At 38.2% G+C, this 144,179-nt stretch overlaps 1 protein-coding gene and 1 pseudogene across 2 annotated transcripts; both read left to right on the forward strand.

Annotated features, from left to right (window-relative positions):
- Positions 1–4,064: 4,064 nt before the first annotated feature.
- LOC150077483 (uncharacterized) lies at positions 4,065–120,638 on the forward strand. 2 transcript variants are annotated; one of them, XM_090386838.1, is made up of 9 exons: positions 4,065–4,235; positions 64,820–65,257; positions 78,649–78,861; positions 88,062–88,340; positions 92,075–92,396; positions 94,490–94,561; positions 105,268–105,426; positions 115,289–115,434; positions 119,369–120,638. In XM_090386838.1, the coding sequence occupies exons 2-9, from the start codon at positions 64,937–64,939 to the stop codon at positions 119,675–119,677; spliced, it is 1,821 nt and encodes a 606-aa protein (XP_090242964.1). In that variant the 5' UTR covers positions 4,065–4,235; positions 64,820–64,936; the 3' UTR covers positions 119,678–120,638. The 2 variants fall into 2 exon arrangements, with proteins under 2 accessions (XP_090242964.1, XP_090242965.1); XM_090386839.1 differs by having other exon boundaries at positions 64,823–65,257.
- LOC150077484 (terminal nucleotidyltransferase 4B pseudogene) lies at positions 59,734–61,639 on the forward strand (annotated as a pseudogene).
- Positions 120,639–144,179: the final 23,541 nt, after the last annotated feature.

Consider the following 144,179-nt stretch of genomic DNA (forward strand, 5'->3'; position numbering starts at 1 on the left):
GAAAATATGGTCACATGACATCAGTAAGATGTATGATTCCCTCCGACGGCCAAACAGGCCTGACGGCGGTGAACCATGCTTGATATAAGGTTGTCTGTAAGATGCTGTGGCGAGAAATCCCATTCTTGCACTAGCATAGACCTTTCTATTGACCGAGGATTTGGCTGTCGGCGTGCAATATGAGGCCCAGGGTGCTCGATCGGATTAAAGTCTGGTGATAATTGGCCACGACAGTAGTTGGATATCTTCAGTTTCAAGATATTCCTCCACCAGTTGAGCTCTACTCGTATGTGCAGTGGCATTGTCGTGCATGAAAAAGAAATCTGGGCCAACCGCACCCTTAAAGAGTCGCACATAGGATTCGAGGATCTGTTCTCGTTGTCTCTTATCAGTTACGATACCCCTATCAAAAATCATTAAGATGGGTGCGCCGTTGATCATTATTCCGCGACACACGAGAACCCAGCCTCCACTTTAAGTGTCCCTTTCTGTGGTGTTGTGAGATGGTAGGCCATTCCCAGTTGTCTCCAGAAGAAATAGTCTAGAATCTGTTTGTAGGCTAAAACAGGACTCATCAGAAAGCAGAACGGTACCCCATTTGACAGTGCTCCAAGTTACATGTTCATGGCACCAGTTTCGAGGAGTTCTGCAATGGTTTGGGGTTAATGGGATATAAACCACTGGCTTCCTTGAGTAGAGTTCAATTGAATTGAGCCTTCTTAGCAAAGCCCACTTGGAAATGTTTTTACCTGTTGCTGCATCAACTTCAAGATACAGTTGATGACAGAACATTGTAGGATTCCGTCTTGTTGTTAGAGCCAGATAATGGTCTGTTCTGGTTGACGTAGCCCATTGGGTGACCTCGGCCAGTTCTTGTAATGGTCTCTGTCTCTTGAAACTGCTTCCATAGTGGCGAAACGACACTGTGTGACACATTAAGCGAATCCTCCGTCTGCGACTGCCTGACTTCAAGTCGACAGCCAGCTCAAAGAATCCTTTTATGAGGTTGTAGAAGGAGGGCGCTTCCTAGAAACACGTTTTACACTGTTTATTCAATGAAAAGCATTTCTGCTTAAGAATAATGTTGATATCCATATAATTTCACCTGAAATGCTTAGTTCCACCAAATGTTCGATTTGCAAACATGGATATGACTTTCCGACAATCCAAATATGCAAAGTATCTTGCTTCCCTTTTATGAGGTGTTAAATATGGCTCTGTAAGATCTGCAATATCTCCATTTGTGTCTCTCTATAAACGATTCGTTTCAGAACATTAAGTTGTCGCTTCTCATCTGTTTACCCCATTTGAAATTCCTCACGGACAATGGCGGCATAATTGCCTACAAATGAAGATATATTTACTGAAGGAAATTGTGCAGCTAACTATGCGGTATGCTATTGGTGTACTGCAATAGGGTGTGCTAAAATGAGTAAGACAGCTGTAATAAATTGCGAAATGAATGCACAGAAACGTAGGAGAAGCCACTAGTGTGAGTGGTAAAGAATGTATCCACATGCTGATCAGCAGCATTTCGAAATTTAAACTGCTATACTTCAGAAAATTGAGAAAATAACTCATTTGATATTTATGAGGTAATCGCTGGATCAGTTGAAACCGTTCTATAACATTTGTCTGTCGTCTGTTTTCCTTTTAGTCAAGATAAGCATTCCATGTTTTTCAAAGAGGATGTTTAATCAAGCTCAAGTATCTTTCTTACAGAACTTTTCTCCAACGTCTATCCCATTGCACATAAGTCTCGATTGGGTTTCAGGACCTTCGGCACTGCAAGGTGTGTGGAATAATAATTCCACTTGACTAAGGGAATTTTTATGGGCCTTTGTCACAACGTCGCTGAGTTAGATGGTATCAAGTGAGGGTACCACGGTTTTTTCTCCCGGAAACTCTGGTTTTTCGTCCGGCAAATATGCAAATCAATCACAGAACACACGCAATTTACAATATGGTGTAAGTTCGCAGACGTGTCTAAAAATTACAACCAAAACAACAACAGATCTCGCTCTTATTAGCGAAGAGCAAACTGAAATTCTCGTGGAGGTTCTTAAACCCCTCTATTGGCTATTTTGCAAATATTTGAAAAACTGCGCAATAGAACGTAGATTCTATTCGGACGGTAGTGTAATCTGATAAGATGTAATTTATGACCTCTTGGAGATTACGCGGGCAATTACTTACTCTTAACATGCCAATGACTAATTGAAACTGTGGTATAATCTGCTGAAGAATATGTGGTGGGGGATAAGGTAATATTCTAGAACTTCGAAATTTGAAAAAAGGTCCATAGCTAAAAATTACTTAAGGTACATTTTAATAGCAGCATGCATGATAAAGAAAAGAACAAAAAAGAAAAAAAAAAAAAACACGTTGCATATATATAACTGAAGTCTTTATTTCTGGTGTACAATGATCAGAGATGTTCAATATCACTTTCATCCCGCCCACGTTACATCTTGTTCTTGTATAAATTTGCAACAGCAGTGCGGCTTTCCAGATTAGCTAAAGTCTTTGAGAGCATGAAACCCCGCAGGTAGAAACAGGAGAAGGTTAAATCAGACGATTATGGTGGCAAGGGAATGGAACCTCCAAGGCTGATCCAGGGGAGCATCATCTACGTATATTTGAACGTCTATGCTGGAATAAAGAGATGTTACATCCCGTTAAAGATGATGCATATTGCTTGGTATTTGCTTAACATTTTTTAATTGATGCATCAGACACCGTTATAAAAAAAACCTGCTTCTACACTTCCTTTTACTGATTGCACAGAATACCAGATTAATTTTTGCACTGTTTGGTTAATTCAAAACTATAATAAACTGCGTTTTTGATATATTCCATATTTTTAAAAGTCCAAGTTAGTCTTTAATCTCCTTGAAGATTTGCATACAAAATTGCTTGTGGAATTTTAATAACTAGAATCTCAGTGGACGGATTGTCATGAAATTTTACATCTGGCTTTTTTCAGGAAGCGCTGTCGATCCTGCCTACCAAAATTTGATGAACACTGGATTAAGAGAAATAGCAAAAAATTTCTTTTTTTTTAATACATATCACAAACTCTCCATTTACAATATATTGTAGATGAAGCACTGGATACTCTTTGTTGTCATGCGACTGGAAGAATGAATAGCCAATGTAGCCGATGTGCAGAAATTAAATATTCTCGGTTTATGCATAAAACTTGTTGCTTTTCTCTTTAGGCGAGTTAGTATATATGCGTAAAGTCCATTGTCTTTACCACTTCCGTCCGTCTTTAACAACTGGACTCCTAATACATGGATTTCCATAAAATCTTATATATCATTTTTAATGGTGAATTTCTCAAACAAATTATGGCCCACAATATTTGCAGGACCGGGATCAGTTGACCCGAGTTTGAAGGTTTCTTTCTGCGAAATAATCTTTAACTGATCTTCAAAATTTAGTGCGTTAATCTATTGGAATAGACAAAGAAGTTCCATGAGGACTTATAGAACTGGCCAAAGCAGGTGTAATGCTCAATAATTACAGTGACAAGGTTATATTATCGTTCGGATATTTTTTTATATCCAAACAACACGCTCATTATACTACCGATGATCTTAGGTATCCAGAAATCATCCTTGTCTAACTTACAACCGGTTACGTGTAGAGGTCGCTCAAAACAATGAGCGAGACACGTGCCAAGTTCTCCCCTTCGTGCCTTTATTTTCCGGGTCCTTATCGATTCGCTGCTCGCACATGGATATTATCACTGACAATTGACTTGTGTTTTCGGTTCGGCCTTCGCGCCTGTTTGGTACCAACGCCTGCGAATCTTCGTTTCTATTAAAAAGAACCAAAGAAGAACACAGCGTATTACCTTGATGCAAGTGTTTTTTTGTTTTCGCTGTTTTTACTGCCAGTGCATGCCAATTGCTTTAGCATAAGATACTCGCGGGCCCGGCCCCGTACAAAACAGATGCTGCCTTTATTTCATTGGTCGGTACTACCGAGGCGCACCAGACGAGGTTGACGACGACTTTCCACGTTCTCGGCCTCATAACATCAGTCGAAGTGCTGCGTTGGTGTAATGCGGAGCGCGGCGTAGCAATCTCTCGTATTCGGTCAGTGGGTGTCATTCAGTTGTCTCGCTAAAACGAACGTGGGCGTCTGTGATCTTCTTAGAAACCGTACTGTGCTCTTGCATTTGTAGTGATACACCTACGGTATGTGGATGCTAAGGAACTGCCATTGTAAGTGTTCCTTTCTTCTTTTGTAGCCATATTAGTGAGGGTTCCAGTCTGTTTCTTTTGTTTTAATCAGGGATGGGGACCTAACTTGATCAGGGATGGGGGGGCTAAGGTTTCTGAACTTATTCACGCATGAAACTTCAGCGCGTATTGTCAAAGCTTATTTAAACAGGAATGATACTGCGATGGATAAATTATGTGCGTTTCCATTGTCAAATGATGCTTAATTTTTCCCAAGGGTGTTGTAGATTTTCTGTAGGCTGTTGGCAGCGATATACTTGTATTCCCTCGGTATTGTGGATCATTGTACATTAACATTTTTGACATTAATGGTACTTATCTGCGATTATGAATCATACGGTATTATTAAACATCAATTCATGTTTTTATCATGCCTACTGTCAGACAAATCAATGACCTTTGTATGGTACAGCTACCCACTGTCATTTTTGTCGTGTTATTCGAATGTTAATCCCATTTTGCTCTCAGGAAAGTTTCGCATGTTATTTGGGATGGGCAAAGGATGGACTGGTTCTAATATTATAGTTAGCTGAGGAATATACTCGCTCTTTGTGCATGCCCAGCGTGGAACATATTTTGTTATTTGTCCACATCGCTCTTCTTATACATTATTCAACTTACTATCCCTGCATCTATTCACGCTGACATGCTATACATTACAGCCACGCACTAAAAGCTAAGCAATGTTTACAGTGTGTTTCTTTTTTATCCGAAAAGATGCCTTCCATAAAAAGACTAAAGATATGTACCAGCAGTATAGTTTACTGAATACTTCAGCCGTTCGTTTTCCAGACTTTTATAGAGCATTTCTATATCATACGCCAACAATATTTACATATACACCACTCTTACAAAATATTAACTCTCCATTCTAAAGAATATAGAACAGGATTTTTTGAATACTATCATTAGGGGATCTAACAGAGGATTATAAATATTTCTCCTCCTTTTCCCATTAAGTGTGTTGCTTATTGGGTATATAAATATAAGAGTTATAAGTACAACTGTTATTATCATAAATGATTTTGTATTATAGAGACATCAGAGATACTGGAGGCACGCTGTTTCCATTCTTTTGCTCACCCTAATATATTTTCTTAAAATGATATCTAAATGTTGTCAAACGAGTAATAATTTCCTCCGTGTGTGGTGTCCTAGAATAGGCCTCTCACGTGCATACCAGCTATATTAAAACATCATATCATTTGGTAGCAGCGCGCTATCAAAATATCCTTTTGACATGCACTGTTTGTTCTGCGCCAAATGGGATGGTATCGGCTTTCTTACGACCCTTCTGAATAGATTGATTGCCACTTAAGGCTATGTTCGTTCTTTCAGGAGCTTGGAATTACCCGTTGTAACTCTCTGCAGCAAGTTTCCATATATAGTAAAAAAAGGAAAGGTTATACCTGGATTGAATGGCAGTTTTATCCCCATGAAGGCCTGGTCTTAACGGGCAATAGAAACACTATCTCTGAGACAGTGTTTCTATTGCCCTGGCTCCCATAACGTTATATCACATAGAACAAACACTTCAGTAAAGAGCCATTACTGCTCAGTAGAAATGATGGCTGAGCGTAACCACGTTACTAACAGCTCCGTGTTCTTAAGTTCAACGAACCTCTATGTCAATTGATGTACCCCTGCAGATGACACTAACACCATCTTCGGTATTAAAAGTATGCGCTAAAACACCATTACTTTTATACGGTGCCCATCTAAGGATTCAGTAATTTTTCAAACTTTTCTTGGGTACGATTTGTTCTGTGTGTGATTTGCTATTTTGTGCACATGCGCGATACTCTGTACTAGCACATTCCATTCCTCTTTTATGAGAATTTGAAAATTTTAACTATCTTAATATTTAAGTTTATAATAAGTTTACTGGAAATTTACTAACAGACTCTTAAGTAATATTTTTTTGATAAGATCCAGGAGAGAAAACTGTCAACTATGATTTAAAGAATCTCCCAACTTTCTCAAGTTTTGCAATGGGATTTAATTGCGCAGGAATGGAATTTTCGAAGAGATATTCGCTGTTTAAAAGAAGGGAAACTTTTCAACACTTTAATTAGCTGTGACTGTTAAAAGCCAATTAGGATTTGCAAACGCACCTACATTTCGATGGTTAATGAATTGCAAACATCGGCAATTAACTGAAGTCACGTAAGCACGCTCTACATCGGCGCTATCTTTTGAATAAAAAGTCAGAAGTAAGGGTGAACACAGCCTTCCTCTTCAGAATGAAATTAAAAAACAAAATGGCATTCTCTATTTCGCTGGATGAAATATCGATCCTTGTACCTTTCAACTAAGCCGGCCAAAAACAGATTATTATACTCTGATGTATTCACAGCAAGAACTTATTTATATAATTTATTATTTTTTAATTTTCTGTAAAGCAGTAGTCTGATTATCTGATGAGACAAACACAAACGTGACAATTACACTTCTCTGAAGAGATTGCTCGAAATAATTAGCCTCCATAAAGACAGCGCTAATCAAGAACTGTTTTTCACTTAAATGGAAAAATGCTTACTGATTTGTATTGAATATAACCACTGGTGTATGCATAAAAGGTGAATTACTGAATATGTATGTTGAAAAGCAATGGAAGATTAAATTAAGGTCGCGTTTCCATTCTTCCGGTTCCACTCCTTTGTTTAGACTTCTTTTTGGAAGTGGGATTAATAATAGTTTTTTTTTCAGTGAAATAATTAGTGTGCCTTAGAATAATGGTAATTATCACCCCGCAGACGGGATAGATTAACTGCACTGTCTTGGACTGTATTCTCAGAGAGTCTCATTGGTCTTTCTGTATTCGCGGTGTGGTGTTCTGTCCCAGAGAAACCAGGATATCGATCTGTGTTTTTACGTGACTTCGTTCTGCCTAATGTTTCCCAGTGGGAAACTGTTAATGTTTGTCAAAAATGGAGAAATGATACTAATTTAGTTTCTCGGAAGACAATAAGAAACGTGACAGTTATTTCTTCTTACTGGCAATCCAAGATATTGAAATAGCTTTATTCATTTAGAGAATAGTGGCAGAGAATTTATTCCTTGGGAGATTAAGAGAAACTAATTTTCGCATGAGGCATGAGTGGCGACAGAAAAAAAAAATTCAAACGAAGAAAGACCGATTGCACACACACACTAAGCAGAAAAGGGCTTTCATTATCTCTAGGGGGATGTGTGCACGTCATGTTTGGTCTGCGATCCTTATTTTTAGCAAGGAAGGGCACCTCTTTCTTGAAAAATTCAGTCATAATGATGCTCGAAACTAATCTAATTCCAAATGAGATTCTGCTGTCGGCGTCACAACAAATCCAACAGACACGTCTAGACAACTCGATTAACTTTCTAGTTAATAAATAGCTTGGAAAGATGCTTTGTCGATTTTTTTTTAGAAATGTAATCCAGTCTTTTCACGGTACACTAAAATTCTAATAATCTTTCTGTGTGTGATGAATTATTTACCAAGTTCTCTCTCTTTGAAAAATAACACATATTAAAATTTATTTTGCTCCTTTTCTGTGCCTCGCGCTTTTGCAGAGTTTCCGAGTATGAATTATCTATATACATTATATATGATAGATGCAGTTTTCAGAAACTGAAGGTTGTTTATCTGCAGATACCACTCTTGAAAGCAGCGAGTAGTCTCAGTTTACCCATGCAAGAAGAACAACAGGAATGACATCTTCATGAACCCTACTTTTTTGATGCACAACAGTTATTTACTAAATACGATGGAATAGAACAGAGTTTCGGACAATAGGCGATTGGTGAGTATCCCTCTAGAGACCAATTCACATTCTTCGAAAAATTAAAACTTAATTCAATTCAGAAATTATCACACTTTCCAGAACAACTAAGGCCCTTCTTCTCATGCAGTTCCGTGGTCTACGTGAAGCCATTAAAAAGGAAAATTGAAGAGCCAGTTTTTCTCATATTCTCGCTACGAGAACCACAATCCACCAATTGAGTAGATTCAAACTTCCGCTAAAAAAACGCAATCCCTCTGGAATTAAACCTACACGTAACCCCTCTCTCCAACCTATTTATATTTATATTGGTATTTAAAGAAATATCAACGTAGTCGCAATCTACTTTGAGTGAATAGCCTGAAGATCAAACTTTTATATGGCAGGGTCACGAGCCTTAAAATTGAAGTGGGAAAGTAAATTTGAAAAATAATTGAAACTTTTTCGTACGCTTCAGTTTCATTCATATTCAAACAGATACCATTTCTAGTATTTATTCTTTGCTATTCATGCCCACGAGAGAAGGTAGGCAGAGCTAGGCTACCCCATCCTCCTCTGTTATGGCCGACTACATCATACAGTTTGTATAGTTTACGGTTCTTCCAAAGCATGCATGGTTATGCGTATCGGAAGAAGTGGAACCACTTGGGGACTCTCACTAAGATAGTACTGAGTGTATAAGAAGTCAATCCTTTGAGAGCGCTTAACTTTAGAGATCAATATCTGTGGTAAGCGCGAAGTTTCTAAAACAGTATTTACAAGATGCTGAACGTGCAAATTTTCCACAATGGCCACTTTCAGTAGCGAAGGAAAATGCTCGCATAATGAAAGACAAATAGCTCTTGAGGTACATTGTTCACCTCTGAAGTTACCGCAAGAGACCTGCAGTGAAGGATAATTATTATGACGTACGTCATCGTGGAGAAATTTCAGTGGGTCATTGAGATTCGTTTTAGTATCTTTTGTGTTAAGAATTGCGTAGTTCTCGTCTTAAACTTGATGATAGTATTATTTAGCCAATGAAAACCCTTTGCATCTGCACAAAGCCTAGAGAAATTTCCATCCTATTAAGTATAACGAACATTGAAGCGTGTATATACTTCATATCGCTATCAGTCAGCCATTTTTAATGTAAGTTTAAAGATCATTAAATCTTAATATTCAAGATGGTTGTGTGTAAATAAATTCTTTCGAAGATTCGAAATCAGGAATGGCCCATGCATCCAGGTCCATGGTTTTTTATATAAAAGTTTTAAGGGGAATATTATTAAGGTTAAATATTAATACTTAACACCCAACTATAATTTATTTCAGCAGAAAGAATTGCAAAGAATTGCACAATATTGCTTAAGAGCAGACATTATAACAGCCATGAAATACAAACTATATTCCTGGACAAAGTCGTTTATTACACAAACTACTTACAAGTATATTTTGTTTACAACTTCAACCAATACTAAACATTTCCTTATATTTCTCGTAATTTCTTCAACCTTACTTTAAAATAATCTTCAATTTTATCTAAGCACCCTTTCCAAAACAACACAGTTCGGAGGACTTACGTTCCTTCTCTTTTACGGTGGGGTTTCTCTCTGCTGATTCCTTCCACGAAGTGCGGTGAAGTTGCTTCTCAGTTGAACTATGCCATATAGCTCTTCCAGTATTGTCTTATTTCGGGACCTGTTCTCTGAGAATACTGAAGGGAATAACACAGCAGTAATAGAAGCCAGAGCGCTATCTAACTGGCTTGCTCAGCTTCCGGATCAACTTCCATCACAGGAATATGCCCGCAGACAGATAAAGCTAAACTTTCCCTAAGACGTTACTGCTTAAGGAGTAATTGGACAAGACAGGTACCATTTACTTTACTCTTTTCGATGCTTTATATCCTAACAGAGACCTCTCTCTCTCTCTCTCTCTCTCGACACATACTACTAAAACTGCATCTGTAATGCACGGCAGAACTCGTCACTACGTGGCAGAACTCTCCCAGAACTACAACAGCGACAACCCCGAACAGCAACAACCACCCCAACTTTTGGCGAGAAAATCTTATTTATTTTCTTCTCATTTACTTATCTCTGCCTATCTAATTTAAGCCTGACCCAATCACGGTATTTTTATTTAAACTACTTCTCATCATACGTCAGTAACTCGCATTCTGTTTTTCCCCACACAAAGCAACTCTTTCATCTTTTACTTCTTGACCACCCGCTGACCCATAGATTCCCACAGGTTTCAGCAAGATGGTGCTCCACCACACTTCCATTGCGATTTTACCACGTTTTTGAACAAGTCTTTTCCTGGACGTTGGATTGAAAGAGGAAGCTCAATTGCCTGGCTGCCTAGATCTCCATATATGCTCCATTGGACTTTTTTTGCATGGGACTTTATTAAAGACTGTGTACCAGTGAAAGGTTTGGGATTTGGACGATTTGAAACAGTGCATCGCTGAAGCAGTTACTTTAAAAAAAAAAAACTTCAGATGCTGGAAAACACTGGGCGAGTATCGTTTTGACATTTGTTGAGCTACAAAAGGTGCCCACATTGAGAACTTTACTAACCTTCACAAACACTGGGTGAGGTACTCTGTATAATAACAAAAAAAAATATTTTAATACACCTTATAGATACTGAGATATATGTGTGTATTTTTGGATACCTCTAGCCCGGACACCCCTATACAAAACAGCAGTGGGCCCAACACTGAACCCTGGGGGACTCCACTAATAACACTAGTCCATGAAGAGCGGCATCCATTGATAACCACTCTGTCTTCCCCCACTCAACCACCCTTTTATCCATTGTAGCAACTTGTCTTTAATACCATAATGCTCCAATTTGTACAGTAGTCTTCTATGCACAACATTGTCAAAAGCTTTCTGAAATCGAAGTATACGATATCAAATTTAATATTTGCATCCAGTTCCTTTGTAATCACATCATAATATCCAGTAACATTTGTCAGGCAAGACCTTCCCTTAACAAACCCATGCTGTATTATTACTGCAGTTTTGTCTTGTCTAGATGATTATGCAATGCATCTTTAACCAGTGACTATTATTTTACTTTGGAACAGAAGTTAAACTGACCATACCTTTGAACAGCTACATACCGACGCTCTTCCCCGAAATGCAGTCTCGTCCTCGTGTTTTTTTTTTTTTTTTTTGTTAGTTGTTGGCGCATCGGCTGCTGTGGTCATATTGCACCCCCCAAGGTTTTTGCATTTTCTACTCTGATCCAAGCCCGAGGTTGGATGCGAACCCGCGACCTTTGGTTTGCCAGGCAGGTACTTTACCCATCCGGTTGGCTCTCGTGGTCTCGTCCTCGTGTAATATAAAGATTAAACTATTATATGTTTGTATGACTTAGTCTTACAAGTTCTTAGTTTTTAGGGGCATCCGCGACTAAAGCCACATAATCCGTGTATATTGTTTGTAATTGCGTGTGTTCTGTGGTCGATTTTCTGTTTTCCCTGGATGAAAAATCATGCGACCCTCGTGTAAGATCGACCAACTTAGGCACGTTGTGAAAAAGGCCCATAAAAATTTCTCACGTCATCGACGGGACTCTAACTCAGGTCTTTTCCACCCGGTGTGGGGAATTTAACGACACTACCTACTGTGCTACCCACGAGGACTTAGATTAACCACCTAGGCAGCGGTGTCATTAAACATACTTTCATATAAACTGCAAGTATTGTGCGGTTGACTCCTCCATTTTTCCATATGAAAAACCAAATTTTCTGGAGTATCTTGAAATGCTCTCCGACTTTACTTCACTCTTATCCGATCGTAATTACTAAGTTAATTGTGAGAACTGATTACGTGCTACAAAAAAATATAGCTGTTCTCACTGAAGTCAATTCTAGATGCAAATCCATGCCCTCTCAAAAAAGTACGGATTCGGTTGTCATGGCCGGATGAAGTTAAGAAATACTTCTGTCGGGACGGACGAAGTTCTTTTTTACGGATTTAGGAGTTACGATACACTCAAACAGGTGGCAGGGAAGGCTCCAATGCATGAGGGGAGGCTATAATCCCACTTAATAAAACAATTGTAAGACTGGTGTTCAAAAGAGGAAACCGCATTTAAAAAAGACAGTTTCTTGAAAGGGTCCAAAGATTTGCAACGCTTGGTGAGATCTCCAAAAGTGCACCCGTATGAGGAAAGACTTCGAATAATCGTTATAACGATCTGAGAAGAGACAGTAAAATGAACGTACGCGAAATTCACTATACTGGCTGCCTTCTTACCCATAATCACCTATGCAGCGAGAGTCTGGTTCAGGAAGGTCACGACCGCTGTAAATAGAGCAAAGCTTGAAACAATCCAACGTTACATGCTTCTAACAACTTCAAGAGCCTGCAACATTGGAGCACCCATGCGCTCCAGGTTCTGTGCGGACCCCCCCCCCTCTAGACCTCGAGATTGTAGGGTGCTCTTCTGCCTCTCCAGAGTCCGGGAAACCGACTTTCTAGATTTTACGGCAAATCCTGCAAATGACCCAAAACCAGAGAAAAGACGCCTTATCGAGTATCTCCAAAACACGTGGCAAACACGCTGGGAAGCCTCAACAAAGGGGATAATCACAAAAAAAATTACCCAACATACAAACGACGTATCCAAAGCATCCAAGCTGGCTTTTACCGGGCTCCTAGTCACGTATTTACTTACAGCGCATAGTGCTATCAGGGGAAAAACCTGCTGGGTTTGGGCTGAGTGAACCCCCTTTGCGTCTGTGGTGAACTTGAATCATGGGAACACAATGTACAACTGTAGCTTATATGATGACCTTCGCAGCCGACTGGTGACCCAGCTCCAATACTCACCAAGAAACCAGGAACACCTAATCCTTATGGAGGAGAACGATTCGCACAAATGCTCAGGACCTCTTCATCAGGAGACGAATCTATCTGCAATCTTAGAAGCGTCAAAACTGATACTAAAACAACCTGTCACTACTTACAATCCTGTTGTGACCACAACTACCCTTTATGAGATTCAATAATTAGAATTACCCTGAACAGGACTGACTTTGTCCCACATAGCACTGCGTGCTGGGAAAAGGCTACTCTTCTATCCACCACCATACAACAACTTTCGCCATACAACCTACCCTGGACAGGAACACGACACCGAGCAACCGAAAACTTGATGACAGACTGCTAACCACAACCTCAACAACCTGAACTGAAAGGACGAGACTTTTCTCAGGAGTGACCCTCAACCCTAGCCGTTGAGAACCGTTGCAAATGACCAACCTATAAATAGAATTACCACGGACTCGACTCTACAGGACTTGACCTCAACGCAGCTCTGCTGCTAATGCAATAGTCGATCCTATACCTGTGCTCTTGCATGGTATTTCTTTCCACTTCCCCCGGGGGGAGAGGAGATGGTTTCACTGTCTCTTCCCCCTCCTCGCCCCCTTTTCCACCTGGTGGTACATGGACCTGCCCTACTGACCACAGGGGTCACCTCCTCATCGACCCCTTACTTCTTGTTTCCTCGCCCTAGCCTTCAGTCTATCCCCTACTCTATCCACTTTCACAGGGTAAGCACCACACAGTCTAAATTTAAAACTTTCAAATTCCATTGTACAAGTGTTCCTCTCGGCCTATAACACTTTCAGCGTTCAATCCTACCGCGTTTTTTTTTTTATAGGTCCTAGGCCACTGAAATCTCAGGAAACTAGGTGGCAGGACCAGCCAGCCTACTTACTTAAAATACTGGTGTACCTGCTCTGCCTCCACGGGGCCAAGTGTCGGCGCGGTTCGACCCCAATAGGTGTCCAACGGACAAATGGCCAGATGAACAACGGTACATGACAATACACTTAACAATATCCATACACTTTTAAATCTCTGGCCTTTAGAGTGTGCTGTAACACAGGAAAATGTTTACTACGCGGAGATGGAGGAACCCCTGGTGCCGTCAGACCCTAAACGCACTTTTTGATATATATATATATATATATATATAGGAGCTATCTGCCAGATTGACGTAAGTTAAAGCTACTAAGAATAGAACTTCACCATCCCTATGCATCTCCTATTGATGCATAGCCCCGAATTCAGTGAGACGACTGGGACACATATCAGAACCAGCATAGTGCGCTGGGTGATATGAGTTACTACGGTCATGCAGTCCTCCACGAGCTACTAATCATCCTGATTAGTGCCAGACGCTGTCTCGCTTGATCCAAGACCCACTGATCAATGAATAATTGTGCTTTGGAGTAACACATCACAGTACACGGTTTACTAGTCGCACCTGGGTGTAATGATCACCGGAGTAAGCTACCTGCTGGACTGTATCTTTCTGATAAAACGTTTTGTAGGAAGCATCGTGATGATCTGGGATTGTTTTTCATGGTTTGGCATGGGACTATTGGACAAAACCATAAATGCTGATGTCTGTCTGGATGTCCTGGACAATAATTCATTACCTATGTTGGGGCTGCACGTCGGGAAGGCCCATACCTGTATCAGCAGGACAGGTATGGGCCTGTACGGCCCATACCTGTACGGAATAGACTTCAGTCATATCGTCAGTTTTCTCAATTAAAATTATTTAAAACTGACTATGAAACATTTTATACAATTAAACTTTGTATTTTACTTAATTTGTATTTTTTTTTTATTAGTTATAATGTAGGAGTCAGAAATTCAGGAAAATGCCGCAAATACGAATATGCCAAGTTTCTATGGCCATTTGCCATTCAGGCCTGCCTGGGTTACTTACACCCAGACATTTGAGCAGCCAGGTATCGAAAGTTTCAAAGGAATTTACACGGGTAGCTCAACCGATTCGAGGATAATTGCTGTCTGGATCAGACCAAGTACTGAAAATTTCTAGAGTCTTAGCAGGGCAGAAGTCGTCTCATGTCTGGAAGTGTGCAAATAATTGTTTATAAAGCTCTTTCTGGTGATAGATTTGGTCTCTGGATGTAGGCTTGTTTGTTGCAGTCTCGTTGTAACTATAGGTATGCTGAAATAAAATTCTTTCAGATAGCAGAGGCCCACCTTACCATCTTACCTTCCTAGAGATGACTTTGTTATTATGTCAAAATGGTTAATGTCTTTTCCGGGGTTTTGACCTTCCTAATTTTAGAAGGGACCTTTTTACACCGTTAAAATTTATCTATCTCTCTGTCATTAAGCTTGTAAAAACTATTTTGATATTGGAGAAGTTGCGAATAGGATTCTCTTCGACAGAAGATTGGGCCATATAGCTGAAATAGCTGATAAAATGTTTGCAGTTACGTCAGCTTTATGGCCTAAGAAAAATGTTGCTATATTTCGATTTCTGTTTCATGAAAGTGGTGCACAGGATAAGAACTTTCTCTCAAGGGAAGTTAGTTTAAAATAATGCATTCGGTATCACGAAGAAGAATAGCTGCGTTTGTTCGGTTCTTTAAATCTTTGGTGGCGTTTAGCGAGGTCACCCAATACCTGTACTTTGTTATTTACACTTGTGGCCGAGTGAGATGCATTGTGTCGCGTCATCCATTGTGTATCAAAAATGTGTGCGAAACACAAATGTGTAGAGCTATCCATCAATGACAAAACTTGAACAACGTTGAAAAATTGAGGAAAGGTGTTATGGTGCCGGTTTGGAGACCATTTATTGAGTGGAGACATCAACAATTTCGAGCATAAAATAAGGAGAAATAGTGCTGACATTGACCCCATTTTCATCCAGATAAATTAAATATCCATGCTGGAAGCTACCTACATTACTTCGGATAATTTATGTTTCACTTTATCTGGCATTTATTTCCTTCAATGCAATCTCCACCTGCGATGATAATGTTGCTCAGACAACTCCTGAAAGAATTTTATGGAACAGGTCATCAGTTCATGGCTGTTTAAATGGTTCTCGCAGTGATGTCCTTTCGTTGCTCATAGAGGTGAATGAAAAACAAGCGTGGATAGATGTAAAGAATACAGAGCGTGTGGTAATAACCCACTGTGGAATTGTGGTTTAAGTTCAACAGAAAAGAAACGACAGAAAGAGCGATTCTAATCAGATTTTAAGTAATACAGAAAAGACTTCAGGATTAATTTAAAAAAAAAAATTATAGTTAAATCCATTTCAAAATTATCTTTGAAGATTTTTCTGTATTACTTAGTAGAAAACTCAGTCTGCTATGTATGCAAACGAACCACAGCCAGCCGTACTTCCAGAATTGTTGCTCAGGAGGATGGAAGTACCCTCGAGACGAAATGGTAATCTCAGTGAACGAAATTATGCAAACTACCAATCAAAACCGATTGACAGGCGCATCATATCAAAGTGGCCACTGAGAAGATGTTTGCTCAGTGTAAAACATAATAACACGTAACTTGTAAATGAATTCGGAAGATCTCTTATCCTATGCTAAAACTGGTAAAAAAGATATTTGGCCAGATCCAGAAACTAAAAGGGAAAAATAATAAAATAAAATTAACCTACTTCAAACAGTGAGATACAACTTGATTAGAATATGTGTCTGTCTCTCTTTTTGACACAAATTTCAAGGCAATCTTAGCAGTACAAGATGTAATGGAGTTTCTTTTGTAAATTATTACTTAGAAGCAACAAACAAAGAATTGTGCAGAATAATTACTCCTTGCAATGATTATCATACGTCGACTGATTGTGACGAGGTATCTTAATCAAAATACATTTGATTAAGATAAACAAATGCATTAATCAAAAATCCTGAATGTACCCGGTATGTTTGTTCACTGAAGACAAACCGACCTTAGAACACTCGTTTTACGAGCCTGATACCTTCAGTTGTCTAAAGGCTAATTTAAATCATTTTGCCCAAATCCGTTTTTATTTGTTCCGGAAGTTTGTTACTTTTAATGATGTAGTTTTGAAATTTGAACAAAAACAATACATTAACCTACTACTGTGGTCCACGAAATAACATGAACGTTATCCACGAAGAGTCGCTAAATCCAGACGTTTGCAGTAGAAGAATGTTTACCACTAACCTCCAAACATCATTGATCTCTTGCTTGATGCATTCAATTCCGTCCTCGTAACAGGAGTTTACCCTGCTATCTGGAACACATATTATGTTTCTCCAGTTCCAAAAAAGTCTAACCCAAAATTGCCTAATGACTACAGACCAATTTCTGTAGGATGCACTTTTCTCAAAATCTTGGAAAGAGCCATACTTCCTGCTCTCATCCATCACATGTTCGGCCACAAACCTCCATACCTCCATAGTGTACTACCTGGACGTTCCACGATCACCAACCTCTTGGACACACTGTTCAGAGTTGAAAGTACCTTAAGCAACAAAGAGCAACTGGATATTGTGTTTCTCGACATTAAGGCGGCCTTTGACAATCTGTCCACCCATGCATTATGTACCATACTGTGCAACTATTTCAAAATCTCTGGCAACATCTTAGTTCTCCTTAGGAAACTCCTTCAGTCCAGGATCCTATGGATCAGAAATCAAAACCATAATCACCACATTCTCTGCTCCAGAGGGCTCCCCCAAGGGGGCGTTCTCTCTGCCGCCCTCTTCGCCGCATCTTTAGAACCCTTCCTATCAAACCGTACTAATTTTACCACCTACGCAGATGATATTAAGTTCTTCGTCATCACAAAATGCCCCCAGTCTCTCCAGTCTATTACTGTGAGCTCCAACCGACAGCTACATGAACTGGAAAACTACCTTCATGCGATTGGGCTCTCCATTAATAAAGAGAAAACTGCACAACTCTCTATCACTAAGAAGAAAAATACCAACGAGGTGGACATCATTATTGCGAATTCTCCAGTTAAAAAAGTCACCCAACATAAAGATTTGGGTATCATCTGGGACAAAGACCTCACCTTCTTGCCTCACTTTAATGCCACTCGAACGAAAACATATTCGGCTTTATGGGCAGTAAAACAAGAGATCTCCAACTTCCATAACCCGGACCTTATCATCAAATACATTCTTCGTTGTATTTTCCCAATTCCATTATATGCCTCGACTATATGGTCCTCAGCACCCTCATCATACCAAGCCAGGTTCCTCTCCCTGGAATTCTGGATCTTGAAATGGTTAAATAGGGTTGCTGGGCTAACACCTACAATCTCAAAATCTGTTCTGGTCACCAATCTTAATACGCTTCCTTGGAGGTATCACATCATCTCTAGGAACCTTCTTACCCTCTCTCAGCTTCTATCCGGAAAACTGAAGTCACCCGATATTTGGGATATCATCGCCAGACCGTCCGACAGTAGAAGATGCCAGTCCAACACCTCCCCATACAGGTCGAAGCTGCGTAGCATGTCCTCCTTGGACAACATGTTTCCACACAACTCCTTCCAAATATTTAACAGATTAGCCATAGACGCTGAGAAACTTTGCAAGGACAGAACCTACAGATCTTCCATTCTTGCAGACATGTATGCCTTAGTCAAGCTCTAGGTGGACTCTCTGTGATACCGCAATATCCACGCTTCGATGTATCCGGATGCACTTTTATTTGTTGTAACTTTATGTTTTTGTACTTGTTGTAACTTTATGTTTTTGTATTTCTTATAACTTTATGTTTTTGTATCTTCACCAGTGGCTGTTTAAGGCCGTATATTGTATCTGGCTCTGTATGCAATGCATATGTCTGTATTTTATGTTTTTTTCTCTGTATATAACTCATGTCCTCTAGCTGCATAGCTGTAAAAGGACAGTTCTTCGGAAATAAATTGATATTAATAATAATAATAATAACACTTATTCGAATTCTACAGCCATACAAACTTCTACTGTGCTCGAGATAATGATGTACAAAAACAACTGTACCGCATACTCCATGATGCGAAACCAACGACTTTTGTTTTGCGTCCTCAGGGATACGGAACCCTAAGTAGCCACAAGAGCACGCAGTGATATGCTTACCTACCAGTAATCCTCCGGTCACTGTCCTATGAGTCATAATATCTCAGCTTTAATCAATAGCCTGCAAAATAAAGGCTAGACGCAGTGGCCACATTGTCCTCTTCCATTTACTTCAGAAGAAAGCTCTTAACGCCCAGGAATCTCACTAAATCTACATTCCAATATGTTAGATTCATTCTTGGCGTGATTTACCCTTCGCTTCTTCTATCAACAGCTCTGAAAGATCACATTTATTTCCTGGAAAGAGAATTCAGTCGAACACAGAGAAAATGCTTTTATATTATAAAATAATCTTTGAATTAATGTTGTTCTGAATTTGAGGTTCACGCAATTTCGGCCTGGAGAAGGGCAGTATGTACAAAAAATTATAGGGAAAGATTTTAGGTATAAATTGTTTATAATTAAGGAAAGGGTCATTAAGGATAGGTAAAGCAAAGCTAATTAAGGAATGGGAGAAAGGCAGTTAATGACTGTTAGCTATTGGAACGTATAATAATTGATGAAGAAGTGTGGACTGATTGACAACGTGCTGAAAATGAAACTAGGGGACAGTCGGCGAGGTATACGCTACTATAATGCCTTGAACATAGATAACACAACGGATAACGGTTTGAAACAAACGTACGGTTAATGGAGCTAGGAGAAGCTATAAATAATGGCTTGGGAAAGGACTGGGGATAGTGCCTGGAGATAGTACAGACGGAAGAGACTGGCGATAATGGCCACAGAGCGCTATTAATAATGGCCCAGAACACCGCCAGGAGTAGTAGGTAGTGATAATGGCTAGGAAGTAGGCTATAAATGATCACTGGGTTTACTATTGGGACCACGATTATTAGGGGTAGTTGAGGGATGGATCACTGTTAACGATTGGAATACGTATTGCGAAGAATACTTCCTTCTCTGTTAATGAACCATGAAGAGAATACCTGATATTCTAAAGAAGAATTGATAAGCATTATTATGTTGAATAAGTATGGAATCTAAGTGAGGATTTAGGAAGTTTCGAACATAACCGTGCCAAATTAAGAGGACTGGGACAATTTTTGTTAATGCATATTAATAAATTCTGGAAGGAATATATGTATATTAGTGAACTTTCTAAGCATACCGAAATCTGACCGATGACTGGTTGTCTTTGCATGCCTATTCTGCTAAAAGGGCAAGGTTGTCAGCCCTAAAGTTCAGATTTTGTAATCCTGAACTTGAAACCACTGATCCAACGAATGCTCATTTAATGGCCCGGTTAGGTTAATTTTCAATAAGTGCCAAGATATCGGTATCAGTATATTGTGCCTACGTTACGTGCATTTTAGAGCCGTTGTTTTCATAGGATGAAAATCAGAATTTCTAGGAGAAGAAAAATCCACGCTCTCACCTGAGTAACCCAGTAGTTACATATGAAAATATTTTATTAAAGGCACATGAAGGAAGTTGCCTTACTTCGGTCAATGGCAGGAATATGAACACAAATCTGTTCTGGTGTATGTGTGGCACCACAAGTTGCCAATGGTGGCATTTTACACCTGTCAAGTATTTGTAAGTTACGCCTTGTCCAAATAGTGATCATTTGCTAAAAGGGCGAAACTGCATTTTAAGTGTAGTGAAGCCCGAATGAGGTTGGTACCACAAGAATATCAACCGCAAGAATATCAAGTGCTTGTAATGGTTATGGGCGAATGCAGGCCGTATTTATGCCAAAGAAGGGCAAACACCATATTAATTTTCAAGACCATAAAGATTTATATTGAATATCTGTACTAAAAGTGTCTGTTTAAGAAAGAATGCACTCATGTGTTTTTTCCTTAAATATAAGGGAGTGAATTTTCATAGGTTACCCACTACTGACCAATACTAACTCTGAGAAAGAACCAAATTCGCAGGAATATTCCTTATATATGCTATATATCTTTGATATTCTTGTGCGAACTGAAAGCAGCAGCAAAATATTTTTAGGTTACCGCCAGACGCCTCCACCAAATGCAGACAATGTGTGGTATGAGTTATCGATCGAACTGATGGTATCCAGTCCAAGCTCTAATTCAATCAATGTCTTTTACCTTCATTTGTAATGCGTTCAGGCATTTTCACAGAGATTGTCTGAAACCGTAAATTTCGCTGAGTCCAAATACGTGAGATCCACCGAGAACGAATACTTCCCTCCGAAGGCATAAATCTTTGTAGGTAATAGAAGAGCTGAAGCTCTCTAACCACCGAACATAAAGGAATCCTCTGTGAGCAAATATCAATTTTCTAAACTTTCTACTTTAGCAAAAGCCTTAAAGGAAATGGGTTATAATTTATTTAGACCAGCGTTTCTCAATCTTTTCATGTGACTACCAGATACCTGACACTCACACAACACACTCGAGTCCGGTTAATGGAACTTAAGTCTACAACAAGAACATTATTATTTCATTTTAGGGTAAAACAGTGCTCTTCTCGGGGAGCTGTTGTTGTTGCAGGGTTTTAGGCGCATCAGCAACTTAGATCAAATTGTGCGGTGTATATTATGTCTGTAAATTGTATGTGTCCTGTGGTTGATTTGCTGTTTGCTGGACGGAAAACCAGAGGCCGACTAACTCAGCCACATTGTGAAAAAGACCCATAAAGCTTGCCGAGTATCTGCCAAGTTTGTTTCTGTTTTCATGCATATAAGTATTGTGCAGTGGTCCTCCAACTAACGCGAATATGAATCCGTTCGTTTAAAAAATTAATCTTTCTCGATCTCTAAAAGACGTTGTGTGCAGCGATCTTAGCGATACTTAACCATCTTTCCAATGAAACAAGTTGTGCCCTTTCCATCCAGTTCCACGCACATATGGAGAATTCAGAGACCATCGAAAAAAAAACAATTTAAAATCTATAATCATCACTCACTCATCCACTTGCTATCAGTGACTCTTGGGACTTTCTAGAATTCTTTGTGTTGCCAAGATTATTCAAACACTTGCGAATTTCAGTAACCTTGTTTTGGTTTAGTTATGTGTAGTAATAATATTAATTTGCGTGTGTCCTCGACTTTTAATTTAAAAGAACACATTTTAAAACTTTTCATATTTGGCAGGTTTTCCCTGCCAGTATTTGCCATCTGTAGTGATCTTCTATAATTTATGCTTAATTTGTTTTTTGTTTATTTCAATGTTATTATTTTTATTTTAACTTCAAAGTAATTTATAGATTATTCATTGCCAAAACAAGTGAAAAGGAGAAAACTGATTGGAGCAAGTTTCTCTGCACCTAAGAAAATTATTGAAAATTATTAAGCTAACTTCGCGATTTTTTCCAAGCATAAAATATTACATTGAGTAGGCCATGGTGATAATTCACTTTCTTTTTGAAGCATCTGCTATACAGGTTATTAAAAGAGAGCAAAATTAAGTATCCAGTTTAATTTTGTTCCTTATTATAGATTAAAAAGTTGGGGATGCAATATTCCACTGTGGAAAAGTCTTTCGTCTTGGGTGATGGAAATTTTTTTAGCGTCTCCTTTCAGCTCTTAAAAATTAAGATTGAGTTTTCGCGGATGTTAGCATTCGTTGTAATTGCTTCAGTTTACCTTCCATGTAGTCCACATGAGAAGTCAGTAAACTCTTCAGGGTATGCGCCTTAATTTATGATAATTCAGTAATGTGTAAAAATCCCTTTTGCCAATTCTGTGTTCATAATCAGTTGAGTTGTGAGTGTGCAGTGAGGAGTTCTATTGATGTCGCTGTGTACGTAATACATGATGTTCTTTACAACTGAGGATCTGACATTTTTGCTAACGCTATTAATGCACAAGATTGGCTAGAATTGTCAAAAATTAAATATCAGTGTAGCGATCCTCAATTAAATACCAGTGTAGTTAAATTTGGTTAAAAGACATCCTAAAAAAGACATTTGGCTAAAAGATATTATTTGTATCAGCAAAAGGAGATAAAAATAATAGCAACGATAACTGTGAATGTCCACAAAGACCTAGGATTCCTCTTAAACAAGAAAAACTTTCCAATACCGCCTCACTGACGATATGAAAAATAAAAACCAAAAAAGCGCCTTTCTTGACGAGATTTGAACCCAGGCTATTTCCACATAGTTGTGGAGAACAGTTACCCTTATGTACACTACTGAGAGTGGCCCTGATTCCTGGTTAAAAAGCTGGATACTGAATTCTCTTTTTGCTTAAATGGACCATAGCCAAACCTTTCACAACGTACAGAACCATTCTATAGACCTCTCGGGATCGCAACTCTAACTTCCCCATCAAATTATTTTCATCAGGACGGAATGGCCCTTGTAAAACTTGGAGATATTTAGTGTGTCCACCAGAAGACACTAAATATCTCCAAGAACTTATCAAACGGACGAACTACTTTTAGGGAGCCCCTTCATAAAACAGATATTCCATTAAAACACAACTAGTATCGTCTCAAAATCCTTTAGAAAATATTTCCATTCAGTATGGTGGATATTTATAACCAAGTTTCACGTTAACATTGAATAAATCTGCACCGACATGGCTTGCAGATTTATTCGATCTACAACAGATCCGGCTACTAAAGTACGCGTATGTATAACTGAACATTCACATTTCTAGCTACACCCGGATGAAGGGCAACGGAAACCTTGGCTGATTGCAGATACAGAGTATATGCATATCGTTTATATTAGTAAAATACGTCTAGACCTTCTCTTAGAATTCGCTTTCGTCAAAAATGCATGCAGTACATTAGCCATATTTTACTTAAGCTATTGTAAAGTTAAATATTTAATATTTTATCAGAATGTACACCAACTCGTTCTTGCCAATATCCTTTTTAGAACCAAGTCTGCTAAATTTTCAAATATTTTTCTGGGAAGGAATGAACAAAAATTGAAAGACCTGAGGTACCATAACAATGTCCAGGAAATATTATATAACAACAAATTGTTGGTAAAATTACCATTCATACTAGAGGCGAGGTTGCCATTAGTGTCACCTATATTCAAAAATGGATACCCAGCTTTTATGAGCAACATAATTTTTAATCCTTAGTTAAACTCTCTTTTCGTTGGATTGTGACATTTATGGACACCATCACTTTTTACCCACTGGCTTTAATTTTATCCCTCGTGATAATTTCCCCTCCACCACTCCGACTGTCGGTGTTAAGGGCCTATTACAGTAGCACGTTGTAATGTCTCTTCGTTCTTCACTCGCGACAGTTTCAGCGGTCTCGTTGTCACAGTCACTTCGGCGCCCGTGAAACGAAGGCGGCGGACAATCTGCCGCCCGGAAAGCAAGAACAATACCCTCTAATATGGATAGGTTAGGTCACAGATATCTGTCAACAGGATAGTCAGACTTCACGAAAGCCAAGGTGCGTACAAAAGTGGAAAAAGCAATGAAAATTGCTTCAAAAACAGTACACTTAATTTAGGAATTTTTGTGACAACTCGCCTGCTTCGATCTCCCTTCTGCAGATAGTTTAGTTAAATAATGGTGGAATAATAAAATACATTTGCTCTTATTCATTTGTCACCACGGCCATTTTAATTAGAGTTAGCAATTTCAGAACACTTTTACAGAAGCTATTGACCATGAAGCTAAAAACTGCTATGTATCATAGACGATTATTAATGTTAATATTGTATTTCGTTTTTTTTGGGAAGTGAAGTTAATGAGATTCATTGTTTTGCATGTGCAAAATGTTTTGGTGAAAGAAATATTTGTTAATGAGGGATGCAAATTATCTAGGAGAGATTTTACTTGAGATACAGAAAATGAAAGTAGGATAAGTGTCTTTTATTTTTGTTTTAATTACATCATAAGATTGCTATCTCGATAAATAATTAACAATCAAGTTCACTCTAAAGTTTCACACTCAAGGAAAGGCCTGATAAGTAAAAAGAGAAACATTTATCAAGTGGATGTACATTTATTATAGAAAGCTGCAGATTATGAAATGGTGAATCTGGTAAAAGGCACACTATACTAATCGTAAAACTATTAATGGCGTAACAGCGATGATTATGTAAAGCAGCCAAAACAGAGGATTTGACCACAGGATTGGTTTAAAAATTATAAGAACCCTTTATTTCATACACAATAAGGGACATTTCTGTTGTAGGGTTTTATGTGCATCACCGACTTAGACCATAATGCGCCGTATGAATCATGTCTGTAAATCCTGTGCTCGAGTTGCCTGGATGAAAAACCATGCAACTCTCGCTTGAGCCAACTAACTCGCCAACGTTGTGAAAGAGGTCAATAAAATTTCGTCACGTGATCAACGGAATTCGAAAGCGGGTCTTTTCCTCTCTTAGCGGGGTATTCTGGAACAAAGGGTTGCTCTCACGAAGAAAGGCTTAAGTTTTGCAAATTACAGTGTCTGGAGACTAGGCACCGGCGCGGTGATCTGATAGAGGTGTATAAAGCCTTGAATGGTTTGAGCATGATCAATGCCGATGGGATTCTTCCTCGAATGAGTAACGCTGCATACCCCAACGCAGTAACTACTTCAAAGTAATGTTATCGAGGAGTAACATTTATTTTAAAAGCCGTACAACTGAGGATTCGTCTATTTGCCGTTCCATCTTCAGGATTTTCGTCGCAGCGACTTGCACGATAGAATCTTTGCGGCGAGTAGGATTTACTAACGTACTGTTTAACCAAAACGGATATGTGGAAGTGCATTGCTATGCGGCAAACCCTTAGGAAACTATTGTGGCTACTGCTCAGTAGTTTATCAAGTTTAGGCTAGAATTCTGTAGTTCGTGTATGTAAATCAGAGCGCGTGATTTCAGAAACAGAGTGGGCTTCTTATTGGAAGTGGATCCGAGACATCAGTGGTTTCTGGACTGCGTTAACAAATTAACAGAAGTGAGCGCAAGACCTCTCTGCCTTACTTCGAATTAAATGCACAGGTTCGAATCCAGTTTTAACGTCCTTAGAGGAATTAGGCAACAAACCAACTATAATACTTGCAAGACGTATTGTTATACAACAAATTATAAATGGACCAGCATCTCAAAATTTGGAAAACAAATAAAAAAGAAAAGAACATTCACTCTGACGGGTAGGCCATGGTATATGTCACACACACCTCACTAGAAATACGCGCGACTGACGCTGTTATGATCACTAGCACTGTTCACCAGAACCCATTGAAAGACAACAGAACCAGTCTTTCGGAAGACTGGTTCCACTGTTGATGCAGTCTCTATTCTTCTATGCCCCTCTCTCTCTCTCCCCCCTTTTTTTTTTTTATTATTATATATATATATTATTATTATTTTTTTTTTTTTTGTCTCCGTCAGGAAGCTCAGGCAAACCCTGGCGGAGGCCAGCCAGAGTATAATGGGTAGCCTGGCTCACCTCCCAGTGGTGGTGGCGGGCAACGTGGGGTTCCCTTAGGGGCCTTGCGGCTAAGCAGCCAGAGACAGAAGAACAGACCACAGCACAACTCTGTCACAAACCAGACACCACACTTTTTCTGGCTTTTGAGATTCTGTAAATCCTTCACAGAGTACTATGGTGCAGATGTGGGAAACCACCGGTGGCGCCTTCCACAAAACACTTATGCCACTATGTTGATGCAGTCTTTTTAATGAATTTTGTCTATCTGAAAGATTGCCGCAACTAACAGGTAGGCAGGCAGATGATGAGGTAGCTTTCAACTGCGTGGGTGCTTGGGCTTGTTTAAATCAATTAGCAGATTCTGCCAAGTGCGCAGAAATGTCCTTGAACATTGATTATGAATTTTAAGCTATTCTGATGTCTCCTCTTTAAGTATCATCATTTATCAGTATTTTCATATGCTTGGAATACTGGCAATATTACTTGGGTTTAGGTACCATATCAGTACATTGTAATTAAAGTGCAACTATTCACGTGCTGGACTTGCAGCACTATAATAAGCAGCATTCTGCACTGAAAAACGTCTGAGGAGAAATGACCACTAAACTAACTGGCTTACTTACTTTGAGGATCAAATGAAATGAGCTTTGTGCTCAGAGATACTGCTGCATGTTCACTGAAGCTCCGTTAATTTTCGTTGTCTGGCGATGACACGGGATGGAGATGTGAGGTGATTAATATAGCTGCCCCTTAGATGGATCGCGGAATGGCTGCAACATAGTTTATTATTGTCTTGTGAAAGGGGTAGCCAAAAATTAATATATATCCCCAGTACAGGCAGCCAGACCTCCCACTATTCAGCAGTTAGAGCTGCAGAAGCAGTCAGGAGGAGGATCAAGCTTTCTACTGATGGCAACTACAGAAATGGTTATTCTTTAGAAATGTGTTCCCTCAGGGATCGGTATTGAGACCGCTGTTGTATTTGATTTTTTGTAAGTGACATTTACGAATGAATCCCGGGTGTTATGTCAAAATTTTCCGAGGATAGCAAAACTGGGAGAGTGGTTTCTAACCGTTGTCAAGTAGTTCTGCTTCAGGACAATTTGTACAGGCTTCACGGATAGTCCGAAAAGAGATTTATGTTTAATGCAAGTTCACAGTTGGAGAATAACTGGCTCAAATTAATTTACATGACAGTAGAAGTAATTGAATTACAGACGGTACGGGAGGAGGAGGAGAGAAATTTGGAGATTAATTACGATCCCGCGAGACGAATTTCCCCTGTGCAACGTAGATCGGGAGCAAGGAGAGCCCATAGTGTCCTACAGATGATTTAGAGACCATTTATTTGCAAATATAGGGAGGCCATAATACCACTGTATAAGGCAATGGTAAGACCGAACTTGCAATACTGCTTCCAAGGATGTGACGAACGGCGTCCTCATGATGAAAGATTGCAGATATAAGGAGGCCAAAAAGTTTGGTAACTACGTACTTTAGAGGGGGATCTGATTGAGGTTTATAAGCTGAGAGGAGATAATAGAATGAATATGTACTATAAATATTTTGCAACGTTAAATGATGTTAGAACCAGTTGGTATAAATTCAAAATAAGGGGAAGATCAGATTTCAGCAGGTTTTCTTTCAGCCAGCTAGTTATTTAACGGAATAGATTACTTCATGTTTGAACCTAACAGCCTGGGGAAATTCTAAGTCAACTGGATCGGCACCAAAGTAAGGAGTGAAATAGGGAGAGTAGCATCAAAATACCAAAGAGCGAAAGACTATTCGGTAGTTCACTCAAAACAGATGGCTTTAAACCGCATTTTACAACGAGTGTAGCAACAAACGCTTAATTTGATAGCCTGCTGGTCACGGGGCAACACTGGCCTCCGTAGCCGAGTGGTCAGGAACGGGGTGCAGTAGTACACGCTCTGAGTAGACCGGGGTTTAAACCCCTGACTGCTAAATACGGTCGATCTGCCAACCCACACTGGACCAGAGTGGCAGATTATGGTTCATTTCCCTCAATATGAATCGTTGAGGAGGCGTCCATCCTGCAGTAGATTGATAATGGCTGCAGATTTTGGTCACGGGACTCTTTCTTGGATTTATTTCTCTTCAAAATACGTTCACCAAACCTCCTACAACGCGTCAACAGTTCCGTTTGTTCGCGATGCACTCGCAAAGGTTAATGCTTATCCGAGTACATAAATTCTATGTTTAGGCAATTTTATCTAATAAAAACTTTTAATTAACATTATTCTTCCTGGCAATATTTACACAGTTTTGTTAAATTCTCTGACGAATTTTACTTTTAATACATAAATATATAAAGTACAATCTGCTTGGATAAGCTGCGATTTTCTTTTGCAGAAAAGAATCGTTTAAAAGAAAATGCTTCGTGTGGCCTTTATTAAGATAAAACTCAAGTTATCTCTAACTGATCATAAGTCTCACGTTTGTCATATGCTCACTGCATGACAATACATTTGTGTTGAACTGACTATCACCACTGTTTGTAGCACACAGCCAAAGCGTCCTCATAAACTCGGTTGTGTTCAGTTCGCCGAAGCCACACCTGACGCGCTTTTTCTAACACTCTGTGGGTTTCAGCATGGAGGCCTTTTAAGAGCAGATTTTACACTGGTACGCTTTTTAATCTGATATTTTCCGTCGCTACAAGTAAATACTAGAATGCGAAGTGTAAACTTGCAATTATGAGCATGAATCACGACTATCAGCCACCCACATACTTATACATTCAATGTATTTCAAGGTACCTCGTATTTTCTTATATAGTAAAAGTCCATCTAATTCTGCTCTTTCACAGAAAATAATTAAATTTACTTCAAGCATAATAAAACGTATGGTAATTCGCATTTCTAAAATTATTACTTCAAAGAATTTATTTTTAATCTCTGAAATCGGATTAAATAAAATAAATAATACATATTTCAACCTTTGCGGAATCTAAAATCAAATTATTGTTAAAAGTGCCAGGAAATCGAATCCACACCTCTCCAAATGAACACAAAACAGCGATTTATCTTGCTGAATAAGCTGACAGAAGGAATCTGAAGACAATGAGCGTTTCGGACCAATCTCTAGTGTCGTCCTGAGACCAAACCAAAAAGAACCCTTCAAATATATCCCTTCAGTATCCATTGTAAAACACTATTCCTTCAGCGTTCAACAGTATTCATCAAATTTAGTAGGCTAAGAGACATCTCAGCTCTATTTTCATGTTTAGATTCATTATCCAACCGTTTCATTTAGACTTCCATCTGTAGTGACTTCTAAGACAAGTTAGACATTGCTTAATAATTAGAAAAGACCCTGTGAGAGCTTAATGATGATACATTCCAGGACATGCGGATAAATATTCCATCTGCTAATAACCGCTTTAAATGTAACCTGATCCATCTGATTTGTTTTTTTTAGAAACGATTACGCCAACCCACTGAAGGTAAGGGGCTTCATAATTAATGTTAACACCGCCCACTCGTACAGTTTTATCTGTTTTATTCAGCATTGATTCATGCTCTATTTACTCTCCCTGCTACAGTGATTTCACGTTACTCAAGAAAAGGTAGATATTTAAGGATTACTAGAGAACGTGCACGTCATTTGTCATCCACAACTCCGTATTTACCAATGTGGATCACGTTTTAGCCATGTGCAGTCAGGCATCAAAAAAAGGAAGGATCAGAGAGTCAAAGTGTCACTCCAGACTTCTAGTGTACTACATTAGGAAAGTCAGAGGCTTTGAGGAAGGCACGCACTGAAAGCGCAGCGTATTCACAGAGAAAGAAGGGGAGAAAGATTTTCTTTGAGCTACACTCACCTACACATGTAGGCTGAATCCTGATTAGTAATTTTGCCAATTTTCTAACATCCAAGTTAATTTGTTTATGGTATTCCATTGGATAATTTAGAGAATTAAAACCAGGATCTTTTTAGTTATCAGCGGCTCTGTATATGTCTGCAATATTCACACTAACTGAAGATTTTACTTCTCCAGAAAGATATTTTTACCTTTCCAGTGTTTGCTTGAGCATCTATATTAAATGGAAGCATTTTTATAAGTTCTTGTGCTACGAAAGAAGGCTTAAAGTTTCCATTTTATACTTCAATCGCTTGGGACAACTGTTAAATTTTTAATCTCCTTAGCGGAAGATGAGAAGAACATAATCTAGCCCCATGGCTAAGTCAGAAGACTTCGGGGCTCTCTGGGAACAAGACTTGAATGTGTTGCAAGCGCGTTGCGTACTTATAAGAAAAAAAGAGAAAGAAACCATGTTTTTATGCGTTTATATTATGAGAAGCATTTATTTTTTTTGCAATTTCATTTTTTTCAGTTCCACTGGGTTTAGCAGTTATTCTTTTAGGTTAGCAAAAAATGTAATAAATGGGATCTAACCAAGAAGGAAAAGCTTGTCAAGGTTTCCTTCTGTTTAACATCTGGTGTTCTCCGAGAAACGTCCTTCCCTCCAACTTTCTTGAGGATTTATGTAAGAATTTCTGCAGCTTGTGCTTGGTTGAGAGTTTTCACGACCAACTTCTGGAAAATTAATATCATGACATCGCCTAGAGACAAGAAAAGAAAGATGCGTTGTTCAACTTTAAAAACCACTGGCACACAATTTGCCGTTGGTTTACTACAAAGGCCTGAGTTAGAAAATTGACTTGAAATCATGTCATGATACAAATATATGAATAGAATTTGTTTTGGTGATAAAAGAAACGAAACTCGCCAGTTGACTGGCCTTTCAAGAAACAGGCTCTATCAAACCTTGTGGTATTATTAGAGGGAAGAAAAACTTTGATTAGTTAAAACGCCATATTCAAGTCCACTCTCTTGTAAAACTAAACAGAACTTTCCACTTACATGGTACTTCTTCAGTTTTCTTTGTATAAATCTTAAGAACATTAACTAACTTTATATTTTCTTCGCAAACTTTCTGCACTACATTAAATAATAATTACTGAAATTTCCAGTAGGTGAAATATGTTAAATCTGAAATATTAAATTTCCTCGTGCAAAATTAATAGACCACATTAAGAATATGCATAAAGTTCATGTTCTTTCAGGAACTAAGGGATTGTAGTCAAATGATCAGCACGCTGATCTTAAGTTGATATGGTATCCGTGTGATACCATAAATAAATCTGTTACAGTATATTGGTCACTTGTCACTGTTCTGGAAAGGACTGAATAAGAATCCCATCATGGAGGAATTTAAGGCATTTTCGTCTGAACTGAAATTAATGGAGAGAACAGGGCCCTGCTCGAAAGTTATTTGGGGTTTCAGCCGAAGTATGGACAACATTACCATAGGAATTTTCGCACCATGGAATTAGTAGTCAATGTGCCAAAAATTAAGCAGGAAAAAGCACACAAAATACTGTAATATTTTTATAAAATCACTACGCAATCGAAACCCGGTATGCCCGTCTCTTATTATAAATAAACCCCTTAGCCAATTTATTAGGACAATGAGCTAAGTATGCTGGACCGCCGTTGCCAAAATTACTGTTCCAAAATGATGTGGTATGTCAACAAGGTATGGAGAAAGTGACACGAGCAGTTCAGGACCATTCGTGTAACAAAACCATCATCAATTTCTGGAGTGACGTGGGCAGAGGATTTTGCTGAACCCCATTTTTGAATGTGCCTTTCCAAGTCCATTGAGATTGGGCTGGCCAGAGCAGATGTTTGAATTCTTCATTATGTTTCCTACTCTAGCACATATCTGATGCTGTGCACGGTTCATCTTGAAAGTACTCCCTGTCCAAAGGAGGAAACCACCAATGTTATCTTATCTTATCTGCAAAACATCTCCGACACCATTACGCTTTCACCAGAAGCCTGTATTGTCGGTACAAAACAGGATGGCTCTAATGCCTCATTTGGTTCTTCCTTAAGTATAAGGAAAGGTAGATAGTTGCCTGTAGTTGGTTGTTGTAGTGTTTTAAAAAAAAAATCACGATGTTCTTGCTCGAGACTGACTAAGTCAGCCATGTTGCGAAAAACATTGAAAAATTCCTGGCATCACTGAAGGGATTCGAACCCAGGTCTTTTTCGACCCGGTGTGGCGAGGGCAATGATTATACCAACTGTGCTGTCCACGAGGACCCATATGTGTACTCTTTTGCTGGAGCGTTAAAGCATAAGCCGAGATTCAGTAAACATCATGAGTTGCCATCCACCGTCCAGCTTTGCATTACTCGCACCAACGGAGACGTATTTTATTGGTGCCCCTAAATATGTAAGTATTGCCGCCTTGTGATATTTGGCATTAAGTGCCAAATGTTAATTATTCCTTCGCTGGTGAAGATCACTCTCGATAATCAGCTCTATATGTTGAGTACCTCGTCGTATTATCAACCTTACATCTTCTACCACAGGGATGTTTTAGAGATGTTTTCCGGGCGTTTTAACTCTTTAAAGATTATAATGATACTGGTCGCTGAGTATTTAACAGACAGGTTGTCCGCTCCACTATACCATCTGCCAAACGGCCGCTGAAGATCTCAAGTCTCTGAAATTCCATGAGATGCGTCCGTTTCTCATTGTCTGTGAACTGATTTTGACAATAACCGGGTCACACGACTTTGTAGTGATTTCCTGCACAAGTCATTTCCGTATGACCTCTCCGATTTACATATGTTTTCTTGAGTCTTGCTTACGGCCCGACCTTCCTAGGTCTTAAGTGACTACGGTGTGTGAAAATTTATGTTTAGAGTGATATTCATTAATGGATGTAATATTTTTCCTATTTTGAATTTTACCATTACTATTCTGTGTTATTATTATTGTTAATATTGCATGCTTCTCTCACTGATCTGTATTCTTTGTTATTTATTTTGTACATGTTAATCCCAGAGCTCTGATATTAATGGTAGGGCAGTGTATATAAATACACAAAACTTTAATAAATAAATCTTTATGGTGACGTAGATAAACGAGCAGGTCCTATACGTGCAACAGGTCACAGAACCTGCTATAAATATGCACACTAGGCTTAGAAAGGAATTGCAAAAGTGGGCATGCAAGATGACACGTTCAACAGAATTGATTACCTCAACAAATGCTAGACGCCGATTAACATTGTGTAAGGTGCGCGAACCCTGGACTGTAGAACAGTGGAAAACACTCCTATGGACAGACGAGTCGAGGTTCGCACTCTGCCAGTCTGATGGCCGTTCCTGGTAGTGACAAATGCCAGGGGAACAGTTTCTTCCTGATTGTGTCCTCCCAACAATGAAGTTTAGTGGAGGAAGTGTCATGGTATGGGGCTCCTTTCATGGTTTGGCTTGGGCCCCATTAGTCGTTATCGACAAAACCATGAATGCTCTAAAATACTAGGACAGTACAAGACCAGGACTTCCAGCATTATAACAATACTTCGGGGAAGGTCCATACCTGTATCACAAAGACACGTGCTATGCATACTGCTCCGGTCGTAACAGGATGATTTGAGGACATGGGTGTGAAAAAGTTGGATTGGCGAGCCCAGAGTTGTGATCTGAACCCTATTGAGCATCTTTGGGATATATTGGATCGTTGAGTTCTTTGGATCGCCCAAAGAACAAGGCCGAACTGGTGGTTGCGTTAAAGGCCGAGTGGAGGAACATATCACCTGACATTTATAAAAAAAAGCTGGTTGAGAGTATGCTGCAAAGATTGAAGGCTCAATGCATCATAAAAGCAAAAGGTTTGAGCAAAAAATATTAAATGACACAATAAAAGCTCTTTTTATGTCTAAAGGCAGGTGTATGCATATTAAATGGTAAGGCAGTGTATATATTGCATGGGGCAAGAGAATTAACTTCAGGAGGTTCTTTGTTAAATTAGTGATGGTGAATCGAAAATATATGAACATGTATTCCATTCTTGACCAATACGACTTCGAGTTCATACCCCACCTCCTATTCTTCCTCCATGAAGGTCTAATCGGTTCGTTTGATTATTTAAGTGTTATAACGGGCTGTTTTTCATCACTTGTGTACGAAATATCCGGCTGTTTTTCATCTATGAAGAACAGCTGGATATCCAAGGAAGTAGATGGTTTCATTGAACTGGAATAACAGAATAGCATTTGTGGAACAGCGTTGGCACGGTAGAATGTAGTTTAAGGAAGTGAGCCTCCCCCCCCCCCCCCAAAAAAAAAGAAAAAAACCTGTCAAACGAGACTCTACCTATATCATTTAAGACGTGTTAAGGCTCTTCCAAACCCTACAATCAGGCCTTCCTAAGTGTATTACAGCGAGTTCGCCACTTGTCACTACTGCACTTTGGAGAGATCTGCTTTGGAATACCAGCAGAGACAGCATAAATTCTTGATGGCTTCTTCAATCGAAGAGATCATCAAGAATTTATGCAATTAGTCGATTACAAACGGAGGGAGGGATTAAGGTTTATCCGTGAGTTATTCCGTTTTCGTTTTTTTTTTTTAGTTTGTTCACCAATCTGTGAACATATTTTTACGGACCCAACACATCCTGTCTACACATACATTGCAGTACCATATGAATTGTACGATATGATCGAAGTATTCGATGGACCACGATATTTTTGCTGCTCTTTTAGAATTTTGATAAACAATTGCTGCACGCTGTCAGCCTCTTGCAAACATTTTTTTCCCGATGAAGTGTACTGAATTGAGATGGACGACATTAGGCACAATTCCTAATATTAGAAGCATCTTTCAGAAACGATTTGGCGTGAGAATTCGTAACAGCATCATTCAAAACATCTTAACTGAATTCCTCTGCCAGTAAAGGTTCAGTTTTCTAGTAGTGGCCGATTATTGTAATTTCTTTGAACATGGCTACCTCATGAACATTTTGGATTATGGAAACATGTTAATATCAGACAGACTCAGGTCACTTGTGTAGTATGTAGGCAGGATAGTCTTGCTGGAATGTAGTGTTTGTGATGGAATGCAAGAAAAACTGAAACTGGGGTTTAAGAAGAATGCGGACAGAAGTTTAGACCATCAAAGTGTTTCAGTAATGAGCATTGGTGGTCATGATTGATCACCAATGATCAGTCATTGGTGATCAATCATGACCACCAATGACTGATCATTTCAGTCATTGGTGGTAACAACTCCCTCTGTTGGCACAATATGACGTTCCTTAATGTACGAAGAAGAACACTTCTTTTCAAGTTTCTTATGAAGGGAATTTTCCCGTCGCTAGTTTTTAAACAGAATAAAGATCTGTCACTGAAGATCACACAATTTCATTCATCACACACATACGCTTCTTACTGACATCAATGGAAATACAGATGACGGTTTGCAATGGTGTGATAATATGACGTGAGAGGCAGGAGGAGAAATGGACGAGACTTGATGGCAACTTCTCTAAAGTAGTCTATTAATAGTATTCTCCGAAATTGGCTAATTAGTTCTGCTCTTTCACATCTGGAAGTCAGTGATGGATTTGTAACATGCAGCCAATAATTGGTGCCCACCCCACTGTTGAACTCGCGGGTCATAATAGCATCTACCATAGTTGGTGAGAAAGACCCGAATAAGGCTCCATCGATCAAGCAAAATAATCCATCTCATGACTTCAATATTACTGCACCGACTGACTTCAAAAGGTAACTTTTGAAGGTTTGCATCATCTACAAATCTTTATAATGGGACCGTTCCACGATTTTCTCACCCGCTGTGGTCTCTGTAATGCACCGTTGTTATTAACAAAGACATATTCCCCGTACAGCAAATAATATTGTTCTTATTGTGGTATGGCAACATTCATAACGTAATGTTAACTGCTGTTGCACACATCAGTTAGATTTATGAATGCAGCTGCAGATTTGCCAATAGTACTCAGCTTTATTAATACCCTGGATTTGTTGATGCGATATATCTGCACATTTATTAAGGCAATATCTAGCGCCTGATAATTATCTCCTTTCTTTGCGCCCTTCATTTTGGTGACAAATTAGTTATCTTCACAAAGACCTGATTTGTGTCTGCAGCAAGAAAATCAGAAAAAAAAAAAAAGGTCTGTTAAAGCCTGACTCCATCATTTTTCAAAGACACTATCTGTTTCCAAGGTTCGTGGTTCATTAATTATAAAGAAATTATTCTCGATATTCTTTTTTAACTCACTCCTTTAATAAGCATCTTATAGATAGCCTTATTGTGCTCATACTTTTTCAGGAGCTTTTTTTTTTTAATCCGCGTGACGGCTTAAGATGGACGGTATTCTTATTAAAATATCGGAATATTCCTTCGAAACTTTACTTTCAGTTTCGTTGGTAATAAATATGTTTTTAAGATAGCTTCTTAATTTTCAGCTGCTTACTGCGATGCTGGTTATTTATCAACCTCTGCATTCTTTGTTCTTGTAGACTCGCTTAAGTATTAAGAAAAGAGTATAATTAAAACTCGTAGCCTACAGGGTTGAATAACCTTCCTGACACAAGGTCGTCTTCATTTCTCAACATCGCTGTAAATAATGTAGCTGCAGGCAAGTTTATCAAAAGTTTCTAAGTTAGGGTGATTAATTTGCAACAAAGACCTTTACAATCCATAAATTGGTATATTCCCAGTTGGTACAAATACCAATTTGATAAAGGGATCGCTAATTGACTGAGAGGAAAAGTCGATCCTTAATTGTATTCGGTTTCATATTTGCTTTTTATTTAATACAGGACAATTCAGAAAGAACAATTACTTATTGTGAAGTAACCAATGAGCCTACAGTCATGTAAATTATGACTGCTACCACTGTGGTGATCTGTTGTCCTAATTCTTGAAGATCATGTAGGAGTGGTGGTCTTTAGACAGCGTCCTACATATAATTCTCCCCGAGAAGAGTTGCATCGACTGAGATGTGGAGATCTGGGAACCTAATTGTGGAAGGACCCGTCAGTAGCGACAGCAAGTCCAATCCAGCGACGTGGAAGAATTCCCACTTAAGTGGAAATTCTTCCACGTCGCTGAAATGAAAGAGTATCCAGTGGACACTCTTTCATCGAGTTTTATGGATTGTATCAACTGCAACATAAAACTTTTCATGGATAATCGTTGGTTGTTTGTTAACAGTTGTCGTTGGGCAACTGTTAACTCTCGACTGCCTTGATACGTCGATTTTCATGGACTTCCGATACACCAGAACGGCCAGTGCTTTTCTTCTTTCAGATACGTTTTATTCAAATTGCTTATACCTACGGTAAATGTTGCTGCTCGTTGGCAGATCAATTCCGAAACGTGTACTGAAACGTCCGTTGCACCACTGTCGCACAGTTCTTCTTTGCAAACTGCAGGACAGAACTTTTTGTTGTGGAGTCGCCATTTTTGGTAACAAGGTGGCGGCGAAAGATCGAAACACTACCAACTCAATTTGAATCAAACGTTGAGATTTTCCAACGACTGGTGCATATTAAACGATTGTAGGCTCAGTGATTACTTCATAATAAGCATAAACAAGCGTATCGTTCTTTTTGATTTCCCCTTTAGTTTTAAGCGAAAACCAAAATTATTGCCATGGAGAATCATATTTCAGAAGAGAATCTATAGACTTCTATTATTGGTTGTTCCTAAAAATTTATGGGCTACGTATTACTGAATTAAACTACTCGTATAAATCTCATGCCTTCTATAACGATGAATTATCATGCCGAAGAAGTCAGGGTTCGTTTTCCATCATCGGAATGGAATAGAGTATTTCCCATCATGACAGTAGTAACTTTTAAATCCTACGTTTCTTTGGTGACAGCCATACGCCGACAGATGAAAAACCAGTAGCTCTTCTCAGTGAAGACATACTCATTTTTCATCCAACAAAAACTTACCAAACCGATTGTGGGGCCCATACAGTTTACACACATGATATTTCAGGTACCAACCGAAAACAGGTTCATGTGTGCCCTTTTGGTGTTTTAAATATACGGTCATCAACAACTTCAGAGTTCGTTTAGATAGTGCATAGAAAATTAAGCTCAAATCAGAACTAAGAGAAAATTAAAACTGCAATTACCTTTTTTCTATTTCTTTCTTTCTCAGCAATTTATTACCAAATTCCTTTCCAGTCTTCTGATAAATACTGAAGCTGAAGTTTTTTCTGGCGTTTCACTGCGTGCTTTTTTTTTTTTTTCTTCACCCTGAAAATAAAAAAAAAATAAAAAATACGGCTAGTGAGCACTCTTTTCTAGAAACGCAAAATACACCATAGCTTCAGTTGCATTAATAGTAATAAAACAACGTTTCAGCGAGATTAACTTCTGTTGCTCAAAGTAGAAAAATATATTAAGATAATAGATTTCATCGCACTCGTGGCTAGAACAGTTGGTAGAATCTGCCGTCCTCCCCACACCCGGTGAAAAAGGTCTGAGTTCAAGTCCCGTCGAAGACGTGAACTTTTAGGGTTTTTTTTTCCACAACGTGGCCGAGGTAGTCGGTCTCAGACAAGATTAACATGGTTTTTTCTCCCAGAAACTCGGGTTTTCGCTCAGCAAACAGACCACAGAACAGATAATTTATGGACAGCATACACGGAGCACTATGGCCTTAGCTGCTGATGCTCCTGAAACCCAACAACAAGACTATCAATGAACCACCCATTTCAATATACACATGAGTATGTTCTTAAGAAATCAGTCAAAGATTTGCTTCTATCGGTTTTCTATGACTAGAAACAAAACCACATTAATAATAAGTAATAATCTACCTTCCTATGTTAGCTTGTCACCTATGGATAAGAACAAAAATTTAGGTTAATTAGCGATTCAGCCTCAAATACTTAGACCGTCTTCTTGAAGTTTAACAACACAAATGAGTCTGGTCATAACCATTATCCCATCAAATCAGCTGAAATCCTTTTGGCAAACGCGAAGTTAAAATTTTCCAGAAAGGAGTGCAGAAGGATTAAAATCAAAATAGCAATTTCTTTGTTAGAGCTTGAATGGAATGGATCATCAAATAATAAAAGCTCAATGGTGTCCATTATTTCATTTCCAGAGAATTAGCATAACACTAAAGACAGGAAGAGAGTAATTATTAACGAGGTTTGGTAGCTTTTCCCTTGTAGTTTTACTTCTACGCAAATGACTTTTGATGTCACGCTATTGCGGAGGTATTAAAGAGATCTAGGGGAGAAAATATAGTGACGGTGTCACGGAACGCTGGTGGTTCTCGGTGATATATGGGGATTTTTAGTACGGGATTCGTGATCTGCATAAAAGATAAGCGAATATACAGTAATAACAGAAGTCGTTTGATGGACATTTAGCTCTCGCTATGGAGAATGCCCGGAATACTAAACAATTTTCACTATCTTAATTATTATCCTTGAAAAACATAAGCTACGTTTTATGAGCAAACATTCCCATATAAGCCAGGTTAATGTACATTAATATAAAGTGGATAAGTTGTAAATAAATTGAATTAGCCAGTTGTTGTAACAAGTTATTGAACTTTAAGCGTTGTTGTTAAGTTCGAGCAATTTCTTTAACTTATCCTTCAACTATAAAAGATACTTCATGATCCAGAAACCAGTTAATTAATTTAACACATTTTATCTATCCGCATTTCGCTAATAATGCAACTAATCCGACTACCAACACCCAGAAAAAGAATGAGTAATTAGATTTGAAGTTGTTGTTGTTGGGTTTTAGGAGCATCAGAGAATAAGGACATATCGCTCCATAAATTGCGTGTTCTTTGGTGGATTTTGGTTTTTTTTTTGGACGAAAAATTCGAGAGTTTTACCTGATTTTTTTTGGCAAAAGGAAACATGTCGAAATCTTGTTTAGTCTTTGAGTTACTCGAGTCCAAAAGATGAATATCAATTAGCAAAAGATTTCATATCATGTTCGTAATATCTCCTGACATTTTTGTGCCCATTTTTCATTGCTCTGAAATTTCCCGGCTTGTTTACCAGCAGATGTAACCAGCCGGCTGGAAATCAAAGGCGAATCTCTGGGGAATGTGAATATTCCGTTATTATTTAAAAGAAATTAACCATTTTCTGAGAAATTTTTGAAACCACTCTAACTGCGAAGATTTTGGAAACCAGTTTAAGTCGCTCCAGTTGTGTCCTAAATTCTACTTCAAAAATGTCTTTGAAACCATGTTCATTCTCTATTTGCCTAGCAATATAGTAAAATTTCGGAACCCCCATATTCATATGTGAATATGAAAAAGTAATGCGTAAATAAAATTGGTCCCTTAATTGGTTGAAGTGTACAGCCAGTAGAAATCCCAGCAGAAATAGCAGATGACTGTAATGGATACTTCTCAACGGTATTTATCGTGGAAAGCAAGATCTAATCTCTGGGGAATGCTAAGGAGTCAGATTGCTGTAAAATAGATGATTAATGATCTCGGGGAAGATTTGATAGAAGCGTTTTGATGTTAAGGAAGGATAAGGCTCAAGAGGAGGATGGTGTATGTTCAGTTATAATTAAAAAGGGATACATGCTGGTTATGAAACTGTTGGGAATGCTAATGAGACTCTGGAAATTTGACATTTAGCCGAAGTTCTATTTAGCCGAAGTTTGACATTTAGCCGATGTCTCCCGAATCTATGAAGATGGTACTAAAAAGGGTGTGGGGAAGTATAGGCCAGTGACTTTGGCTTCGATGGTAGGGAAAGTAATGGAATTTGTGGTTTAAGGATGTAGTTCGGGGCCAGCTCGACAAGAATAGTTTCTTGAATAGATCCCAGAATTGTTTGTTTGTTATTTGGTTTTTAGGAGCATTGGCAACTAAGGCCATATTGCTCCGGGGATACGCGGTGGTCATTCCCTGACTTTTCCGCATCCTCTGTATTTGGTGGTCACGGGCTCGAACCCCGGTCTAATCAAGAAACGTGTGCTACGCACTGCTGTTCCTGCCCACCTGGCTACGGAGGCGCCAGCTCCCAGCATGGTTTCGTTAAAAGTAAGGTCACGTTTCACTAATCTAATATATTACTATGATATAGTCATTAAACAGTTGGATGCGGATAACAATTTTGATATTATATATCTATACTTTAGCAAGACTTCTGATAATGTCCACGTGAAAGTTGCTATATAAACTTGAAGTTAGATCATACATTGCATTTCGGGCTGTCTAAAAGATTGGAGGCACCAGTTATCATAAATGGTCGGTCTTCATGTAGACCACATGAAGAAGTGGAATTCCTTCTATTTCTGATTTCCATAATTGATATTAACGAGTGTATCCGATGGAAACTGTCAAAATCTATTGATCTTTGAAGTTGGGAAGGGGTGGTTTCGAGCCAGGCCATGTTGCTTCAAAAAACACTTGAATATATGGCTGCATATATAGTACGAAAAATGACAATTGAAGTTTTTTTAAGCTTCTAGATGTAAGGACGTATTTGAGGGACAGAAATATTGGAGTCATGCATAAGCATGTGGTTCAATATGAAAAAGACATTCAATTTTCCACGCAATGTAAAAACGGGTTGCTAGGAAGATGCATCATATCCTGTCGATAATTTACAGGACCTTTACTAGTAGGGAGAAGGACTGCATTATCGCTCTATACAAGATGGTTATACAGCATTTGGAATTTGGGTGGGGAAAGAGCAACCAAACCCAAATACACTATTCAATATGAAGAACGGCCTACAAGGTGTGGACTACGAAGTTTGATAACTAGACATCTAAGGAGCGATCTGACTGAAGCATGTAAGGCGTGGAAGGAGTTGAGTAAGATAAATGCTTGTTCTCCCTCAAAGATGAAACAAGAACTAGGGCACAAAATTGTACAATCTCGAGGGATAGCAGAGGATTGGATCTATGACATTTAAGCTATGGCCAGCAATCGTTGAACACGTCAATAATTTGCTGAATATTATGAATATTATACACGTGAATATTATGCATACTATGTTTATAGTATGCATAAAAATTGCCATGGTCCGTTTAGAAGCAAGCCACAGAGGAACCGTAAGATAATTGTGCATTATCTTGTTGTCCGATTAGGCAGAACAGTTTATATTAATCATTAAGTTTATGTTTATTATAATCAATGAACTATGTATACTTCAGTACAGAATACTGTAATGATTTCGCAATAATGGAAGAGAAATTCAGTGATCAGTTCTGCATGACGAATATCCAACAGAACCAACTTTGGTACTGACCAAAATGCATCACTTACCAACCAAGACATCGGCAACAAAAAGGAGTGGAACTACTACGAGTAACAAAATAAAATTGATAGCATCATGAATATTAACGATAAATACAATTCAATGTTTGTTTTAAGAACGTGCAGCCTCTGTATTCTGTACGCTTATCAATTTAATATTTTTGCTACTCGGACCATATACCATTCCTGTTTAATATCGACGAATGCAGATACTTTTAAGAAGGCCTGGACATAATTACTGACGTCTCATACATCACTTTTTCGAAAGTTTTTCTAATGTTTCAGCCAGTGTACTCAACAGTCCAACTACAATGCTAAAAGAAAAAAAGAAATCTGTCACGAAATCGGGCAACCGCTGTTATTCCTCCACAAAGAGCTAAGTTAGCAGCAAAACCGACGCCTCTGTTTCTGCACAATGAAACCAGGAAACGGGATATTACTTTGTATCCTACGAAACACGCGATTCGTCTCTGATCAGTACAAACAAAGGGAAAGCTTAACTTCAGGAAGAAATAAAATATTACTAGCAGCAATCCTATCACGTGTATGCAAATAATAACTTTCTCGCGATCATAAGTTATCCCAACACGCAAGCACTTTGGAAAGCTGAAAGGCTTTTTTCTCTCCCCTCTCTTAGTGGAAACGAACACGTGCAGTAGGGAAAGTGAATGAACATTGGGATAAGAAGCGAGATGATTTATTGCTTAATCCAAAATTCAGGAAATAGTTCAGATTTAACTGGGATAACGATTAAGTAAAAAAGCAAACTAACTGGACGAAACTGAATCACATCGGTCCACTTGCTGTTGACGGTTTAACTGTGGGCGATCCTGCTCAGGTTGCTGGTAGGCTGAATAGGGATTTTGCATATACATTTACACATGAGGAATTCTTTAAGGAGGGAGATACCAGAAGTTTATCAACCTCTAATAGGGAGCTGAATGATTTTGTGATTAAGAGGAAAGTGGAAGAGAAAGAGTTGAAGTTAAACGTAAACAGGCACCTGGGCAGATGGTATCTATCCAATTATATCAAGGGAGGCTGCAAAGGAGGTAAGAAAACCCTTAGCCATAATAATGAGGATCATGTTTGAATTCGGGGAGGTCCTTGTAGACTAAAGATGTGCGAATGTATCATTAATTCACAAAGGGGGAGATCAAAGGGTGACAAGTAATTATAGATCTGTTAGCTTAATCTCGTATTCTTAGTTACCCTAACACATCCCATATACCCACCTGTTTCATGATGACTGCCATCAGTCCCTGAAACCCCCAGCACCCCTCGCTCCAGGCCGCTGCTTATTCTAATAGAAGTAGTGCATGAATCACCTTCACCTCTGCCTGCAGCTACTTTTAACCTTTTAGTCTGTGAATCCCCCCAAGCTAGCAGTTTTCCGACCCACCTGACACTGCCTCGATAGCATCAAAAATATTCTTGCACCCTTTCTATTTAAGTGTATCCCATCCCTGTAGAAGCAATCGTTCCTGTTAACAAGCACAGACCACCCTGAAAAAAAAAAAATTCTACCCCTTGAGCCTTGCACATTCCCTCTAGGGCCAAATTGATAGACAAGGCTCTCATCATATACTCCCTCCTATCGTGTCTGGGCATAATTGCAGACACTTTCAAATTTAACCCTAACTCACGGCTTTTTTGCAACATTGACCTGTACTTATTAAGTAAATCGGAAGATTTCCTGCTCTTAATGTCATTGGTGCCAACGTGTACAGTCTCTGTTCTAGAAAATTTATTTTCCTGGAACAGAAGTCGAGTCATTGGTTAAAGGAGTAATGCAACACCATCTACACAAGAGGGTAGTTATGCGAAAGTTTTTTCAGGGTTTGTAAAGGGGAGTTCTCTGATCTATCACAAAATGGGTTTGCTGTGATGACAAAAATCTGATTGGACACCATGATGCAGTGACAAAGGAACAGGATGCAAAAAATAATTTTGATATGATAACTTGGATTTCAGGAAAGCGTTTGATACTATTGCGCATAAATTACTACTATGCAAACTGGAGCAGTGTGGCATTAAGGAGAAGTTATTACTATGGATAAAGGATGGTTGAGTGGAAGAAGACACGGTGGTTTTTTAATGAATAAACGAACACTGATCTGCTTGCTACTTAAATCATTAGTGGAGTCCCAGAGGGATCGGTATTGGGTCCATTGTTGTTTTCTGTATTTATTAATCATATTGTGAGGGTATATTAAGCTTAATGTCTGCAGAATGTAGAAAATCTAGAAAGGTTAGGCAGATGGGCTGAGGAATGGCAATTGAGGTTTAACATTGACAAATGCATGGTGCTGCATATAGGTAGCAATAATCCAAGAGTAACATGTCAACTGGGTGGTACTACTACACTTACGGTAATGGAAACTGAAAAGGATCTGGGATAATTGGGCAGTCTGATAAAGTTCTTTGAGCCATGCAGACAGGGTTGCGAGGGCAGTTCATGCGGTTCTATCAATGATATACCGGACGTTTTGCTAGCAGGGATAAGAAGGAGAGATTATCCCATTGTATAAGGAAATGGTGAGGCTACTTGAGTACTGCATACAGGTCTGGAGGTTTCATTTTGGAAAGTATGTGGTGATGCGAGCTTGAACCACAGTCCACTCTTTGAGGGGACCGTGGTTCAAAGGGACCGCCATATCAATTCCTTTCAGTGATGTTTGCGGGGTGATAAAAAAACTAAAGTGCAGCCATTATCAACCCACTGCAGGATGGAAGCCTCCTCAACAATTCATGTTGAGGGAAATGGACCATAATCTGCCACGCTGGTCCAATGCGGGTTGGCAGATCGACCGTATTCAGCAGTTAGGGGCTTGAACCCCGGTCAACTCAAAGAGCTTGTACTACTGCATTCCCGCTCCTGACCACTCGGCTACGGATGCGGGGTGATACCGTGTGATAACCTCTCGCCAGATTAGCTGACGTCCAGAATCGCTGTTGAGACAATCTATTCTCATCAATAAAGAGAGTACCTTACCCCATTGCGCTGCTCTCCACTCCTTGTGTTCTATGCACTACTGTAAACGGCGTCTCCGATGGGCAGGTGTTAAAGGGACACAACGTATTGGCCGTCGGGCAAACAGTCCACCTTTGTTGAGTCGCCTGGCCACAGTAAACTGCGATATCCTGCGTCCTGTGCAGCTGATTTGCAATGGATCCCGGTGCTTAGTTTCGGTCCCTCTTGGCCTGTAGGAGTATATAGCGGTGATCATTGGGTTGTTTTTCGTGGACGACCACCACTGGTCCTTCAAACAGCTGTACCCGTCGTTCTGAACGCCGACCACGCACGTGAGACGATTCTATGGGCGGTATCGAACTCTGCAGCCACACTCCTCGCACATCGACCATCCCAATTATTCGATCCCGTGTAAAGCCATCCAGATGTCGTCTACTGGCTCAGGCGACCCTGACGGAGACCTGCCAGAGAATAATGGGCAGCCTGGCTACCTCCTAGTGGTGTGTGCGGGCAACGTGGGGTTCTACCAGGGGCCCTGCGGCCAAATGCCAGGACACACAACAGAACCCAACACAAAACTACACATTCAACACACTACACTTTTTCTGGCATTTACAGTGTTCTGTATTTCTTCACAGTGTACATATGGCGCAGATGTGGGAAACCACAGGTGGCGCCCGACCCTAACACTATGTCCATTTCGTTGTCTGTAGGACTGTATGAAACCAATCTAGCATCTGTAACAATCGTGCTCGACATTCGGTAATTTGCACATAACTGCTGAACTGCTGCTTTTATCTGTTTATGTGAGACCTCTCATCACGATTCAAATTTTTGAATGTGCACCAGCTTTCTACTGAACGGTCACAGTTAAGCAAATCGCCACAGGATGTTTTGTTTTATTTTGTGGTTGTGACCTTTAGAAGTAGTGTTGGGCCTCAAGTTTTGCACACCAGTATAGAAAAGAAACTATTCTAAGAAAAAGCTAACGTAATTTTACAATGTTTTTCTTTTCGTCAGCGAACAGCGAAATATTCAGCGTTTCACACTGCATTTTTGCTATTAGTAGATATGTATACAGGGTGTTTCAGTTAAACGTTTCAGAACTTCTAAGAGGGGTAGGGTACATCCTGACAACTCGAAATCATATAGCAATGTGGGGTCGGAAATGCTTTCCTGAAGCAGTGTTGTACACAGAAGCACCATAAAAAGAAAAGAGACCGTAAGTGAGAAATCGTTTTAATAATACATGAAAAGAAGCAAAAGGTACATGGATTAAAGTAAGTGTTCGAAGTTTCTTCCACGGGCTACAATGCACGCCTGACATCTCCGACGCATGGACATCCGAACATTCTGGAATACTCCAGGCAGCGTGTCCAGACACAGCAACCGGAGGATTATGCACCTCGTATTGCTTTCGCACAGTGGTACCTTGGAAAATGTGCTACAAATCCCCTTTTTCCTGCTGAAGTGTTGTTTTCCGATGAGGCATCCTTCACAAGGGAAGGAATTTTCAACACGCATAACGACCATATCTGGGCGGTCGAGAACCCGCATGCAATACGACGTCGTGCAGCACAGATTCGATTTTCGGTCAATGTATGGGCCGGTATTATGGGAGATCACCTCATCGGACCTTACCTGTTACCGTGTCGTCTAACCGGACCTATCTACTTGATCTTTCTGCAGCAAGTATTGCCACAACTTTTGAGAGATGAACAGATTTCTGCAACGACGCAACAGACAATGTGGTTCCAACACGATGGAGCCCCTGCCCATTATAGCGGAGATGTTCGTAACTACCTGGATGTCACATTTGGTCAACAGTGGATCGGACGTGGTGGTCCCGTGCGTTGGCCTGCTCGGTCACCCGACCTATCATGTCTTGATTTTTATTTCTGGGGTCATATGAAATCGCTAGTTTATGACACCCCTGTTGACAATGCTGAGGAGCTGGTTGCAAGAATCGCAGTAGCTGCCGAAGAAATTCGCCTGGAGTATTCCAGAATGTTCGGATGTCCATGCGTCGGAGATGTGAGGCGTGCATTGTAGCCCGTGGAAGAAACTTCGAACACTTACTTTAATCCATGTACCTTTTGCTTCTTTTCATGTATTATTAAAACGATTTCTCACTTACGGTCTCTTTTCTTTATGGTGCTTCTGTGTACAACACCGCTTCAGGAAAGCATTTCCGACCCCACATTGCTATATGATTTCGAGTTGTCAGGATGTACCCTACCCCTCTTAGAAGTTCTGAAACGTTTAACTGAAACACCCTGTATAATTATGTGCTGTTAAGCAAACATTATGGTGATCAGCTTGTATTACTATTTAGCCGTTTCTGTCCGTGATCTCTTCCTATTTCTTTGCCTGTGTATTCGTGTTTGTTCTCATTTTCAAAATTAGAAGCAGTTATTGGTTCTTCCTGATCCTCTAAATTTTCATAGTGTAAATAAAAAAGTACATATAAAAGTGCTGCTTTACTTGCTGAAGAAACCTGTTATTTACATTATGTCCATAATAGATGTTTTTGATGTTTTATATCGTTTTAGAAACTGCATTTTGATACTACTCCACAAAAACCAGTCCTAACGAGAAATTGTGTCAAGGAATTGTTTAAGAGAAATCCTCCCCACTCCCTACCAAGCACAGTATATAAATGTTTTCATTGGGAGTTAATATAAACACACTGAGTATCCGCTTTCATAGGTACTGAAACCGTAAGCCTGCTGGGATTTCCACTTGCGACTGTGTCTCGGATATATTGAAATTCGTCCAACATCCAGCAAACGAAGGGTGACAAGATTTGATAGAGTAACAAAAAGGCTACAGTCAGTCAAATACAACCCAGTATACACTGCCAAAGAGGCATATCAGAACGTACTCCTCGTACCTTGTCGCGGATGGATTATTGCAGCTGACGTCCCAACTGTGCTTCACTGAGATATAGCGAAGAATGAGTCCTGGTCTATCTGTCAGGTTTAAACAATGTAGGGTGGCGATGGGGTTAATGGTATGAGGATTTTTCGTGTGCGCATTGGGCCCTTTGATACCATGCCAGTGAAGCAACATCTGTATGCTACAGATTACCTGGAAGTTGTTTCCAACGAGGCCCAACCCATCATGGCTGCAGTGTGTATCTCTGAATTTGTTCTTCCAACAGGATAATGAGCCGTGATACATGGGCAAAACTGGTACCAGGAACATTAAAGTGAATTCAGTCTACTGCAGTGGCCTCCCCAGCTCAGCACCTATGAGATGATGTAAAAGGAACTCTTATGAGAAGAGATGTCCATAACCATCCAATTTACAAGTGTGGGAAGAGATGAGTCAGCATGGATCAACATCCCTGGAACGTTTACAACACCTTGCTGAGTCCATGCCACAACGAATCTTAATAAAGTGAGTGGCACTTTATGGCTAATAAAGTGCCAAGTCAGTTTAACTGCGTAAAAGAGAGATTCTAAAAAAAAAGAATTAAAGGGTGCATGGAAATTTACTTTTATACAAGCAGACATTCTAATCAGAAAGCATTCATAGGTTGTTTGTAATGCTTAAATATCGGTAACAAACTATCGTAATATCGTTATTAATTTTTCCTTTTGCATGAAGGTATACTGCTATTGTAATCGCTATTTCAAAGTAATTACCTGCCTCCTGTACAACTCTACCTCAAATATTTGGATGGTGTCTTATGACCATCAGCAGCGTCTTGTTTAAAAAAATAAGATATCAGAAGGACTGATGTCCGGAGAATGGCAACGGGTGTGCTCAAGGATTAAATACTATCACTAAAATCTAGTAATAGTATTTAATCCTTGAGCAGAAAGACCCCTTGCCATTTTCCGGAAGATATTATTCTGTCATCGCTGGAATAATATCCTCCCAATACCAAGCCACATGATACCTTTGCACTGTCGTGCGATGCTGTCTCAAGGAAATGACAGAGCTGTCGTCGTGTTTCTGGGAGCAGATGTTTCTCCTAGAACGAGTGGAACATCTTTGGCGTTTTAACACGTACGGCTTCAGTCTTTATCTTAGAGCGCTGATTTTTCTTTGTAAATATCGTCCAGCAGCACGCACTTAACAGTTTTCTGTCTAAACGACTTTCCCATTACCGACACGTGACTGCTTCTTTTTGTACCTGGCCTATATCCTATAATTACTGCACTCGTGCGTGTTTACGGCACTACTTTTTTAACAACCACCGTAATTTTTAAATCTATTTTTATCTCTCAAGTCATATGTGAATCCATACTTTCAATGGTGTTTATGTGTATTGAAATTACAATTTAACCAACTGTTGCATTTTGATCAAATTGTAATTTAAACATACATAAAAACAAGTTATTGTAATATTCACCGGCTAATGGAAATCAAGCAGTTTCATTTCTCTCTCTACACTCAGTGTTCACTGAATTATAACCACCTACCAAATACTATGCTGGGCCACCATTTGCGCACATAACACCGCTATTCGCCTAAGTTTTGACTCCACCAGATGTCTGAAGTACGCTTCACTTGCTGTTTAAAAATGTCCCATAGTCGTTCAATCGGATAGAGGCCAGGCGAATTTGGAGACCAAACAAGATGGGTGATATCTTCAACCACTTCTACACAGTGCTGGTTCGAAGACCCGGCGCATTATCATCATGGAAGATAATGTTTCTGTCCGGAAAAAAAAAAAAAAAAAAAAAATGCAACAACATGATATGCAAGCACATAGTCTCCTAAAGGTTGCCTGCAAAAGACCCCCACGAGTGAAACGCTGGTTCATCCGTCGGCACGTTGCACCAGGTATTTGGACTCATCCGATCAGTATACTCGTTTTCAATCCTCCATTGTCCGACCAGTGTGTATTCTTGACACCACAGCATTCGCCGTCAATGACAATCAGCGATGAGGAAAGGGTATTTCTTGGGTCATCTGCTGCGGATCCCATATGTCTAAGTGTGCGGCGCATCATCATTTGGGATATTTTTCTTGCATTCCCCATATTATATTGCGATGTCAGCTGTCGCACAATGACCTACCTTTGAGCTGATACAACGCGCTGCATCCTTCGCTCAACCCGAACATCCACCTTGCGTAATCCATTACAGTTTTGTCGGTAGTTTTGCCCGTTCGATGCTATCTTTTGCACACCTGAACCACAGTGCGCCTCGAGCAACCAACAAGACTTACCTTTTCCAATATGGAAGCATATTTCCCAATGGACGAGTTCCTACAACAATCATGCCCGTTTGAACTCCATGATATCTTTACTACGTCTCATAACTACTACTTTATCATTTTGACTACATCTGAACCACAGTTTACCCACGATGAAAGCTTCATTTCTCTATAGTCACAAAACTGGCGACTAATTAGTATTATTAAAACAAATCCCTTTAAAGACTATTTCTTTCATTGACAATGTTAATGGGTTTCGCTGCTTATCACGCCTTCCGGCAGTTCTGAATCCAAATCCGTTCACCAAATGGAATTTTCTCACGGCGTTTTCAGTAGTGAATGTAGTCAGCAGTCTCAGTGAGCTAACACAGGATTTCCATCCCTTAATACACTCAAATGGGCACACGCTTGATTAACACGAATAATAACTGCATGATTTACAAAACAAGTTTCAGATGATGGCAGTTCGCAGACCATCGGTTTTTGTTGAATAGATTAGAACGGTCATTGCGCGCTAAAGATCCAACATTGTAGTTATCTAAGACTGCTTCATATTTAGCGCATGTATTTTATAGCGAATAATAATAATCTCAAAGTACAGTCACCATTCAGTGCCTTCTCTGTAGTCCATATAACCTTCGAATTACTCAAGACTCGTTTTTTCTTTTATTTAATGCAAACAGGTATCTTCATTTTTAAAATATTCTTAAATTTATCGGATGCGCTGCCTGTTTGAGGAGTGTTCAATTTTCCGGTTCTCGTTCGATCCAAATTGATCACAAAGTGCGAATTAAATTTCTCTTGCCTCTTTGGTTCTTTTCTAGGTCAACCTCTGTGTGTTACTCTGTTCGAACTACGCTCCATTCAATTCCCCGACTACTTAAGTAAAAGCACACGCGAGACAATTACATGCATTAGCTAAGGTAGAGGCATTGCATCTGCTCCCGCGGGAGTCGTCGCCAGTAGCGTGACCTGGTGGAAAACCAGGAAGTTCTGTCATTCTCAGAGTTAAGTAGCTTCAGGAAATCGCTCTGCTTCATCCAAAGAACGTACAGAAATAGAGAATTCAGTTAAGTTCTTGCTCGTCTACGTGGAAAGTGTGGTGTGGCTGAAGTTTTCCTGATTACACCGCAAAATGGAATCTCTGACCTTTTAAGAGAAAAATAAAGGCTAATTCTGTATGCATTCAGAGAAATTTTACCGTAGAAGTGTACAGCTTGCTTAAGCGCATTAGAAAAATAATGAATGAATTCATTACAAATTAAAATATTTTCTGTATGCTCTTATAAACTCCTGTCTTGGTGGTGAGAGGAGTTTACAATAAACCCTGAATACAATCGTTAATCGTATTTAGCAGTTACGCAGGCTTGAAGATGCTTGTCACATCAGATGATCCAGCAAAAGTAGATGCAATCGCCTTTGAAACTCAGAACGTCCTGGTATCTACGATGTCTCGGGCTAAAGTTGAATCATCAGAAAGCAGCTCAGAAGACCTTCACAAAAAAGGAAGACAAAGAATGAAATACGACTCAAAATCAACGGGACCGCCATTGAAAAAGGTTCGCTCTCACACCGATTTGGGTTTGAAGCGGGATGATAGTCTAACCTTCAAAGACCACCTAAATATTTCCAGGCAGAAAACGCTCGCGGCTCTCTGGGCAATCCGACAGGAGCTGGTTGGTCTTAGGCCAAGAGGGTTCCTCTTGGATTACGTCCAAATAAATTTGATCCTCGTACCGCTCTATGCATCTGTGCTTTGGTCAGGAGCCTCATCTGCTCAAACTCGAGAGATTTCTTAGAATAGAGAATTGGCTCCTGAAATGGTTAAACAGGGCAATGGGCTACCCTTTTATCATCCCACTTCAAACCAAAATCGGTGTGAGAGTGAACCTTTTCAATGGCGGTCCAGTTGATTTTGAGTGTTATTTCATTCTTTGTCTTCTTTTTTGTGAAGGTCTTCTGAGCTTCTTTCTGAGGATTCAACTTTAGCCCGAGACCTCATCAGTCCAAAACCTCCTCCCTGGTACTCACCAGGCCTCCCATACTACATTTCTATTGACAGGCCACGGACCCTTTAAAGCGAAGCTAACATCCCTAGACATTGAAGATAATCCACTGTGTCACTGCGGGATCACGTAATGTATGATTGCCATGAATATGACGGTTCCGGCTAAGGTTTGCCACTAAAATCCAAGAAAATCCCCGGCATTTTGAGCACCTGATTATAATGGACAAGCAGTACTACGCCCCTTTACCGAGTTTGCGCAGTCTGTCTTCACTGCTAGACGGGTTAGGCATCCAAACACCACCCATTGAAGATCAAAGTAAGAAACTTCCTGGATATGACAGTCCTCCAGGAGGGAAAAAAAAAAAAAAAAAAAAAAAAACCTTCATCCCTTCCTTCGTCCCAGGAGTGACAGAACCCACCAGCACAGCTCAGCTGCTGCCATTAGGCCTCCCTAGCCACGCTCCCTTACGTGGTCATTTGCCTCCACTCTCCGGCGGGAGGGGGAATTTATCCCTGGTGTCCTCCGCCTCGCCACCCCTCTTTTTCTCTCATGGGCCTGCTCCACTGACTTGGGGTAATCTTCTCTATGGACCCCGTATCTTCATCTTTCCTACCAAGTCTTCAGTCTTCCCCTTCTCTAACTTACAACTAGCGTCCGAATAAACTCCAAATTGCTTGAGCCCTACACCCAAAAACTTAATATCAAATCGCCCAACTAGTATTCCCTTTGTTTTGGCTGACCCCTATCTATAGTTTTTTTTTTTTTTTTAGGTCCTTGCCACTGAAATCTTAAGAAATTAGGTGGCAGGACCTGCCAGAGTAAATAACTATAGTAGTGGTGTACCTGATCTGCCTCCACGGGGCGCAATGGGGCAACGTTAGGTCCCATTAGGGGCCCAGTGGCTAAATGACCAACGGTACACGACACTACACAAATACAAAATCCATATACTTTTAAACCTCTGGCATTGACAATGTTCTGTTTCACACCCACAAAAATGTATAGTACGCGGAGATAGGGGACCTTGGTGCCGTTTGACACTAAACACACTCTACACTCTAGCCCGAGACATCGTAGATAATCCTGTGCTCTACGCAAACCTCGACATGAAACCATGGGAAATCATCAAGGAGAGGAATTTGCACACCTCTCAGCACAACTACTTTATGGCCGAATGGATTCATCTGACATTTGGGAAGTGACAACAAACCCTCGGACAACCGAACGAACCGGGTGCAGTGCAACACCTTGTCTTAGATCTTCACTATAAAACGTACAAAACCTAGGATCAGTGTTTCCGGCGAATGCGTTCGGACCCTATAACTCCCTGGGAATTGTTGCCACAGCTTTCTGCAGCTCGAAGCTCTAGTAGGACACCCTGAAAGAAGCGTATAAACTAGAACTATTGACTGGACCACCTTCACAGTTTTGAAACTTGAGTGTCTGTTGTAAATACAATGTGTTTTTCTTTCTTTTAATTTAATCAATGCCTTGAATATTTATAATGTACACCCCTCTAGCCGAACCAGGCTGTTAGGTTTGCCCACTGATGTGGAAACAAAACGATGTTGTTAATAATAACTATGGTGCACTCAAAGAGCATGTGCTACTGAACTGTCGCTCCTCACCACTGGACTATGTGCGATCCAGATATTTACCTGATGTGTCTTATCAGTGGTTATTCACCACCGCTCTGTATGGTAGAGCGACGTGTCATTCTTCATTACAGAAGAGGGGTTTCCCCACTTGTCCTTCTCTGGATAGGGCTGGATTGGAGTACTGTTGATAACTGGAGGAATTTTTAAAGGCCTTTTCAGTCACAGCTGTAGTTATCCGATGTCAGGCGTAGGAAGCAGAGTTACCTCCGTGAGTTATTCCAGGTTTTTCAGATTGCACGACATGCAAATAGGCTAGTGAATACATAGTACGTGGTTATAATTACTGTCTTCCCACGTCAGGTGGAAAAGGCCTGAGTTGGGATCCCGTCAATGACGCGAAGAATTTTTAAAGGATTTTTTTCGACAACGCAGCTGAGTTAGTCAGTCTCGGGTTTGCAGTATTTTTTTCTCCAGGAATGAAGGAATTTTCGTTAATCAAAGCAGATAACCAACCGAAGTAACAGGCAGTTACAGATACAATATATTTGACCTTTTAGGTCAGTGTTCAATCATCCATCCTCCACGTTTCAGAAACCGCAAAGTGAGAGGCAGTAAGTCAAACGTAGAGGGACGACTGTGTGAAGTAGACTGTTCTAATTGTGCTAGCAGGAACCAAAGTGGTTTCATACTCTATTGTTTGGTAGAGAGTGCCTGATCAGTCCCACATGTAACTTTTAGAAACAAATTTTCTCTTTTCGATAAGCAAATCTCGTTTTACTTTGATTCATCCTCCTATAACCCAAATAAATTCAAATATGAAAACAGCGGACTCTTCCAGCTAAACAATTTTATTGAATCTGCAGAGAAGTATAAAAGGAAGAAATGATTTCGTGAAATCCTTGGAGATTATATGGAAGATAGAGTACGAAATAAACCTGGCTTATTGTGAATACGACTTCTCTGGCAGATAATGGTACAGGGTCAGACACAAATTGGAATGGTCTTTTCTCTTGATTTACTTATAAATACGATATCCCTGCAGATTATGGTGAATTATAGTGTGATAAATAACCCCCCCCCCCAAAAAAAAAAAGATCTGAAGCCTTTATTTTTAACGATCGGTTATTTTTTCCTTTACCCAGTTTATGGATAAACTATGTATTGGCACAATATACATACACTACACTGCACTGCACTACCATTAATCCGGACACCTCTCTATGGATGAGAGATGACACGTTCAACAGAATTACCTCAACAGTTCAGCAGAATTGATCAACCTCAACGAATGCCAGACGCAGATTAACATGGAGTAAGGAGCGCGAATCCTGGACTGTAGAGCAGTGGAAAGCACTCCTATGGACAGACGAGTCGAGGTTCGAATTCTACTAGCCTGAAGGCTGTTCCTGGGTGTGGCGAATGCCAGGGGATCAGTTCCTTCCTGATTGTATCCTCCCAACAATGAAGTTTGGTGGAGGCAGTGTCATGGTATGGGGCTCCCTTCATAGTTTGGCTTGGGCTTATTAGTCCGACAAAACCATGAATGGGATGCAATACCAAGACAGCCTGGACAATTATGCACATCCAGCATTATGGCAATACTTCGGAGAAGGCCCATACCTGGATAGGGCTGCAAGACAATGCGCCATGCCATACTGCTTGGATCGTAACGGAGTGGTTTAAGGACATGGGTGTGTGAAAGTTTGATTTTTCAGCCCAGAGTTGTGATCTGAACCCTATCGAGCATCTTTGGGATGTATTGGATCCTCGGGTACGTGCACGTAAATATCGCCAAAGAACAAGGCCTAACTGGTGGCTGCGTTAAAGGCCGAGTGGAGGAACATTTCACGCAACAATTATAAAAAGCTGGTTGAGAGTATTCCGCAAAAATTAAAGGCCGTCATAAGAGCAAAAGGTTTCAGCACAAAATATTAAATGACACAATAAAAGCCCTTTTTTGTCTAAAGGCAGGTGTCCGAATATGAATGGTAGGACAGTGTATTCATATTAGCTATTAAGGAATTCATTATGAAATATCACTCTCAGATGAACGTTTTTGAAAAGATTTTGTTTACCTCTGAAGACATGTTTAGAGACTTAATGATAGTTTTCGGTACTGAAACAATAATACGATGTCCAGAAATAACTGGAACTGGTTTTGACAATACAGGTTTAGTGCATGATAAATGTTTTGAGATGATAAAGGCTCTCTAATAAATCTGCAGTAAAGGATACGGTGCTGGCCACTTGTGGGCGACACGGTAGTTGAAGGCTGCAAAAATTTGTTTCATCCCATTACAAGGTGATGCCAATACTTGGCACTTTGTGGGTGTCACTGGTTGACATAAGCATAATTTACTGTGAAGAAAATTATCCTTCCGACGTTATTAAGAGACTATTGTCATTTGTAGCAGTCCTTTGCTGCTCTCCCACAAAAGAGTTCAAGTGTTATAAACACCACTTATAAATGGAAGCCTCGTTTCTGTTTTTCTTTATTTATGATTAAATCACAAGTTCCTCATATCGACCGACCTTCTTAATAACATCGTTTTCTAGGATTTATCTCATCTATACAGACACATTAATTACTCGTTGGTTACTGCGCCATAATTAATCGATAAGACACACCTCAAATACTTTCGTTCATATCTTTAAGGGCGCCAAGCTCTTCAGGGTCAATAGGCAGTTACAAGGCATTAGTTCAAATATTAACTCACCGAAGATGCCAGTGCAAGTTAATATCAACAACCTTGCCAGATGAGGGTAGTTATTAGAGGCACATTTACGAATAAGACCTAGGATATTTCAAGATGAGCATGTCAAAATAAAGAAAGCTTTCTCTATAGCGAGGAAATGAATTAAATTCTAGTTCTGAAGTGCTCTTCAGAAAATGAAGTTGAAAGGTTTGAAGGATCCCGGCTTCCACCGCTCTGGTTTATTTTGTCTTTTCACTCACTCAACCGATAAATTAATCTCACCCCCTAATTTGGGCTTGTGTTTATATTTTTTATTCAAGTCATCCTTCGGTTGAATCGAAGAATGAATAGATGGATGCTGTGGTATAAAAACAATCTCAATTTCTCGGTAATAAAGATTGATATCAACCCACTCCATTCACTTCCCTATTCATTTTTTATAGATATAGAAAGAAGAGTTTCTTTAGTAAGAAGCCCTGTACTCATTTTAAATAACCATACTTTATTTTCTCAAAGAATCGGCAGGTAAAATATTTGACAAGGTTTATCCTATGCTCAAAGATTCAAAAGTGACTAAAAGCTAATGATAATCACTTGACGGGGAAGAAGTCTGAAATTGTCTCATCCAGTTGAAACGATGAATAATAAAAATTTCTAAAAAAATAAATAATGGGCATGAACGCCGCGAAAAATCAGAGTTCGACACTCCTTCTCCCAAAGCAGCTTGCGAATAATATTCTAGAAGGAAGAAACATTCCTATTTTTTATGAGGTTCATTTTTTCTGCGTCAAGCCAAGTTAAAATATAAAGAAGCCAATCAAGCACGACAGTCGGGCCTTGGCGAAAGAGCAACAGCCACTGGAATAAACCACACTGTCGCTTTGAAGGTGCGTGCCTAACTGTGTAATATACCTGCATTATAAGGGGTAGTTGATGAATTTTAGTGATGCTATTACCCAGCAGGAGGTTCGTAATCAGAGAACTTAACTTTGTACAGCGCAAAAAAACCGAAAAGCCAAAGAAATATTTTGGTGACCTAGAAGAATCGATATGCCAACATCAACACTGTTTTGGACGAAATGCTTAAGCAGTCCGTTGGAAGCATGGTCTCTAGGAAACCAGTTCGTACCGAGAAATGCTACCGTTATGCGCGTAACTTTTGTGTAGAGAATTCAAACACATTGGAAAATCCTCTTCTTAAACTATCCAGAATTACTACTTAAACACCATGGAGCTAATCTGGGATGCTCTTGAGAATGCGTTTCAAATTGGAGGACAGAGACTACAAACTGTGTGGAACAAGGTTTTCCTTTTCACAAGTGCGTACTGAAGTATTCCAATTCTATTTATTTTGGGCTTGGTGTTTCTTCATTCATCGAGGGTATCCAGAAGCAGATCAAGGAAGCAAATGTTTTTCCACTCGACTAACTTTTTAGCTCCTATGGTGTTAAGGGGGCAACAACATAGATGTGTTTATGGCTAAGGTTCCTCTAGATTTCGATTCATTTTTAAATTTAAAAACAAAAAAAAAAAAAAAGTTTAATTTTGGCTTCAATCTTACTTCCAGGACATATGTTTGTTTCCCAAAACAACTTCCAAATAACCTTATTAAGTGGAGTAGCGCCAGATTACGAAATCATTTATTAAAACTAATTGGAAAATTATCTTTAGGTGTTCCACTGTGAAGCACCCATGGAGTGGCTTTCATTCCATAAGCGCCTCACGGGAAAAGTCTCATAAACACTGATCTTTACTCTAAAGTTCTCAAAGCCCACTGAAGATATTACAACGCTTTCTGTTATTTTATCTCGAAATCTAATGCCTAATCTCTAATGCTTTCTCCTCTCTATTAGCCTTATATTTGTTTTCTTACCACCCAGTCAATCACCAGGGTAATTAACTTCTCCCAGTCTGAATAAGTTGGTTTCAGAGTGTTGCCATCTTCCCTTTCGTATTGTTATTATCATCACCCATAATACTCCATCTGTTTATTATTGTCGTTGAAAAAAAAATAAAATACAGTAAAACAAAGAGTTTAATAAATACTGCACACTAATTAAGGTACTGTGTTGTGAATATCATCGTAATATCATCAGAATTTACAATAAAACTTAGTACACAGACTTTTCTATCCCCCCTCAAAACTTCATTGTCCAATTAACGATGTCCCTAGAATAGCTGGTGGTTAAAGTATAATCAATATTATATCTATTTATTCAAGAGATAATATTATTGGAAAGAAGCATCTAAAAGATTTAAATCGATTAAATTCCAACAATAGTTGGATGATTCTTTTGATGACTGAGGGAAATCCGCTACTTTATCACATACAATATATCAGGCGAATCAATAAAGCCCTCAGATAATTTCGGAGATATCTTATAATTTATAACCCCCATTCTCTTTTCGAACGAAATATACGAGTTTCAGTAAATCAAAGTGAAGGTCTTAGAAAGAGCAAGGGATATCCTACTTTGGGTGTGCATTCACTTTATCATCGAAAATTTAATGTCCAACTTAATTAAAATTGGATTTGACAGCTAAATCCCAAATAATGAACCATATTTATTTCAGTAATATAAAGAAAGCGCCAAACGTTAAGTAAATATCACTAATGGATCCTTTGTACTCAGTATAATTTGTATTCAAATAAAGAATTATTGCCCATTAGATAGGCCTCATCCTTATATAGGGAAAAAAGAATATATAATCATGATAAATATTTTATGTGGCTTGCAATTTGTATTTATCCCTTTTAGATTTAGTGGTATTTGCTTTAGACGTTTTATCTCAATGAATTCTTTATAGGCGCTACAAATCTGAAGTTTCTTCTGATATACACAAAAACACTAGCTGTATTCTTAAGCAGAAGTCCAATATTAAATAGGTATGGACACTACAGTGGTGCACTGTATGGGTAGTGTGTAATTCTGGTGCCGGTTGGTGATGTTTTTTCATTCGGTTATATAAACTTATTGATTTCAGGGATTGCGTTTTGTATAAACTGAAATCGTAAGTTAATGCGGAGGCTTCACGGATATTAATGGATCCTACCACGTTCTATGATGAACAACAATTAAAAGCTCTGGAATTATGTTCACGTATTCGAGAAACGCAGCGCAGTTTAGAAAATATGGAGCTAACTAGTCCTCCATTAATGAAGGTACCCCAGTATATTCCTATAAGTGATAATAGTGCTAATTGCACCGATACGACAGACAATACAAAAAGGTCAAGTAATAAGTCCAATTGTAGGATTGTTATTAACGATGCTTTTTACAATCGATCTAAACGGAAAAGATCGAACAGTATAAGCACACCGTGTAGTGCCAACCGAAACTTAAAACGTCAATATGGCGGAACACTGTGGAGAATCCCTGGGAAGATGTATAGTCCAGGGATAATTGGTCTGCATGAAGAAATTGAAGATTTTTATAAGTATATAACACCTTCACCAGAAGAACATCAAATGAGATTGGGTGTGGTAAAGCGAATTAAAAGGATAATATATTCCATTTGGCCACAAGCAAAGGTGTATGTATTTGGAAGTTTTAAGACTGGCTTGTACCTACCAACAAGTGATATCGATCTTGTTGTCGTTGGTAAATGGGAAGCATTACCTTTATGGACCTTGCAAAAGATTCTTTTAGAAAGGAACATTGCACTTCCTCAGTCAGTTAAGGTGCTGGATAGAGCTTCCGTCCCGATTGTGAAACTCACTGATGCTATGACAGAAGTAAAAGTTGACATTAGCTTCAATATGAGTAATGGAGTGAAAAGTGCCAAATTAATTCAAGAATTCTGTAGGACGTTTCCTTCTCTGCCAAAGTTAGTTCTGGTACTAAAACAATTCCTGTTACAGAGGGACCTAAATGAAGTTTTTACAGGAGGAATTAGTTCTTATAGTCTCATTCTTCTGACAGTTAGCTTCCTGCAGCTTCATCCTCGATGTGATACAACCCTTCCCAATAATAACTTGGGAGCATTGCTTATCGAATTCTTTGAATTGTATGGGCATCACTTCAATTATTTCAATACTGGCATCAGGGTAAAAAATGGAGGTGCATACATCACAAAAGAAGAATTTCAAAGAGATATGATTAATGGCTTCTGTCCCTCTATACTGTGTATTGAGGATCCCCTTATGCCCGGAAATGATATCGGTCGAAGTTCTTATAGAGCTCTGAATATGAAAAAAGCTTTTGATTATTCGTATGCAATTCTAAGTCAAGCAGTCAATCCTTTCTGTCATAATACATTCGGAAGAAATAAAAGTATATTAGGTCTTATAATGCAAGTCTCAGATGAAGTTGTTGACTATCGTAGCTGGATAAGAGAAGTTTTTCCTGTAACTCAACCAGTTTCACACTTCAAAAGAAACTCTTCACTGGACAGGCAGTCATCAAGTTCCACTTCATCTGACAGAAGCGCTTCTTCTTCGGGATCTACTTGTAGTTTAGCTAGTGATTTGGAAATAGACCTCACAAAAGGATCTCAGAATCATTCAGAAGTTAGCAGCAATAGTGACAAAAAATTGGCAGATGTACCATGTAGAACTTAGTGCACAGAAACCTATGCTTTCTCAACCTTTACAGAAAGACAGAAGAACGTGGCAGCATAATGAACCATTTCCTCAAACGCCAAGTGCCTTGAACTCTTCCACACCAAAAAACAAATTTAATTCTGGGGAGACAGGAGGAAAATGGCACACAAAACAACGCAGATATTCACATTGTTCTGACACTCAGTACATTCCCACTCAAGTATTTACTCCATCACGTAATGGGAATAAGACACTTCCACTGTTTCGTAGCTCAAAAAAAAAAAGAAACTCTATCCAAAGGATGCTTCTCAGTCAACAGAACGAGTTAAAAATGGCAACTCGGATATTCAATGCCTCTCCAGTTCTAGAGAAAATGAAGAAAGAAAACTATGAGATGTGTTTTGAAATAAGTTATCATGTTTGTCTTCCATTACATATCTTTATAGATATGCAGATTGCAGTTTATATATACAATAGACTCTTGGTTATCCATGGCAGATTACTCAGTGTAGCATTGAACTGCTTTTGCTACAGCTCATATTCATTTCATTTCTCCTTTCTTTTCATTATCTTTTATCTCAATGATTTTATCATTCTTTTAGTGTTAAATGTTGTTTATTCAATGACTGAGAATGAAGTTACATTGAATTGACAATGCAACAGAAACTGAACTATTAAAACGAATGAGCAAACAGTTGGGATCTATTGCAGTAGCATTTGCTGTTTAATGAGTGGGCAATTTTTGATTTTAAAAACAAGGGAAAAATTCACACATGAGTTGAACGGATTATCCGAATGTAACTGTTGAACTTTTCATATGAAATGTACAGAAAGGCTGTTATTATCAGTAGTAGATGAATGCCTTGTCTTATTTTTGCTAAACAGAAATATCAGAATTTCTGATATAATTTGGATGGGATGGCATTATGGGGGAAACACTATTTTGTACCTGGGTATATAGCTAAGTGTAGAATAATGGATGTTTTTGAGTTGTGACTACACAGTAGAACTTCTTTACTGTTGTGCTGCAGTTAGTACAAAGGAAAATCTGTGTCCCCGAAGCATAGATCAGTCTTTTCTTTCACGTTACTGCAGTACATTAGAAGTTCTGTAGTATAATTAGAATAAAACATATGCAGTTTAACATTAGGCAGTATGTCTAGGTATAGAATAACGTGTTTAATTAATAGTCTTTCCTACACAATGCCAATATCTACAAGTATCACAAAATGAAAAAAAAGTCTTGCCCTAGTTATGTAGAGTATTTCTGCCAGCTCTTTTTACCATACTCAAACACCACTTCAGCTTGCCAGATACCAAACTGCAAATTTTGGCGTCAATCTTACTGTAATTTTTGACCCAAAACAACTTCCAAGTAACCCTAGAAATGCCTTACACCTATACCTATTTTCACTTCTGAAATTTGGTTCTTTGTTCCTGCTTCCTATCTAAATAAATACCTCTGTTTAGAATATTTGGTACTAAGACGGACGAACAAGATGGTGGACAACTCTCAATGTTTCCAGATAAATCCTCCAAGAATCTGGGTACCACTGCCTGGAGACATCTGATTGCTGTAAGAAATACACTTGAGCACGGCTCATAACGGGGCGAACAGATTCCCTAAATCTTTAATCTCTGGACCAAAGGAGAGAAGTGATCATCCTTACTCTTGCCTCGGCCAACAAATCTAAGAACTCTAAGTGATCTGTTTCCTGCCAGTAACTTTGAAACCTTCAACAAATTGAATTGGGCATCCATTCTGATAAATTCTACGAAGGTAAGCCAAATAGAAAGAAAACCCAAGAGAACTGATATCAGCTGATGAATCTGTGATGGACATCTTCGCGGGACCAGTGAATGCCTTTTTACAAATAATTTCGTATAAACTTCAGAGTATGTGTATAATTTAAGCGTAGTATATTATTTCAACGTTTTGTATATAAGTAACATTCTGTGTATATTTATCGTGTCGAGCCATCTACTTATAACTCGTTGTACGAGGTACCACATATTGTAAATAAACAACTAATGCCATGAGGCTAGGTGTATTCTTTGGTCGTTTGTCATTTTATTGGATGAAAACCTTAAATCGCTGGAGAGATTGTGTAACCCTCGCATTAGACCTAATAACTAGGTCACGGTTAAAAAAACCCGTATAAATTCGTCTTCAAGGGACTCGAACCCAAGCCTTTTCCATACGGTGTGGAAGGACAGTGGTTGTATCTATTCTTCCACACCGGATGGAAGAATGGCGGTCGTGGTACACGAGAGAATCTCTTACTTTATTACTTATAGAGAATGTGTGTGTGTTTTTGTCGAACAGAGATAAGGAAACAAATGCAGAAGCTATCCGACGTCTGGAAGATCTTTTGAAAGACTGAGGTCTATCGAGAAGGCCAACCTTTCTCACTCAGCGGTAGCGGCGCACTGCTGGCAGAAAGAACATAACCCAACTCCTTCTGAGTGATGCACATATTATTGATTACGCGCGCTATTTCAAAATTCGCAACTGGTAGCACGAGACCGAATTTTAATGGAGCAAGTGTGGTGCGTATAGAACCCTCCACCACTTCCTCCTCGACTTGATCTATACTAATGAGATTACCGCAACTGAGGTTAAAACTGTAGGGAGGGAAGGAATGCGTCGTTTTCTTCAAACATATCTTGCTTATCCTTTCCAAAAGATAACTTTTCTTTTCTCTCCTGTTTGAATTGTCTTTCTTTCTTTCTTAGTACTGAGAAGCACCAAGCATCAAGGAGGAAGAATGTTGACTTTAAAAACAAGGATTGGACTTCAAAAAGTGAATTCTTTTGGCAGAAAGGAAAGGAACGTAGTTATGGAAAGCGAAGTAAATAATGTATCGTCTGTAAAAATGTATTTGTATTGTCCCACCTATCTTCTCTTAAAAAAAAAAAGAGAAGAAAGACGCATTTATTTGAATAAACAATGACATACGTTGGAAATTCGTTTCACCAGTCAAACAGAGTGTTTCCACACAATCTACCATTAAAAATTACGAGGTTGAAGACATGCTGCACAACTCAAAACAATAGTGGAAATTTATTCTTGTGGTTTGTGCGTTTCATCTTTTTTTCAAGATCACAGAAGCTTGGCGTTTTCCAGTTAGTATTAGAACTAGAACCGCTGAACTCGACCTTTTTGATGGGACTATCAAAGGAATACGTTCTTCCTTCGTCCGCTCTTGCCTTGAAGTTTCGCTGAATACATGAGCATGTGACTATGGAATAACAAATTCCATAGTCACATGGTCGAATCCCTTTATTTCTCTACAGTTATGTCCCTTTTATAATTTAATGTGGTGAAAAATTTTCATCCACGTTTGCATTAATCTGACTTAATATTTTACTTTAAATTCTGTTTGGCGCTCAGAACTGACTTTTTCAAAAAGAAAAACAAATGCACAAAAACAAAAAACTTTTCCTTTATTCCAGCAGGACGCACTGTTTCCGACTCCGCCCGTGGATCGCGGCACACATCGACCGTACTGAGCAGTACCGTCTGAGCGAAACATGAACCAAGCATGAGATTTGTCATCTGAAGACAGAAACATGTCTCTCCTGAGGAGCGCTCATCGACCCTACAGTCATTTGGAAAACGACGATGACCTTTCCCGCTACCTCTATCGCAACCGATCACTGCGGCGGCCACGGCGTACACAACGAGTCCTGGTAGGCGTGTTCCTGGTACTTGTCGTTGCACTCATTATAGTGGTCGCCGTGTGTGTGAACTTCTCTCTGGCGAGCAAAGAAAACAAGATGTTTGTGGACAGCGGCAGTAAGTCTTCGGCAGCTTTCGAAGAAGCCCTCGTGGTAAGGACAAATTGTGGAGACTATGTGGGGAATGTAGAAGATGGAGCCTTCGTCTTCAAGGTAAGGATTTGTGTAGGATTTAATTTAAGGTGTATATACACGAGGAAAATCAATTATTTACCACATTTCATGTGGACTATTCAGCTTTTATACACAATGCTCATCCATAATGAATTATTTTTTATTTAAATTCTGGCAGTGTCTTTTGCATTCTCTTTGTACTACTCAAGTCCATTATGTTGCCGTCTTTTAATTACTATTCCACTTTTCAGCGAGTCATTTCTTTTCTTTATTATAACAGTTTCATCTCCTGAAGTTTTCTTAGGATTAAAGATAGTCAGAAAGAGGTGAATGAAGCCAGCAAAAAGTAATTAAATATGATCTTAGTTCTCTGTGTTAATTTCGTCTTTTCAACGAGATGCCCAGGTATCACTGATAGCTGTAAGAGTGGCGACATCTTCTGTTAAATAAGTAAGAAGATATTCTCTTTCAGAAAATACCCTTTATTTGAAAGAAGTACCACCTCTTTGAAAACACGAAGTTCAGGTTAGGTAAAAGAACAACTTCACGTTCGAAAAAGCCTTTGCAGAACAGGGACGGAAACGTTTATTCTATTCTGCATAAAATATTTCTATTAATTCTGATAACTACTTTCTTAGAGATTCAATTTCAAACTCATACCACCTATATTGTGTAAAATTCCAGTACTTGTCCTTCTTAAAGGTTATCTTTTCGGATTCTTGAAACATTCCTGGAAAAGATACTGGATTGAAAGTAAATATTATACGATAAGCTCAGTTAATGTGGTATAATAAATTCATGGTGCTTCTTCCACTGCTCTTGATACTTCAGGTTTCCAGTTATTCATTTCAGTGGTAAACTCTGCGATGTTATTCGGTAAGATTCGTTAAAGTTAACATCAAGTTTTGCCTTTCGGACAGTTCCAATTTCGCCGTTCGTCTCTTACTGACTTTTAGTTTCCTCAAACATTTGTTCTTTGGTTAACTGTATTGTCTTAATTTTCTGTCCTGAAGATCCTTCTTATTGCTATCCTGCGGCACTCTATTGTAGAAAAAAAATTCGAATTTCAATGAACACAATTTAAATATTAATTCATAGTGAGTACTGGTATGAGAGTTAAGAACAACACAAAAGGAAGTTTTGAGAACCATGGTGGAAACTTCATCACGGTGGATTATGTTGCTCTGTATTCCCGGTAGGCAGTGGCCTTTGCTCGTTAATTTGATAATTTCATTTTATATTTTTATTGTTTTGTCTAATAGGATTTGAGTTCCGTCACTGACGTGAGTAATTATGGGTCTTTATCACAACGTGGCTGAGTTCGTCGGTTTCAGGAGAGGGAAGCGCTATTTGTTCTCCAAGAAACTCTGATTTTTCGTCTATCAAGCAGCAAATCGACCGCAGAACACACGCAAGTTATAGACATATTATACAATGCGCAATATAGCCTAAGTTTCTGGCGCCTAAACCGTACAACTTTGATTATAACTAATGCTACCAGCGCAGATGTGGAGCAAATAAGTCACGCTGCTCAACACTACACTTATTCCTAGAGGGAAAAAACCTTATCTGTCCTGTGGAGAACTAAATAAGAACCCATTGGCATACACCATCCATTTTTGTAATAACTTTTTACTCCTCTTTATGTGGTCTAGCCCTCTAAATCACAGCTCAAGGGTTTCTTTTTTAAACCTGGAATATAATTAGAGAATTTGGCCTTCCTGTGGCTGAACTGTATGCTACGACTCACCAACAGACACACTCAGAATTTCAACGATGATATTTCCACGATCTGCGCCATCACAGAGCCCCTTCAAAGCAGGAATTCTAAAATATGGTAAAACCTGGAGCATTTTAAACGCCTCCATGTTTCCGGCCAACATGTTTCTTGGTTAGTGCCCGCGAAGCACCAGACATCCATTCCAGTTAGGATCCCACTGGAGGTCTATAGGATAAGCCGTCATGGAGAAGAGGTCGCCAATTGCTGTGCTCCACCTTGCTTTTAATTAATCGCAGTCAGTCATAAATAGCAAAGTTGCTTTGCTAGCTGTAACCCTACCAGTTTGGTTAAAGGTCTATGTTATTAATAGTTTAACAGTGCAGAAGATAAATCATTTCGGTTCCTGGGCATTTGGTTTTATAATCAACAGCTGGAACCGTAGCACACACCGAGCTGGGACATCGATTTCTAACTCAATTTGAACTATATTGTATAGTTAGGTATAATTAAATATCTGGGGGCAGGGATGGGGAACTTAAGTGTCAGAAATACATTAAACTATTCATCTATAAATAACTAGAGATTTTTTAAAAGTAATATATGCATTAGCATAAATAATACTCATTGCGACTCGGTCAGTAGCAATGACTTTCTGGGAAGATCTATGGGTCGAATACCATTAACACGAGTTACTTGAGCAGAGGTTCTCAATTTTATACCTTGCTTTCCCCCATCCCCTTAACATATTTCATAAATTGCGTGTCTCGCCTTACCAGAAGAAGTAAAAATAAACAGACTTCACATTAAACTTAGCTACGAGTATACGTACTTTTATAAATATGCACTTCGATACATTGTCTCAAAGATCGAAATAAAATACGCTTCATACCTGGATTAGCGGGATGCTTTCTCCATATTTCGCTAAAAAAAAAAAGTTTTCCATAAAAGCAATCTTCTCCCCACCCCCCCAAATTAATGCTGAGTTAGTTGATCTTAAGCAAGAGTTCCATGGTATCTTCTCCCAGAATCTCCGTTGTTTATTACACACAGAGCGACCACTGATTAACTGGTAGATCCCAACCGACTGGTTGGAAGACCATAACAATAAAGCAATTCAACTTATACGTAATAAAAATACGTATTGAGGATATTACGTACCTAAATTTAAAAGCATAAAATCATTACTAAGCCAAAAGCAAATATAAAGGCTTTCTCTTTTAATTTCCGTGTCCATAACATAAAAAAGAAAATTATATTTCTAATACTTCAACAGAAGGAAGTCAAAGTTTAGCAAACCGGATAATTCATGCGGTTTATGGTACAATACGATATATCCCATATAAAGATAACAGATCTTACAGTACTATGTTGTTTGGCAAGTGTAAGTAAGTGTAAGTGTAAGTGTGTTTAGGGTCAAGCGGCACCAGGGGTTTCCCCCATCTCCGCGTAGTTTACATTGTGGTGCGTTACAGTACGCTGTAAATGCCAGAGATTTAAAAATGTGTGGGTCTTGGATCGTTTAGTGTCGTGTACCGTTGTTCTTCTGGTCGTTTAGCCGCTAAACCCCAATTGGGGCCCAACGTTGCCCCACTTACGCCCCGTGGAGGCAGACCAGGAACCCAGTAGCTTATATGCACTCTGGCAGGTCCTGCCACCTAATTTCCTGAGATTTCGGTGGCTAGGACCTAAAAAAAAAAAAAAAAAAAAAAAACGGGGGCACTTAAGTTTAGAAAATCCAGAAGGGGTTAATGTGGTTCAGTTTTCAGTTTAGAAATCGTTAATTTTGATTAGTTATGTGGGGTTTACGCTGCCGTATTAGTCAGAGTAGGGGGAAGAGACTGAAGACTGGGGGGAAAGACAGAAGTATGGGGTCGATAGGGAAGGCAACCCCAGATGGTCAGTAAGGCATGCCCATGCCTCACCAGGCGAAATATGTGGAGTGGTAGGAGAGGGAGGAAACAGGAAGACCATTTCCTCCTCCCCCCTGCCAGGGATAGGGGAAAAAAAAAGGTACCAGGCAAGGGAGCTGGTAGAGATCGCCATTTGGCTACATAGCAGTGAGGCTGCATCAGTCGTAGTGTAGTCATAAGTCCGGTAGTAGAGTCACTCGTGGGACAGTGTCCCGTCCAAGTTGAATGTCTTTGTTTTGGTTCTCTATCTTCATTCAGTATATTTGTCAGTTTCATTTAGGTCTCATATTTGTTGGTACATAGGCAGGGTTTCTTGGTAGACAGATAGTAGCTTCCACATAATTTTCATTCTGGGGTGTGTCCTAAAGGATGTTTTTTTTTTTTTTTTTTTTGTTATCTGGCTGGTCGCCTTTCACTCATGGTGTATTGCATATAGGGTTCTCCTTCTTGAGAAGAGTTCTTGAGCGAAGTTGGTCAGGGCTCTGTATTCCTCCTCTGAATCCAATAGGTGAAACTCTTGCCCTCTGGGGAGGTATCTTATACTCGTGATTAGAATGCACCTGAGATCCTCGTATTGCGGACAGTCGTACATGAGGTGTTCCCAGGTTTCGATCTCTCCACATGTACAGCATGGGTCCTCTACAAGGGCGAAGTACATTAACTTTGCGTTAAAGGGGCCGTGTCCAGTTAGCAAGTATGTTGTTTGCAACCCCGGAAAGAACCAAGTAGGCGATTTTGGATAGATTTTTTCAAGTTGCGGTAAGAACTTGTGGGTGATTGCTCCTTTGGTTGTTTCTGCCCACCTGTCCTGCCACACCTGCAGCAGGTGAGACTGAAGCCGGATCTTTTCTGCCTTATGGTTGTTTGTTGGGTCTATTGTAAATTCCAAGAAAGTGGTGGTTATTCCCTTAGATAAGTAGTAGAGGAGTCCTGTTCTTGCGATTTCAAGATCAAGTGGAAGTACTGCTGCTATCACCTGAAGCGCTGGGTTACTCACCGTTCTGCAGGCGCGGGTAGTAGTGAGGAGGATGGTGCGTTGAATTGCATCCAGGGTTCTCTTATTTACGACCAAGGCAGTTTTGTCATACCAGATTGCTGAAGCGTATGTAATTATTGGGAGGAAGGTTGTCTTGTAGTATAAGGCTAGGGTACGTTTTTTGAGACCCCAGTCTCGCCTTGTGACCCTAGCTACCATGGCAGAGTAGTTTCTGATCTTTTGTCTTAGGAATTTGAGATGTGGTTGGAAGGATAAGTTATTGTCTAGTATGACACCCAGGTGTTTTAGTTGACTAGCAAACTTGATAGTTGTCCCATCAATCTTAATCTGGGGTGGTCGTCTCAGTTGCAGGGTTCCTTTGAGCAGCGCCGACAATGTCTTTGTCGGTGAAATTGTTAAGAAATTCTTCTTGGCCCACTGTTGGAGTATCTGCAGGGCTTGATTAGCTAGGATTTCCAACTGGGCTCTGGAGTTTGCTTGCACTGTCAAAATCAGGTCATCTGCGAAGGCCTGCACCCCCACTGCGCCTAGGTCCATTCTCAAGAACTCATCAAATACCAAGTTCCAGAGAAGTGGGCCCAATACAGACCCCTGTGGACATCCTCTGTGTACTGTTCTTGCGATCTTTTTGTATGGAGTGTTTATTTCAATTTTTCTTTGTGAGAGATAGGTTTCTATGACTATATAGAGGTTGATGGGTACTTTAGCTTTCCTGAGTCTGCCCAAGACGCTCGGCCACCAGAGTGAGTCGAACGCCCCGGCAAAATCAATCGCTATTACGAGGAAATATTTGTTGTCACATTCTTTGACTTTGTTAGTTAGGTTTCTGAGGGCTTCTGTTGTGGAGGATCCCGGTTTAAATCCAAACTGATTCCCAGCTAGGAGGCCAGCTGCTTCGTAGTGTTGAAGGATTCGTTTGTGCAGTAGCCTTTCAAATAATTTGCTAACTACTGAAAGAAGTGCGATGGGCCTGTAGGATTTCGGGCACTCTGATTTCTTAGTCGGACTCTTGATGATAAGTTTGACGTTGGCCGTTTTCCATTTTGTTGGGAATTTCCCTACCTCTAGGCATCTGTTAAACAGGGTCAATAGAAGTTGTGGTGTATATTCTATTACTTTTTTAAGTATTTCGGGTTCTATCATGTCTAGGCCGGGACATTTTCTCTTTCTTATCCGGGCGGCAGCAGTACTGAGCTCCTCCATGGTGAAGGGGGGCTCCATGATTTGTGTATTGTAGTTCAGGTTTTCTTGACAAAGATGATTTTGTTCCTGTAGAGTTGGGACTGCCGGTTCCTTGAATATGGCATTCAAGATGTTGTCCACCGATTGTTCCCAAGTTGTTGTCATTTGACCTTGTGGGGTTCGTGTGGTAGTCACTACCTCCCCCCTAGGGAGTTTGTTGGTAATAACCCTGTAGACTGTTCCCCAAGGGTCATCATTTCCAGTTGTTGTCACTAAGCGTTCCCAGGTTCGTTCCTTACTTTTCCGTATGCCGTCCGTGTATCGGTTTCTGGCTTCTCTATAATGTTGCCTGAGGGCTTCTACTTCGGCTTCTGGCCACGTCCTGCGCGCTCGTTGGAACTCCTTTCTTCTTTTGGTTACCACTTTGCGGAGGGCACTGATTTCCGGAGTCCACCAGGGGTTGGCTCCAGGTTTCGGGTTCTTCTTTTGGATAGCTTCGTTGCTTGTATCTGTGATTATTTTAGTTGTCTTATCTTGCAGTACGTCCGGGTCGGCTTGCGGGTCTAAACTTCCTAGATTGTGTTCCACCGCTTCATTCAGTAGGTTTCTGAAGAGCTCCCAGTTGGCACTGGTGATTGCGTATCTGTTTGTCATCTGCTTGGCTAGTGGTGTTCTTGTTAGGTCTCTTGTTATCTTGTAGGTTATGACCCGGTGATCCGAAGTGGTCCACGAATCTTCGACCCTCCAATCAGTCACGAACCCAGCAAGATTTCTTGTTGCCAGAGAGATGTCGATCGTGGCCTCCCACAGGGTATTACAATAGGTTGGCAGATGATGTGGCTGGTTTAAAACAGTAAATTGGGAGCCCATGAGGAAGTCTTCCAGAAGTTGGCCGTTTCTGGTACCTCTTCTGTCTGGTGTAGTACTATGCCATGCTGGCGAACGACAGTTGACATCCGCGCCGACGATAATTTTTTGGTTAGGCAGTGTATCTAAAAGTCGTTGTAAGTAGTTTATTGCGATGGTTATTTCTTCTCCTGGTCGGCAGTATAGCGCCACCACGTAGAAGGCGCCCAGGGCTGTGATAAGGTGTGCGCATGCGGCCCAGGTCGTGCAGAACTGCGTGATCCTGGTGGCCGTGATGTTCTGATTTCTGATCAATATGGCCGCCCACGGGGTATCCTCATCTGTCTGAATAATTTTGAAGTGCAGTGGGTAGCCCCTGACCAGCTTTTTATGTACATATGGCTCCTGGAGTAGTATAATGTCTGCATTTTCCTCCTCTGCTTTTACTCTGACCTGGTCGGCCACCGCTCTGGCCCGTTGTGCATTTGTCTGGAAGATCTTTATCATTGTGGAATTAAAGTTTTTAATTCGTGTTCCCATAGTTAATTCTTCCTTGGTAGACACTCTTGGCTTTCAGATAGATCGGGCATTTCGGGTCTCTGATGGAGTGATTATGGTCTAGTTTCTGCGACTTACAGTTTGCGCATACGGGGTCTTGGTTCTTGTTTGGGCAAGCGTTGTAGTCATGCCCCTTTTCAGAGCAGTGACCACATGTCTTGACGTCCTGTGCGCAAGTATGGGAGGTGTGGCCGAACTTGCAGCATTTGTAACACTTGGGAACAGCCACATGCTCCCTGAAGCGACAGGATCCCCAGTCTATGTAGATTCTTGATTGATTTCTTATTACTTGCCAGGCTTCCGGCACTAGTTCCACTATCCAGTTATTGCTGAAACCATCCCTTGATTTGATGGCGTATTTAGGAGTTATTAATTGTTGTGATTTCCTTTCCGGATATATCCCCTGGAAATTTCTTTGATATATTTCCTCTGTCAGTTCTGATGCGGTAATATCTTTGTTTACATCATAAATAACTATAGATGGGCCCCTACTTTTGGGTGGCTCCGCGCTCAGTCCAAGGATTGCGATCTTTGGGTTTTCCATTAATTCCCGTGCTTCTTCTTTGGTCTCTGTCTCTATGACTATACCCACACTTCTCATTTTCCTAATTCCCTTTACTCTTGTCTGCTTTAGGTCTTCTTTTAGGTTTGTTATTATTTTGGTTTTGATTTCATCACTAGTTTTTATTTCTTCCAGGTTTCTTGGTCTTAGGATGACCAAATTTGGCGTTGGTAGCAGCGTTTTTCTCTTATTCTGCTCTGTCCCAGCTGTATCAGTTGCAGTAGTTGTTATTGTAGTCCTCAGCGCGTCCGAATAAGAGAGAGAACGCTGTGGCATTTGTTTTTCTCTCTCTTCTAAGTAGGCCTCCATCTTCGCTTTCATCTTTTCATGCTCCACGTGTTCCTTGTTTAGGATTGTCTCCAGCTTGGTCCATAAGGTGACGATCTGTCCCCTGAGGCTAGCTGAGACCCTACTACACTGGTCCTTCAACAGGTCTTCCAACGCAGTTCTGAGGACGAGCGACTTCTCTAGTACGGTACCCTCGGGCAGAGTCGGGTTTAGAGGGATGTCCAGTGGTCTGGTGTCTTCATTTGGCTTTTGTGAAGCACAGCCTTCCTGGCCCTCCTTCAGCTCACAATTTACCCGAACTGTGTACTCTTCTTGCTTAGTGCCAGCTTCAGCTTGGCTTTGTTTACCAAGCTGGTTCATATGTACGTGGCTGTCACTGACGTGTCGCCTTCTACTGCCATTATTTAATACTTGTGGTCGTGAAGTAACTGGATTAATGGAGGTTACTTCGTAGTTGTCATTAATATCGGAGATGTAATTTACCGGTGATTTTATCTGGGTGATATAATTTTTATCATGAATTGGTTTTGAGGAGGAAGGAGTATTTTGCTCGCTGGCTACTTTCATGATCTCGTGAAACCTCCCTGATTTTATCGGCGTCTGGTCCTTTAGTATACTTCCGTCCGCAATGTTGTTGTTGTTGTACGGCACCCCATGCAGTATTTCATTGTCATTACTTTCCCCTAAGTTCCCGTGAGGCAGACCCTTAGTTCGGAGTGTCCTGGAGGTCTGGCAGGTATCTATTTCTGGCAATTCAAGAGATGTGGCCGACTTTTGGGGGGATTTGCAGCATTCCCCTAAAAAAGAACTCCGGGATTTTGCTGGCAGTTTATTTATATGTGCAATCTTGCTGCAGGAACGGCAAATAAGGTTATTGCACCCGGTGCATTTGATATGCGAGTTTGAATCGAGGTTTTTTTCCGATCTACATAGGTGACAGATACCAGTCTTGCTGTAACCACGTATACGCTTGTTTGCACTTGACATTGTTTGGTTGTATATTTCAGCGTGGCTAAGAACGGAGACAATGATTATCAGTCAACAGAGGGGTTGCAGAGGTTCCCTAGGGATGCGGATTATTTCGGAAGGACTGAGTGCAAGCAGGTGTATAGCTGGAGGCGCTTGGTCGCGTCTAAAATGCGCACATTGACAGGTAGGCAACGGCAAAGGATAGGCAAAATACACGTGTCGTCTGGCGAGCCTAGTAAGTCTAACTCAGAATACAATGAATGGAGTCCGCCATTACGTACTACAGTACAAATTGCTATCCGAAAAATAAGTCAAAAAGTACTTAACTGCATCTTCGGATCCAACGTTGAAAATGTTCTCAGCGGGTAAGGATGACCTTGAGTAATCACTCAGAGCTATAGGATATCACTAAACAGCGTTAAAACTAATTAATTTCAGTTAAATTTAAGAGAGCAAATTAACACACAACTACATAATTCGCCACCTAGCGGACTTCCCTGTGTTGTTTGGCAAGCAGACAGTGGGACTAACTAAACAGGTACATTATGTGATGGATCAATGCACATCTTGTTGTTTTTTAGGCTCAACAGCGACTTGCGCCATACTGCTCTGGTACGTATTACTTTGTACAAGTGTATGAAAATGGATCGATTTGTGTTGTGCGGGATGAAAACCCCTACTTCTTCCGCCTAAGATTGGATACCTACATTCATCATTGCAAAGTACGTTAGAAATTATGCCAGTCTGTGATGAGAGTAAGTGGTAAAACCACTATGCTGTGAAGACCACATACACTCACCTAATTATACGATTTTTTATCCTTACAGCTTTCAGTAAACGAATCTGGGAATAAAAATAGGAAGCATCGCAGGGCCACATATGTTTTAAACCATTTCATAAGAAGTAAATAGTTAAATTATTTTGTAATGCGTTTTACCATCATACGAGTATTTCGTACTATTACCCAGTTTTTACTCTGATTCTGTCGAATAGGAGAAGTAAAATTCTTTCTGTCCTGTCCTTTCCTTGAGTTTAAAGAGAAATTTATGTACTGTTCAATTCGCCAATCTTAAGGATTAAAATAAGTCATTTTTGAAGAAAAAGAAACAAGTTAATGTGCGTTACATTTCAGACACGTTCGATTCTTTTTCTTAAATTCTGTGATTAATAGAAGTGAAAAGCAAATATAGTTACCTCATTATTACTTAATAAAATACTAAAGGTCAGGGTTTAGTTTTCTCTCTTGATTTCTTAAAAATCGCCAAATGAATAATAATATAAACCCTGCTGATTATATCCATAATGTCGAATATATAGTTTAACTTTAAATGACATTAAACTTTAAATAAATTAACATAATCTCCATATAAGTTGATCCATAGCTACTGCTACAGATAATGGGATGGCTGAGTAGGAGAAAATAGAGATGATTATCAATGGACAATGCTCTTCGTGAACTAACAAACCCTGTCCACTTCGTGGACAGGGTTCAGTGTTGGGCCCATTTTTGTTTTCAATGTATATTAATGATACTGATGACGGTATACCAGACTTAATGTATACATGTGAAGGTTATACAAAGGTTGGTAGGGTGGTTAATGGCAGGAAGGACGGTATGCTACTGCAACAAGATCTAGGAAAATAGGGTTGATGGGCTGAGAAATGTCAGTTGAAGTTTAGCATTGGCAAATGCAAGGTACTGCACATGGATAGCAGTAACCTCAGAGTAACTTAACTGTGTGGTACTATACTCAGGGTAGGGAAAATTGAAAAAGACCTGCAGGTAATTGAGCAGTGCAGACATTGTTAGGACAGCTCATGGGGTTTTGTCAATGATGTTCAGGAACTACGCTAGCAGCGATAAGGAGGTAATTATCCCTGTATATAAAGCCATGGTTAGGCCGCATCTTCAGTACTGTATACAAATCTGAAGACCTCACTTTTTGGAAGGATGCCGAGTCATCTGATTGAGTAAGCTGAATATTAATGGTATTCTTACTCTTTCTGTGATTACACACATGAGGTGGGGAGCATAAATTCAAGTTGAGGAAGGATGGTTGTAGGATAGATGTGCAAAAGTTTGCCTTCACTCAGCGGGTGGCTGATTGTTGGAACAGGCTTCCATCTGTTGTTGTGGAAATGGGTTGTTTGAATAAATTCAAGGAAGAGCTAGAAATATTCTTGGAGTGTATGAATGGGTAGTGTATAATTCTCAGTGTGTTTTTGCAATCATCTGATCAAACAAGCATGCTTGGAAGTGATGTGGGGACTCATATCTTCAGGACATACAACCCGATTTAAAGTTAAACAAAAGACGGCTCGAGAGTGCCGAACTGAGGGGAAAGGATTATTTATGATAATATTATTTCTTTTGTATACGCCACTTTTGGGTACATTAATGTAAATATGTGTCAGTCATTAATACAGAAGTAGGTAAATGTAATAAATTACTATAATGTCTTACATATAAAGAAGTACCAGAGGGGCTACTTGCGTAGACTGAAATTAATTTTTGTAATCTAATATTATTTTGAGAGTTATTATCCAAAGACTATCAGATACATTTAAGGAGAAAGCAGTTTGTCCCATACTATCGAGTTTATCAAGAGATGTTTCATGGTCCAGTGGGTATAAACGATAAAAATCCCACCGGCATCGGCGACAACAACATTTATCACACTTTACCAATTTGATCACACACTACATTTTCGTATACAACTTGTTTCCAATATTTTTGATTGCAATTTAAGAATGAAACCTACCTTGTAACGTCCTTCAGTTAATTTTATAATCATAATTAGAAACTGGAAACCTAAGTGTCCTTCAAATGATCTAGAATGATTCCTGTGTGCGTGTTTGTTTTGGGTTTAAGTTTAAAATTGTTTAATAAATTCGATGCAAGCTGGGGAATGAATTACAATCCAAATTATAACTGGGCCTGCAAAATAGGCTGTTGTTAATCTTAAGAATATATTGCAGAATTGTAATGCCAAAAACATTGTAGTTTATAGAAGATGCACATTTTGTTAACAACAAATAACACCTTTAGGAGTATTTTAAATGAATTCATGTTTCTTAATGGTGTTCATTGCAATAAAAAATATCTGCTTGAAAGTACCATCCTAAATTTAATAATCCATTCGTTTATTGCTCTCACTACTCAAGTAAAAAGCAACGAAAACTAAAAGATCGTTCATTAAACACAGAAATGGCCGTACAAGGGAAATTACTGATACAGGCAAACAAATATTGCGAAGTGGAGAATACTGAAAGGAAATAGCACAAAATTAATTATAAAAAAGGAAAATATATCGTTATCTACTAAACAGAATAAAGAACACGATTTTGAGGTAATAAAACTTTTAATCGCTCTTTATTTATAAACCTTAATGCTTCAGAGAGCGAGTGATTACACTGTTGCAGTATTCTAATTTACAACCAGGCAATAGCAAAATGTTTTTGTCAAGAATTAAGTGCAAATGCAGTTAAATAACGCAATGTCCTTGTCGATAGAGCCTGATAAAATCTTTGCCTGAACATACACGGCTTTATCAGCAATCTTTCGTTGTTCAAACTGATTTCCTTTAACACAAGATAAGTATCCCGGAAGGAAAATTTAACGCAAAAATTGTTTCCCTTAAGAGTAAAGGAATAAATTCTTTTAAGGGGCTTAATTTCAATATATTAATTGCAGGAAATTGATCTATTTTCCTGTACTCTTTCAACAGAAGTTGCCATTTTCTTCTCTTATAAAATATTTTTAGTTTTCCATTAGCGAGGAGACATATTAGTGATAAAGATAAATGAACAAAAAGACCTTTCTTCAGGGTTCATTTACAAGACGTTAAATGCACGGACCAGCGCACACTTGGTGTGGTAAAAAAATGCAGACTCGGCGGTTTTGAAGATCTGAAAAGTCATGATGTTAAATTGGGACTCTTGTTCTGTCTGCGGGTATTGCAAATTAGCCTCCGGTGTCGTACACTAGTCGATGCAGGTTTAAGTGCAGTGAACATTAAGACACGATGGATAAAGCAATTTAGATCGCACGTTGTCATTAAACAACTAGATATTAGTATAATCCAGATATAGTAGGAAGAGAAAGTGCGGAATAACAAAAGCTTTAAGTTGTATAATCCTAGACAATTTTAGCAAGTGAATATTGAATAATTTATGGCGGTTTTACATCGTAATTAGGTATAATCTATCTGTTATAGTTGACTACTCACCTTGCTCAATTTAATACAATTAGTGGAACAGTTATACTTCGATTTAGATCGAAATCATACACAAAAAGGCAATTTATAAACAAATATTTGCCATCGAAGTGCCAATAAATCCTTCAAATATTTTCCATGCATTTCTTTTCTTTCAATTCCTGTATTATTTATTTTCTAGGGTATTCCATATGCCAAACCACCAGTTGGACATTTGAGGTGGAAGAAGCCAGTGCCTTTGTGGAAAGATACTAATTATTGTGATCGTCGTGAGCGACAGAGGGCGCACGATTACGGACCGCCTTGTTTTCAACTGAATCCATCCAAAAAGCAATACGAGGGACAAGAGGATTGCTTGTTTATCAACGTGTGGACTCCCAGACTGGACACCTCGGTAGTTATTGTTTTTTAAGATATGGGAATTTATTCCTTTAAATTGAGTATTTCATAAAACCACCTATAAGAGGGAACTATGCGACTGGAAGAAGAAGATAAGAGGGAACAGCTAGATGAGAATAGAATCACGAGCTAGGAGGTGACTTATCACCTTCTACCTATTGACTTTATAGTGGTGGTGCGTTTCACCAGTACTATGGTTTCACAGAATTTATTACTGTTTACTAGATTTTTAACTTAACTTCCATTCTTGTGAGTTTAATACTGGATTTCTCATCTTTTTTTCAGAGACTTCGTCCTGGCCGCTGTAGTCCTGTATGATATACAAGTGAAAACACTGAAACTTCGAAATCTGCCTAGAAACTAAATCCCAATTTTCCGTTATGTTTTAGAGTTCAGAGACATTTTGAAAATTTGCATGAACAACTTCTCATAATGTCCCTGAACGAATAGCTTTCCTTCCGAATAGTGTTACTGGAAGACGGGTTAGTGCTGAAAACAATTATATTTAAGTTAAAGTTAATAAGTTTAATTCTTTCAATAATTCAGTTGGGCAACTTGCTCTAATTAATTCTGATTATAGCTAAGAGACTTTCGACTGCTGTAAGAAAGCACACTTTGGTTTAAGAATTTATGATAGAAAGTGACTGGCCACCAAATTAAGTCTTACCGAAAGAAAAACCATGCCACCCTCTCATGAGACCTAATAACTCGGCCTCGTTGTGAAAAAGACCCATAAAAATTCCTCGCGTCTTTTCTACTTTGTGTGGAGAAGATGGTGATTATACCGACTGTGCTACTACCCACGAGGGCTGAACATCAAAGAAGAGAAGGAAAAAGTCTTCTGCGTCAGAAAATGTTAGTAAAACGTTTTTTCATCCACTGACTAAAATATGAACATCAGATATGAAATGTTCCATACATTGTAAACGGGCAGCTAGTTAAGCACATGTTTGCCTCGTCTACGATATACACAAGACCACTGCAAGTAGGGAAAACGATGTCATCATCATCAATTTGTATAAGACGATGGTGAGTCCGAATTTAGAATATTGGGTTGTTCAGGTCTGGAAGCCAATTGAAGAAAGACAGAACTTCTAGAAAAGGTTCCCAAGAAGAGAAACCAGATTTGTGAGGAGCGATAATCGATGTCCACACGAAGAACAGCTTAGGTGTGGGCTTGAAATCTTGATAACTTTCATCTTAGGGGATAGGGCCTTATAGAAGTAAATAAAGTCCTGAAGGAAATCAGTGAAATGAACGAGGGCAGTATATTTATTACCGGCAAAAGAGAGAAGAATTGGGTACACGAATATAAATTTTTGGGGAGTAAGAGAAGACTGGATCCAATGAAGTTTACTTTTGGGACCACTGGAATGAATTTCCAGCAACAGTGGTCGTAATAACATCATGATACACTTCAGAGGAGCGTAAGCTTCTCGAAGAAACAGGGCTCCAACTACAAGTGTTCGTTCAGTTGGAGCATGAATCCCCGAGGAACCACTAGTAATAGAGCTTTACCAACGATGTATGATTGATCATTCCAAGGATCGTGCTGGTTTTCCTGTCTGCTCTGCGATCACCTGCCTTTATAGCTCTTATACAGACAGATCAACAGACATCTAATTTACAACGTACAATAGCAGTTTAACCCTGATTTCACATTTCTGGATTTCAGTTATACATTTCGTTTTTCCATCGCCTGGATACCGCTAATTCGTGTGATTACAACGCCTAAACAACGATAAAAATACCCGTTTCATATCTTTTCTCTTAAGATATTCATTAATGTATATTTACCGTGTGTAAAGACACATATGCACCAAGCGCAAAAAAAAAATAAAATCAGCGTAACTTAAATGTGTTTGTCTTCTGACATAAATGGCATGATTGATTTACAATTTACATCCGGGTCGGCATTTGGACTGCGACTTTATTATCGGAAGGAAATCATTTCGGTGATTAGGAGAAGAAAATTATTATCATAATCGTTTTTCTGCGTCAGGATTTCATTTCTGTAGCTGACAGCTACCAATTCCATCTATTATGCAAGCCTTGCGGGTGAAGTGGATAGAGTGGCTGCTCTCTCACGCTCAGTGTAAACGACCTCTATTTGATTTTCGTCGCCGGTCAAACTGAATGGATATTTGCCGTCGGGGACGAAAGGAGCCTTTATGGGTTATATTCACTCAGTAGCCGAGCCGAGGGGAAGGGGAAGCTTGGGAGATGGACTGCATGATTTATCCCCCAACGCTGAAAACTCCAATTTCTCGGCCAGTGATAGCCAGACTTGAGTAGAATATACACTATATATTGGCAAAACGTTTACTTTGCAGATTACAAAATTCCCTCAATTACAACCTGATCTACTTCTCCAGGAAGATCCATCCGTTAAAGGCTAAATTAATTACAAAACCTTTAGCCACGTTAGCATACACTGTTCTACTATCTCGTTCAAAGTTGGTCACGTCCTATCCAAGCACCATGTCTCAGATACAACTATAAATATGCTCGTAGATCTTCGAGGAGAGAGTGGGGCGATTGCGAATGCACAATGCCGCGATTGAAATGTCACTGCCGATGCCTACGTCGACGAGTGACAATGATCTGCAAATGTAAGCAGACTGGTGCTGAAATCGCCATGCCCAAAACCTCTGCAGCTGAAGGAGAATGACAGTAGAACTCTGCAAGGAATCGTCCGCTCAGGACGCAGATTGCCATTCTTGAAACGAGTGCGCGCGCACTCACGCACGCACACAGACAGGCCCTTAGTGAGACGATTGGGATACATGCCAGTACAAATATGGTGCACAGGACCCTGCAGCATATGGGTTACCACTGTCGTGCAGCCGTTCACAAGCCACTAATCCTCCTCACTAATTCCAGCGCCGTCTAGTTTGGTGTAAGGACTGCAGAACAAACCAAGGGAAAGATGTGCTGTTTTTCATGGTTTGGCCTGGGACCATTGGTTGTATTGGACAAAACCACGAACGTTCAGGTGTGGTACTAAACGTCGTAGGCAATCATGTGTTAAATACATAATACAACACGTCGGGGGAACGCCCATGCCTATATTAATAGAACAGCAATCCATGTCGTATCGCATTCAGAGTAACTGAAACCGTCCTTCGCGGTTTGTACTCGCAGCCCGCAAAAAAAAGGGGGGGGGGTGAAAGAAGTATTAAGAAAATTTGTATGAAATTGCCTACACGTTAGTAATAATAGAATAGTTAGCTTTAATTTCAATCAAATCAATCACCAGTAATATTAATATTTTATTCCACTGTATATAATACTGTACATACGAGGTGTGGTAATAAAGTTCCTGAACTGATGCTGTTGCAAATGAACGAAATGGTATGTTGCGATTCAAACTTCCTCCAACAAACAGATGATGGTACAGAGATTGCACAGTAGGCTGACAGGTAACAACCAGTTTCTTTAGTAGCGCTAACGTTTCGTGTCGCAATTTTGCAATGGAGCAACAAACGAAGGAATATAAAATTATGCAAATCATGATTTAAAGTGGGAAAATCTGCAACAGAAACGTATGAACTGATAAAAACTGTTTATGGTGATGAAGCATTAAGTCTCACCACTGTGTTTGAATCGTATAAGCATTTCAAAGGCGGACGTGAAGATGTTCGTGACGACCAAAGAAGTGGGCGTCCGTCAACCTCTGGAAATGAGAACAGAGTGGCAAAAGTTCGAGATATTGCGGCAAGAGTACGTCGTCTGACCCTCAGAATGGTGGCTGAGGAGTCGGATTTGACTAAGGAAACGATTCTTCAAATTCTGCATGAAGATTTAGGGAAAATGAAGGTCTGTAATAAATTTATACCGCACAACCTCACGGATAAGCAGAAGCAACGAAGAGTGTCATCAAACGAAGATTTCGTCCAAACTTATCAGGACAATCATAATTTCCTCGACTGTATTTGTCATTCGAGATGACTGTTAGGTAGTAGTGGCATGTGATGCAAGAAAGCAAGTGTATGAGCTTATGCAGCATCAGCCAAAAAAAAAAAAAAAAAAAACAAACACACCATTCTTTCCAAATGCCTGTCCAGTTCCTCCTTAAATTTATTCAACCTATCAACTTCCATAACGACAGATGGAAGTTTGTTCCAGCAATTAACCACCCGCTGGCTAAAGGCAAATTTCCGCACATCTATTCTACATCTGTCCTTTCTTAATTTGAATTTATGCCCCCTTAGGTTCGTAATCTAAACAAGTGGGAGGATCCCATCAGAATTCAGCGTGCTCAACCCATTCAAGGCCATATACACCTCAATCAGATCACCGCGCAGGTGCCTAGTCTCCAGCCACTGCAATTTGCAGAACTTAAGCCTCTCTTGGTAAGAGGATCCCTTCATTCCACTCACCAATCTTGTTGCCCTTCTCTGTACACGCTCAAGCAAATCTACATCCTTCCTAAAATGAGGCCTCCAGACCTGTACGCAGTATTCAAGGCGTGGCCTGACCATTGCCTTATACAGAGGGACAATCACCTCCTTTTCCCTGCTAGCAAAATTCCTATATATCATTGACAAAACCCCATGACTTGCCCTGGCAGCCTGTCTGCATTGCTCAGAAAACTTCATATCTGACTGCACAATTACTCCCAGGTCTTTTTCATTTTCTACCACCTTAAGTGTAGTACCACACAGTTGGTACGTTTCTCTGGGGTTACTTCTACCCATATGCAGTACTTTGCATTTGTCAAGGTTAAACTTCAGTTGCCACTTCTTAATCCATCTGCCCAAATTATCTAGATCCTGTTGCAGTAGCACACTGCCATTACTGTCATTAACAACCCTGCCAACCTTTGTATCATCTGCAAACTTCGACATTAAGCCTGATGTATCTTCATCAATATCATTGATAAATATACAAAACAACAATGGACCCAACACCGAACCCTGTGGGACTCCACTAATAACATTAGTCCACCAAGAGCAGCAACCATTGATTACCATCCTCTGTCTTCTCCCACTTAACCATCCTTTTACCCATTGTAGCAACTTACCCTTAATACCATTCTGCTCCAATTTATACAGTAGTCTTCCATGCGCAACAGTGTCAAAAGCTTTCCTGAAATCCAAATATATGATATCAAAATTATTTTTTGCATCCAGTTCCTTTGTAACCACTGGTGTTTCAGTACGATCCAGAAAGGAAGCGTCAGCGCATGCAATGAACTTCAAAATCGTCAACAAGGCTCAAAACGTTTTGTTTAGGGAAGACCAGGCTCAAGACGATGGCGATCATGTTTTTGGATAAACAGGGTGCGATTCACAAGGAATTTGTACCTGGAGAGGAGAGATCAGTGCTGCCTTCTACGTATAGGTTATTTTCCCACCCGCCCATTTTGCACTTGTTTGAAGACATTGACATGTTACGTCGGCATTGTATAGATCAACCTTTCACCCTACTCTCCCAATCTAGCACCAGCGGACTTTCTCTTCCCCAAAGTAAAAACTGTCCTCAAAAGGAAAGATTTCAGGATGTTAATGACAAAGAAAAACGTAACTGCCTTACTGAACATAATCTCTTATAAAGCCTTCGCCGACTCTTTTTCAGGACCTTTTAAAACGGTGTGAAAAGCGCATTCAATCAGGTTGTGATTACTTTGAATAAAAATAAAACCATTTTGAGCTCCATCACTTATTGTTCATGAGCTGTCTGTACTGCTTAGAGAACTTCGTATCAGAGGTCTTTTTTTTTTCATGAACTATTCTAAGTGTAATATACTACACAATTGGTAAGTGAATCCTGGATTATTGCTACCCATATGTAGTACCTTGCATTAGTAAATGTTAAACTTCAACTTTTATTTCTCAGCGCATCTGCCTAATTTTTTTTTGGCAGATGGGCTGAGAAATACTGATGATCTTGTTGAAGTAGATAACCTTGACAGCAATCAAGGTAAGTTACTGGTGATCTTGTTGCTGTTATTCACCACTCTGCCAACCTTTGAATCGTCTGTAAACTTAGACATTAAGGCTGATATATATTCATCAGTATAATTTAATTAATAAAACAACAAAACCAAATAAAACAACAATTAGCCCAGCACAGAACCCTGGGGACTAGTAATTTCACTAATACTATTAGTCCAAGAAGAGAATTATCCATTAATCACCACTCTGCCTTCTCACACTCAACCATCCCTTTATCCATAGATAACTTACCCTTAATGCCATACTGCTCCAATTTGTTCAGCAGTCTTTTATTTGCACCATAAAATGATTCTGAATAATTCTGATATGATATCAGAATTATTTTTCCATCCAATTGCTTTGTTACTTCATCATAGTATCCCCGCAGATTGGTCAGACAAGATTACCCCTTAATAAATCCATGCTGTGGCTGTAGTATAATTTCATTATGCCTAAATGATACTGTATTGCTGCTTTAACCAGTGACTCCATTATTTTTATTGCAACTGAAGTTAAGCTAACAGGTCTATAATTACTTTCGTGAATTAGGGATATATTTCTGAATCCAAATGTGCTCTCATAATCACGGTTATGAGATTAATTCTTGCTTTTTTTGTCGTTATAAATCATGAATTATTACTATTTGCTAATAACGCCCGAAATGTAACGCGCTACGTATATTAACTATTTCGTTTTTCTAGTTTTCTCTTCGCTTAAGATTGGTGGGTATTCTGATCCCTCCAAATTTTGAGACATGCGCTGTGAGGTAAAAACGTTTTGTGGAGAAGCATTTCTTCTGTTGTTTCAATGCATTGATGGAGCCTAAAAGAGATGGGCGTTTCTCTGTCAGTGCGTCGTTGAATCTGCAGGTGTTATCTGTTCTGTAAGAAAAACACTCCAGCAGTAGCCACCTAAAGTGCTCCTGATTGAGCTTATTCTTTCCGACACTCTGTCCGATAAAGGCCAGAAAAGGAAAGGGTGTTTCCCATTAGCAGACCAATTGTCGTGACTTTATGCGAGCCAAATTACTCTTTTCACCTTCCTTTCAGCCTTTTTTCCCTCTATTTTTCTCTTCTCCTTTCAGTAGCTGTAACCTAAGTTCTTGGAGTAAACACGAAGCGAAGGCGTTCCTTACTAATTCCTTAACGCCACAGAGGCTTATTATCTTACATGATGGCTCCATGAATAATGGTTAAATGCAATTAAAAGAAGTTAAATTAATGCTTCTGACAGCTTCATAGCATCGATAAACCAAGGAAACTTGGCGCACAATTTAGCCGAAGTACATTTATCATACAATGTCACATAAGATGCATGCTTAAAGCGAAGATCACACAAAGATTCTTTACTTGACCACAGTAATGGATTTCTGGCTGGCCGTCTTAATATTGCGAGATTAACTGAAAGCGAAAGTAAGACGCTTACAAAATCTAGATCATATACTTTGGAAATTCGTACGTTATTTATTATTTCTTTGTAAGTTGGATGCATACAACCAAAAAATACAAGGCAAATTGAATGGGTGTACAAGTATCCACAGCACTGAACAAGTGTAGTACAAGCTACAGGGAAAGAAAATTGCGAAATAGTTAAGTCTCACTTAGAATTTCTGAAGCTCATATAAAGGCAATTCATTTATTTTAGATTATTTTTATGGTTCTTTGATAGATATCCTGAGAGAAAAAATTCACTTGGTTCAGGATGGTGGTGGTGATGGTTTGGAATCGTCTTTTGAAACAGCATTTAGATAATTGGGCTCGATTCTTGGTTTTGGGCCTAGAGCCTTCTTTTCAATGCACTAGTAGTCTTTCTGAGGAATAATCCTCATCTAAGCTCGCGATCTGGAGTCTGATTAACTGTGGGTCGCTACTGCTTTGAATTCTAAATCAGACCAAGTCGGATAACAAGATGAAATACGCGAGTCCATTAAAGATTTAGATTTGTTTACATTTTGGTTTCTGCAGTTAAAGTAGAAAAGGGTTCGATATGTTAAAAATAAGTATAAATCAGCATTTTTTCTGGAGTTCTTGGATAATATACGTTGTAATATATTTTTATAAATATGCAATGTGTGTAGATTTTCTTTAATTTTGAGTATTATGCGTGAAAATTTCTTTCGTAACCATCCCAGATAATCGCCAGTCTATATTGGCTTCCTTAATTTGCTAAGAAAGCAAAATTTTACTTTTTTTTTAAAAAATATATTTGTCGAGTTCCTGCGCTCTAGGGTAGAAATTCTAAAATCCTAATGCGTCGCTCTCATTTGGTCTTATTTTATGATAATAGTTCCAAATTAAGGTTTGATGACTGTACTCTAATCTCTGTTGTGTCTAAAATTCCTGCGCGACCATTTTGGAAGCCATCATTCTTTCAATCATTTAATTTATAGAGCAGCCTTTGAAAATCGGCTGCAACGGATTTGTCATAGTCTGCTTCTTCTCTGATGGCTTGACGTGTCTCTTCATACGATCATCTATTTTCCTGCGCGGGCCTTCCCTATGTAAATGCCATCGAATTCCTGACTGTGCATTCCATGAAGGGCGTTACTTGGTTCTAGATACGATATGAAAATTTCATGTCACATAGACTTTAGGCTTGTTCACAGAAACGCGAAAGGGGGAGGAGTTGTTGGGATTATTTACAGTTTACGGTCCAGGCATCAATGTATCGTGTCTATAAATTGTGCTTATGATGTTAGGCCTGATTGAACCACATTACAGCGAACCCTCGGACGAGAATGTAGCAGACTTTGACAAATCAGCTGCACCCGTATGGATTGGATTTCTTCACAAAGTAAATATATTGAATTCACGAATTATCGTTTCTGCTTCGCGATTTCATTATGGATGATTGGAGTCAGTGTTCATTACATAGTTTTTATTAATCGAGACAAAGACCTGATCGCTGTTCCGAGTTTGACATAACGCCGAACGTGAACATCGGGATTTTTGAACTCATCTCTTATTAGGTCGCCACGTTGCTCTTTAATCGAACACAGCAGAAGTTCTCTGGCAGTTCGTATTCCAATACAATTCTATTAAACTTGTGGGGTGCCACTTATTTTATTTTAAATACCGTTGGAGGAAGGACAAGTGAAGTTATGTATGTTGCTAGATGTGTTCTGCATTTAAATATTGGAAACAATGGCAGCTTGAGATAAAGAATTGAGTGATGGGTTTCTTTGATTTTTTTTTTTGAAGAATAGAAATACATACGATTCCAGAAATAGGGTGACTAATTGGTTCACCTTTCCCAGGCAGGTTTGGAGGTAATGGTCTGGATCCACGGTGGCTTTCACCAGTTTGGAAGTGGAAACCAAGAAGGTCTTTGCCCATCGGGAAGAATAGCCAAGAAGTTAAACTCCGTCTTTGTGTCATTCAACTATCGGCTGAACGCTCTAGGCTTTATGGCATTGGATTTATTGAGGGACAGTCTGTTATCCGACAGCCTAGGTAATTTTGGATTATGGGATCATCTGGTGGCTCTACAGTGGATAAAGATCAACATAAAACTGTTTGGAGGAGACCCCGAAAAGGTAATTGAAATCTTTACTTATCCCAATCTGAAGTTTTTCTTTTAATTCAAAAATATTGTACATTTTGGATATTCTCAAAGTATTATAATATATTTAGAATGATTTATTTATAAATATAGCTAAAAGTTTAATAAATACAAAGGAATTTTGAATATTTCTTGTTGAACGAAATCATATATAAATCTGCGAACACAATTATGCGCGTAAGAGATTTATGTGTGCATGTCTATTCATAATCATATGTTTCTCATTAATTCAGATCATTCCAGTTAGTTGATGGGAAATGCTCTATAACGAACATATTGCATCTGACATCTACACATTTCTCGACTAATTTATGCATCTTCTAGAACAGACTTAATTTGCGTAAAAATGAACTAGAAATGGACAGCTGACCATTACGTGTAATAATCCTACTTGCATATTCCAAAGGCTTTGCAAATCTCGCTTTACATTATTCTGATTAACAGTCAGAGTCTGGCAACCTTTCAGTAGTGCCAATTAAAGTTGGAGTTGTAGACGAGGAATATAGTTTGCTAACTGGTAATTGCTGCCACTTCGAAGAGATCAGACGTTCTCCGTGAACTATTCAACTCATTTAACAGCTATATTTGACCCCTTCGTATACTGCTTGTTTAAAGGACGCATGCAAGCACTGTCTGAATTTCTGTTATTATATAACCGCTTATTAGAGAGTTTGTCTTCTATGAAGGCTAAGTTAGCTCTGGATAGAAAATGCTTTTCGTCATATTAAGCGCATGTTTAGGAGGACGCATGCACGTGTTAGATGTTAAAAGGCACACTTTAGTTAAGTTTTAAAAGTTCTTGCTTTATCTTAAATTATTCATGCCTAAGTTTTGCTTCAGACGCAGAAATCAATGTTTGGTGGTCTACTGCTTTTTAGACGACTGCTTTTGGTCGTCTACGTCTTTTTATACTGCGAACTATGCAGCACAGTCTATTAAGGATGGGATGGTCATCATTAATTGATTTTGATTTGATTTTGATTCGGTAGTTGTTGGCGCATCGGCTTCTGTGGCCATATTGCACCTCCCAAGGTTTTTGCAGTACTTTGATCCAAGCCCGAGGCGAGAATCGAACCCGCGACCTTTGGGTTTCCGGGTAGGTACTTTACCCACTCGGCTAGCCCGGTCGGCGCCATCATTAAAGTGATCACTGAGTAAGTTATAACGGCAAGAGCAGTAGAGTGGATATATACTAGCAGAATCATGTACATACTTTAACAATCCAGAATTCATGATTTAATCATAAATGGTACAAGAAATTTGAAAATGTTGTAGGGGTTCAGCGTGTATGTAAAAGGCAACATTGAATAAGGGCACCTACTTGTCTACAATGACTGTCTTGTTGAAAAACACGGGACTGTACACAGTACTTAAAAGCAATTTACAGACTTGCCTCTATGAACATCGTGGATGACCCTCGCTGTCTTTGCGGTAAAAACGAAGACTGTGATCACCGATGTACTCAATACTAATAATCGAGTATATACGTATTAGACTTAATCCATTCCAAGACCATCGAAAGTTGAACTTTTCCACAGTTGAAACACTGGTTTTTAACACTGATGTGTGAGAAAGTGTTTGCAGTATTTGAGTATTTCATATTAGGAAATAAATATTTATTTTAACATGGTTAAACACATACGTAATTAATACAGTAAATTGACAAGAATTCTTCACGTTTAGCTAAAAAACAACGTTGTATAACTTTAACGACGTTTACATGTATTCTGAAATAATTTTTTACAAATAGACAACTCAAAGTGCTCATAAAGGCGACCTCGTGACTGTAGAGCGCCGTGAATGACCAAAAGGGAACGCGCGGACTTCAGGACGCTTTGAATGGCTAGAAATGACTTACAATTGCTTATTTTTGGCCGAAAATAAAGCTCACTTTACTATGCCAATATGGTTAATTTAAATTTCATCCTTAATCAAATGTTCGGGATCCAATTCGAGATGTAACGTAAACTAACATATCATTAACAAAAAACATCGTTAAGGTCAACCCTTTGATTTTTGATCGTAAACATCAACCCTTTGATTTTTTCGTAAGCGATGGGAATTTAGTGCAAACATATTTGAAACAATTTTATTCTTTAGCTACTGCTGGGTGATAACAATCAGAAACAGACACCTAATTATTATTTGGATATACCGAATGATGCTAGCCCTTGATAACAACGTTCAGTATACTCTGTTATTAATAATTGGCCTCGATGCATTAATTATATCCAAAGAATAATTATCTGCAGCTATTTCTTTCTGATTGTTATCAACCAGATATAGCTAGAAAGCTGTATATACATAGGTATGTTGTCAATAATTTGTTTTTTAAAATGTTCTTAATGCTATTTTTACGTTTTTTCTATGCTTTTCTTAAAACTACTTCTGTCTTGGCGAAACCAAACAACAACCTTTCCTTCATTTTGTCTTTAGCTGGTTTGGTGCTCTCCGTGACGGTATAGTAGTTTTGTTACTTGTCACTCGTTTGGAGAGATATAGGTTTGAATTTTGTCCAAGATTGGAGGAATTTCTAATGGCTTCTTCAATGGGTGATGAAGTAAGCCTATATTAATCAGAGGGAGTATGGTTTTCCGTGACTATTCCATGTTTTTCAGCACCCACAACATGCAAATCGGTCGGTGACTTTTAATTGAAACATCCTGTGTATGTGCGTTTTAAAGTTTAAGGCAGTTTTAAACTGGTCATTTTTTGTCGTACTAGGCTGACGCTTTTGAATTTAATTTGATGTTAATATAGCATTGCCGTTTATATTTTATGATTTCTAAATATAAATTTTGCTAAGCAACTGCCTTTTTGTTAATTGTAATGGAAAATTGTTCCGTGTTCCCGGATTGATTTTCTTCTGAAAGAACGCAAACCGATTTCATTTCAATGCATGAAGTGAAGAGCGAACAACAAACACTGGGTTTATTTATTAAATTTGTTTATGCTAATTTCAGAAATACACCGATTGCATTTTAGCTAAACCAAGGATGGAGAGCAACTTTCCCATGGGGGTAAAAAAAAAAAAAAAACCAACAATTGATTGGGAAAAATTAATTTAAAATGTAATACTTAGACCAAATTCAACTTCACAAACTCAGTCCAAATATCATAAAAAAAAAGTCCTGACAGCAAATGGCTTAAACCTTAAAATAAATGACACAGTCCAGCCTTTTAATTGAAATATTCTGTACACAAGGTGTAAGGCACCAATTTCTTTTACTGCTATTGAGCATTTATTGCTTTCCCTCTTCTCGCTCTTCTACCACGCTTCGAAATTAGAAATTTCGGAATGTCAGTGGCCCAAGTGTAGTTTCAATAGTAAACTATACAGCTATCACTTTATGAAAATTTAATTTTGATTTAAATAATTTCTATTAAAAGTATTCGTTTTTTATTAAAAGAAAATACTCTAAAAATCACACCTGTGCATTTACCACTCGTAGTTTAATAAAAAGTAGAGTTAATTAAGTATTTTTCAATTCCTGTTCGCAATTTTAAACTTCACGTGGTTACTGTAACTATTTGCAACTCCTTCAAATAGGTACTATTAGAATTTAAAATGAGTTTGGAAAGATGTCAGAGACAAATTAAATTTTCCAGCTGAAGTGGCTGAAAATGTAATGTTTTATGCCTAGTTAGACCTTCCTATTTTCCACCTCGCTACTCTGCTAAATGGAACCCCATTTCATTCTACCGCAGGTAATGGTATTTGGCCCTGATTCAGGAGCGGCGTCAATCTTGGCTCTCATGTCATCGCGACAAGCGAAGGACCTTTTTCATGCAGCCTGGCTGATAGGACCAGCTTTCGTGTTTAACCGGACTTTCGAAGACGTCTCCGAAACTAATGAGGCGTTCTTTGTGCCAAGAAGCGGCTGTACTGACGCAGCTTGTCTGAGGAAGATGAGCCCAAGGAAAGTGATTGGAACCTTCTTATGGAAAGATGAACCAGCGTTCCGTATTCGTGATCAGAACGATTTGCCCATTCAAGGAATATTCCCCGAACAATTTATTAGCGTTGATGGTAAGTATAAAGATTCAGTAAATTTTATGCGCTGCGTATATTAAGCTAATGATACCTTATTATTGGAGTGTCAGCAGTTTCTCCCTAGGTGCGAACTAGTGTTCGAGAATAGGACAAACATCACTGAGCTAAGATATGGCTGTCGTTTTCTTATCGATCACAAAGAAGGAAAGAGATGTCTATAATTGTTTGCTGCCAGCATAAGACAAAATTTGTTACTAGAAAAATATTTCATTAATATTTAATTAAATGACCAAAATTCGAACGTTTCAATAATATAATCGGTTTAATAATTATTGCTTCATTGGAAATCGTATACAGATTTTATATGCAGAGAACAGCACTGTTCGTTGAGTTGAATGTTTTTAGATATACAATATCTGTATGTAAATACAGACTATCGTATTAAAATATACTATTTTTATACGGTTCTTCCTTAATAACTAATAACAGTTATTATTTTTAACGTTCTCAGGCTATGGCTTAGTTTTGAAAGAGAATTTTTACAACACTTAAACGATTACAATATTTATCAACGTGCATATTACATCTTGAATAACGAGCACAGTCATTTGCGTAAGAATTTATTTACGAATAAAATTGTGTAAAGTTACTTTTTTTTTTCAATGTTTCGATCATCCGACAAATATTTATATAATTAAAATACTAACTTTTAACAACACAGTATAAATTTATCCACTTTATTGAACTTATCGATCACCAATAACTTTATTATTATACAGAGGACACACTGTTCCTTTTGTATAATTATTTAAGCAATTTATACCTTGCAGCCCTCTGATGTTCGTTTATATGAACTACTATATTTCCCACAATGCTTCGTACTTTCTACATTTAAAAAGGATATACGTATTACATACTTTTATGTTTTTTTAATATATATACACAAATTGTGTGTGTGTGTGGGATTTTTAAAAGAATAAAATCAGCTCAAGATTTGAACACCGAGGGGCACAAAGTGATTCATTTAGATAAAATTAATTTTTCACTAATATTTATTGACAATCCAATAGTCACACGTTCGCTGTCATTTTATAATGCAATCAGGACTAGGCATTGTCCTCATTCCGATGGACTGTGTCTTCCAAATCTGAAAAGATTAATGACTCTCCATGAATGCGGCGCTTCAGATACTCCCACAGACAAGAGTTTTTTGGAGGGCGATCTTGCATGTCAGAGATGTGGAAAATGGTGATTGATAATTTGCTTTTCCCTGAAGGTTTCTCATATACATGTTTTACATTGTCAAATTGTTTCTACCGTTCGCAGTCATTCCTTTTTGTAAGGAATAAAATCTAATTGCAGTGAATAAATTGTTTATCTCCTGGATAGTGGAATTTAAATAATTCTTTTCATTCTTAAAAAAATCCCACATACAGAGATTAAAATACTAACGCGGTTTATCGATACGACCGACGTACTTTTCAGGTTGTTAATTTTTAAACGTGGGAAAAGAACTTTATAAACATTTATTTCACCCTAAATATTTTAGCTTTATTTATATTTATAGAAATTAAGCAACAGTATTTAAAGTAAAATATTTATTTACATAATTCATAAAGAGCTATCGCATAGTTTTATTAATACCCGGGCAAATATTTTTAGACATCTAACGATAAAATAATGAATCTTCATCTACCTAATTAACTGAAATCTGGAGATGCATCATTAATCAAAAATTTTTCATTAAAGGATGCTTTACCACGCTGATAGTTGCTAAAAATGAAAAGAAGCTTATTTAATTTAAACCATTTCAGTTTTTAACAGAGCCTATTAAAGGAAATTGAAACCCACGAGAGTTGGTAGAAAGGTCAACGCTATATATAGTTGATGTTATGAAACTAGTAATTTCTTTTCATTATTCCTTAAAATGTAAGTTCTAGATAAATATCCTCACTGATAAGGCTCTTTCGAAAGATGAAAGGAATAATACTACCGTGTGCTAATTTGCATATTTTCCGTTCCAATAGAAACGGAGTGTTGACATTCAGTGATTAATTTATGCTTTTAATATTGATGAGGAACATTGATGGAAACAACTATTATAGCGATTAAATATTCTCTTTCCTTAGGCGAACTGCTGAGTGCCTCACCCATGGAAGAAATTGAAGAAAAAAAGGCCCAAGACATACCAACTCTGGTAGGTAAGTAATATTTTATTACTTTACACTAATCTTACCATTACGCTACTCTTTCATAATTGAAAATCAAATATCACAAGCCTATGCTCCAAACTGGGAATTAATTATTTAATGCGCGCACAACTATTTTTGTTTGAAACAAATATCAAGAAGCAGTCATGTCTTTTGTTTACCTCGTATGTTACGTTAACTTTTCATGAAAAGGAAATAAATTAATCATTAGGTCCAAAAACCAAGAGTCAGTAGAAGGTATTTGCCAAAATGGCGAATAGTAAATCCAGAGAATTTGAGAACTACAGTATTTAGAAATCAGTCCAAATGACCATAACTAGTAAGTACAAGAATGATATCTCGATTTTTGTTAGCGGATCTAGCATGGCAAAACTCCACTCTCATCTGGACTTCAATCTTAAGTGGAATGACAAACTCAGTTTTTCTCAACACTTCACTCATATGAAGACGAAAATATAAGCTGCTTTATGGGCCGATAGACAAGAAATTATTAGGAATTAGGATCCGCTCTTAGCGGCCCATACATTTTAAAGTGTGTCCTTCCTTTTCCGATGTATACCACTCAAATGTAGCCCGCTGCACTTCCTCCGCATTTAAAAGCGGTCGTTGGAATTGAGTATTGGCTCCTCATATGGCTTAACAGAGTTGCCAGCCATTCCTTCACTATCTGAAGGGCTACTCTCTACTCAAACGTTAGTATTACACCCTGGTTGTGGGGGATAATTAAGAGAAATGTCTAATATGCGTCCATCATTTCCCTACCAGCATGAACATCTTTGTTGTTCGACTGAGATTTATTTGGGTTTTACTGGAGCGAACACCGGCCCAGAATATTTATTTGAAAAAGCTATTCTACGAATTCCGGCGATGACTTCCACGGCGAAGAAATATCTTCAACGAAATGAAGCTCGAATTGATCGAATTTCATCATTCCTTACAAAGGATGGTCTGAAAATAAGGTGTTGATTACAGGCAGATCATATGCGTAAGCTTTAGAAGATGTCATTGCTAAACCACGTTCTACAGCTAGATGGTTGGAAAATTCCATGGTTGAGCATAGAATGGTTTGCAAATTCCATACTTCACCCAATCGTTAATAATCCTGAAAATCTTCGAAGATTCTTCCGGGCAAATAAACTATAAACGTTCAAGTTCCCTGCAAATAGATGCTGAAAAATTCTGTTTGGATGCAACACATTCAAAATGAGGTCTTCTATAATTCTCATAGAATTGAGCATACATCAAATAGATGTGGATTGTGACAACATACCAAAATGAACTTCCTTAAAATAAAAATGTGCTTCACATAACAGGAACTGAAAATTCCCCTTTCAAGAAAAATAATGTACTGCTCGTATAAATCGGTATTTTCCATAACAGACAGTACAGATGTCAGGCAAATAGATATTCTGTGGTCTCAACAGAGTGGCGGTTTCTGAAATTGTATTTATCAATCAGAACCTCCTGTTTACATTACGACTCTGAAAAGTTCATGTATGCATTTGCAAAGTAGTATCTGACAGCCTAAGAAAGATCTTTCTGTTTAAGTCTGTGTGGGAGTACCCTATTCTAGACTCAAGTGCAGAGACGACAAGAAACAAAACTAATTTTAACTTCTTCACTGCTCTGAAACATCCACGTTCAAAATTATTGTTTGGAGCAATACATGTCAACTCTACTCTTTCCGGATTCACTTTGTGTTGGCAGTTAGTAGACTACGATAAGCTGGAATTTTATACTTCAGGGTATATACACATGGTAACATTTTATTTGTAATTCCGAATTCTGTCTGTCTAATATGCGTCCATCATTTCCCTACCAGCATGAACATCTTTGTTGTTTGTTCGACTGAGATTTATTTGGGTTTTACTAGAGCGAACACCGGCCCAGAAGATTTATTCGAAAAGCTATTCTACGAATTCCGGCGATGACTTCCACGGAGAAGAAATATCTTCAACGAAATGAAGCTCGAATTGATCGAATTTTATCATTCCTCACAAAGGATGGTCTGAAAATAGGGTATTGCGCATTTCGTTTTGATCGAACCGTACGCCTATAGTTCATTATTTGCTTTCCGATTCACTGTTTATTCTATTTATGAGAAAGAAAGTAGTTTTATTATTATACAACGCTACTGTTTCATCACTGAATTGAAAGAACCGTAGTTTCCAGAAATTAAGAAGGCGATGCCACTTGTTTGAAAATAATTTACTATTAGGGAAACTCGTTGTGAAGGCAAAGTTTGTTCTCCTGCGTGTATTAACTGGACAGTTTAAATTATGATGCTGCAGTAACACATGAAAGTTCCTTCACTGCGCAGTACACATCAACAATTTTGGGGCACATTACTGTTTGAGTTAGAAGATCGAAGAGAACTTTTTGTTCCTTAAAAGAACGACACCAAGATCGTTCTTTCACACAGTCATACGCTTCATATTTGTTGCTTCTGACATGAGTAATTCTTCGAAATCATATCTTATATTCAACAACTTTCTTTACTAAATTTGTAAATACTAAATGTCATAGAATACATTTATAAATATGTATTCTATAACAGGATACATATAACGAATTCCTTGCTTTCCTAAGTTCGGCTCTTGTTTCTCTACCTTAGACATTTGGACTTGACCAGCGATGGCGTATTCTGCACAGTTCAAGCTGCGCTCTACCAAGCAGGATGCCTTTGCCTATACGTATTAGCAATTCATGATTTTTTTTTTTCAACGTAGTGAAAGTGCTTTTTTCTTAAGTTGGTTCTTTACGTAATATGCCAGTGTTAATGATAATCTTTACTTCCTTTCTTACTACCCTACGAGAAAAACAATGGGTGATTCAAGGTCAAATGCGCTTTACCCTAAAAGAAGTTTGCAAAAGTTGCATCAGTACTTTATGCTACACTGCTCAACAAAACGAAGTAAACGTGGGGGTTGCATAAGAATTACCAAATAGGTCACATTACAGAACTTGAAACATGATGCTCAAAATATGGTCACATGACATCAGTATGGAGTGTTATCCCTCCGTCGGCTAAATACACCTGACAGCAGTGAAACATGCTCGATATAAGGGTGTCTATAAGATTCTGTGGGAAAAAACCCCATTCTTCCACCAGTGCAGACCTTAATTCACCGAGTGACTGAGGAGTTGGCTGTCGACATGCAATGCCGACAGTCAATCGAACATACGTGTGTGAACAGCCGATCGAACAAAGTGTGATGCCCAATAGCGTCACACATGTTCCATCGTATTTAAGTAAGTGGTGATCGTGCTGGCCACGGCAGTCCTTGGATATCTTCAGTTTCAAGATATTCCTCCGCCACTTGAGGCTCTATTTGCAGGACGTTGTCGTGCATGAAAAGAACATATGAGCCAACCGCACCCCTAAAAAGTCGCACGTAGGGTTCGATGATCTGTTCTCGGTACCTCTGCGCAGTTACGGTGCCCCTATCAAAAACATGGAGGGTTGCGGCGGTTGATCATTATTCCGCCCCACACGAGAACACCACCTCCATCGTAAGCGTCCCTTTCTGATGTTGGAGGAACGGTACCGCATTCCTCGTTGTCTCAACTCGAAATAACGTCTAAAATCTGTTCTAGACTAAAATGGGACTGTGAGAACAGAACTGTATCCCATTTGTCTGGACTCCGTCACTTGTTTATGGCACCAGTTTCGACGAGTTGTGCAGTGGTTTGGGGTTAATGGAAAAGAAAGCCGTGGCTTCCTTACGTAGAGTCCACTTGAATTAAACCTTCTTAAAACAGCCCGGTTAGAAATGTTTTCACTTGTGGCCTCAGCAACCTCAAGAGCATGAGATAGTTTATGACAGAACATCATAGAATTCCCTCTTGCTGTTAAAGCCAAATAGAAGTTTCTTCTGGTTGACGTAGCTCTTCTTGTAATGGTTCCCGTTTCCTGAAACGGCTTCCATAGTGCCGAGACGACGCTGCATGACACATTAAGCCAACGCGCCACCTCCGCCTCGACTGCTCGGCTCCAAGTCTACCAACGGTTTGCCATTCCAAAGAATCTTCTAAACATCAATGACTTGCCATCCTGAGTACTGGAGATCTCACTGGGCAAGCCAAAAAAAACGAAAATGAAGTGATGCGGTCACAACCCTTGCTTTTACAGGCATGAATAACTAGCATAATGAGCAGCTCTGTACATTGATAGATCGATTTCTATTGGATAGTCGGAATTTGCATGCCAGGATGCTTATTATATCAAATATTCGGCTTCAGCGACACTGTTCCGAATAAAATATTCACTTAGGCAATAAACAAATTCTTCGGTGCCATTTTTCGCATACAATACCTCCAAAGAAAGTTCGACGTTTTATTATAACTTATGCCTTGCATATATCGATAAAGCAATATACAACCCACTCAATAAAATTAGTCTGTTCTGCAAACGAGCTCAGAATGGACGGTTTGGATATTCGCCATAAAGTTTGAACAAGTTAATGTACGCAGTGCGTTATAGCAAATAATAATAATTCATGATTTATAACAAAAGTCAACTCATCGACATGAAAATTTGTTACAAAGATTCTTAAAATATTCTAAATAAATATTGAAATTGTTAAATGGATCAAAGCTCCTGTCCTAAATTTATAAAACATTTCTGTTGAGGGAAAGTGGGAAGGGAATGCTCTGAAATTGAGTTGATCTTAGAATCATCCCAGGGGTAAACAGAATAAATGTCGAAAATTTGCTAGCAATCCGCATTTTTCTTGTCTATTAATGTGAAAATGTGCTTTAATTATGCTGATTTTTACGGGAGGGATGAGGGCTGTGAAATTGTAACTGGACTGGAAATTTTCCAAAGGACTAACAAAACCACTTTGAAAATTTACCCTCCATTCAACTTCTTGTTTCAGATTAATACGCTAACTTGTACTTTCATTGATACGTATAGATCTCGGTTGTTGCGGGACATGATTGAACTTAAACGCGTTCCAGGGATCAACTATTCATTGAATCTTTTCTTATTAAGTACTGTATAAAAACATCCGATAATATACTTTTATTTCAAGTAGGTTTTTGTACACAGTGAGTTACATTTCAGGCGTATTCTACTGTTTTCTTAAAATTAATTTAACAATTTCCTTTTCTGAGATTAACTGAAGTGAAAAGAAAATGTTTATCTTATTTATTTATAGAACGCTTAATAGTTTTACTTCCTCGAAATGAAACCGTTAACTTTAATTACAATAAATGTATAATGTTTATTATCAGTTTTGTTATTTTAATCTCTTTTCTCTGTATAAAGGTTTCTCTTCACGAGCGACACCATGTTCACGAGCACTACTTAACAGTGCACGGACTGAATAAATAAAACAACACTGCATTAAAACTACATTTAATCTACGAGTTTTTTTTTCCACACAAATTGTACTGGAAAAAAGAAATTATAATTGTCGGGTTTCTATTTGTCCGATTTTAAATGTAATTTGATGACGAAAATTAATCAGAAATTCCGGTTTTTATGTAACTGCAGCTTGTTTCGCCTTTTTCGCTCTTCTACTGTTATATTTAATAATTTACTCCTTTGTTCACCTTGTCTCTTACTGTTTTGAGGGGATGTAAGATTATAGTTCTTTGGTTTATCATCAACATCACGAGAGAGTTAGGTTAGCTGATAGATCTGAAATTCACCAGAATAAATTATTAAATCCTTTAATACTTAAACTTTAATTTCCAAAATTAAGTTACATTTATCTGTTATTTTAATTAACTTACAGAAGTCAAGGAATAGAGAAGAAAACATTCCATAAAGTTAGAAAGCATAAAAAGCAATAAATTATCGCTAAAAAGACATGGAAGAATTTTAACTGAAAATGTGGAACTACGTCGTCAGTGCTGCATTCTATGATTGGGTGTGATGCCTGGCTTTTGTTAAGTACAAAACGTATGTTGTCTTGGAGAGGGAAGGTATTTCTCATGTCTCCTTAGTATGTATTGGTCCATGGAGAGAATGCAGATATCTTCATAAAGCGGAATGTGATGATTGCACTACCAAAAATTGAACACTACTTGCTTGCATTATATGATTATATAATTTGTAAAATAATAAGAGGAGTTTACCTCAATATAGTACGTAGAACACTTCCGTATGATACTCTCCAGAAATTAAAACGAAAAAAATCGAAAACTTACATTAGAGTAAAAAATAAATAATTAAAAACCAATTTAACACAATTAAATATTAAAAGAATCTAACGAAAATATTCAAAACGATTTTCCTTCCTGAAGCTGACAACGCTTTTCGATTTTTTCGTTTTAATTTCTGGAGAGTATCATACGGAAGTGTTCTGCGTACTATATTGAGGTAAACTCCTCTTATTATTTTACAAATATTAATATCAACGTAGAACGTATTGAGTATTACAGCTCTATGAATCATACTAATTCTTAGTATGATTATATAATGCAAGCAAGCAGGCTTTTTCTGAATCTACCATAAAATCATCCAATTACTTATACTTTGATTCTTTAATCCCGTTTTGAAATTAACCAGAAACTCTCTGCCTCGCCCACCTTGCCTGATAACTAGTTCCGGTAGTAAACAAGAACACGCTACACAAAGGAAAACTTCATGAGAGTTTATATTCGTGCCCTCTGGTTTTCGTCTCTCCTATCAGTGAAGATATACCGACCCTTGTTCATTTAACTGATCCTTTTCAAGGCCCTTTACACTTTAATCAAGTTTGATCCCCCCCTTAGATGTCTAGTTGCCAAATTTTGCAGCCCCTTAATCAATATCATGCGGATATTGATTATTGTTCCTCACCCATCTGGTCACCCTTTGATTACAGTCTAGGTCTGCTTTTAAATTTTCGTGCAGACCTGAATACAATATTCCAAATACAATTTCATATCCGATTCCTTACTTCCGAAAATCAAAGGATGTGCCTCCTACTCACTTATTTACTCTGCATGGTAAATTTCATATCTGATTAAAGAATACAGCTAGTTCAGTTCGTGAGCTAATCGAGTTCGCCGCTAGAAACAGGCTGATTTTTCACTTCAATTCTTACGAACCCAGGTCTTCTCAAATTGGGTGTTTTATCAAGTCGCATGCAGCGAGATATTAAAATTATCCTGCACGATACTGTGTCATAATTTTAATCTAAACCTCAGACGTCATTCGGCTACATTACCACTTTTCTTATTATAATACTCGTATGGAGATATTTTAACAAGTGATATCTGTTACTGAATTATAACACTCATATACAAACGTAAATATGCAAACAAATGTAGTTTTACAGTCTGATTCATTATTTATGTATTTTTTAAAATGTATACTTTTAATTTCGTCATGAAAATGGTGTCTTCAATAATTATTCATCATTATTATGGTGAGGGTGAATATCCCCTGCGTCACTATGGTATAATGAGTTCAAGTACTCGTTGTCCTGTGCAGATAAATATACTTGATCCTCAAGTAGATGAGCTTTGCTATTCTTCTCACTTGTTAAGTACCTAAATTTGATAAATTTACACACTTTTATGCACACTGAGCCTTCACTTTATTATTAGGTACAGCTACCTAATACAGTGAAGTCTAGATTCGTCGTGGCATGGACTCGATGAGATGTTGAAAGTATGATATAAAGTTGCTGGTCCATTCTGACTCAACTACTTCCCACAATTGTTGCAACTGGATGGTTGGAGATCGCTACTACGAATAGCTCGTTCTAGCTCTTCCCACAGGTGTCCATTGGATTCAGATCTGGTGATGGGAGGAATGAAGATGAATTCAGCCCACTGCAGGGGCAACCACAGTTGGGTGAATTCATTGTGCGCAAATTTGTTACAATTCTGGCCTTGTGACTTGGCGTATTAGCCTGTTGGAAGAATCCATCCAGACAGGTACACTACAGACTTGAAGGGAGGAATCTAGTCGAAAACAATTTCCAGATAACCTGTGCCATACAGACGTTGTTCCACTGGTAACAAAGGGCCGTATGTGCACCATAATAACACTCCCAACACCATTATATCGCCTCAGTCGGTACCTGGCAGATGGGCTCATTGAAAGCATGTTTTCACCATATTCTGCTTCTTCGATCAGCGGAAAGACAAGAAGCGCAATTCATCAGATCAGAGAATTTTTCCAATCCCCCACTATCCAGTGTTAGTGTTCCTGACCGGTAACCGTTTCTTCTTGTTTTTTAATTACAGGAGTGGAGACAGAATACTGAACCTGTGTCAAAGTACGAGTTGTGAATTTTCAAATGTGTCTTTGGTTACCACGGTTGTACTGGGCTGCTATTTGACTAACTATAGTCTTTCTGTTACTTTGCATAAATCTATTCAACCTCCGTTGGCCTCTCACCTCGAGATTTTTTCGACCACAGGCATCGCTGCTGACTGAATGTTATTTGATTACTGGGAAAATTTCGACGTATTGTCCTAAGTGAAAACCCCACCATAGTTACAGCTTTCGAGTTATTCATAACAGCACGTCCGATGCATGAAGTCACATCAGTGCTGTTCATCTTGGTGCAACATTGTTCTGTCCATTTGAATGCAGTCACTGCTTGAAGATCTGCATGGCGTCTCATTACTGCAGGCCGTGCCATCGTGTATTTCACTTGTGAGAACTCCTGGTGAGCAGCTGAGTGTGGAGAGATACTTTGAGTTGAAGTGGCAAACTGTTGCATACGGAGTCAGGTTTGGACCAATATTTTCTTTCCTTTTTCTGTTTTCCTTCTTATCTACTTGTCCTGGCTTACGAGTCTTCTTTTCTACTCTTCTACACTTATAAAGTGTTTTGCTGATCTATACATGGTTGAAGAGTATGCATTACGGGTGCTATGTAGTAGATCTCTGGCCTGGCTTCACGTGGCATGGATGGAAACTAGCCCGTTGCTGTTTTCTACAGCGGTCAGCTAAGCAGCGTGTCGCATAGCACAAAAATATAACCAAACACTACAATTATATCACTTTATTAGTACGGTAACTACACACAACACACGTGGAGTTGCCATAGTTTAGTTGGGGTCACACGCAAAAATAAATAACGTTGAGCCAGCCATGGTAGACTGACTCATGACACCACTGGTACGTCTGGCACCTGTACGTCTTGCCTATCATACATAATTTCCACTTTAGAATAATCTGATTAATTTAAAAACTGATCCTTATCATCCGTTTTTAAATTAATCAGAGCAGTGGAACAATATTTACTGTTGGTATCCAAGTCGATTCGCATCCACTTTTAATAAATATTAAAACTTATAACTTAATTCGGATTTACAGATTAATAGTAAACAGCTGAGTAATTTTTAAATCCCGATAGTTAACATTATCATCAGATATGTTAAAAAATCGATGGTCAGAACTACGGTCAAAAGGAAAGAAATTAATGTACGCAGTACGTTACATTTCTGGCAGCTACAAAAAATGTGATGGATGCGCAGAAATATTCAATTTCTCCAACCAGCGCACGGCAACAAATATAATATCCAGTGCTTCATTATAATGTACGTTATATGGGTAATCTACGTGACATGGATGAAAAAAAAGAAAGATAGTATTTGCCGGATTTCTATTGTTCCGATTTTAATGACATTTGGAATGGCTCCATAATAGTTTTAAAGAGTGAAATAAAGAATTTCACGCAACTCCATCCATTGGGAATCTATTTATGAGGAAGGCGAACAAAGAATTATCGAATTTGGGAACATTTTCTTTAAAGTGTCCATGGAAAGTGTTGCGGTATGTGTCGTAGCATCGTCCTGTTGAAACCAGACATTTCGTAGGTTGAATCCTTTTTGGTGAAGGGCCTCTCTTAGAAATTCTTGTAGCATGTTTACATATACGACTGAAATTCCTGTGAAAGCTGAACGAACGATAAGTATTTTCATAAAAGTGTGGACAGATGATGTCAAAAGCAGACATCAATCGTGACTGCGCGATTAAGTATGGATCATCATCGTTCACCAGCTTTTTTAAGAATTGATTAAAGAAATTCAAAAGGTGTATACAAATCGTGAACAAGTAATTGTTGATCCATTCCATATGGATGGAACTTTAAATCGATATGCAATATCCGGCATACATTCGTTCCGGTGTGGTCAATTCTCTTAACTGGCAACTAATCGATGTTCGAAGACTGCTTTCTAATGTTTCCCTGATTATTTCAATGTTTTTACAGCATGCGCCGTTCGTATCTGTTCAAGACTGTTCTCAATTTGTAACTCAAGTGTGTTATGGTCATTCGACTTAGAACACTACCATTTCAGCAACTGCAGAAATGGAGTCTAAATACACGTTGAGAACTCAGTCACCCGACTTTGAAATGTTTGTAGAGCAAATGCACGATGTTTATTCGCACGCTGCTCCATTTTGACTAAAATATTTAGTGTACAGAGTCCAGGCAGCTGCTACGAAATGGTGCCATTTTTAATGAGTGGCGAATATGGAAAAAATACGGTATTTTTATATCGCTGTTTCTTGTCGATATTATCAAATACTTTAGTAAACTCTCATTTTATATTTAGGCATAAAGAAAATAAATTAATTAGCTTACTTTTCAGAATAATAATTTTTTTTTTCCAAAGAGAATTGATTATTTCAAACAGCTGATCTTGGATAGATCCTTGCGTTGTGATAAATATAGTTTACAGTCTTACTTACTGTTTTATAACATTCTTCAATTCTGTTTGGTAACTGCTTTGTTTCAGGTACAGCAGCTCAATCAATAAACATCTGGCCAGGACCGGACGATCTACCAAGCTGGAGTTGGCGACAATTTAGAAAATATGTGTCCACCAGTTTGGACAGTTTTGGACCAAGAATCAGCCAGATGGCACTGCAGCTATACAATGAATCAAAATATAATGGTAGGTTTGAAGTGGCTTCTTCTTGTTTCTTATGGAATTTAAATTATTTAAGCGCGCCTTTTTCGGCTCAAATATATTTTATAGCTAAATTAATACGAGCTGTATTTAAAATACACACATCAAATGATATATACCGTCATGTTAAATCAAATTAATAAAACTTTAGCAATACCACTTTTGAAACATTCTGTAGGTACAAGCTGGGCTGACCTTTATCTCCAAGGGGATCTAATTGCTATAATGCTCTTATATATAACAGGTTTCTCCTTCTATCCTCCGTTATCTGAGATAATCAACACTTTCTTACAAATACAATTAAAAGAGCGTTGCAGTAGGACTTGTTAAGATTTAAATTATGCGCAAGCATATTAAGAGCACAAGCCAAGGGAGGATAGGATTTATTTTCTCCCCTCGAAGCATATCATTCCTGAAGGGGGGGGGGATAGTAACATGAAAGGACGAAATTTTCATTACTATAAACGATACCTGAACTAGGGGCCACCAATTGAAATTACAGGGAAAGAGTTTTAGATTGGTTTTTGTAAGAAGCTTTCTTTTAGTCAGAGTGTTGCGATTTACTGGAATAAGCTGCATCCGTGGGTAGTTGAGGCTGAGAGCTTGAGGAAATTCAAAGGTCAACCAATGTGTTTCCATCTTCACCCACGTGAGGATGGAAACACATTGGTTGTTTTCGTTTTTAGGTTTTCCATATTTATTATTATTTGTTTTTGTTATTTATTTTTTGACTAGTAAGCAAAAGCCTGTTGGTTTCTTGCACTATTTGGCTAACACTAATAATATTAAACTTCCCTGGTAGATTTACAGACATTTTAAAACCTAAACTGGTACAAGTTTGGCGCTAAGTGTTCAGCACAATGGATAAAACTTATTTTCTTCGTAGGCTCCTGTAATTCAAAGTTTGCCATATGAATAAATAATTTAGCTGGTTGACGCTGACTCTACAATGCTGCCTTATTGGGCAGCGATCGAGATAAAATAATTGCAACGGTGGTAGAGTGCTAATCTTGATAACGAAATAGAAGGGTAATTAGAGGGATGTACCGATGCAACGTTTGTTTCAATTTTAAAGGATACGGCTGTGGACACACCTCTGTTAAGCATACAAGCTATAACAACCAAGTCCAATGGTTGTCACCATAACTAACGACTGAGCGCACCACAGTCAAACTAAATTTGTTATTGGGGCAGATGAAATCGTAATACCAAATGGCCGCAGGTTACCTAGTCTGAAGTATCTGAATAGTATCTGAAGTATGATGAAAGATTATCCTTGTCTACTATTATTTCCTAAAAGCCTTTGTGCAGTATTATGTTTTAGATAATACATGTTAGAAAGAGGTCATCAGCAATTCATGGAATCTCAACAGTAGCTACCTTAATCTATAAATACTTAAGAACAACACAGGATTGTTTTAGGCATCAAACATTTAAAACTACTTTAATATCGGTATAATTTTGAGATTAGATGGAACAGAGAGCCACCAAATGTAATTTCGGGAATTAATTTTTAGCCATCATATTTAAAAGATAATTTTACCGATATTAATATCATATTAAACTTCAATTTCTAGGTTTTGGTCATGTAATGCAAAGAAGCCACAAGCATTTGCAGTGTCAGCAAAAAAGATCAGAAAATATAAATGCATTTTCCTCCTCATGTAAGTAACTATCCAAGTGGCCTTCGCATTCCTTCAAAATTGTCAGCTTCAACAACTACTTGCGGAGGAAACTTATTCCATCAATTAACAACTCGCTGGCTAAAAGAAAATTTTATATAGCTATTTATTAGCTGTTTAATCAGATTACTATTGTTTCATCCAACTTTGCAAAGATAATTGCTAAATTAGAATGGTTTTCTAACAGACAGCATCTCTTAAATTCGAATTTTACAGTGGAAGATTTGGAATTCTATTTAGTTGTCAGCGTTATCTGATGATTGACGGAGTCCTTTTAGTGAAGAGTGTGTCTTAATTATCACGAGCGTAAGGATTGGTCTTCTGTTACTAATGCCATCCGTTCTAATTCACTAACGCGCATTTGCGAACCCTTAAATTTTGTTACGACAGACTAATGACTGGTTAGGAGCTCATGAGAGAGGGAAAGGGACCTTCGCTGTAAAACGCAGAAGAGCGTGCAAACGAAATCTGCTCACTCGCAGTAATTACAGTAGTTCAAGTAATTTCAGAAATTGGCCACGGGGGAAACATACCAATCGCTGAAGGTGGAATTGTCATCCATTCTCGAAAAGTGACTTCGTGTTTTGGATTAAGCATTAGTAAGAATTACATGCCGTTAATCTCCCAATAGCGTAGCACTAAAACACTGGAAAATCTTGCCTTTGTACATTGAAAAAGGCCCACTAGAGGATTGTAGTTATCGGGCCTGTATAGAACTCCACCCATGTTGCAGTCCTTCTATTATGGGTATGGACAATTAAGAAATTGCAAATTCTTTGATTATTTACAAGAAATACACAGGTTTCTTTAAAGTTTGTAATCATACGGGGGTATTATATACGCAGTAGGACAAAGAATTATTAATCTATGCAATTTTTTTTAGAAATATTTTATTTTCATATTTTTAGGTTTCATTTACTTATACAAAGCTTTATATTCGATGGAAAGACTTTGAGTAAAGAAGTAAACGCTTATGAAATTAAATGTAAAAATTTTAAATATAACGCAATTTAAAAATTAACTACCAAACACATGGTGGTAATTTTGCAATGATAAATGAAGTTCTCTAAGCAGTGTAGAGGGCGCCAAGACAGCTCATGGAGTTTTGTCAATGATATACAGAAACTTTGCTATCAGGGATAAGGAGGTGATTATCTCATGGTACAAGACAATGACTGGCCGCATCTCGAGTATACACACAGCATTCTTCCTCTTTCTCGGATTATAAACGCATGAGGGGGGGCATAACTTCAACTTGATGAAGGACGGTTGCTGGATAGATGTTTGCCTTCAGCCAGCGGGTGGTTAACTGTTGGAATAAACTTCCATCTATTGTTGTAGAAGTGGGTAGTTTAAATGAATTCAAGAACTAGAAAAATTTTGGAGGAGATGGACGGATCATGTGAGAGGTTTTTCTTCAGAATCACGTGGCCAACTGTATCGAGGATATTTCCAGTCAATCAGGTTTTAACACACCATTTAACTTAATGTCTTTACAGAATCACTGCCCTACTAAATGCTTTTTTCAAAAAAAGCATCGAACAGATGATAATCGGAAGGAACGGATCACAACTGTATGTTGAATGAGCCGTCACATTCCAACCTGTCACGCTGTTATTTTAAGCATATAAAATTTTTCGAACTAATTGGAATAAAAAACACTTTCTTGGATATGACTATTGAACCACACACAACTCGAAGTTTCATGAATTGCTGGAGACCTGACCTCTCTGGTACGCAAAAATTGGAAGACTACATGTACTTCATTTCGGATAGGGCCAAATGAAAGACGAGAAACGTTCCATACTTATTTTCATTTCACCCTGCAACTCTTACTTTAATTTTCAAACGACTTCGTACTTCGGCTACTCTCGCTTTTGATGTCACCGTTTTTATCCCTCATGAGCTTTATCCGTGAATTCCCCTCTCACTGCAGTAAGGGAAATAACGCCTGAAGAAATCAAATTTTGCGGAATATGAAAAGTATCTGTCATCACTCCCTTTTCCCTCCCCACATAGCGCCAGTGCCAGTCAGATTTTCCAGAAAACTGGAGAAGCAGAAGTTACTATGGCATATTTACTGGACGTTTCCAGACAATGAAATATTACTCATTTCATGAGATCAACACAGACTAAGTGACAGCAAGGCTCTGAAGTAAGTTCACAAAATTTAAGTTCTCAATAGAGGAAAGAAGCTTTTATTATACTGCATTATTTCCTTACACTATAAAAAATGTGCAAAACCGTGCTAGTTTCTCAAAAGGTACTCTCATTCAAGTGGAACTGCAACATTTTCTTCTATGGTGTGTATTATTTGAGGGTGGAGATGCAGAAGACTTAACATTGGTCTAACATTTGAATCCAGGTATGTTGAAATTTTCAGGAAATATGAAGAAGGCTTGATCAAGAATAGAAATGGAAGAATGAATAGTGGTTAGAATCATAAATGGCGTTATATAGTTAAAAATTAGTTCAATGCGCTCTGTGTTCAACACCCAGGGTGTGGGAATACCATCGTTTTTCCATACCCTCGTGTTCCCTTATCCAACATCTTATTGGATAAGAAAACATTGAATCCGTTGTCTTGAAAAATCTCTGGATTGAAACAATGCATAAATAATTATGGCAACCGGTTGTACTCATCTCACTTTTAACCTGTAGAAAAAGAGGATACGTTTCGTTATAGAGGTTATTTACCATATAGGCTGGACAGTTATGCAGTGACTCCTAGCATTAAAAATGCCGTATAGTCACTTACTATTGCTCCTTCCTTTTATTACCATGGAAACAAGCTATCGATTCGAAGAACCATCTGTACATATGACCATATGCAGAAAGTTTTCTGGAAACGGTGTGAGAGATTTCAGGAATAATATACGTCTTTTCCCTTTTATCCATATTAAGCAACCGACTGTCAATAATATTTTGCCTTTCATCACTTTATCGCACTAACAAACCTAATAGTTATTTGCTCTTTATGGGTTTGGAATTCTTTCTGGGAAGGCCAGTTTTTCAAAGTTTGTTTATACTGTGAGAGGTAAGGCTTCCAACTGAATAATTTCGCATAGTCGATCACCAAGAACATCATCAGAATCAGTTTTATTGAAACTGATTCTGATGAAATACATAACTCAAACAGTTCGAAAATTTATTTAATTTGTTTGTATAGTTTCCAAGTGTATACTAATATTACGCAATTCAAGTATTAGTTATAAAATGTAGAAAAATATAATGAGGAGGATTTATGTGATGGTTTTCTATGGAATCTAAGAGTGGTTAATATAGAATCTACATTGAACATTTTTAATTTTAAGTCATAAGTTGCAGTTACTTTATATTGGAGATGAATTTCTTTCTCATCTATAAAATAATACTAAAATGTACTTTTATTATAAAAAAGATTGCCAAAAACCCAAAAGCACAAGCATATAATATTCAACTGAATTATTGGATGCTGCAACTCATTTGATTCTATTCTACCATCAAAGCTTTCGACAACACACACTAGTACTTAACGGCATTGATTTTGTAAATCTGTTAGGATAATGGCAAGGTTTAGAACGTGCCCTCATTGTAGTAGTCTGGGCATTTCATCATCAGAACGAGATTCCGTTGCGTACAGAAAACCAAATTTCAGTTTTGCCCAAGACAGCTGTCGTACAATAGGAAGTTTTCATTGATAATAGCTGTTTTATAGACGTCAAAGTATGACGAGATCTAGAATTCCCGGACAAGGACGAGACAACTGGCGTACACCACAAATTCAGCGAATTCTTTGGTTCATACAGCGAGAAAATGGAAGTTGATTGAAAATGACAGCATTCGGCTCCTACGAAAACGATCTGGTGGGTTTGATTCCTGAGAAGAATTTATTTAAAATCACTTATTGTTTTTCATACCGGAGTCCTTGTTGCATAAGAAATATGCTAATATAAGCCAGTATTCTTTAATAAACTGCCCTTTGTAGTATGGCAACACGCTTCACTTGGAAACGTTTACATTTAGAAGATTTTCTCATATATTCTGTATACTTTTTTGGAACCAACTAGCATATAATGAAACTCAAGAGTTTTATAACATCCAGGTTTCCCAACCTTAGTTGAAAAAATAAAGCACGCAAACCTACTTTCGTTTAATTATGTTTATTTCTGATTTGGAAATATGTATATAATGGTATAATAAGTTCTTGTGACCGTGATATCGAAAAGACAGTTGATCAGTTACTAACATCGGTTAAAACCAATGAATGATAATACCACTTTGTATCGTTTTCGATGTTTGTAAACTAACAGCTTTTTCAACTCATCACAAATCACTTAAGTTGATGTCATGAGTTGTATTACTGAAGGTATTAATTTAGGTGTAAACTGTGGGAATTTGTAAACAAAATTTTCACATGTTGGCAAAATTGCCTTCAGTCATTTTTTTCTTGACCTTCAGAGCTCCATCGGTATTTTATTATTTATAAAATAATTTTCCAATTATTTCAAATTTTACTTGTACAGGTGACAGTTGCCAACTATCTGTTCAACGTAGTATAATAGTGTTTTAATTTCATAAAAATCATTAGCCTTAAATAGATCTTATAAGATATATAGGGTGTGGTATTATGGACAAAATATTGTCATATTGTGAACACCCAAGAGCTAACTTAATGCCCATTGTACTATGTCCACAAATTGCGTGTTCTCTGGTCGATTTGTCTGTTTTGCTGGATGAAAAACCATAGTTTGCGCGCGGGGGGGGCGACAAACTATGCAAAGGAGTGAAAAAACTCAATAAAAAAAGTTCCTCACGTCATGGAACTTATATGGGCTTTTCCACCCGGTGTATAATTCCATTTAGTTCAAATCATATTCACTGAACCGCAATTTCACTCTTCGTTAAATCTTTAATAAAATGGCCCTAACTTCTCTTTGGTGAGATTGCTAATGTACGAACCTCAGCAAAAAAAAAGAAGGAAAAAACCAACACAGTGTCATTCAAGACCAGCAACAAATTAAAAGGAAAAAAATCCTTCCAAACAAAACTAAAGAAAATTGTAGTAGCGTAGACAGATGGCCAGATAAAGCCTGCCTTTGGGTAAACAAAAAGAAAGAAAGAGGACAGTCGAACACATCAATGACATTAAGTGGGAGAGAACTGACAGATCAGAAACAGCAACCATTCGTGGTGAGAAGGCCACAACATAGACTTCAACAACACAAAAAAGGTTAACTGACAGCAATAACAAGGAAAATCAAAGAACTGAAAGAAGCTTCTTTGTAAACAAAATGAGGTCAAAGATAAAAAAAACAACAGACATCAATGGACCAGCTGTAAACTAATGAATCAAAAAATATAAATAATGTGAGTGCGAATAAAATAACGCCATATTGTCCTAGTTGTTTCCACGTCTTCTTAAAACTGATGTTCCACAGTTAACGTCTGTTCTGTTAAATTTTATTAGAAAAATATTCTTGATGCACTGCTCTGCAGGAAGTTTGTCCATATCCACTCGATTCATAAGGGATATAAATATATATCCCATCCGATTACGCGTTGTACTGTTCTTTTTAAATCCTGTTAAGTGATAGAGAAATTTATTAACCTGGGAACTCCTAGATCATCTATGGAGCGTTTATCTCGTTAATAATCACCCGTATGTATTCGAGCACTGTCGATACACATATTTTTTAATATTCTTCATTTAAAGTACCTTTAAACAAGATCAGCCACCTTCTTTAGTCCGGCGACAACCAGTTGGCAGCCTGATGCAGCCAACAGAGCAATTCTCTCAGCTCTTAAAGTATTTGAAATCTTTCAACATGATTAATGATCGCCAATATGTATCTACTGGTGTAGAACCAGAGGATCTCTCGTAGCTTATAACTCATCTTTGGGAAATTCCACGAAAGAGTGAGAAACTCCAATCTTTTTTAGACATTCTAAAAGATTAGGCGAGATTTGGCCTAACGATCTCCGCTGGTCTGTATGTGCGTGTGTTGTAACTCGGTGACTACTTTTATCCTGCACCCATTACATAGGAGAGTAAACGCTTTCCATTTCCAACATTCCCATCCAGCTTGGATCAAAGCTTTATTCATTCAACTACTTTACGTCAAAGTAAAGCCTTTTACTAACTGTATAGCAAGTATACAGTGTCCTCCAAAAAAAAGTATCTTAACACTGTTTTTATAATTTAAGTGACTCAGGCCAGTCTGCAAGGAAGGAGCACGAGCCACGCGAAGTTAGTTGTTCTTGTTATACAATTCATGCTACTGCTTTATAGTCGATCAGAAAGGAAAACGTGACGATACCACCACTCCAGAAACGCATCGGGACACGACGGGGTTCACTTCACATAACGAGATGGTACTCGGAAGGGTAGCACGACAGTTTCGTTATATATATCTACGAAACATACACTAGGAGATGAAGTCTGTACGAAGATACTGCGTACGGATATCCACAGCGTCGGTTTCTATGGAAGAGCGGCGGCGCATAACCTACATATCACCTACAGCAATCAGCAGACCTGCCTTGCATAGGGTGAGGAACGCCGCAAGTAATCCAGAGAGCATGGGAAATCGGCTCTATACAGTGAAGGATCTTGTTACACCCTGTTTCGATCAGCTGGGGGTGTGTGAAGAACGCATGGAGAACGTCTGCTGCCGTAATGACATCTTGTACTGTCAATGAAGTTTGGTTGAGGAGATTGAATTAAGGTATGGAACTGTTTCTTCTGGTATGGCTCAGGGTCTTTGGTGGTTGTGTGGGGAACCAGGAACGTTGCTTACATTAACGTTTTGGACAAATCCATGGAGTTCTGGGTCATCAATGTAGAAATGTTGTAATGGCAGGTGCAGATTACAATTGCAACCTTATGGGATCAATTGGAACAATGGTTGGGGTCAGGCCAACAAATATCGGTAGTCCATCTGGTTAATGTTCTGCAGACGAAAAGGACTATACCCACTGCAGTCTTTCGTTCGTTGGTGGATTGCGTCATAGCTGTCAAAGGGACACCAATACGCTATTGAAGTGAGTGGTAGTGAAGTTCAGAGTCACAACATTTTGCCACTTGTGTATAGGTGTCCTTAAAAATCTAATGGATTTATCTTAGAGACAACAAAAGACGAGTTTTAGTTCCCCACAGGTAACCGACCTGCGAGGAGAATTCATTGAGACAAACTTCTCGCTTCCTTCCATGTTTAGAATTCTCCATTCTGCCGTATCAACAACGCAATATTTATTGGATTGTTAGAAGGTTTCTTTATCACATGATCCGAAAAAAGAAAAATAAAGTTGTCACAGATAGAATAGAATGTGTGCTTTTGTTAAGCGGTTGTTGAGACAATCGGCTCTGATGCAGCTCTCAGTTATACGAGCAATTATTGTTAAACTGATTACACGAACAAAGGAAGCCAGATTTTATTTCGAATATCTGTAAAAAGAAAGACTCTCCCTCTGTCTTTAGGGCTCTAAAACATCATTCCATCTTACTTATTTTTTTTTTCTTAAATTTCAACATCATTACGATAATTATTGCATCTTCCAAATACAAAAACTAATTGCTTCCAACAGCGAATATCTTGAAACTAGTTTAACATAAGCATATATATTTAAAATATATATTTTTGGCAGGCGGTTTTCATTGAACAAAAACTACAATCTTCCTTCAACACCAAGACTTCAAGAACAGAAAAAGAAAACTGCAGACAATTTTTATTCTCTGAAGAGAAAATTTCTGTGGCAGGCACCATCTCGAGGGAGACCTAACTGACACCTTCAAAGTAGCCTACGGGCTATACTCAAGTGTCAGTAATCGAAGACAAGCTGCAGATAGTAGACCAAGTACCAGTGAAAGGGCTGTCGCCGTGCTCACAAAATCACAGCAATGCTGCTTGTAACACAAATTATAGACCTGCTCCTTTGTACTAGGGATGGCCTATGGTTTAACAGATAAAAGAAAGAAAAACTTCCTTTTTTTAAAGTATTAATTATGTTTAAAATTATTTCTACAATTTCAAAGGGGTTTAAATAAAAATGATGTCATATAAAGTACACAACAGTATACTGATAACACAATATAATTATTGTGCCAATATCATTACTATAATTATTCTATTTACTCTTTTTAGTAATAATAATTCTAATATCTATTCCAATATCTTGTTTTACAGAATTTGAGACACCGGAAGAGGTGTACAGTACCATGGTGACAGATCTTCGGCAAACATGTGCGGTTAATGACTTAGCTGAAATAATGTCGACAAATTTCAAATCTCCGATTTACCGATACATAGTAAAATCAAGGCCGTCTCGACCGGTGAGTAATTTTGTAGAGGACGCTTTTGTTCAATGTTATAGAATGATTTAACAAAACTTTAATTCAATTGAACAGATGATCCCTTTCAGTTTACACCATCGTTACTTTTTTCAAAATCGGTATATAATGATTTCTTTTATAAATATACGCTGAGTTAGCTTTGCATTAACAACACCCCTTGTCTAGAAATGGACTATCCTGTGACGCTGGCCAAGGCTCAAAATCGGGAACGTCCGCTATCACCAGTGGCAATCGATTTCAGTGTCTGTGAGAAGGAACCGATCGGGATCGAAATCTTTCCAACTCCGAAGGTGGAATTGATTGTGGGGGTGACACGTCCAGGTACTAGTATATTGACAGCCAAGATGGTTAAGCGCCCCATTTGTGGTTTCCTGAGTCTTCCATGACTGGCTCAGCAACGAACAACCAGCCAAAGGTTACACGTGAAAGAGCTACGGTCGATATCCGTGGTGAGCGTTCCCTCTTGTAACGCAGCAAATATGCAAAACAGTGGCTAAGTAACCACCCAATATAACCTAAGAATAGCAAGATCAACATCCACATGACCTGTGCACTGGATATTACATGCTGATAGGCGTATACCATATTCGATGAAAAAACATGTACCTGGAGGCGGTGGTGTTAAGGATTGAGGGCAGTTTTCGTGGCATGCCGTGGGTCCTCTAATCACCGTTAATCAACGGCTCGATGGGAATGCCTACCTTCTATTCTCATCAGCTAGGTACACTCCATGATGACATATCCAGACTACTCCAGTATCTATCAACAAGACCGTGCGCGCCATTCCACAAGCCCGGCAAGCTGCTAACTGATTTAAAGAACATAAATGAATTTTCCGTCCTACCAGCGCCACGGTCTCATCTTAACTGAGCATGTTTGGCACTGATTGGCAAAGGCCATTCGATGCTAAGGAAATCTATCTGACAATGTGCAGTATTACTGGGCACACTATGCAGCGCATGGGTAGAACTGCCACAGGCCACCTCACAACACGTTTTAGAGTCTCTGCTAAGACAGGTGCTGTATTTCGGGCAAAAGATGGCATCACAAGGCTACTTTTTGCCCATAAATACAGATAGACGATGCTAATGCAAAGCCAACTCACTGTTAACAAGTCTAATAACCTTTTTGAGGGAGAAATCTATTAATCAGGAGTTTATTGCAACGCCTGATTATTGAAAAAAAAAGTCAGGAGTTGCAATTATCAACCAAGACAATATTCAGTGGAGGGATGCAAGGCGGCGGCTTAATCACGAGTATGATCAAAGACTATGATAAAAATGTATTTTAACAGCTCAGTTCCTTACTTATACTATTAGCAATAAAGTGTTTATTTTTATACCATGGAGCAGTTTAAAAAAAAAAATAGAACAATATGTTTTTGCTGTTATCATAAGATCGAGAAAAATATCCGTCATAATCAATTTTTAAACGATTAAAAACAAACAAACAAAAAACTTGCAGTTGAAGGAGAAGATAAGAATAATTATCTATTACAGGATTAGAATATTGTAATCCTATTAATATAATCTTTTTAATTAATATAGTTAAAAAGATTATATTAACAATCTTTTTAATATACAGAGTACAAGAATTGTACTCTGTATATTAAATTATAAACAAAAACTTAACCTTTTCACAATACAGGAAATCGCAAATATTTAAAATGAAATGATTAAATGAATTAAATTATTTAAATTATGTGTGTAATTGTTCATCACATAATGTGCATCATTGCCGGGTGTGTTATGTTGATGTGTCTGGCAAAAGATTGGAGGGCCACATTCGTGATGACGAGTAGGATAATGGGACTGCTATCTTTGCTCGTTCCACCCTTGCTGAGTATTACTGGTGTGAACAACATGAAAATCTTGACCCTCATGATAATTCCGAGGTAACTAATCAATTCCGTAAGTTAATTAAATTAAAACACAAAATAAGGCTCGACCTTAGCTGAAGAAGAAGTCAGGATCAAAGTCCAGCATTTTTAGATGGAGTTTGCATTCTAAAAAAAGAACTTATTTCAGCGTTTATTAAGTTTGGACGTTTATGTTCTCTGGAGACTGTTAGATTATTGAGTTGGCAAAGTTGAAAATAAATAAAATGTATCTATTAGTTGTGGTGGTAATTATTCAGATAATTTAAAATTAAAGATGCAACTAAACGAGCTGCGTTCGAGGATGGTAGTAGATGAGGTAAGTGTTGCTGCATTTCAAAATAACTATGATGTCTTATGTTTAGTTTATTTAAATCAGGGCAGAGGCCATATGATGGAAGAATGTATTTCAGTGTTCAAAATATTAGAGGCAAACCTTTTTTCAAATCTGCATGGGCAATCTAATATAGATTTGACAATTCCTTGCCTACGGAATTGACTAATTTAAGAGGCAAGGTAAATAGAGAAAGGAAAAATTATCAAAGACAAAGAGCATAGCTTGAGAATAAAGTTGCAGTTTTAACGGTAATATACAGAAATAAAAAGGGTCAATACTGTGGATAATTGAACATAAGTTATTGTTGGCAAACAGTCCAGTGGGGCCTGGTATACAAGATGGTACTGACAAGCTTAGGGCTAACAAATTTTAATACTATTAAACAACTGTCTAGAGACAACAGACTGACTGGACCTCAACTGTGTCTGCTGTAATTGTAGAATTATTTCCTGAAGATGAACGGCAAATGAATTCTCCTGAGAAGTCAAATAATTAGCCAAGATAGTAATTACAACGTTGGAAACTGAACTGTTGAATCTTAATGAATTAAAGTCAACAGCTAATCAGGAGAAGGTAAACAAATGCCCGGAAATAGATTTAATTTAAAATTATACTATCATTAAAATGCATGAACTTTTTTCCAAACATGTTGAATGTTTAACACGAGGTATTTTTTTCAGATTTCTGGATAGAGAGGCACTCTAAAAAGATATTACATAAAACAGGTAAATCCATAACTGATCCAAGGGTTTATAGACCATTATCCTTATTGGCGAATTTGGATAGATTGTTTCAAAGGATGATTATTCCTCGAATACTGTGCAAATATTAAATATACATCACAAGCAACCTCAATGTCCATATGGATTAAAAAGGAAGACCAGCCGAAGATGCAATAGCTGATTTAGTTACTTATTGTCAGATCTCTCAAACTAAATACCGTTCTACTGCCTCTGGTGGGAGAGTGTCTTGGACTCCCTTAGAATTTCCATATGTAGTCAACTGTCCTACAAGTTAATCTGTAGTTATTTCGGTAACCGCATAATGTGTTAAAAAGCAATATCACACAGAGTAAGTTTTATTTAGAGGTTGTCCCCAGGGCTCTGTCTAGTGCCCCTAATTTGTGACATCGTGTTAGATCAGTGGCTATCTTAAGAACTTGATAATTGTCATAAAGACTGAGCCGAATCAGTAATTAATAATTGAACATCTTGGGCGAAACTAAGTTAGAGATGCCACCAACAAAAACAGGCATGGTGATATTTAAAGAAAGACTTGACTACAGAAGACCTCCAAGAGTTTTAACAGACGGAAAGAAAATCCCATTAGTTCCAAATACAAAGTATTTGGGAATGACCATAGACGACGGACTGAGTTTTCTACCTCACACTGAATCTTTGATCAATACATTTAAAAAGTTAACGGCCTCCATTATATGAATCCTAAATCAGGCCTGTTAAAGAATGATGTATTTCTCACATAAAAATACGGAGGAGTTGAATTTTAGTCTAGGGGCCGCCCAAATACACAACACATAGACTATTAATAACAGCAATACAGTTTTAATCAATACTCCTGAAAGGGAACCTTACGTGAAAGACTTTTACTTCTCCCCTTTTATAAAAGAATAATCTATATTATTATGGCATTGAGGTGTCTCATTCATTAATTTTAATAATTATTTCGATTTATATTTTCAGGTCACCCTCTATACCTACCCATCATTATTTAGCCATCATATGTGGGATCTCATTGCATTCTTTGATCACCTGGAAATGTTCCTCGAAAATCCAACAGAAGAAGACTTCGCCTTCAGGGATTTAATACAGACTAGCATTATGGCATTCGTCAAATCTAAAGGATCCAGCATTGGCAACGATGGATGGCCAGTGTACCCTAAAGGTATAGCATTGTTGACGACAAATGTCACAGTCATAGGATCCTATCACAAAACCAAGTGCAAATTTTGGGCGACACAAAACTTTACCGAGTACGCTTGGGTGAGCTAAGGAACAAATGACAACTTCAAAAGAAAAAAAATAAAATAAGCAACTTCTTCAGACTGGAGCAATCTCGCAGCGGATACGTGACAATCTACGAACGATTGTGACGCTTTGCAACACCAAGTATACGTCCAACGGATTGGATAAGAAGAACAGAAGGTTCTCTCCTTCCACCGTCTTTCCTGTCAAAACTGTTTCTACCAGAGAGTTAGAGAAACTGTGTATAAATAATCATCTGTAAAACACAACATTCTTTAATACAGCACTTTTTCCTCTCCCATCCCATGATACCAATTTCTGCGAATTCAAACTGGTTTATTCTTGTTTCCTTACTGTATTGAGTTCATTGTAAATTCCGTCACAGAAGGAACTATGGTATTATAAATCAGCACCGTATATAGCACTTAGGAAGTATGCCTGCAATGCTCAGATAGAAAAGAAAAACATTATGTACATAGCATTCTTCCTTGATAAACATGTTTAATGTACGATAATGTATGCCAAAAACCGTGCCCGTTTTCATTGATGACAGCAATTACGATATCCTGACACTGTAATTCGAGTCATTACATCATTTGGGGACCCGTCACTGATGCACAGTCATTTCTAGGGTATTTTCTTTCTCATTCACTCATTATGATCATGCTGTCAAAATTAAGGATTATTTTACTGGTGTAGGTTCAGGTTACTCTTTCTGAGTATCTGGAAGATAACTCCAAACGCTATCATGTCCATCCAGTTTAATTAAAGCATCAGAACTCCAGCTGCTTAACTGTACCTGTGACAGAACCCTAAGAATCATTCAGATCAAAGAACAGAATTTGTTGAATTAAGAATCTGCTAGGAATTATTCGGCATCAGATCACCAATCGTCAAGTAGAAGAATGCGCGAGAGATTGGAATTAATAATCATCCAAAATAACTGTTATTACAGATACAACTAATAAATATTGATCTCGTGATAATGCATGCCAAAAACCATACCTGTTTAGTCTTGTTTATGAATCTGTTATTTTGCCAAATATGTCGTAAATTCCATAGATTTCCTTCGAACAGACAATATTTCTAGCTAGATTTTAAGAGGAAAGAGACGCTCAATAATTCTTGAATACGCATTGATTATTAAAACTGGTACAACCTGGTTTATCTTATATATAAAAGATTACGATATTTTTGTTGGAGCCTAAAGCTGCTTAGTCTTCAGCGAAGAGCACAATTCTTACACATATAGACATTGTGGCATTAAAGATATCTGCTGTTGGAATGAATAGTTGGAAGTTAGATTCAATAAGTGGAATCTTACTACCGCTTAGGCAGATGCAGAAAAGGTTTTCCTCGTTGCATCATAATGCCCTTTTTAACGCAATTCTAAAATTTAAGACCAAATTCTTCCCAAAGTCACTGTCAAGTTAGAATTTTTCCAGTTAGCCAATTATTAGTCTATACTCGCGACTCAATCTTCCCCTTTTAAATTAGAATATGAGAGAGAAATCCCGTTAAATAATTAAAATAAATATAACCATATTTATTTATAACAACGCAGATGAGACAGTTTCGTATCTACTCAGCTGAATATAACATAAGGAGTCATGCAGTTTTAATAAAGGACAATCACTAATTCAAATGAGAGAAAGTTGTCAAATATTACAGTCTGCTAAGAATAACATTATTAAACGCGATATTACGTTCAGGCAATTTTATTTTCCAGAAACTTAATAAGGATCAGTCTCCTATCTCAACAGCATAACAATTCTTATCTGAGCTTTTGCTTAAATAGATATTCCAAAAAGGACCTTACTTTAAATTGGACTTAAATTTGTATTAATCTGTGGACAAGTTTTCTCATATTGCATAAAATCCATCTCTTTCATCATCTTTTCTTAGAGAAAGAACTTGGAATCATCCGTTTTCTAATCACAGACTAATTTTGCTTCAATTCTTTCTTAAAGGTGTGACTCGCTAAAGGAATCCAAGATACACTACATCTAAGTGCTTGAAACAGGATATTAATAAGCAGTCAATACACTCAGGCAATGATTAAAAATGTGTTTTGAAACGAAAAATATTTTGATTACAGATCAAGAACGAGTATGGCCGATTCCATCTATTTTGCAAACGTTTCTCTGTTTCTGAATGTTTTGGATTCGTTGAGCTTAATAATACATTTCTGCTGTGAATGTGAAGCTGTTGTTTCTTTCAGAACTTATGAAAAATTTGTTAGATCCAGAACAACTAATACTCACATATTGGTATGCAAAATACCATCAACGGTCTCGTCGACATATTGTACACTGTGTATATATAAAAAGTTCTGTATATGTTAAAGCAATGTACTGTAGTGATGCTAGATGGACGATTGCAGATTCGCATTTTAGCCAGGCAGGTAAGTGTACGAATTGCTGTCTTATTTCACATAATAGGCTACAGATTCTCAGGAGAAAATAAAGTAGATATTTCGTACTCGCATTAAAGATAGAAGTCGATTGGTTTTTCATTTATTTAATCTCTAACGAAGTAGCAATGACGTTAATTTCGTTTTAGGTCAGTCGTTGCATTATAATCAAGTCTAAGGAGAAGCTGGAGATATCTCTCACTCCGTCTTTTGAATACATATCGTACTTTGTGTTTTAATAATACTACACCACCCCTAAAACTTTCACCTTTTATTCATGTTTAAAACTTTGTTCTTCAAACACTAGAAGAGCTGTGTGAAATTTAGGTGATCTGCCATATGAACAATGTGTTTTATTTTTTGTAAACTGCTGGCCATGCGATTTACTGTAATTATTAAAATAAATAAAAATGTTTCTTTATTAAAAATATGGATATTTATCTGTGTGTTCAACAACTCCACATTTGTCTGTTAATCTAAATTAATGGCAACTTTTTCTAGACTAACCAATAATTCAACAAATGATAAAATAAATTAGCTTTCCTTATACGCTGGATCTGAATTTGTGTACAATGTTCAGGTTTAATAGCGACGACAGCAAATAGAAAACATTTGAATTAAACTGTTACAAAATTAAGAAGGTATAAACCCACAAGATCTTGATTATATTTGTTTGTAAACGAACATTTTCCAAATGAAGTATTTTGGCATTAACCTTAAATCTTTCACTTAAGTCTAGAGCTGAAAAAGTCAATTAAAACTACAAACTTTACACAGAGCAACGTTATTCTCAACGTTTAAACAAACTGATCGTGTGCACGTGTTCAATTCACGTGCACAAGTAGTTGCTTAATAGACAATTTAAAGCACGTTAAAGTGATTTAAAGTATTCAAGTCTACAGTGGCGCCTCTCTTGCCGAATTTAATTGGCAAGTTTTTTTTAAAGCTACTAGCTAGGTCGGTCTCAGTTCATTACAAATGTTTCCACGACAGTAGCCTCTAGGGTGACACAGTGGTTATAATCACTGTCCTAATCTACACAGGGGAAGCAGGGCTCAAGTTTGAATCCAGTGAGTGGCGAGAGGAATTATTGCATTTCTTTTCACAATGTGGCTCATTTAGTCTGTCTCAGGAGAGGGTATCACGGTTTTTCCTCCCGTATAAATTTCGATTTTTCGTTCAGAAAACATCAAACGAACAAATACTAGAAAACTAACGAATTGAACATTAAAACCTCACCTCTCCTGTATAATGAACAACAGAAACTAAATTACGAAGGAAAATTTTAGTAGATAAATCCCGAGCTAAAATATTATGATGTTTCTGAATAATTTATTTTCTCCTGATTAGTATACAGGAAAACCGAGAAGGGAGGGGGGGGGGGGGGAACCGTTCTCAGCTCTAACGTCGTTCTACCTTTTTTTTTTTTTTGCTTTATTCACCTTCGGTTGGCTTGAAGACGAGGTTTAGCGAAATTCGAAACGTTGGCAACCTGTTTTTAACATTAAAAATTCAATAAATAAGCCGTCACTGGCTTGAACTCTGGTCAGTGAATCTTTAACGCAGTTTCCCGTGGTGTAGGCAATGACTATTTATTTTAATTACTATCTGTTAAGATGGAAACCACTTAGTTGCTCTTTCAACTTATTAAAATGTTACTGTTTTAAGAACTATCTGAAAACAGTAAAAAAATTGGTCTCCCTTCTAAAAACGTGGAGTTGGTTCTGTGAGCAACACGCACTATCCGAAAGAACGTTTTCTCAATGCACACTAAAACTGCAAGCCAAGAACAGTAAATAGCAGAGCATCGATCAATTTTGGTATAAAATCACGTGAATTTGCGAGCGAAGAGAACGAATGTTTGAGTTTTTAGACAATTTTTAAACCGTGAATGTTTCAAAAGACCCTGTGACGAAAACACATTCAAAAAGCACAGCTAATTAACACTACCATTATCAAAAGGAATACAGATCATTTTTACCAATGTATTCTCAATTTTGATCATCAACAAAATAAGGCAATTATACAAATAAGACTTTAATAGAGCATATCCTCATTTTGTACATAGCAATTAGAAAACTGGGTTTGCCAGTTAGTGCATCGATCTGATACAGAGGAGGAACTACACCACGAGTTTCCCGGTATTGCACCACCTAATTAAAAGCACTGCACCCTTTGGAGAAGTATACTAATACTCATTTAAAACGTATGCTGCTATCCAGACCGCCGGTTTCGACCATATATGAGATGATGCGATAAAATTAAAAAAAAAAAAAAAAAAACACCTTTCCTCTGTATTGCAGTTCTACTCTAAAAAATCTCTCCACACTGGACTGTTCAGTCTTCACAGTGCCTACTTCGCATGTAATACGATCAAAGATGGCCATTTATCCCCCATAGAATGTGTAAAATACAAACTGTCTGCGTACTGCTTTTTGTTCATCATTAATTTTATAAACGGATATTTGTTTATTTATTACTTTTGAGGGAATACAAAATCTTTTTGGCGAAAAGTATGAATAGACTTAGAAGTTCAAATCTTATAAGGCTACTTTGGAAATCTCTATTAATAGCATGTTTTAATTACAATTAATTTGAAGCTGGGTTTTGTTAAGAGGGAATTTAATATGTTCCCTAACTGCACAGTTAAAATTGAGAATTCGCGGACACCATTAATATCAAAACTCTGTCCAATGAGTTCACTGTCGAATGCATTTTCGATAAGTCTGGTTACATATCAATGAAAATGGGGCAGCACTCCATCTTGCTGAAATATGGTTTCGTCAAGGATGTTTCGTGCACCTAACTCAGTAAAATGTGACATATCTTTCTCCAATTATGGTAATTGTTCTGGACACTCGATTGAGCCTTCACCCGCCCACAGTAGAACGCAATACAATGGTTATGCACCCCCGGTTTTCATGTAACCTTGAAAAATGTTACTGGAAGATCTCACATCACATTTACAAATTTCACTATTGTTGCCTTAATATTTGGCTTATCACTTCGGAAACCACCGTCTACAATACCAGAAGGTCATTGGAATACCACTTCCACGGGTATTGTACGCTTCAAAATTAATTTTTTTAAGGAAGGCAACGACTGCTTTACATCTTCATGTACTTTCCCTTCCACAAACCTAAAGAAATTCCAGAAGAGAATCATTTTATAACAAATACTAAAGGTTGTTGCAGAGTTTTAGGTTTTAATTAGTAAATAAATATTCAATTATTGCAATAACAGCAAGCCCATCACAGCACCTAGCTTGGGGTAGAAATTAAGTATATATATGTCGGTTGCAATTACTGGTCTGAAGGCAGGCTGCTGTTTTAATTTCTCATCATCTGATTGAAATCAGACTCCTGTAGGCTTCAGAGTTGAGTAACACTTTACAATCCAATCAATGTTGTGATTTATAAGGTGAAGGGATGCATTGGGGAACATTCCATCCATTTTTTGGAGTCTGGAGAGGTTGGATTTGAATTGTTGTTGATTTCTTAAATTTTCTCTGTTGGGGACAGCTATTATGTTGGCTAAGTTAGGTGAATTGCTTGCAGAAGTAATTAACTTTGCAAGAAACAACTCCAAACTAGTTGATCATCTGTTGCAGAGGCACAAAGCCTCTGCAACAGATGATCAACGAGTCTGGAGTTAAGTTTCCAGGAAACATAAAGCTGTTGCCTGGAAATTGTATGGGAAAAACGAAGTTTTCTATTGAGTCATATAAGGTGAATAAGCATAAGACAGAATAAGCTCGGAAGCATAAGACAGAATGGGAAAGTTGCATCTTTGAACATGTTTAATGACTTTTTCTTGTCTTGAATCGCTGCTATATCTTGTTTAATTAGCCATTTTGTTTGCTTTTTGAGCAACGTATAAATAGTGGGCATTAAATGAAAGATTTTTTATCGAAAACACCTCCAAGGTCTTTGTGAGTATTGACATTTGGGATATCTGCAATTTTTATTTCTATGTGGTTGGATTGTTTCTGAAGGGAATTAGCAATCTGAGCAGATTTGCTTCCATTTATAGTCAGATTGAGATCTTTCAGATACTTGATTTCACACCATGGCTAACTATGCGAATATCATCACAGGCTTTGGAAATAGTAAACAACTTTAAATCATTGGCATATGACAGCAGATTTGGATTTTCTTGTAGAGGTGCCGAAAACATCGTACTGGAGAGTACACCTTGAGGAATGCCTGATGTGGTTGTTACGAGAATATTATCGGTATTAGTGGGGAAGAGGAGATAACTGATTTAGACTGTACTGAAGATACAAAATAACCATCATGTCAAAGAAATGATTTTTTTTTGTATTTTAAAGACTTTCTTGTGGTAAATGTTGTTGAAAGCACCTTTGATGTCTAAGTAAAAGACATCGCATTGTGCCTTATCTTGAAACGCAATTTGTATGGCGCAATTGTTTCAGCTAGGCTTGTTGTTGTGGAAAGCCCTCTAAGACCAAAATGCATGTTGACAGGTGCATTAGCTAAGATAGCACTCGGAAGATATGGCAGCATGACTTTATCAGTAATTTTAGTGATTATTGACGAAACAGCAATTGGACAATAGCCCGAATGGTTATTACTACTAGTTTTTTTTTTTTTTTTTTTTTGGAATCTGTAATCCTGAAAGCCTTCCATAGCCTTGGAAGGAATGGAGGGGGAATGCACCTGCAAATAATGTGCACTAAAGCGCTGGACATTTTAATAATAAAACTAAGCATGCCGTCGGGGCTTTCTCTACTTTCAAGGCGTAATTGGTTAATTACTTGCTGACAGAATTCTTGTTCACAAGTTGCTTGATCAGCAGGACTTGACTAAGGAGGCATCTCATGTTGTACGCAATCCGCTTGTTTATAAGAATTGAATTCTTTAAATCTGTTTTACATATTTTCAGTGCAGATGTCAAAATTGCCTGTTTCATATTTAATTTTATCCATATTTAATTTTTTGAGCCTGAACGTTAAATAGTTTCTGTACGACTAAATTTTTTTATTTCAAGTTCAAACATCTGGCTCTTTTTATATTTTGTGTGCTGATGAAGTGTCTTATTTCTTCCCGCCAGTGTCTGACATTTTTTTTAAATTTTAATGTATGGTTTGTGGTGGGATTGGAACCATGGTGTGGAATGAAAAGATAGTCTCACAAGCTTGGATGCCGACTCTGTTTTCGCATAATCAATTTAACCATGCGTTCTGTGATTAATGTGTTGTTTGCAGGAAGAAAAACACTCGCCTGAGACCCACTAACACAGAACATTGTGATCAAAAAACCCTAAAAATTCCTCGCTTCACGGGATTCGAACTCAGGTATTTTGTACCCAGTGTGGAGAGAACGTTGATTATACGAACTGTATCACCCAAAAGGGCAATAATAAGGGAAAAAATTATAAGAAGTGACAAAGGGAAAACGTTCCTTAATTACTTGTTATTTCAAAGTAATTAAATAGCGGACATAATATTCATTTACTCTGTCATCTAAAGCCCTTTATTTATAAGCGCCCTCTACATAAAATTTGCATTTCCTGGATTTCTGCATAATGTTAACATGATAAATTTAAAATATTTAAATTCATAATGAGAAGTTATCTTATATTTAATTCTGTAATATTACAATCTTAGGAGGCTGGAGGGTTTTTACAATTTGAACCATTCTGAATACAAAGAAATGATTCTAACTGAAATCCTAAACAAGTCACCATTTTTTTTCAAAACAAATCACAATTTGTTTAAAAAAAAATTAATCACCTAGCCCGAATACAACGTTGTAGGTGGCTGTGAATAAAACCGGAGGGGCTAGTTTGCTTCTGACCTAACTGATGCTTTCATAAATTTGGAATAAATAATAATAACGCATTCCTGGCGAGTTAAAATAGTATAAAATGGATTCTTCTCGATCATCATATACATGTAGGAAAAGCAACCATTTCTTTTCTTTCTCAGATGGCATATTGCCAATTTGGCAACATTCCAAACACGGGTTCAACTTGCTCAAAACGTACCGACTATGCTTCTTATATACATAATTTCTGCTGTAGGGGCATTTTTACTGCTTTGTAGAACTTTAGTTGGGAATTTCAGGAGGCATAATTAATAACAATTTCTTTAAAATGCGATTAAAACATAATATACGGTCATGTATCTTATTGTCGGTATATAAAGTTCCACTCATAAAAGAAGTGGTTGAGTCATTAAGATGCATTATCATCTCTCCTGTTTGTTAGAAGCAACTGCTAGCAGCACTAGATTTAATCCATGGAGCCAGTTAAATTAAATATCTCCAATCAGTTTAATACTTAGAAGCGACATTTTAGTCTTCTGTTCAGAAATTTGTCATATTCACTACATCCACCATATACTCCACCTACCAAAACCATTTGGACGCCAAGGAAATGTACGGAAAGCAGGAAAGCTTAAAAGGGTGCACGCAATAACAAAGATATTACTAAACAAGCAGAATGAATCATTATAAGAGCTTACCACTTTTTCGTAAAAGTCTTAACTGTACAATGCCTTACATCAGCAGTGGGTCACTGTTATGGGACAGCCAAGGTTGAACCGGTCCAAAGCAACAATAGCCAAAAGGCTGGGAAAACGAGATCGAAGTGGGTGTGCGCTAACGGGTTATGTTGAAAAACTAACAGATGGAGTCCTCACTCCCTAAAGAAAGGGATGAAAGCGAACCGAGCGATTGTCTTAGAAAACGTTAAACTCTTGGTTACAAAAGTCTTCAACTCTTAAGGTTGAGTGTCGATATGGGGAACGCCTGCAGACCATCATCTACTGCAGTGTATATGCTCAATGAAGTTAAGCGAAGGCAATGCCATAGTATGGAACAGCTTTTCTCGGTTCGGCCATAGACTGTTGGTTGTAGTTCCAAAAATCACAATGCCGAGTGATACACTGGGCAATTGCGTGGTGCTGACAAGAGTCATCCTTCTATTCCAGTAGGATAATGTTCTTCCTCGTAGTGAGCAATTTTGTTTAAATATTAGAAGCCGTGGGCTGTTTAAGATACGTAGTGAGCATTTAAAATAACTGGTTTGAGGAAAATAGAGTCCGTGGAAATTGTTGAAATAATGAGCACTTCAACCTGCGTGGAGTGTAATCTGCCATTAACTTCTTAAAGAGAGTGTTTGTATTTTTTTATGAGGCTGATGGTGTTATAAAGAAAAATTACAAGAATTCACTAAGTAGTACAGGAAGTACCACGAAACGTCTGAGAATAATCTACAAATTATTTAAGAAATTAAAGGCAGATTACACTCCACGCAGATTGAAACGCTCGTTATTTCACCAATTTTCTTTTTTTTTGATATATCTGCGCACCATGCCACTAAATGAATATTTAAAACAGAGTATCATAACTTGGTTCGTCGGACCCAAGGCCAGACCTGAATCTTATCTAACACCTATGGGATGAACTAGAACCAGAGATCAGGGTGCGCCCAATAGGCACTCTGCTCTCGCTTTCCAGATAGGGTAATAATAGTGTATTGAATTTTAATGAGTGTGTACATCCTTATACACAACTCTACCACTTCGTCTCTCAGATGATTACGCCCCACCACGCTGAGATGGATTGAACGCCATCACGGGCTGGATTAAACTAGATTAGAAAGGACGGGTGCTAACGCTTTTAACAAGTGCACTCTAAAGTACAAGAAGGAGTAAATATATTACCTGTCTTCAATGCAGGTTTATTCAAGTGCCCTTTCACCATGTTTAGCAAATCAGAGAATTTATTGGAAGTGATGGTTTGAACATGGCAACAAACCTGCATCGACACGTCTTTAACTCTTCAATGTTCAAAAATTTCAAGCGTGTTTCTATTTGAATTTGAGGCTTCCTGAATGCGGGAACAAGGTCTTCCTCATGTTCCACACATTTTCGTACACTGGAATTTTAAGTATGCCCATAACAAGATAACCAACGGATTCAGGTCAAGGGACCGCACTAGCCACGGCACAGGCCCACCATTTCCAATCCGTTTCTCCAGACACCTGCAGTAAGATAATTATGCGCCACCATGCTGAAATGAGCAGGAACACTATCGTGCTAGAATTACGTGTCCTGGTGGATACCCAGAGAAACATTTTCCAGTAATACAGCTAGGATTCGATCTCAGTTTTTCAATTATGTTTTCGTTTACATTAAACTATCATATGACTGTCTTCTTTCGAAACACCATGTATAATAAAAGATCCCGTGTTCGTGTGTATCAACAACATTGTTTTATAATCACCAAAGCCTCAGTATACGTTTGGTTTATATTTTTACGTGCCTTAATTAGTTTTTTTAAATTAGTATCTTCTTAAAAGAGGACGCCGTCAGAAAGTGGAAAATACCATAAAGCCTAGAGTAAAGGGCTCTGCATTTCTTTACAATATCAACTTTTATAGGTGTCGGTAAATATTAGTGGGTGCGGTGTCTGAATTTACTGCTGAACTTATCGAGATTCTGGCATGCGTTAATCAAACTTTTATCAAATTTGTGAGGTTATACATGAAAGTGGGCGTCACAAACGTTAGTTGACAAACTCATACAACTAAATGACAGAAATATTACAGAAGTTCTCGCATTATGCAGCTGAAACCTTTCAGCATTTTACTGCGACACGAGGGAAGCCGGTTATCTTGGCCAGTTATTGAATGTAAACGATAACACGGTTAACAAAATTTATGTTGCTATAACGCACTGTAATTAGTACAATTAGTAATTTATAATTATTATAGAAAGACAAATATGAACATTCTCCCTTAAAATCATGTAATAAAATATCCATTTATGAATATTATAAGCCTTAAACCTTAATAAGGTATCATAAATTGATATCGAACCCGTCACATTCGAAATTGGTCAGCAATATGGTGTCTTGCATTTTATTGCAAGCCGCCATATTGATATTATTAAAGTTCAAAGTTCGTTTCTAGTAAAACTAGAAACAAACTTTCTCATTCGAAGATTTAACATATCTAACCTCTTTTAAATAGCGAAATTAATTCATTAACTTCGCCGCTAGCCATTTAAGAACGGTTCCTTCTACAACATTTGCGCTCTATATTTTTGTTAAGGGTCATATAGAGCCAAAAGGCTTATATGCATATGTCATTTACTTTTGTGTCGAGGGAAAATTCGCAATATTATTTTTATGTGCCGCTTTGTTTTTATTTGCAGAGGTGTTTGTGCGACATCGAATTTCTTCTGGGAAATACTCCAATAATTGGAATGCGATGTCACAGCTGTACATCAACACAGGTTTAAAACTTCTTTATCTCTACGTACAAGCTTTCTCTAGAACAGTATTTCCTTAAGTGTAGGAAGTAAGATTATTTGGGGTGGAACACAAACGAACATTACCAAACAATTTGACACATTTTGAAAAACAGATTCTGGAAATTGTTTCACTTTGGATAGGGATTAATTCTCAGTATCCAACCCTATCAGCGAAGGCGGTTAAATATCTTTTGCCCTTTGCAACTATACACATATGTGGGTTGGGACTCTAGATACTGGTTGACATCAAAACTATAAAACTGAATCGTCGTATTGACGTAGTACCTCATCTTCTTAAACTATGCAACATCGAGAGGAATGTCCCATTATTATTGACTGATCATAAATAGTTCCATTCTTCTCATTGACGAGAAGAATATTGAAGAATGTTATTGTTGTTGAAATTTGGGAAACACTGCTTTAGATGAATGATTTCTCTAAATGGAAAACTTGGTTGCAGCGGCTAGCTCCCGGTATACGATCGCTGATCTTCCACATCTTGGAGAAAGAAAGCCCGGGCTCGATATTTGTCTAGACCAAAGAACTTTTAAATGTACTTTTCAACATGGCAATGTTTTTCTCGAGCGAGTACTACATGGTTTTAATACCAGGAATTCGGATTTTTCATCCCACAAAATAGAGAACTATCATAGAATAAACGGAGTTTTCAGACATTACATACAGACACTTGAAGAGCAGCTGCTTTGGTGCTAATTAAAGAACAACTAACCAAAAGAATGAATTTGATCCAACACTATTACGGTTGGCAGGGAGGAAAAACTTCACTTCCCAACAAAGTAGACCTTTGTTGGGAAGTGGAGTTTTTCCTAAGCGTTACTGGATTTTAATTGTGGTTGTTTTTCAATTCGTCAGTAATGGACAAAACGCCAAGTTGTTGGCAAATCAAATGTATGGGAAATCATAAAATCTCCCTCTTGAGTTATGAGCTAATTATTTAATTTCAGTTGGTTCGGACTACAAATCATAGTATGGGGAGCTCCAGTTTATGCGAGACAATGAAGACTTTGTTTCCTTTTGTAATTGCAACTGATGTACTGATGGGCAAATAATTCCATGTACAACCCATTGTAAAAGCTTAATTTCAGCTAATGGACAATTTTCCCCCAGGAGACCCGTCTATACGACGTCTACTCTATCATTAGCCCACACTCGAAAAGACAGTGGCTGTAATTTGCAACTCATTTTAGTCTTATCGAGCGTAAAATCTGCCGTCAAAAGACAGTGATCAAACAAACCGTAACGTATTAGTATTAAATGGTTTTATCGGGCAAGTAATAAAATAACATTCAAGCTGCACATAAAGGAAGATGAAAAATGCTAAAGAAAGAAAACATTATGTGAAACCACAAAAGGCTGTAGTTTTATTAACATCAGTGTTTGCATCTGTCGTCATAGAAACGGCACTGGTATAATTAAATCTTTCTAGATCGTGAATACAATGAAACAAAGTGGGAATAAGGAAGCAAAATTAGTTTTTGAGTTGTCCAGAAAGTAAATCAAATTAGTGAAGAAATTTTTAAATCTGAGAGGAATTGTATAACCAATAAGTCAATACACTTTTAATCTGTTTGTAGTAGTAGGGTTTTAGGAGAAAAGAGACTATGACTAAATTGCTTCGTGTATACTGTCTGTAAATTGGTGTGTTCTAAGATAGACGAAAAACCCGTTTCCGGGAGAAAAAGCCATGCATCCCTCACACGAAACTAACTCGGTCACGTTGTGAAAAAGGCCCATAAAAATTCCCGCCCATCATCGACGGGACTTAAACTGAAGTCTTTTCCACCCGGTGTGGGGAGGACGGCGATTCTACAAACTCTGCTATCCACGAGGGCCCTATCTCCAAATCGAATTTGTACTCAATAACGAAAAATTAAACTCTGAATCCCTTTTTGTTTCCATAAATAGCTTACAATAGCTCAGAATTCCACCCTATAACATTTGAAAGATAAGGATATTTACCTTTAATGCACATATCCAGTTGAATTCTTTAGTCACTATAAATACCTGTAGAAATTGATATCGGCAGAATATTCGATATTAACGTATCTCACTGATATTTTTATAAATCCCCTGCACCAGTTACTTCTCCTACTAATGCTAGATTTAGTCATTTATTTCCAGCATCCTTATTTTCAATTTATATTGCATTTAATCCACCTTAGTCAATTTTATTTTTAATTCTAATTTCCACCAGTGAAATTACCTCCTATTGATTAGTTCCTGTTTACTTAGACTTACCGAAACAAGCAGAGTCTTTTTGCATATGGTTATGTCTAAACGTCCTATTCGGGCATGACAAACCGATTTTTTTTTTCGAGAGGATGATTTATGAACTATTGAAAATTTTCTCGTGTATCCTATCTCTGACACGTGAGGAATTGGAATACGATTATTTAAATTTTGAAGACGACTTCTGTTCTGTGGGAATTTTTTTTTCGGTATATCGTATACCAATAGTCTTTAGAGCACGTTTCCCTGCTTGCTATTTAAAAAAAAAGCAGCTTGTCTTCGCTGGAAGATAATTGGAGAATGATGTCTCGATGTTACTTGTACGGTACATTAATGAAACGCGAAACAAAATGTCTATATTGAAATCCATTCTGTAGAGTTTTGTGAGAGTTTATCACAATAATGTTAAGTATGATAACAGAAGGACAGTAACACCATTATGCCAATAAAATGTGGTGGTATACAAAACGTCCTCTTCTTTTAAGAATTAATGTTTGTCGTGTTATAGTTTCAACTTTGATTAAAGGGAAATTTAATTTCAAAATTAGTATTTTAACCTGATGTAATTTTGAAAGTTGAAAAGATTCTTACAAGATCACCATGTCTCTGTATCTATTTGTTTTGTACCCAACTCGAATATTCAATCAAAACAAATTTACAATATCTGTAAAGGATCCTTGGACATTTTCATTGGTCCTTTTAATTGGAAAGAAAAATAACGGAATGGCAATCAAGCATTACACGGTGGAGTTGCTCTATGATCAAGTCGCTTTTAGATTTCTGAACCATGCGGATAACACCTGCCAAATATACTCACCAACAAGGAATGATGGTATAATAATTCTGAAAAACTATAGAAAGCCCTTCAACTGCCAAGAGGACAGTTCTGCATTGCACTAGAAATAATTCAGGGCGTACACTACATTCTATTTGCTTTCTAACTCAACCCGCAGAGGTCAAACTTATATGTGCACCTTCGTGTGTTAACGTAGATTACTGCTTGTTATCTATACATTGGGCTACGGAAGCTAAGAACTCTTTCTCTCACTCTTAGAAGTCTAGGCTTAAGTACACTGAGTGGACAGAAATCATGGGATAACTACCTAGTAATGGGTAGGCCCATATTTCGCCCGGATAATGACAATCACACGGCGAGGCATTAGAATCCACTAGTTCACGAAAGCGTTCCACAGGTATTTCCATCCATCCTTGCTGCACCGCTGTCCATAATTCAGTCGCATTCCAGGGTGGAGGATCCAAACCTCGAACGGACCTCTCTACAGCATCTAAAAGATGCTCCACGGGATTAATGTCTGGTGAAAATTGGGAGGTGGTAAAATCTACGGAATGCTCTTCGAACCATAGTCTAGTCATCACGACTCTGTGCGGTGGGGAGGCACATTGTCCGGCTAGAAGAGTCCATTGCTCTGTGGGTGCACGATGACCATGAAGAAATGCAGATGGTCTGCAAGGATGGACACGTAATTCGGACCGTTCAGAGATGCGTTTAAAACGTACCAGAGTTCCTAACGTGTGCCAGTTGAAAACGCCCAGACCATTACCGACCGTCCACCTGCCTGAGCAGTTCCTTATTAACATGACGGGTGCATAGCTTCCTGCGGTTTCCTCCAGATAGCATCCTTCTGTCCGCTTGAAATGGGACTCATCGGACCAGAAGATCCGTCTGCAATCATCCAAGGTCCAGTGCCGATGTTCTTTCACCCAGTTGAGGCACAGAATCCTGTGTCGTGGTGTTAGCAATGGGACTCTGGTGGGTCGGCGGCTCCAATAACGTATTGCGGCTAATGATCGCCTGATGGTCTTTGTGGAGGCGTTTCTGGCACCTCCCTCGTTAAAGTCGACGGTGATTTGTGTCACTGTCGCTCTCCGGTTGGCTGAAACAACGCGAGACACACGTCAACGACCACCTTCATCCACCACCCTTCTGAGCGCACAGCGCTGTCCACGATGGGATGTTATTCCTGAAATGGCGTATTTCCGACACAGTCTTGATACTGTCGACCGGGTATAGAGCAATTTTTGTACTAACTCCGCCATAGAGTGAGTCATGTATCGGGTACCCACTATCATCCCTCTTTCAAAGTCTTAACTCACGACGATTATCCATACTGACATTGAATACAGTCTACGTGAATGCAGTGAACCTATATACTTGCCAAGTGGTGGGTTCGTCCACTAGCGAGAAGGGTGACAACGTCGCGTTGCCCAGGAACCATATATCCTATGAATTCTGTCATTGCAGTATACACGCATCAATACCTCCTTTAAAGATCACAGGGCAGTATTTAAGACTCATAGCAAAGAGACAATTAGGGTTGGGTAAGTTATCCCTTATTTCAGTGGTCCGCTGCATCAGAGTGAGCTCAGAATCGTTAGGTTTATTGGTGGATCAACAGAAGTCATGTCTGCCGTATTCTACTTCCAAACCAGCACATAATGCACAAACTTCCATTATGCCACCCCTTCAACCCACAGAACGAACGCCTGAAAGGGGAAAGCATTATTAAAGCTATCCACAGCTAGCCATGATAACCTAAATATGATGAATATTGCAAATCGAAGAATGCTTGTTAGGTCACAAACAGGCATTTCTCGATTCTTCCGTAGATAGTGTTATGCCTCAGCCAGAAAGGGATGACCGACTCCAATGGACACCTCTCGAATTCCATACTTCATATTTTAAACACACCACTGATTGACGCATACTTGCGGACCTCCGATTCAAACTTAGTGCTTTCGCTCTCCAAAATATACTCTTAAATAGTCTAAATTGCCCGTGTCAGCGATAACAATCCCAACAAATAGCATCTATAACAACATGCACAGAGACTGCCTTAAGATGTGGTTCTTTAATATGTCGAAGTTTAGCAAATCCAAGTTGACACTTTTTATTAGCTAGTTTAAAATATCTTAAAAGCCATGCCCCATCTTTTAATTAAATGGTACATTAGCCATTAGTCTAAAAGAAGTAGTATACCAGGGCAACTCGTTGAGAATTTGTTTTTAGACGCATCCATACTATAACTTACTGTAGTACCATGCAGCATCATTGTATATGGTGTCCTTTAGGCCATTCTTCGTGTTGTGCAGGTTGAGAACCCCGAAAGTTTCAGTCTCTAAAAATATCACACAAAGGGTTCATTTACATGGTATCTTGTATTCAGAAGTAGCACACAGAAGATAAATTTTCCCAATTAACTTTGTTAACGTCTCAATGAAACCATGTTTCCTATTAAATAAAAGCAGTAGCTTCTAATTCGTTATGTGGTTATTATAAAAACATCTTTATAAAACATTTGCATTTTACATTAACTAAAAGAAAGCAAAAATAGTCTTCTTTTTCCTTAATGTATTATGCTATGCAGAAAAATCGTAGTAAAATTTATAACGTATCTCAAGTACTCACCTTCCCTTGGTTCTTCTACAAAACGAGTTTTTAATGCAACGTTAAGGCTTCCTGGAAAATATTTCTCAATATACTTTGTCTCAACATTTCTCAAAAGAACCGCACATTCATCATTGTCACAGAATGGTAAAAGGCTGTATTACATGCGGCTACTTATTAGGTTTATTTATTTTTGATTTATCGTCCACTGCTCTAAAAATGCTTCCCATAAAGTAAGCAATCCGGCCAATGTATGAAGAGCATGATTGGCCAACGTACATACGTGTTAGAATTTGCACTATCTCAGGCTGCGAAGCTCAGTGAATTAGCATAATGACAACTGCACATAAAATGCTTCAGAAAAGGTAAGTGAGGAAGTAAAGGCCTAAAGGGAAGAATACCTCACTTATTTTTGGCCGTAGTTCTTGCAAGAGGATTTTACACTTCTTTGCCACAATATTAAGACATTCAACTAATCGTGAGTTGATTCTCCATAACGATAATTTCAGTTGTATGATCACAGATTTTTTTTAATTCATAAGTAGTGTTGCTATCGGATGCCTTTCTCAAATGACATCACAAATTCTCGATTGGATTAGAATCCATCGGAAGAATTGGGAATAAAAATAATACTAAATATTCAGAATGTTCTTCCAACTCCATCCCTGCAGATTTCTGACATAATGAATGTATCCATGAATGCCATTTTCATCAGAGAAGAAGTAACTAGTCCAATAAGAATCAGGTTTACAAAAATGCTTAATTTCATCGGAGAGCCAGCAGTGATAAGAGAACTAGTATTGGGCCAATAAAAAAAAATTACCCAACATCTCCACCAAAAGCTTCATAATTGAGCAGTTATTACTTGCGTCCAGCCCTTCAATGTCCGTTGCAACCATTTACGAAACCACTATAAACGGATATGTCGGTTTTGATTAGACACGAGAGGGTTACAGAGTACAGCTGCTGTTGCGTAGATTTATTGATCTTAGAATCTTCCATGAGGAGTTGGTCGATATGAGTATCTCCTTTCGCACAATGGAGGAATTCCCGGTTTTATATCGTATCGCATTTCGGTTTTTCCTTGCATCACGAGAAAGAAGTTATCGCTTTTTGACAGCGACGTACCTTCTTCAAGCCTACCTACCTACCTTTTGTATATCGCGGGGGATGATTGCATCGATCTGCTGATATCATCTATCCTCCACACTGATGCATATCAACTAAGCAGTTGCCCTTATGGATGCTACCACTGCGAACCTTGAAAGCTTCCACCATGGTTTTCTTTTAACAAATTCTGATACCTAACGGACTTCATTGCTTTAGTTAAAATTCCAAAGAACCCAAATCACAAACAGTCATACCTCCATTGAATTCTCTGATATCGCCTGCTTTTCGTATAATAAATGAATTACAACTCCAAGGTTATCAAGTTCTACTTATTGGGAGGTTCATTTTCATATATTACTAAATTACTATCTGTTCTTTTTAGATTTCACACGTGGTACTCGTACTTCCAGTTTTTAACATTATTTTGGTGTAGCAGCATAAATGTCATCTTACCAAAATAGTGATTATAGTCACGGTCTCCTTCATATACAGTGAACGCTCCCGGAACTCAGGTTTTCCCCCAACAAAACAGGAAAACCGATCAGAGAACTCATAAATTCATACATATAATACAAAGGGATAGATGAGTCCATTCTCGAGTGGCCCTAATATGAGAGTTCATACGAAATACATCTCCTAAATTAATCGTTGAAACATAGTATGTCCTTTATTATCCTTCAAAGAACGATTTCTACGGACTTAATCAAGTTTGTTTGGTTTGCAGTTTTATTGCTGGAGTCATGTATCGAAAACTAAATAAACCAAATATTATTGGCAAGTTGATGTCATAAATTTCCAAGGTGAAAAAAACATTTTTTAGACTACTTCCCCTGTGCACATTGTGTAAGACAGTCGCCTCCTCTTGACGGTTGGCTCTTTGTTCACAATTAGTGCACAGGCAGCTAAGACCGCGAGTACTCGATATATGTCACCCAATATTTCCAGGGTTGAAGTCGACTTTTGTTCATTGTCTTGAAAATTTAAGCATAATCATATACCGTATTCGATATATAAGTCAATCCTCTTTTCTAGTCATCTTTCGTATTTCGAGTAGTGATGTGTATTAGAGTACAGTCGTTAGGACCCACTGTATATTTTGTATGTAACATAAGTTTATCTTGCGCATTAAGTTAAGTAGCGGACACTGCGAGCTTACAATTAATAAACCCAAAAGAAGAAGAAGGCTATTGAAATGTCCATTTTCTAACTATGAAATACTTTTTTTGCCACTCCAGATGGCAACTCGATTTTTTCACTTTGAGTGTACAAGCTACAGGTCGGGCAGTCAGTAATTAAAAATTTTGTCTTATTTTTTTCTCTGCTACCTTCCATAGCTCATAGCTTCTTATGTACACCATCTCCAAGGATCCGATGCATGGTAGTCGAATGTGTACTGCTCATCATTTGTCTGCCTGGATGGAGCCACTTCGCTAACTTTTCCACAGCGATTGGAAATGGCCAGAGTTCTAATTCTGTCAATGACGCCAGGAACTTTTATAAGCTTATTTCGTTCCGTGACAGAGTCGATCACAGGCGCGACAGCAAGGTTCACTGTCCCCTCCTCCGAAAATTTGGGTTTTTTCGTCCAGCAAAACAGGCAAATTGACCAGAGAACACATGCAATTTATGGACATATTACACATGGAGTAGGTAAGTTGGTTCTCGGGTGGCCTACTATGTGTAAAAGATATAGGTCCAATTCCTGTCAAAACAGGAAAAAATTATGAGCTTTTTTCATGCAGGCCGAGTTTGTCGGTCTCATGCAAGCCAACTATTTTTCTCTCTGGAAACTGAAGTTTTACAATCATCAAAACCACTATTTTGATGGATGAAACCGACTATAGAATATACGCAATTTTCAAACGGAATACACTGCCTGATATCCGTAGTTGCATTGGCACAAAAACAGAAACACAACAACCTGGCTTCCTGCTAAATCATGTTTAAAATCCGTTGTACAAACGCAACATTATCAAAGGTGAAACTTAATAATTACAAGGATGAGATAAATCAAATAATAGTAGCAACCTATACCAACTATATTGGTGACGACACCTTTGCTGCCATTTGAGGTTATAAGTATTAGCAAAGATAGCTTACAACTATCATTGATGGACGCTAATCTAAGGCTCACTTCACTCCCGTGGATGAAAAACTCTACCTCTCTGCTTGAAAAGATCCAAATAAGCACCTTGTTTAATCTGCGGATTCAGAGCGCGCGGTAAGTGAAAACAACTCTACTCTAACGCAGCTCCCACACATGTCATATAATATTTTTAAACATTTTTTCGATTGACTAAACCTTACATATTTATATAACGCACTGACTTATGTGAGGTCTGTGTACCTTTTCATAAGTCGTTCAATACGGGCATATAACCAATGCTTTATCAAGAATTTCTGAGCAAATGCTTCCGAAATTGCGTGTTTGGAGATAATAAGATGCTTCTTTGGGTTAGAATATGGTCTGGAGTAATTACTAAAAAGGAAGAGCTTTCTCCCAGTTTAATAGCCTATTCCAAAACAGAGTAAGAAGATAACGAACATAACACTTAAGCATTTCTAACATTACTGTTACTAAGGATATACTGCTGAACTAAAAACAAATATAAGCTTAAACATTTTCTTGATAGATTACGTCCAAGTAAATTATACGTTATATCTTTGTACATAATGCGTACAACGCTTGTTATAACAACGTTGAGAAAGATATTTTATTTAAGGTTTTGTTTGAACCATCTGATTCTATTGGACTGGAAGGGCGAGCACGTTCTGTTCCTAAAGGATCAAGGAACCAGCACATTCGGGCTTATTTCAAATTCACTTTGATGTTTTCTTTGGAATTTGTAGGTAGTCGTGTCCAGAATCAATGAATCTCAGATGACTTTCCTTTTACTACATAAAAGACTTTAGAAATATCGGCCCTGCTACTCTTTAACCCTTTAAAATTTGAGTGCGAAGTGGAATATTTTATGGTTAACAGCGCACAGACAAAACAGCAACAGAAATCGTTTTACCCGAAGAAGAAATACAAAGAATAAGAAGATATATCCAATAAATATTTATAAACAGCAACTGTATTCTTCATAAACAATGAACCTTTATTTCACTAAAAATTACTGGTATGCCCTGTTGCAGGGTTATGAATGAAACTTGAAGTCAATGTTAACTGGAGAAACATTTAAATGTTTCTACAAGTAAAACTATTCTGGAATATTAAAACTTACCACGCACTATCAGTATCCTACTGCAGCCACAATATATATCATTAATAATCAATTTTTCATCATCTGCGTAGGAAAAATTTCAACCTTACAAGACGCTTAGCGAAATCTGGCCGCTAACGTGTACACTTCTTTCTCTCATGGCTTCGGGCGATACCCGAAACGTCCGTTTCCATGGGAACGAAGGGGGCTCATAATGGCATTGATTGCCACCGTTTTATGAGGCATTCGGTTGTAATTTCACAAATCTAATCTGGTTTTCTTTTCATTTATGCCAATCTTGTTACGTATGAGAATGGGAACAATTCCAAGACCTGTTTAATATTTAAAACCCACAAGGCAAACTGTCTGAACAAAAGACAAGTGTTCCAAAGAAAGCTATTAAAAGTAATGTAGGGGCCTATTATGAGTTACAGATATTTGGCATTTAATTAAGGAAAACGTGAATGGCTGTATCGGATCATTTCGAATGAATGTTTAGAATGCATAATTTAATAAACGTTTCATATTCTTCAGTTAAAAATATGATCGCTCGCTGCTGAAAGATATTTCATAATGCGGTTAACTCACACGAAAGATATTTTGATAATCATATTGCACAAAGAATTAATGCGATACACACATTATAAATAAAAGATGCTTTGACTGATACGATGCAGTATGTAATTTAAAACTGTAATTAAAAATTTCTTCTGGGTTATTTTATAAATGATATAAAGTTGGCATCTGTGCTCTGATGGCCTTAAAATCTTGTAATAAAGCTAGGCAGCTCGGGAGAATAAATTAAATTCTTAACTAGTTTGGAGTTTTAAGTACACGAAACAGAATATACTATCTAAGACGAAATGGACGGATTTTCATCCAGCCATCTGCAAGCTGACCAGAATAGCTTTTATTGACATAATACATTTTAATATATTTTTCTGCCTTCCTTTCGATATCTGAAAAACAACTCTGTTTTCTGGATAATTTAGTTTCTCGGGAAAAATTACTGTTTTTTCATTTTTTTAAGCAACACCAAAAATATACTGGAACTCAGCACTTTTCCTACTTGCTTTGTGGTGGCAATAATCCATTTCTCTTAGATCCTACACCTAAGACTTTCGTTAATTAGATTTCGTTTCATTAATCTGCGTCTTAGGGATTCTTCCAGCACAGACATTCCTATTACTTCCAGAAATGCAGTTCCGGTCACTGGCTACCCACACAACTACAATCGTACAGGTTAACTGATTACCCGCTACTACTTATATGGATTAGTACCACTAACCTAAGGGCAAACTAGGTCCCAAATAAGTTTCTCCTTTATTCGCCTTCTGCATCTTATTCGATCTCTTCTATACTGGACAGCGACAACTTACAACATCCACAAACGACAACTTTGCTGTTTTTATCAAATAAAAGGATTTCAATTAGTCATTAATACAATTTATTAATTGGACGAATACTTTTTGGGATTTCATTAAGCGTTTTGTAGTTAAAAAACATTCACAAGAATTCTTTGAATTCTTTCCTTGTAGTTTTTCTGTCTGGTAAAGAATTCTTTAATATAATTGGTATTTTGTGGAAATTCGTTGAATGCTGGAAGGTTTTCTTTCCAATGTGATTTTTGTGAGGATTTTAAGAGAAAAATCTGAAAACTAGAAAAGTCGATGAATATCTTGGCTTTCTTGTCTTTTCATTTCTGGAGCGATGGTTAATTAAAGGACCAAATTGTGTTGGGGTAGGGGGAGTTTTAGAGCAGCTTAAGTTTAAGATTGCTGTGAGAAATTACGGAAGAACTACTTGCTTTAATTACTCTCCAGTGACTCGGACACGGGTAGTAAATGATTCTCAACAAATCTTGCATTAATTGGAAATTCTGGAATGCATTTTCATTGTGCCATACTAATTACCAGCAAGCGCAGATAGACGAGGATAAAAAAAAAAGAATGAATAACTTACAGACGTTGGGTAATTAATTTACGTTACGGTATCTCAACAGAAACCGCATGAGCATAAATGTTTGGTTAAGAGGCAGTGTAATCTGGAATATTATCTGAAATTTTGCTTTTAGGATCGCGTACTTGAACGGTCTTATCTTCTTACGAATCTTTAGTGTTAGTTATTAATGCAAAACTTGATATCTGGGCAATCTCGGACTTGCTACACTGGCTGAGTTAAATTTTCTAACTGTTTTGGTTAACATAAGTGATTTTAGAATAGCGGTTTCAGTTCCAGCATTCTGCACGTTATTACAGACACATTTGAAACGATTTTCCCGTCTGAACTTTTTTTCGCTCTAATTCGACATTTAACACTAATTATTCTTTCTATAGAAAACTGATTGTAATTATTTTGTTTATAAATTTGATTTTTCTACTTTAAGTTTCTGTTATTTATATAATGTGAATGCTTTATTAATTGTTATTTTAAAATAAAAATCAAATTTATTCAGAAACCTTTCTCTTCTTGAAATATCTCCTAACTCTGTAGAAAAGTGACCGAAATACAAAAAGGTAAAACAAAGAGCTGTTAATAAGTGGAACCATCATTCATTCCTATTTAACGTCACACCAATAGATTTTGCCTATATTATACAGGAAGATTTTATCGAGAAATTCAAAATGAAAGAGAGTTTCTTTCGGCCCACATTGGTGTCAACAACAGTGGTTGTCAGATTATATGCACACAGACTCTTCCAAACAGGTTTTTTCGAGACGAAGCCATCGTGTAATATTTTAAAAACACTTCTGCAAACAGAGTTGAAACATTGCAAAAGGTGCCACATTAAATGTAATGAAAAAGAGGTCTGGCAAAGATTGGATTCTTTTTAAGCATATTCGATGATTACAAAATTATTA

Source organism: Mastigoproctus giganteus, chromosome 12 (assembly GCF_048544385.1).
Source record: "Mastigoproctus giganteus isolate SK-2022 chromosome 12, ASM4854438v1, whole genome shotgun sequence".
Lineage (NCBI taxonomy): Eukaryota > Metazoa > Arthropoda > Arachnida > Uropygi > Thelyphonidae > Mastigoproctus > Mastigoproctus giganteus.

Coding starts and splice junctions, on each gene's coding strand:
- LOC150077483 (XM_090386838.1), top strand. CDS start 64,937: ATGTCTCTCCTGAGGAGCGCTCATCGACCCTACAGTCATTTGGAAAAC. Junction 88,341..92,074: donor TTGGAGGAGACCCCGAAAAG/GTAATTGAAATC, acceptor ATTCTACCGCAG/GTAATGGTATTTGGCCCTGA. Junction 94,562..105,267: donor AGACATACCAACTCTGGTAG/GTAAGTAATATT, acceptor GCTTTGTTTCAG/GTACAGCAGCTCAATCAATA.